The sequence below is a fragment of the Bombina bombina genome, chromosome 4 (assembly GCF_027579735.1).
Source record: "Bombina bombina isolate aBomBom1 chromosome 4, aBomBom1.pri, whole genome shotgun sequence".
NCBI classification, from domain to species: Eukaryota; Metazoa; Chordata; class Amphibia; order Anura; family Bombinatoridae; genus Bombina; species Bombina bombina.
Window position 1 is genome coordinate 1,231,227,192 of NC_069502.1, and position 131,584 is coordinate 1,231,358,775.

Consider the following 131,584-nt stretch of genomic DNA (forward strand, 5'->3'; position numbering starts at 1 on the left):
AAAGAATAAAGACCAACGAGCTTGTCTGGAATTCAATCGTTTGGCAGTTTGGAGATAAAGAAGATTTTTATGATCCGTGAGTATGGAAAATGGAAAGGTAGTACCCTCCAACCAATGCCTCCATTCGTCCAGAGCCATCTTGATGGCTAATAATTCCTTATTGCCAACGTCATAATTTAATTCAGAAGAAGTAAATTTCTTGGAAAAGAAACCTACAGGATGAATCTTACCCGTGTCAGGTATTCGTTGGGAAAGAACAGCCCCAGCAGCAACAGAAGAAGCATCCACTTCTAGGATAAATTGAAAATCCGGATTTGGGTGACGGAGTATGGGTGCAGAAGAAAAGGCCTTTTTGAGAGACTCAAAGGCCTTAATAGCCTCTGGGGACCACTTTTTACAATCTTGCCCCTTTCTAGTGAGTGACGTGAGAGGAGAAGTAATAGTAGCAAATCCTTTGATAAATTTCCTGTAATAATTGGCGAAGCCAAGAAACCGTTGTAGAGCCTTAAGAGAATCAGGTCTAGGCCAATCCAAAATGGAAGAAAGTTTATTCGGATCCATTTCAAATCCAGATTCAGATATTACATAACCCAAGAAGGGTATGGATTTTTGATGAAATGAACATTTCTCCAATTTGGCGAACAGATGATTGTCTCGTAACCGTTGCAAAACCTTCCTGACATGGTGTACATGATCTTGATAATTGTGAGAAAAAATTAAAATATCGTCAAGGTAGATAATGACGAAGGAGTTCAAAAAATCCCGAAAGATCTCATTGACGAAGTGTTGAAAAACAGCAGGGGCATTACACAGCCCAAAAGGCATAACCAGATATTCATAATGCCCAAATCGAGTGTTAAAGGCTGTCTTCCATTCGTCTCCTTTGCGCATGCGAATAAGGTTATAAGCACCACAAAGGTCCAGTTTGGTAAATATTGTAGCTCCTTGAAGATAAGTGAACAGTTCAGGAATAAGAGGCAGGAGAATACAGGATTATGTAACTGGAGCCAGGGAAGACCCAATATTATGGGAAATTGAGGAGTCGAGATTACATCAAAACATATTGTCTCTGAATGAAGAATTCCAACAGAAAAGAGAATGGGTCTAGTAGCAAACTGGATAAGTCCGGGACCCAAAGGATCTCCACTAACAGTGGAGACTGGAATAGAATATTCCTTTTTGCTTAATGGAATAGAGTGAGTAGTTACAAATGTGGAATCGATGAAGACTCCTCCAGCACCAGAGTCAATAAGAGCTTGAGTATGAATCCTGTCTCCTCCAATTTGAAGAGTAACCGGGACAAAAAGTTTATTATTGAGGGAATGAGATCCTATTTGGCTTAACTTAGTTCCCTGGACAGAAGTTAAGCCCTGGCTTTTACCGGTCTGGTAGGACAATCTTTTAATAAATGTCCTTTAAGGCCACAGTATAAACACAGTCCAAGAGATCGTCTCCTCAGACGTTCAGTTTCAGTTAATCTAATGGTGCCAATTTCCATTGGTTCAGTCTGATCGGAAGGTGGAGAAGCGGGAGTTAAAGGGTTAGAGATACGAGGTACCAGACGAAAAGGACGATTAGAAGCTTTCTGATTTCTCTCTCTTTCTTGTTGGCGTTCGCGGTATCTGGAATCGAGACAAATACAAAGATTTATCAGAGCCTCTAGAGATTCTGGGATTTCACGATAGACCAACTCATCTTTGAGACGTTCAGAGAGTCCTTTGCGAAAAGCTGCTCTAAGAGCTCCCTGATTCCAGGTAGTCTCAGAAGCTAGAGTGCGAAATTCAATAGCATATTGGGATACAGGTTGACCACCTTGTCGTAAGTCTAGAAGAGAAGCTTCAGCAGCGGCAGACCTCCCTGGCTTATCGAAGACATTTGAAAAGACAGAGAGAAATGTATCCACATCCTGGAGTATTGGATCATTCTTTTCAAGCAAAGGTGATACCCAGGCTAAGGCTCTACCTTTCATTAAGGATATAAGGAAAGTGATTCTAGAGGAGGGAGTTGCAAAGAGAACTGGACTATTCCGAAAATGAAGGCGACACTGATTCAAAAAACCCCTACAATCCTCAGGATTCCCATCATATTTGTCCGGAAGAGGTATCCTGGGACTGAGCTGAGCTTGTGTCTGATTGGTAGGATTCGTAGGGGGAGAGGGATCCAAAGGAATAGGATTAGGAGGTATAGGAGCAGCCATATTCTGAAGTAAAATAGTTATCTGATCCAACTTTGCGTCCAAGGATTGTAAGTGGGTAGCATGAGATCCCAATAACTGTCCCTGGTGGGTCACGGCCATGGATAATTCAGTGGGGTCCATTTTTATGGCCCGTTTGTAATGTCAGCCGTAAAGGACCAGCTCAGGATTCAACCCAACTGCTAGCGTGAAAAGTAAAAAACACACGCTAGCACACTGAGAAATATCCTGGACGTGACCCACTCAGGATTGAAGAAAGCAAATGTCCTTTTAAGAAGATAAATAAACTAAGAGAAATTCCTTTAGCAAGTAATAAAGCAAATGTCCCTTTAAGCAGGTTAGTAAATAAACAAGGATTCCTTTTAGCAGGTTTGGATAAGCAAGTGTCCCTTTAAGCAGGTTTAGTAAACAAACTGAGATTCCTTTTGGCAGGTTTGGATAAAGTAAATGTCCCTTTAAGCAGGTTAGTAAATAAACAAAGATTCCTTTTAGCAGGTTTGGATAAAGCAAATGTCCCTTTAAGCAGATTAGTAAGTAAACAAAGATTCCTTTTAGCAGGTTTGGATAAAGCAAATGTCCCTTTAAGCAGGTTTAGTAAACAAACTGAGGTTCCTTTTTGCAGGTTTGGATAAAGTAAATGTCCCTTTAAGCAGGTTAGCAAACAAACAGAGATTCCTTTTATCAGGTTTGAATAAAGCAAATGTTCCTTTAAGCAGGTTAATGAACAAACAGTAATATCTTCCTCTTATTAGATTTGAATAAAGCAAATGTCCCTTTATGATGATTATCAAACAAACAGATATTCCCTTTAGCAGGTTTAGATAAAGCAAATGTCCTTGTATGCAGGTAGTAAACAAACATAAAATCCTTATTAGCAGGTTTAGGCAAACTGGCAGAGAATATTCAGGCAAGGATTCAGGCAAGGAGACAAAAGAATTACTCACTTACAGGTCCGGTCCGGGAGATAGAAAAGAGAAAACAAACGGGCGCCAATTCAGATCTCCCGCCGAGATTTGAAGGCAGGGAGACTCTGACGTCAGGAGGAGAGCCAGATACCGCGTCACGTTGCTAGGCAACGTGACGTGATAGAGAGGGGATCTGTGAGCCGCGGCGACACGGCAATGAGCAGATCCAATTCATGACAACAACATTCTCTTTTGATAGCTGTCTCGTTGAATAAACGAATGAAAGCAAAATGTTTTCCTGCATAAGATATTTTGAGGCAAGTGCGAATCCATGGATATACTCCATCTTGTTTAATATGTTTGTCAACAATATTTTCCTTTTTATAAATAATGACTGTGTTGGTTATAAGTTTCAACATATCGAATTCCGAAATATGCCCTATTGTATTTGAATTAAGTAATCAATATGCATTGACCTTTATCATATGCTAAATATATGAGATGCCTACTTTTTCAAGATGTTATATCGTGGTATTTTTTGTTTAAGGGTTATTAGACACTCATTTTTAAAACACATATATGTTGTTATACTAACCCCTCATTTTTTCTTTCATGATTCAGATAGAGCATGCAATTTTAAGCATCTTTCTAATTTACTCCTATTACCAATTTTTCTTTGTTCTCATGTTATCTTGATTTGAAAAAGCAGTAATAAAAGGTTAGGAGCTGGCCCATTTTTTAGTTCAGCACCTTGGTAGGGCTGCTGATTGGTTTACTACATTTAGCCACAAATCAGCAAGTGCTACCCAGGTGCTGAACAAAAAATGGTCTGGCTCTAAAGCTTACAGTACTGCTTTTTCAAATCAAGATAGCATGAGAACAAAGAGAAATTGATAATAGGAGTAAATTAGAAAGGTGCTTAAAATCTCATGCTCTATCTGAATCATGAAATACAAAAAATTGGGTTTAGTATCCCTTTAATATCTATTTATATTTTTTTCTTATTGAAAAAAAAATGTCTATTTTTGATGATGTTTAAAGAACATTGCAGTGATTTTCTGACTCCTCCCCAGGCCTCAAAGTTTGATGTGAATACCATCAGCTGCCTTCTCCAGCTTGCTCCTGTTTGTGTAAAGGGTCTTTTCATATGCAAATGAAGAGGTATTGTCTTATTTCCCACTTGGAATGGGCTTTCCAGCTATCTTTTCAACATAGCTAAATAGATTTTCTAAGTAAGTCTTTAAACCGTTTTCTCATGGATTTTGATATCAGTATGTGGTCATCTGGTTGTTTATAGTAGTATCTATTACATGCAGTTATCTGAAAATGATTGTATACTGTCCCTTTAATGTAAATGTTGAGTATTGTGTCATGTATGAGTTCCACATTGATTAATCTCCAAATATATTATTGTGAGCATATATTTCTAAAGTAACTCATAAAAGGACCTGAAACCATATTCCTTCTAAATTAAATGTCTTACTTAAAATATTCAAACTCAATAATGTCTCTTTAAGAAAATAGACTTTATTTAACACATCATTGGAAATCCTATTGCAATATTTTCTTGTTTGAACAAGTACATGTAGATATACCAACAATCAAAGAATTAGCATATGTTAGCATATGTAATTTTTTAAAGGGACAGTCTTGAAAACCAATAATGAATTTAATAATGAAAAAAAACTTTTTTTTTTAAATTAAATTATCTCAAACGTTTCTCACCAACTTATCATAATTCTCTTGTTATTCTTAGTCAACAGCTAAACCTAGGAGGTTCATCGGCTCATTTCTTAGAGCTTGAAGAGTGCATCTAATCGGAATGATTTTTGACCACTAGAGGGCATTTTGTTCAAATTTTCATATGGAAAACATTGAGCTCATATAGCATAGTGACCCTGGATTGATCAGTGATTGGCTAAAATGTTGGTCTGTCAAAATAACATAAATAAGTGGTCATTTTTCAGAGGCATAGATACAAGGGTAATCACATAAGTCACACTTGTATTTCACAAATGTTCTTTTACAAAACTTGATAATGCGTAATATAGTGTTTTCTTTGTAAACAACAATAATGTTCAGACTGTCCCTTTAAGCTGTGTTATTGGCATTCAAACAGTAATATGCCATCATGTATAATTGTAATGGTCATTTTGTTTGAGATTAGTGAAACAGTTTGGACATCCCATCACAGAAACCAATCAATGAAATGAACAAGGATAGGTATGTGATGATGTGGTGTCCACACACTTTTAACCCACACTCTGCAAAAAATCTGCCTCCATGGACCCGGTCCCATAGAAGCAAATTATATGCAGAGTGTGGTCCACAAGTGTAAGAAGACATCATCACATACCTATCTATTACACATTAAATAACCAAAAAAATATATACATGAAAATACTTACTTCCTCTTCCTTCCCCTCTTCCCACGAGACTGAGGCTCTGGGGGGGCAACTGTCCCCTTCCGACGAGTTCTCATGGGAGATGTTTGGGGAAGAGGGGAAGGAGGAGTACTGGAATGACCAGGCTGAGGAGGAGATTGAGTACCAGGAACAGATGCCCCAGGTTCAGATGGCCCAGGTTCAGATGGCCCAGGTTCAGATGGCCCAGCAGCAGATGGCCCAGCAGCAGATGGCCCAGCAGCAGATGACCCAGCATGCGGCTCCCGGAGGAACTGAAATAGATCTGTGAGAATCTGCACAAGACGGTTTTGGCCTTCTATAATTTCTCTTTGTCCTTCTCGAAGGGCACGAATATCTTCTGACATCTGGACTCGAGTTTGAATATTTTCCCTCCGGGAGGCACGCATTTGTTTTTGGAAATCCAGCAATACCTGCACCTCGGCTATCTCCTCCTCCTCAGGTGCTGGTGCACGGCGGGCTGCTGGTGCACAAGGCTCTTCTGGGTCAAGAGGCTCTTCTGGTGCAGTGATCTCTTCAGCAGTGGGGGCAGCTTCTTCTTCATATAGAGGGATGTCTTCGATGTGTCCCCGAGGCGGCAATTGATCCCCACCACTCTCATACCTGGGTGAATGAGGAGCATGTGGTTGCTGTGCTGGCTCCTCCCCAGACTCTGTATATTACAAAAATAAAGAAATGTATATATTAGCATATTTTCAAATAAAGATGTAAATGCTTTTGCTTACAGTAGAATAACAATCAATACGATTTCCGCATTTTCCAAACCGTGTTTGTGATATCTATCTGGTCAATCTGAATGTTTTTGATTTTGTTTTCAGTCTGTTTAAATGCACACCTAATCTGTAGCCTAGATACTAATGTAATCGCAAAGTAATTGTGAATGCGTTTACGTAATAATGTGTAAAAAAGCGTAATAGCATTAATCATATTCTTAAAGGAACATTAAACACACATTTTTTCTTTCAATGTTCAGATAGAGAATACTATTTTAAACAACATTCAAATGTACTTCTTTTATTTAATTTGCTTCATTCTTTAGATATCCTTTGTTGTTGAAATACCAATGCCCATGGGTTAGCCAATCACACGAGACATCTATGTGCAGCCACCAATCAGCAGCTTCTAAGCCTATCTAGATATGCTTTTCAGCAAAGGATATCTATAGAAGGAAGCAAATTAGATAGTAGAAGTAAACTATCAAGTTTTGGGTTTCATGTCCCTTTAAATCCATTCTTTATTTTTGAGGTTGAGAAATTATTAAATGAGCTTACCGTCAGATGAGAGTGGCAGGTACCCGGTATCGACTCCTCCAATACCGACTATGGCCACCTCGGAGATGCTGGGACGCAACATATCCTCCCATCAGGTATACTCCACGGTCAGTGGAGGCCCGCCACCGTTTGCTCTTGCATGTTGATACTCCCGAGACATTTTTCTTTTCAGCTCCATTTTGCAGTCCCGGTAGCGATGTTTAATGGATTCGACATCCCTGTTGTGGCCCCTTACTGCATTAACTGCATCCCTTATCTCCAGCCAGAGCTTCCTCTTGTCCCTCGGGGTGGCCTTCTGAGCTTGCAGCCTCCTAGCCCTCGGCACATATGCCTCTGGGAGGGCCTCCTTCTCCTCCATAGTAAACCTCGCCTCCCTAGTCAGCTTGGCCTTCCCCTGTGATGGTGTCCTCTGTTTCCCGGACTGTGAAGCCCTACTCCGTCCGCCACTGGGCCCAGCCACTTGTTCATCTTGAACTAAGTGGCTGGGTCCACCCACCGCTTCCTCCCCCGCTTCCTGCCCCCCTTCCTGTCCTGTTCCTCTCCCCCTCCCTCTCCCCTGACTAATCTCCTGCCTGCCCTCTTCTTCCATTTCTTCCCTACACTAATCCCTAACTCCTACAACAAAAAGTGAATGTGCACAAATGAAAGGGGGTCAAAATAAATAAATAAAAAGACAAAAAAAGTGCTCAAAGTGTGAAAGGTATATAAATAAAAGAGGGTAAGGAGTATTTAACAAACTAAAACATAAAAGTAGACTAAAATGAGGATATGTAAACTAAATGTAACGATGGGATGGGTATGGGCTTAAAAGGAATGGGGTATGGGATTACAGGGAATGGGGTATGGGATGAAAGGGAATGGGATTACAAGGAACGGGGTATGGAGTGTAGTATGAGAGGGTATGGGGTATGGAGTGTATGTAGTGTTATTGATAAGTGTATGTATGTATTGAATGTGTTTGCGTGTAAATGTGTTACGTATACAGAAAAAGCACTTGCACACTCAGCCAAACCAACTCTCGCTCACTACCGCTCTCTTCCTATCTCACACTACAACTAACTAACTCACACCACCACTAACTAACTCAGACTACCACTAACTCACACTACCACTAACTCACACTACCACTAATTCACACTAACTCACACTACAACTAACTAACTCGCACAATAACACTAACTCACTCCCAATAACACAAACTCACTCTCTCACACTAACACTAACTCTCCCAATAACACTAACTCGCACTAACTCTCACAATAACTCACTAAATCTCAAATCTCCAAAATCCCACCAGCAACACAGTCAAAGAAGCCATGCTTGTGTCGTGCTTATATACCCTGTGTAAATGTTTAATGATGTACCGGTTTGCCTTGTAAATTGTGTTCAGGTGTGCTTTGTTAGTAATTACTATGTGTGCAATGTGTATTAGTTGTGTGAATTTCCGCATTCTCATATTGAGTTAGTATTTGTGGAATGTTTAGAATGTGATGATGTCATAGTGATCGTTTTCCATAACATTGTCCAATAGTATTATGTGTAAATGTAAATGTTGATTTGTGATGGTGTCGTATTTGTGAAGTGTTGTAAATTTTTGTTTGTACTAATATTCCGTAATGTTGAATGCAAGTGTTTTGCTTGTGTATGAGTGTGCAATTCTTTTTTCGTGTTGTTTTGTTCCGTGTTTCCAGATCGTAAGGTATATGTGTATTCCTCGTTTAGTGTAATGTTTTATTTTCCCCGCTTATGAATGTGTAATGCGTGTGTGCTACGTTTTGTGATTGTTGTTATTAGATTTTCATTTTGTTTTTATTGTGCATTATGTGTTATAGGTCATCTGACCGAGCAGTGCGTATTTCTCGCGAGATCGAGTGTTAGTTGAAAAAAGCGTGCTTTTCTGATTTCTCATAGATCTCTATGGGAGACTGTCTAACGCGGGCATGATTACACGTATAAAATTAACGCGTTAGGAGTCGCGTTAGGAGCTTATTTTTAAACTCGTAATACCAGCTTAAAAAACAGTGTGCGTTAGAAAAAAAAAGACGCGTAGCTAACGCACCCCTTCTAACGCAAAACTCTACATCTAGGCGATTGTATGTTACAACTTTAGCACATAAGTTTACTCTCTTCACATCAGTGTATATCTCGTATTGCCTAAATGTTGTTTATGAAGACCTCCCATGGGTCATTAATTGATTAAGTGATAGACCATTTTGGGCATATATGGGGACTGATTCTAAGGTATAGAAGGGGGATAGGGGGGAAGGGAAACAAAGGTCCAAATCGAACTCACTTTCACAAACATTGAGGTTAAGGCTAGGTTACTGATAGGTGTCACTTTATGCTTAGCTTAGGTTAGGTTAAAAATATGTGCAAGGAGTATTAACCATGTTGCTGGGAATGTTTTAAAATCCATCATTCTATCGATTGCTATGAAGACAATGTGGTATCTAGGATCTTTGAGTTGTTTACATTGATCAACAGACTTCACTACTCACATATGTTAATGATATCACTACACGGGCACCAGAAGAGTTCCGGGGCAAAAGTAAGAGATTGGGGAGGTTATGACAGATCCCTGATAATGATAAATATATGCACTCCAACAACATCAGTGTTCTCATAGTCTCTCTTATGTACCAGGCAGTTTTTACACATTAGTTAGGAAATCACATTTTGGATAAAAGATTTTACATAACCTGGGAATTAGCAAAAAGCCAAGATTGTTAAGCTGATAAACAAAAGTAAAATACAAACTATTTCACCCGTCTTTGGCCCCTGCCGCTGGCCACGTGGTTGAAGTTGCATATTAGATATTCCATACAATCTAGCTTATATGCTACGGTATATCATTCAAGAAATGTGAAGAGAAAAGTTTTAACCTTGCGACCTGTGCTTTCATAAGACAGTGGAGAATATTAACCTACGACTACACAAACATTTTATGCATAACAAGGTCATTTGAAACTTTTCCCTTACCAGAGTTGACGGACACAATATAAGCCTGAGTAACTGCAGATACCGGTTTTGTAAACTAATAAACAAAATTAACTGTAGAACTCAGTATAACCAATAAACTATTTCAAAGGCAAACATATATATCTAAGTGGCACCAGCATGTTTCATATGACTATAGCCGGATTATTTAGTTATCAGTCTCCAGGCTTTCGATAGGCATTAGTCTTTACGATGGCTAAGAGTTTTTTTTTTTATCTCTGAGGTCTGCTTGTGCCATGGATGATAATTCAGTTTTCCCACTTTTGAGTCCGGTTTTGTTATCCTTATTTTGGTTGCAGGCTTCTGGGCAGCATGTTCGTAATAGGAGTTATTACATCTGGAACTATGCTCAGCAAGCGTGTCCTGCTTATTGTTATGGTGCAGTTCAGTGGTCTCAGCCCTCCCGGTGCCCCCTCCAAGCTTCCTGGCAGTCCCAACCAGCGCATGAAACTGGGCCGCAAGTTGAGACCTATTTAGGGTTGTATTTGGCTAGGGGTCAGTGAGCCTTTACATTTGTCTGAGTGCATGAGAGCCATCTCCGTTATTTCGTTTAAGGTGTCATCCATAACAGTCACTTGCCTCGTGGTAAGATAAGGCTTGTCATAGCAAAGAAGATTATTCTGTGTGTTTGCTGGGATCGTTTGATGTTCTTTGTTCGATACTCCTAGTGCTGCAGAGTTGGCGCCATTTTGCGCATCTGAAATGGGAACTCTGTAACATCGAGTATAGGGTACATTGGGAATGTAAATCTTGTTTATTAAGAAGTCAAAAGGTGCTTTCTCAATAAGTTTCTCCATGAGTCTCTCCAACCTCTCTAGGGAGGAAATAAAGCGATCTTGAGTTTCCATTTCACTGTGAACAGCCATAATGAAGCGTGGTGTAGGTTTAATTGTGCAGGTCTTCCCTTTGTCCACTATGCTTCTTTCCGCAATGTCGGGAAGGGTGGTGCAGGCACAGTGACCCAACTTTTATTGATGTCAGTTGTTCAATTAGGACTGAAAACCTCGGCAAGCCGAGGGGGGTGCGCTGCCTGCAAGGTTGCCGCCGCTGCAGACCTTCCTTATCCGATCTCTGGCTTCAGTCTTCAAAAATACAGCTAGGATTTTAGCGATCTGTGCACAGCTGAGCTATGTAGTTGAGTAGTAGGTAAATTTCTATACAATAGCTGTTAAAGTCTTAAAGGCGGATTATATAAAGTTCAGACGGAGCCAGAGAGAAATGCGACCTCTCCAAGTCACAGCTCGGACACACCTTGAATATTTCTTTTTATGTAAAATACTCACAGCCTCAGCTTTACAAAGCCCTTTAATATACTTGAAAGTTAATATCATATCACCTCTTCCCCTTCTCTCCTTTACGCTATACATATTTAGGTCATTGAGCCTCTCCCAGTAAGTTTTATTACACATTGCAAACAGTGAACTCATTGAATCCAAAAATGGTTTCTGTGTCAGAACACTTCAAATAATGCCTGTGTGACCTAACTTTCCCTAAATCGACACTGAAAAGGTGGCGAGAAAAACGTGGCTGACACCCTACTCATAACCCTCACTTCAGAGATTAGGATATATTGCACTGCTGCCGAAGTATCTCAATCAAAGTACAGTTTACGCCCCATGGAACGCCTGGCTTACACCAACAGAATGCCTACACCTTCATCATACTCTAGCTATACTCCCCCTGGAACACCCAGCTAACTCCCTAATACTGCCTAAACCTACATAATGTCTTAGCTATACTCCACTGGAATGCCCAGCTAACTCTCACAGACCGCCTATGTCATGTCTTCTCTATACTCTACCTGGAACACCCAGCTAACTCTCACAGACCGCCTACATCATGTATTACCTATATTTCCCCTGGAACACCCATCTAACTCTCATAGACCGTCTAAGTCATGAATTACCTATACTCCCCCTGGAACACCCAGCTAACTCTCACAGACCGCATATGTCATGTCTTCTCTATACTCTCCCTGGAATGCCCAGCTAACTCTCACAGACCGCCTAAGTCATGTATTACCTATACTCCTCCTGGAACGCCCAGCTAACTCTCACAGACCACCTACGTCATCTCTTCCCTATACTCTCCCTGGAACGACCAGCTAACTCTCACAGACCGCCTATGCCATGTCTTCTCTACACTCTCCATTGGAATGCCCAGCCAACTCTCACAGACCGCCTACTTCATGTCTTCTCTATACTCTCCCTGGAATGCCCAGCTAACTCTCACAGACTGCCTAAGTCATGTAATACCTATACTCCCCCTGGAACACCCAGCTAACTCCCTAATACGGCTTAAACCTACATAATGTCTTAGCTATACTCCACTGGAATGCCAAGCTAACTCTCACAGACCACCTATGTCATGTCTTCCCTATACTCTCCCTGGAACGCCCAGCTAACTCTCACAGACCACCTACACCTACGTCATGTCTTCCCTATACTCCCAAGGTACAAAAACGGTGTAAATAAAAACAAAACATTTATTCAAAACATCTTGAAAATGCATGTACAAGTAATGGACAGAGAAAAGTCTGATGCATTTTGAACTCTCAATCATAGACTCAAAACATTTTTTGCTGCTTGAAGTCATCATCTGGGGCCATGAGCTGAAAGTGGTGCTGGTGAGTTTGGAGCGGCTGTGTTTCTTTCATCTTCCCTATACTCCACCCAGCTAACTCCCTATTACCGCCTTCACCTACGTCATGCCTTCCCTATACTCCCCTGGAACACTCAGCTAACTCCCACAGACCCCTACACCTACGTCATGTCTTCCCTATACTCCCCTGGAACATCTAGCTAACTCTTTAATACCGCCTTCACCTACGTCATGTTTCACCCTATACTCCCCTGGAACACCTAGCTAACTCTCACAAACCGCCTACACCTACATCATGTATTTCCTATACTCCCCCTGGAACACCTGGCTAACTCCCACAGACCACCTACACCTACGTCATGTCTTCCCTATACTCCCCTGGAACACCCAGCTAACTCTCACAGACCGCCTACACCTACGTCATGTCTTCCCTTTACTCCCCTGGAACACCCATCTAACTCCCACAGACCCCTACACCTACATCATATCTTCCCTTTACTCCCCTGGAACATGTAGCTAACTCTCACAAACCGCCTACGTCATGTCTTCCCTATACTCCCCTGGAACACCCAGCTAACTCCCACAGACCCCTACACCTACGTCATGTCTTCCCTATACTCCCCTGGAGCACGTAGCTAACTCTCACAGACCCTAGACCTACGTTATTTCTTCCCTATACTCCCCCTGGAACACCCAGCAAAACTGTCACAGACTGCCTACACCTACGTCATGTCTTTCCTATAGACAACATAAGAAGACAGAAGTGCCACATGGCCCAATATTGTATGGAATTTAGATATACACAGGTATCAGTGTAATGACACACTCACATTTGAAGAGACACCCCTAATGGTGTAGAAGAAGCGGTCTGGGATCACAAACAGTCACCCAGCAGACAGGCCTCCAGTAGCTGATCCACACCCTGTAGATGGTATAAGCAATTACAGCGCCAATATGGCCTAGTATTGTATGGAAAAATAATAACAGTATGTGGTAATCGATATACTCACAATTGGAAAAGCACCTCCCTTGGTGCACTAGAAGCAGACTGGGGTCAAACAGTCACCCAGTAGACTGATCACCGGTAAAACAGGAGCTCCCAGATATCCAAGGATGAACCAATGTAAAGTAAAGTAAAAAGGTCTGGCAGCAAGTGGTAAGTATAATCAAAAACTTACTTTATTAAAATATATTAAAAATACTAGCAACGTGTTTCTTATCCAACCAGTGGATGTTTCATCAGGCTTAATACAATAGGTATAAAACACTTGCTATATATGCCAAACCAATTATCCTATACAATGTATAACACCTGAGATGAGTGTTGCTTAATTAGACCTGTCAAATGAGTAAGCCCTAAATGAATATATCTGTGAACATAACATCAGTAGTAAACATCAGTGAATAATTAAACAAAGTGATATATACAGGGAGTGCAGAATTATTAGGCAAGTTGTATTTTTGAGGATTAATTTTATTATTGAACAACAACCATGTTCTCAATGAACCCAAAAAACTCATTAATATCAAAGCTGAATATTTTTGGAAGTAGTTTTTAGTTTTAGCTATTTTAGGGGGATATCTGTGTGTGCAAGTGACTATTACTGTGCATAATTATTAGGCAACTTAACAAAAAACAAATATATACCCATTTCAATTATTTATTTTTACCAGTGAAACCAATATAACATCTCAACATTCACAAATATACATTTCTGACATTCAAAAACAAAACAAAAACAAATCAGTGACCAATATAGCCACCTTTCTTTGCAAGGACACTCAAAAGCCTGCCATCCATGGATTCTGTCAGTGTTTTGATCTGTTCACCATCAACATTGCGTGCAGCAGCAACCACAGCCTCCCAGACACTGTTCAGAGAGGTGTACTGTTTTCCCTCCTTGTAAATCTCACATTTGATGATGGACCACAGGTTCTAAATGGGGTTCAGATCAGGTGAACAAGGAGGCCATGTCATTAGATTTTCTTCTTTTATACCCTTTCTTGCCAGCCACGCTGTGGAGTACTTGGACGCGTGTGATGGAGCATTGTCCTGCATGAAAATCATGTTTTTCTTGAAGGATGCAGACTTCTTCCTGTACCACCGCTTGAAGAAGGTGTCTTCCAGAAACTGGCAGTAGGACTGGGAGTTGAGCTTGACTCCATCCTCAACCCGAAAAGGCCCCACAAGCTCATCTTTGATGATACCAGCCCAAACCAGTACTCCACCTCCACCTTGCTGGCGTCTGAGTCGGACTGGAGCTCTCTGCCCTTTACCAATCCAGCCACGGGCCCATGCATCTGGCCCATCAAGACTCACTCTCATTTCATCAGTCCATAAAACCTTAGAAAAATCAGTCTTGAGATATTTCTTGGCCCAGTCTTGACGTTTCAGCTTGTGTGTCTTGTTCAGTGGTAGTCGTCTTTCAGCCTTTCTTACCTTGGCCATGTCTCTGAGTATTGCACACCTTGTGCTTTTGGGCACTCCAGTGATGTTGCAGCTCTGAAATATGGCCAAACTGGTGGCAAGTGGCATCTTGGCAGCTGCACGCTTGACTTTTCTCAGTTCATGGGCAGTTATTTTGAGCCTTGGTTTTTCCACACGCTTCTTGCGACCCTGTTGACTATTTTGAATGAAACGCTTGATTGTTCGATGATCACGCTTCAGAAGCTTTGCAATTTTAAGAGTGCTGCATCCCTCTGCAAGATATCTCACTATTTTTGACTTTTCTGAGCCTGTCAAGTCCTTCTTTTGACCCATTTTGCCAAAGGAAAGGAAGTTGCCTAATAATTATGCACACCTGATATAGGGTGTTGATGTCATTAGACCACACCCCTTCTCATTACAGAGATGCACATCACCTAATATGCTTAATTGGTAGTAGGCTTTCGAGCCTATACAGCTTGGAGTAAGACAACATGCATAAAGAGGATGATGTGGTCAAAATACTCATTTGCCTAATAATTCTGCACTCCCTGTATATATATATATATATATATATATATATATATATATATGTCATAAACAAATACAATCAAACAATGCTAAAATATATAATCAGAGTGATCTTTGTTCTACTCTGACGTACATTGTATGTCTTATTGTTATGTATCAAATTGGGGTGGGATACGTAAGATAAACATGCATCGTGTTACTGACACTAATATAAATGGATCTGCAACATACCTGTATATATACATCAGTACATTTGGGATTGATAGATTCAAGTTAACATGCCTTATTTAAATAATATATAGCATTTTAGACCTTACCGTTAATTATTTTGTATATTATATTAGGTGTCCAACAGTGAACATCCCTGCACATATTTAAAAGGCTCACATATAAGATCCTTGCTTACTTGTGCGGCAATTACCAACTATTTATTCAGTATTTATTTTATATGGAGGTGCAATGTGAGTGCTTTTTCTCTGTACCCCAAAGTGAATCGTCTTAAGTTTTGATCCTCATGGCGCGGGGAGGGGGAGTAGCTTCAAGATGCTTACGTGTCAGACTGTGATCGGACCGACACGCGATACACACCTACTGAGATGCCGAGGCCATTGGTAGGTAGCATTCTCAGTGGTGACGTTATGAGTGGGCGGAAACTAAACTCAAATGTCGATACAGCGGATCACCAAATGTGTACTCTGTGACGTCGCCTACTAACACACAGGGTTTCTAACATCAACCCAGACATTTGATCCTCACAAGTTATGGAAGGAAATGTATAAATTAACTGGAGAAGAGTGGCCAGGGGAAATCAGTAATTAATATAAGTGCCATCAATACCCCAATAAATATTCGTAATGATATAAACCCTTAGCCATATATAGTATTGTTATAACCAATTGGTATCTAACTGTATAACTTAATAGGCTTTCACTAAAAAACTTCATAAATGACTCATCCTATACACTACTATAAGCATAAACAACATAGACGTCAGGTGACATAGATAAATAACAATGTGAGCGGACTAAATAATATAATAAAATAATATAATATAATCAAATAAAAAAATTAGGAAAATAGTTAGTGATGGGACTAGAAATATCAGAACTTCCCAGAGTGGGAATCCCATATCATGAACATAATATTCTTATACATCGTGACCTAACTCATAATCTAATAATGTGGTAAGGTAATGAGATATTACTGAAACTATTTGTTTGTTTAGTGTGTAATAAGTCTTAAACAAAGTGAGCGCCATATAATCATGGCTTGGGTGTAAAGAGAGGGGTATATAATCACTTGATCATAACAATGAAAAGTAAAATTGCATGTACTCAATAGTGGATAAAGGTATGTTTATATTTCTAATAAAGATACTGATACATAGCAGCTTCCACAGCCAGGTGCTGTCAAGGCCATAGGCTAGAGAAGAATATAATATAACCATATTAGGGGAGGGATAGTGGGGACGGGACACGAACCATAAGAACATAATGTGATAATAGAATGGGGAGAGAGGGGAAGTCCCCCATAAGTGAAGGCGATGGACACAAATGACATGGTAAATCAAAATATAGTGTATATTGCAAGTCTATGTGACAGACATGCCCTGCACACCAAAAGAATAGAGCAGTTTAGATATTATTCTTTAAATGGCATCAAAACTATAGCTAGATAGGACCATGGGTGTGAAATTCGTGATACATGTGAAAGTGTATATATATGAGATATAGAAGTAATATGTGATAGAGTGGGGGTCCTACATCGCGAGTGTACCTAATAAGGAAATAAAAATACTGGGCCAATGCCACATATATATTACCCTCAAAATTGTGACATTAGTAGTTTATAGATCGAAGGCTGCTAGATCCACACATTCATTGAGACCCACTGGAATCAAGGTATGTAGTTTATGGATCCAGTATGTTTCCCTACGTTGGAGAATAAGTATAGGATTATGGCTATACCTTGGTATATGTTCAATTGGACAAATTGAAAGCGTTTTGGAGCTTCCTTTATGAGTGTACAAGCAGTGTCTTGATATACTATGTTATAAGAACTTTCTTTTAACACTACGTAAGTGTTCAGCCCAACGTCATTTTATTTTCCGACATATACGTCCTACATATTGGGCCCCACATAAGCATTGTAAAATATAAATCACGTATGTGGATTCACAAGTAAGGCGTTTTTTGATGGTAAACTTTTCCCCTGTACTATTTGACTGAAAAAACTTTGTCACATTTTTCACCACCTTGCACATATTGCATCTTTGTTTATGACATTTAAATAGTCCACATTGTAAAATTAGCCAGAAAGGCTTTATTGTTACTGGGGGTCTTGGTTGCCAAAGTCAGGCTATTGGCAGATAGTTTATCTCTAACTATCTTACTCGGTGCTAATTTACTTTTTAGCATAGGAGCCCTTCTATAGACTATTTTGGGCTTAGGGGATGCAAGATTTTTCAAATATGGGTCATTACAGATGATGGGCCAGTGTTTTAGTATAATTCTTTTTATCTCTCTATGATGAATGCAATACCCAGTGATGAACAGAGGGGTATTTGAATCAGCAGTTGACTTCTGTTTAATAATTATTTTTTTTGTGAAGTAAGTTGTTCTATCATTGTTCAGGGCTCTAAGATAACCCTTCTGTATAAGATCTAAAGGATACTCCTTTTCAAGAAACCTATTTTTCAAATAATTGACTGTAGTTCATAACACTCCTTTGTAGTACAATTCCTCCTTATTCCTCCCTTCCAACTAAAATATTGATTACTATTAAAGTCTAAGAAGCTATTACAATCGACTTTTTTGAAGAAAGTTTCGGACACAAAATGACCTGAGGAGGAAAAAGATAATGTGAGATTGAGATAGTCTATTTTTGTGGATTGGATATTGCTAGTGAGTTTTAAACCAAAGTCATTGATGTTCAGAGAATCTGTAAACCGAGATGCCTTTTCGTATGATCCCCTGAACAAGAAGATTAGGTCATCTATGTATCGGCCATAGAACACCAGATTCGCCCCCATAGGTAACCTGTAAACACAGGTCTCTTCAAACCTACCCATATAGAGGTTTGCAAAGCTGGGGGCTAATCTGGTGCCCATGGCCGTACCCTTGGTCTGAAGAAAGAAAGAACCCTGATATTTAAAATAATTATGATGAAGAATAAAGTGGACCAGTTCACTAATATACTGTTGTTGCTTGATTGAAATATATATATCTGTTTGCAAGTAAGATTGAATCACTTGGAGACCCTTGTCATGAGGGATGTTAGAATATAGGGAACTCACATCATTTGTGATCCACCATAACTCATGATCTGTCTTCCTAATTTCTAAATGAGTTAATTTGTTTATTAAATCTGAGGAGTCCCTAATAAAAGAGGGTAAAGCAATTACATGCTTTTGCAGTAATGAGTCAATATAGGCCGATAGATTATCTGTGAGACTACCGATGCCAGCTATTATAGGGTGTCCCGGGGGGTTATTCACATTTTTATGCATTTTTGGCAAATCATAGTAAAAAGCTGTATTGGGGTGTTTTGGATATAAGTAATCTATTTCCTTTTTAGTGAGTATACCTTCAGCAAAACCCTCTTGCAACAGAGAATGCAGTTTTTTGAGAAAATCAAAATCGGATCACTGGGTAATACCCTATAATAGCTGGCATCTTTGAGAATGCGTTTAGATAGAGCTTTTCAGCACTTACAGGCTTATGTTGCATGCCACCCAAGGACCACTGCCTAGGTCCTAAGTTCATAAATCAAAAGAAGAGCAGGCAGGTGACAGCAAATATTGTTACAATTTATTGTGGAGGTAAAAAGGAAGGCAACGTTTCGGGATCAGTCTCCCTTATTCATGCCATACCTGCTACAAACAATCAAGTGACTTATATACATGTATACCACTAGGTGGCGCTCAAGTGTAATTAACCCATTCCTATTTTACACATTAACTTATTCATTAATTTAACTCACAATTGTACACTTCTTATTATGTATACATAGCAGAAGAATAACTATTTTATAATTAATTCAAATTCTAAATTTTACACTATCATTAAATTTATCCTAGAAAAACATCATTCTATAGATTAAATTTTTCATCACAACAATATTTATCCCAAAAATACAGTGAGGTCCCAGTCCCTATTTAACCCCTTGGGTTCTAGACATTCTAATTTATAGAGTATAGAGAGAGATATTTTTAGCTTTCACAAAGTGGGCTGCTAGGGGGGCTTTTACATTACCAGTCCTAATATTGCTCTTATGTTCAATAATTCTCTCCTTAGCGGACCTGGTAGACTCCCCTATATAGACCCCCCACATGGACATTTGATCATGTATATTATAAAAGTGGTTAAGCATGTAAAAAAAACCTCTTATGTTGTACTTTTTACCAGTGTGAGGGTGATAGAAGACTGACCCTTTGGTCATGTTGCCACAACATGAACACCCTAAACAGGGATAGCAACCATTATTTTTTGTAGTAATATAACTAGGCCTTCTTTTAGAGTTCATGTTTAGAGATGTTGATAACATTATTTATTATTTATTGTGTCTCTATTGGGGTAGATATTAACTTGCTAACTTCAACATCATCGCTTACCCCCAGTGTCCTGGTATCGTCACAGTCCTCATTTAATGTCCTCGCCTTGAGCGTAGTTGCCATGCAGGTTTTTTCTTTGTGTTTTTTGAGCTGCCGCTGGTGTTTGTGTCCGCCCCGTCTCTGTCTCGCTCAAGGCGAGGACATTAAATGAGGACTGTGATGATACCAGGACACTTGGGGTAAGTGATGATGTTGAAGTTAGCAAGTTAATATCTACCCCAATAGAGACACAATTAAATAATGTTATCAACATCTCTAAACATGAACTCTCTGAACCTGAATTAGAATTGTTAAATAAAGGTCTTTCATTCTGCCCAGATAAGAACTGTAATTTCTTTCAGCTACAAAAAGACCTGTTCAGGTTTATAAGGACTTTAAAACTAAAGACTTTAAATTGGGCTGAGAATTTAATTGTAAATAATGAGAATCCAACGATCCATTTAAAACAACTGGGGCTTAGGAAGAAAAACATAATTTATGCTTACCTGATAAATTCCTTTCTTCTGTAGTGTGATCAGTCCACGGGTCATCATTACTTCTGGGATATTACTCCTCCCCAACAGGAAGTGCAAGAGGATTCACCCAGCAGAGCTGCATATAGCTCCTCCCCTCTACGTCACTCCCAGTCATTCGACCAAGGACCAACGAGAAAGGAAAAGCCAAGGGTGAAGTGGTGACTGGAGTATAAATTAAAAAATATTTACCTGCCTTAAAAACAGGGCGGGCCGTGGACTGATCACACAACAGAAGAAAGGAATTTATCAGGTAAGCATAAATTATGTTTTCTTCTGTTAAGTGTGATCAGTCCACGGGTCATCATTACTTCTGGGATACCAATACCAAAGCAAAAGTACACGGATGACGGGAGGGATAGGCAGGCTCTTTATACAGAAGGAACCACTGCCTGAAGAACCTTTCTCCCAAAAATAGCCTCCGATGAAGCAAAAGTGTCAAATTTGTAAAATTTGGAAAAAGTATGAAGCGAAGACCAAGTTGCAGCCTTGCAAATCTGTTCAACAGAGGCCTCATTCTTGAAGGCCCAAGTGGAAGCCACAGCTCTAGTAGAATGAGCTGTAATTCTTTCAGGAGGCTGCTGTCCAGCAGTCTCATAAGCTAAACGAATTATGCTACGAAGCCAAAAAGAAAGAGAGGTAGCGGAAGCTTTTTGACCTCTCCTCTGCCCAGAGTAAATGACAAACAGAGAAGACGTTTGTCGAAATTCCTTAGTTGCCTGTAAGTAAAATTTTAGAGCACGGACTACATCCAGGTTGTGCAGTAGACGTTCCTTCTTTGAAGAAGGATTTGGGCATAAAGAAGGAACAACAATCTCTTGATTGATATTCCTGTTAGTAACTACCTTAGGTAAGAACCCAGGTTTAGTACGCAGGACTACCTTATCCGAATGAAAAATCAAATAAGGAGATTCACAATGTAAGGCTGATAATTCAGAGACTCTTCGAGCCGAGGAAATAGCCATTAAAAATAGAACTTTCCAAGATAACAACTTTATATCAATGGAATGAAGGGGTTCAAACGGAACGCCCTGTAAAACATTAAGAACAAGGTTTAAACTCCATGGTGGAGTAACAGTTTTAAACACAGGCTTAATTCTGGCCAAAGCCTGACAAAAAGCCTGGACGTCAGGAACTTCTGACAGACGTTTGTGTAACAGAATGGACAGAGCTGAGATCTGTCCCTTTAATGAACTAGCAGATAAACCCTTTTCTAAACCTTCTTGTAGAAAAGACAATATCCTAGGAATCCTAACCTTACTCCAAGAGTAACCTTTGGATTCACACCAATATAGGTATTTACGCCATATCTTATGGTAAATCTTTCTGGTAACAGGTTTCCTAGCCTGTATTAAGGTATCAATAACTGACTCAGAAAATCCACGTCTTGATAAAATCAAGCGTTCAATTTCCAAGCAGTCAGCTTCAGAGAAGTTAGATTTTGATGTTTGAAGGGACCCTGTATCAGAAGGTCCTGTTTCAGAGGTAGAGACCAAGGTGGACAGGATGACATGTCCACCAGGTCTGCATACCAAGTCCTGCGTGGCCACGCAGGTGCTATTAGAATCACTGATGCTCTCTCTTGTTTGATTCTGGCAATCAATCGAGGAAGCAACGGGAAGGGTGGAAACACGTAAGCCATCCTGAAGTCCCGAGGTGCTGTCAGAGCATCTATCAGGACTGCTCCTGGATCCCTGGATCTGGACCCGTAACGAGGAAGCTTGGCGTTCTGTCGAGACGCCATGAGATCTATCTCTGGTTTGCCCCAACGTCGAAGTATTTGGGCAAAGACCTCCGGATGAAGTTCCCACTCCCCCGGATGAAAAGTCTGACGACTTAAGAAATCCGCCTCCCAGTTCTCCACTCCCGGGATGTGGATTGCTGACAGGTGGCAAGAGTGAGACTCTGCCCAGCAAATTATCTTTGATACTTCCATCATAGCTAGGGAGCTTCTTGTCCCTCCCTGATGGTTGATGTAAGCTACAGTCGTGATGTTGTCCGACTGAAACCTGATGAACCCCCGAGTTGTCAACTGGGGCCAAGCCAGGAGGGCATTGAGAACTGCTCTCAATTCCAGAATGTTTATTGGCAGGAGACTCTCCTCCTGACTCCATTGTCCCTGAGCCTTCAGAGAATTCCAGACGGCACCCCAACCTAGAAGGCTGGCGTCTGTTGTTACAATTGTCCAGTCTGGTCTGCTGAATGGCATCCCCCTGGACAGATGTGGCCGAGAAAGCCACCATAGAAGAGAATTTCTGGTCTCTTGATCCAGATTCAGAGAAGGGGATAAGTCTGAGTAATCCCCATTCCACTGACTTAGCATGCACAGTTGCAGTGGTCTGAGGTGTAAGCGTGCAAAGGGTACTATGTCCATTGCCGCTACCATTAAGCCGATTACCTCCATGCATTGAGCCACTGACGGGTGTTGAATGGAATGAAGGGTGCGGCAAGCACTTTGAAGTCTTGTTAGCCTGTCCTCTGTCAGGTAAATCTTCATTTCTACAGAATCTATAAGAGTCCCCAGGAAGGGAACTCTTGTGAGTGGAACGAGTGAACTTTTCTTTTCGTTCACCTTCCATCCATGTGACCTTAGAAATGCCAGCACTAACTCTGTATGAGACTTGGCAGTTTGAAAGTTTGAAGCTTGTATCAGAATGTCGTCTAGGTATGGAGCTACCGAGATTCCCCGCGGTCTTAGTACCGCCAGAAGAGCACCCAGAATCTTTGTGAAGATTCTTGGAGCTGTAGCCAATCCGAATGGAAGAGCCACAAACTGGTAATGCCTGTCTAGGAAGGCAAACCTTAGGTACCGATAATGATCTTTGTGAATCGGTATGTGAAGGTAAGCATCTTTTAAATCTACAGTGGTCATGTATTGACCCTCTTGGATCATAGGTAAAATTGTCCGAATAGTCTCCATCTTGAACGATGGAACTCTTAGGAATTTGTTTAGGATCTTTAAGTCCAGGATTGGTCTGAAAGTTCCCTCTTTTTTGGGAACCACAAACAGATTTGAGTAAAACCCCTGTCCCTGTTCCGATCGTGGAACTGGATGGATTACTCCCATTAACAAGAGCTCTTGTACGCAGCGTAGAAACGCCTCTTTCTTTGTCTGGATTGTTGACAATCTTGACAGATGAAATCTCTCTCTTGGAGGAGAGTATTTGAAGTCCAGAAGGTATCCCTGAGATATTATCTCTAGCGCCCAGGGATCCTGAACATCTATTGCCCAAGCCTGGGCGAAGAGAGAAAGTCTGCCCCCCACTAGATCCGATCCCGGATCGGGGGCCCTCAATTCATGCTGTTTTAGGGGCAGCAGCAGGTTTCCTGGTCTGCTTGCCCTTGTTCCAGGACTGGTTAGGTTTCCAGCCTTGTCTGTAGCGAGCAACAGCTCCTTCCTGTTTTGGTGCAGAGGAAGTTGATGCTGCTCCTGCTTTGAAATTACGAAAGGAACGAAAATTAGACTGTCTAGTCTTGGCTTTGGCTTTGTCCTGAGGCAGGGCATGGCCTTTACCTCCTGTAATGTCAGCGATAATCTCTTTCAACCCGGGCCCGAATAAGGTCTGCCCTTTGAAAGGTATATTAAGCAATTTAGACTTAGAAGTAACATCAGCTGACCAGGATTTTAGCCACAGCGCCCTGCGTGCCTGAATGGCGAATCCTGAATTCTTCGCCGTAAGTTTAGTAAGATGTACTACGGCCTCCGTAATGAATGAATTAGCTAGTTTAAGGACTCTAAGCCTGTCCGTAATGTCGTCCAGAGTAGCTGAACCAATGTTCTCTTCCAGAGACTCAATCCAGAATGCCGCTGCAGCCGTGATCGGCGCAATGCATGCAAGGGGTTGCAATATAAAACCTTGTTGAACAAACATTTTCTTAAGGTAACCCTCTAACTTTTTATCCATTGGATCTGAAAAAGCACAGCTATCCTCCACCGGGATAGTGGTACGCTTAGCTAAGGTAGAAACTGCTCCCTCCACCTTAGGGACCGTTTGCCATAAGTCCCTTGTGGTGGCGTCTATTGGAAACATTTTTCTAAATATCGTAGGGGGTGAGAACGGCACACCGGGTCTATCCCACTCCTTAGTAACAATTTCAGTAAGTCTCTTAGGTATAGGAAAAACCTCAGTACTCGTCGGTACTGCAAAATATTTATCCAACCTACACATTTTCTCTGGTATTGCAACTGTGTTACAATCATTCAGAGCCGCTAACACCTCCCCTAGTAATACACAGAGGTTTTCCAGTTTAAATTTAAAATTTGAAATATCTGAATCCAGTCTGTTTGGATCAGAACCGTCACCCACAGAATGAAGTTCTCCGTCCTCATGTTCTGCCACCTGTGACGCAGTGTCTGACATGGCCCTAATATTATCAGCGCACTCTGTTCTCACCCCAGAGTGATCACGCTTACCTCTTAGTTCTGGTAATTTAGCCAAAACCTCAGTCATAACAGTAGCCATATCCTGTAATGTGATTTGTAATGGCCGCCCAGATGAACTCGGCGCTACAATATCACGCACCTCCCTCTGAGCGGGAGATGTAGGTACTGACACGTGAGGCGAGTTAGTCGGCATAACTCTCCCCTCGTTGTTTGGTGAAATTTGTTCAATTTGTACAGATTGACTTTTATTTAAAGTAGCATCAATACAGTTAGTACATAAATTTCTATTGGGCTCCACTTTGGCATTGCAACAAATGACACAGGTATCATCCTCTGAATCAGACATGTTTAACACACTAGCAAATAAACTTGCAACTTGGAAATACAATTCAATTAGAATAATATTAAAATGTACTGTGCCTTTAAGAAGCACAGAAGATCTATGACAGTTGAAAATTAATAAATTGAAACAGTTATAGCCTCAATCCTTGTAAACAACACAACTTTAGCAAAGGTTTAATCCCATTAGCAAAGATAACAAATTCTGAAAGCAGGAAACAAATTACAGAATAAACGTTTTTTATCTCAGTTAAACTATAATTCTCACAGCTCTGCTGAGAGAAATTACCTCCCTCAAAATAAGTTTTGAAGACCCCTGAGCTCTGTAGAGATGAACCGGATCATGCAGGGAATACAATGAGTTGCTGACTGAAATATTTGATGCATAGTAAAAGCGCCAAAAAAACGGCCCCTCCCCCTCACACACAGCAGTGAGGGAGAACAGAAACTGTCAGAAAAACAGATTAAGCAACTGCCAAGTGGAAAAATAGTGCCCAAACATTTATTCACACAGTACCTCAGCAAATGAAAACGATTTTACATTCCAGCAAAAACGTTAAACATAATCTCTAGTTATTAAACAGCTTTATGTATTTCTTACAGTGTAATTCTAGTGAAGTACCATTCCCCAGAATACTGAAGTGTAAAGTATACATACATGACATTATATCGGTATGGCAGGATTTTCTCATCAATTCCATTGTCAGAAAATAAAAACTGCTACATACCTCTATGCAGATTCATCTGCCCGCTGTCCCCTGATCTGAAGTTTACCTCACTCCTCAGATGGCCGAGAACAGCAATATGATCTTAACTACTCCGGCTAAAATCATAGCAAAACTCTGGTAGATTCTTCTTCAAACTCTGCCAGAGAGGTAATAACACACTCCGGTGCTATTTTAAAATAACAAACTTTTGATTGAAGATATAAAACTAAGTATAATCACCATAGTCCTCTCACACATCCTATCTAGTCGTTGGGTGCAAGAGAATGACTGGGAGTGACGTAGAGGGGAGGAGCTATATGCAGCTCTGCTGGGTGAATCCTCTTGCACTTCCTGTTGGGGAGGAGTAATATCCCAGAAGTAATGATGACCCGTGATCACACTTAACAGAAGAAAGTAAATACAACCCTATTGTTAATAACCATAGCATAGGGACATATACAACTTTAGTTCAGAGAGATATTTCCAAACTTCCAGCACGAGTTGAAAAATATAGAAGTAAGGGGAATAATTATAAACAGAGGGGCACTAATATGTCAGTTGATCATCGCTTAGCCTTAAAGAATTTACAAGAACATCCTGAGATTATTTTAAAAAGGGCGGACAAGGGGGGCGCAACGGTTGTGCTTGATAAAGATGCTTACATTAAGGAAATTAGAAACCAACTGAGTAATGAGGCAGTATACTCTCTAGACCTCCCTAGTAGTAAATTTATTATGTTTAGTTTAGATGTGGAGAGTCTCTATACCAATATTAAACATTCAAGTGGTATTGATGCTGTAGAAAATATATTAAGGAATGACAATCAGTATACTTCTGCACAAATTGATTTCTTTATTCAGCTTCTCACCATTATATTATGTGGAAATTACTTTCTCTTCCAGGACGATTATTTCCTCCAACTCCAGGGAACAGCCATGGGTTCCAACGTCTCCCCAAACTATGCAAATATTTTTATGAACCTCTATGAGGAGAAATATGTTTTTTCTAATAATTTATTTGTTCAATATGGTGCCACCTGGTGGCGGTATATTGACAATTTCTTTGGCATCTGGTGGGGCGACGTTGGAACCCTGGAGAAATTTGTGAATGACTTGAACTCGTCTTCATTGTATATAAAATTTAAATTAACTTGGAGTGAAAAGGTTATTGATTCCCTGGATGTGAGAGTAATTAAATCAGACAATAAATTCAAAACTGATTTATTTAAGAAAAAAACTGACCGAAATAGTCTATTGCGCTTTGAAAGTGCACATCCACCTTCACTCCTGAAATCTCTACCCCATAGTCAAATGTTGCGGGTACGCAAAATTGTATCAGATGAGAAAATATTAGATAAAAGAATGACTGAGATGGGAGAGAGATTTTTGGAAAGGGGTTACCCTATAAGTCTTATTACCAAAGAAATTGAAACGGTAAAGTCAATTCCAAGATTAAATTTATTGCATCCTAAGGATAGGGAGAAGAAGAAGGATAACAAGAATGATAGATTAATTTTTATATCAGAATATAATGCACAAAGCAAGGAAATACAGCGCATTATCAGAAAACATTGGAGCATTTTGTCTGATTGTAATCCATCTGTGGTTGAGTTCCAAAGACCCCCTATGTCTGCCTTTAAAAGGGGTACTAATATTCAAAATAAATTGGTTAGAGCTGATATTGGCCCTAGTACTAAAAGAAGGCCTAGTTATATTACTACAAAAAATAATGATTGCTATCCCTGTTTAGGGTGTTCATGTTGTGGCAACATGACCAAAGAGTCAGTCTTCTATCACCCTCACACTGGTAAAAAGTACAACATAAGAGGTTTTTTTACATGCTTAACCACTTTTATAATATATATGATCAAATGTCCATGTGGGGGGGTCTATATAGGGGAGTCTACCAGGTCCGCTAAGGAGAGAATTATTGAACATAAGAGCAATATTAGGACTGGTAATGTAAAAGCCCCCCTAGCAGCCCACTTTGTGAAAGCTAACCACTCTATAAGTCAGTTGAAATTTCAAATAATTGATAGCATTGATATTCCACGTAGAGGAGGAGATAGAGAAGTTCTGTTAAAACAGAAAGAAGCATATTGTATATATGAATTAGAATGTCTAGAACCCAAGGGGTCAAATAGGGACTGGGACCTCACTGTATTTTTGTGATAAATATTGTTGTGATGAAAAATTTAATCTATAGAATGATGTTTTTCTAGGATAAATTTAATGATAGTGTAAAATTTAGAATTTGAATTAATTATAAAATAGTTATTCTTCTGCTATGTATACATAATAAGAAGTGTACAATTGTGAGTTAAAGGGACAGTACACTGTCAAATTGTTTTTCCATTAATGTATTTTAAATGACTTGTTATACCAACTGCAGAGTATACAATATTTGAGAAATTCCATTTTCATGCTTATTTGTGTATATGAAGTAGCTGATTTTGTGCTTTGAAACCACAGCCTATTACAATGGGTTGAACTTAAAGGTGATATCAGATCTCATTATGTTCTAAGTTTGTGTAAACAGACTTGCTTCCTTATCTTTAATTTGGCTGAAACACCAAAGCTCAATACATAGAGAGAACAATGGAAAATTATAATTTTATTACTTAACTATCCTGCATCCCACTGAGAGTGTAATCTCTTCTGCTGGCTGTGTATACTTAGGCTATTCAATAGCCTATACTCCAGTATTAATTTGTTCAGTATAGGTGGCGATACCACAGGCTAAATCAGCTATTTCAAATGCTGAAATAGGAGTAAAGGAGCTACTTGTAACCAATTTAATACACTCTAGCAGGTTAAAAGGATCATTGGGAATAATTTAAAGGGGAGAAATTTTTTGGGTGAACTGTCCCTTTAAATTAATTAATAAGTTAATGTGTAAAATAGGAATGGGTTAATTACACTTGAGCGCCACCTAGTGGTATACATGTATATAAGTCACTTGATTGTTTGTAGCAGGTATGGCATGAATAAGGGAGACTGATCCCGAAACGTTGCCTTCCTTTTTTACCTCCACAATAAATTGTAACAATGTTTGCTGTCACCTGCCTGCTCTTCTTTTGATCTTTGAGAATGCAATCAGCTTCTAATATATAATCACTAACATTTTGCAGAACAATTCCGCCCCCTTTGTCCGCCTGGCGGATCACCAAGTTCTTGTTATTTTGTAGGGAATTTATCGCAAGCCGTTCACCTGGGCTTAGATTATGTCTGTATTTAGATTTTTTAGGAAGTTTTTCTAAATCTTTCAGGACCATTGATTGAAAAATCTCAATATAAGATTTTTTTGCTCAAGGGGGATTAAAGGTCGATTTCAGTTTGAAATCGGTGTGTAGGTAATTCACTGTAAGTTGTTCGAGTAGGGTGTCTGGTTCATATACTACACACCCATCTGTTAGCCGATCATCCATGTTGTCAGTGACAATGGGAATTTTGTTGGTATTTTTTATATTTTTCTCAGCGAAATATTTCTGTAAAGATAACTTTCTAGTGAAGTGGTTAACATCTACAAAAAGTTGAAATATATTGGGGTTGTTAGATGGACAAAAAGACAACCCCTTGCCTAAGACTCTAATTTCATCAGTTGTAAGTGTGTGTTCAGACAGATTGAAAATCCCTTTTAGATATTTTAAGAATTTTTCTTTTTTGGTGGTTGTAGATTTTACTCTACTCCCACGTTTGTGTATGCCCTTTTTTGACGCGGAGGTCGAGGGGACATCGACCACTGTTCTAATCGGTGGTCTGGACCCAATTCTAAAAAAGGAGTGGAACATTGTTCACCCTCATATGAAATAGTAGGGTCCATATTTGATTTGGGGCCCTCAGGACTATTAGATCTCAAGGGTTGAAACCTATTATGTGTTTCAAAGAACCGGTGGGTATCATGGTTCCTAGATGGAGGGGGATTATAAATGGGTCTTTCGTTATAAGTATGTCTGTCATTATAAGAATGTGATGGGTATCTATTTCAGATGTGTCTTGCATGGTTATGTGACTAATGGTATCCGAAGGAGTTATGGTCTACAGGTTTTCTCCAATTTTTGTGATGATTGTCATAGTGTGAGTGATGTGTATTCGTATTATATTGATTATACTGAGATTGTAAATGATAGGAATTCTTAAAGTGTCTATTGTTACCAGTATTGCTCCTATAGGCATAGTTTGGCTGACTAACAGATGTATTAACAGGAGATGAGTTATTATTTATGTTAATATTGGTGCAATTAAAGGTATAAACTTCGCCCTTAGAATAGTCCTCCTCATCCCTAGCAAACTTCTTATTTTTCTTTTTAATCATTTCATTTTGGTAATCATCAGCCCTATCATATACTGCTTTCCTCCCTGTTTCAAAATCATTATGATGCATAAATTTCTCTAGATCCTTTTGTGTTTTATCAATTTCTAATCCTGTTTCATTGTATAATTTTTGGCGATGTTTAATTAGAATGTCCATAAAGGTATTTGCACAGACAGAGAGGGCTTCTTCCCATTCTTTTAGGACTTCAGTGTTGTTCTTAAAAGAACATTTTTTGAGAACTCTAAGGCCTCTTGGAATCTGTTTTATATTTTTGGAGGGTCTCTGCATCCCACCAGTGTCTGTGTTCAACCTTTAACAGATTTTCTAATTTGTTAAATAATGTGGACAATTCTATGGAATTCTCATTTGTTTCCATTGTATCAATATTAATATTATTTTTCCGTCTATTTGATCTCTTTATAAAAGACAGCATGGTCACCAAAGTCTACTACCCCTAGAGGACCAAATAAGTCCAACAAAAGGCTGAACTTATGAAGAGCTAAAGGAGAGAGATAAGGGGCGCCCTTGGTGAACAAGATTATGTAAAATACAGCTAAAATAACATAACAGTGGGTAAGAAACACTCAAAGTATGTAGTAGTGCATCCTAAGAGATATATCAATCTCAAATGAATAAGTTAAAAAATCACAATTAATATGAAGATATTACAATAGAATGAATATTGGCCTATAATAATGTCTCGTCAAAGGATTAATAATCACAATAAATGGGAGATGAATGACACAATAGTATGGTTTCTAATAGGTTATGGGTATCCTATAATAATAAATAGGTAATAAATATACCCTATAATAATAGGTAGGTAATAAATATACCAGTGGTGCAAAAATTCATTAATTCTAATGGAACTTTGACAGATAAAAAGCAGGTTATAAGCAATATATACCAACAAATACCAATATATACCAACAAATATATAATATATGTTTTTGTAATAAGAGATTAATAAGGTAAATTATAAAGTCCCAAAAATAACAGGATACAGAAATATCGCAAGGTACAATGGATGATTCAGGCCAAGGCAGCTGTCTGTGTGAGGATCAAGTCCCAGATCCTGGATGAAATATCTGTAGACAACATAAGAAGACAGAAGCGCCACATGGCGAAATATTGTATGGAATTTAGATATACACAGGTATCAGTGTAATGACACACTCACATTTGGAGAGACACCCTTAATGGTGTAGAAGAAGCGGTCTGGGATCACAAACAGTCACCCAGCAGACAGGCCTCCAGTAGCTGATCCACACCCTGTAGATGGTATAAGCAAATACAGTGCCAATATGGCCTAGTATTGTATGGAAAAATGATAACAGTATGTGGTAATCGGTATACTCACAATTGGAAAAACACCTCCCTTGGTGCACTAGAAGCAGACTGGGGTCAAACAGTCACCCAGTAGACTGATCACCGGTAAAACAGGAACTCCCAGATATCCAGGGATAAACCAATGTAAAGTAAAAAGGTCTGGCAGCAAGTGGTAAGTATAATCAAAAACGTACTTTATTAAAATATATTAAAAATACTAGCAACGTGTTTCTCATCCAACCAGTGGATGTTTAATCAGGCTTAATACAATAGGTATAAAACACTTGCTATATATGCCAAACCAATTGACCTATACAATAAATAACACCTGAGGTGGGTGTTGCTTAATTAGACCTGTCAAATGAGTAAGCCCTAAATGAATATATCTGTGAACATAACATCAGTAGTAAACATCAGTGAATAATTAAACAAAGTGATATATATATATATATATATATATATATATATATATATATATATCTATAAACAAATACAATCAAACAATGCTAAAATATATAATCAGAGTGATCTTTGTTCTACTCTGACGTACATTGTATGTCTTATTGTTATGTATCAAATTGAGGTGGGATACGTAAGATAAACATGCATCGTGTTACTGACACTAATATAAATGGATCTGCAACATATATATACATCAGTACATTTGGGATTGATAGATTCAAGTTAACATGCCTTATTTAAATAATATATAGCATTTTAGACGGTACCGTTAATTATTTCTTATATTATATTAGGTGTCCAACAGTAAGCGTCCCTGCACATATTTAAAAGGCTCGCATATAAGATCCTTGCTTACTTGTGCGGCAATTACCGACTATTTATTCAGTATTTATTTTATATGGAGGTGCCGATGTGAGTGGTTTTTTATCTCTACCACAAAGTGAATCGTCTTAAGTTTTGATTCTCATGTCGCAGGAGAGGGGGAGTAGCTTCAAGATGCTTACGCGTCAGACTGTGATCGGACCAACAAGCGATACACACCCACTGAGATGTCGATACAGCGGGTCACCAAATGTGTACTCTGTGACGTCACCTACTAACACACAGGGTTTCTAACATCAACCCAGACATTTGATCCTCACAAGTTATGGAAGGAAATGTATAAATTAACTGGAGAAGAGTGGCCAGGGGAAATCAGTAATTAATATAAGTGCCATCAATACCCCAATAAATATTCGTAATGATATAAACCCTTAGCCATATATAGTATTGTTATAACCAATTGGTATCTAACTGTATAACTTAATAGGCTTTCACTAAAAAACTTCATAAATGACTCATCCTATACACTACTATAAGCATAAACAACATAGACGTCAGGTGACATAGATAAATAACAATGTGAGCAGACTAAATAATTTAATAAAATAATATAATATAATCAAATATAAAATTAGGGGGAATAGTGATGGGACTAGAAATATCAGAACTTCCCAGAGTGGGAATCCCATATCATGAACATAATATTCTTATACATCGTGACCTAACTCATAATCTAATAATGTGGTAATGAGATATTACTGAAACTATTTGTTTGTTTAGTGTGTAATAAGTCTTAAACAAAGTGAGCGCCATATAATCATGGCTTGGGTGTAAAGAGAGGGGTATATAATCACTTGATCATAACAATGAAAAGTAAAATTGCATGTACTCAATAGTGGATAAAGGTATGTTTATATTTCTAATAAAGATACTGATACATAGCAGCTTCCACAGCCAGGTGCTGTCAAGGCCATAGGCTAGAGAAGAATATAATATAACCATATTAGGGGAGGGATAGTGAGGACACGAACCATAAGAACATAATGTGAGAATGGAATGGGGAGAGAGGGGAAGTCCCCCATAAGTGAAGGCGATGGACACAAGTGACATGGTAAATCAAAATATAGTGTATATTGCAAGTCTATGTGACAGACATGCCCTGCACACCAAAAGAATAGAGCAGTTTAGATATTATTCTTTAAATGGCATCAAAACTATAGCTAGATAGGACCATGGGTGTGAAATTCGTGATACATGTGAAAGTGTATATATATGAGATATAGAAGTAATATGTGATAGAGTGGGGGTCCTACATCGCGAGTGTACCTAATAAGGAAATAAAAATACTGGGCCAATGCCACATATATATTACCCTCAAAATTGTGACATTAGTAGCTTATAGATCGAAGGCTGCTAGATCCACACATTCATTGAGACCCACTGGAATCAAGGTATGTAGTTTATGGATCCAGTATGTTTCCCTAGGTCGGAGAATAAGCATAGGATTATGGCTATACCTTGGTATCTGTTCAATTGGACAAATTGAAAGCGTTTTGGAGCTTCCTTTATGAGTGTACAAGCATTGTCTTGATATACTATGTTTTAAGAACTTTCTTTTAACATTACGTAAGTGTTCAGCCCAACGTCTTTTTGTTTTCCGATATGTATGTCCTTCATATTGGGCCCCACATAAGCAATGTAAAAGATATATCACATATGTGGATTCGCAAGTAAGGCATTTTTTTGGTGGTAAACTTTTCCGCTGTACTATTTGACTGGAAATTGTTTTTCCCCATTTTTCACCACCTTGCACATATTGCATCTCGGTTTATGACATTTAAATAGTCCACATTGTGGTACAAAATTAGCCAGAAAGGTTTTGTTGTTACTGGGGGTCTTGGTTGCCAAAGTCAGGCTATTGACAGATAGTTTATCTCTAACTATCTTACTCTGTGCTAATTTACTTTTTAGCGTAGGAGTACTTCTATAGACTATTTTGGGCTTAGGGGATACAAATATGGGTTCAGTGATGAACAGAGGGGTATTTGAATCAGCAGTTGACTTTTGTTTAACAATTTTATTTTTTGTGAAGTAAGTTGTTCTATCAACCTTCAGGGCTCTAAGATAGCCCTTCTGTATAAGATCCAAAGGATACCCCTTTTCAAGAAACCTATTTTTCAATATAATTGACTGTAGTTCATAACTCTCCTTTGTAGTACAATTCCTCCTTATGCGCCTAAACTGTCCATATGGGACGTTTTTCTACCAACTAAAATAATGATTACTATTAAAGTCTAAGAAGCTATTACAATCAACTTTTTTAAAGAAAGTTTCGGACACAAAAAGACTGAGGAGGAAAAAGATAATGTGAGATCGAGATAGTCTATTTTCGTGGATTGGATATTGCTAGTGAGTTCTAAACCAAAGTCATTGATGTTCAGAGAATCTGTAAACTGAGATGCCTTTTCGTATGATCCCCTGAACAAGAAGATTAGGTCATCAATGTATTGGCCATAGAACACCAGATTCTCCCCCATAGGTGACCCGTAAACACAGGTCTCTTCAAATCTACCCATATAGAGGTTCGCAAAGCTGGGGGCAAATCTGGTGCCCATGGCTGTACCCTTGGTCTGAAGAAAGAACCCTGATATTTAAAATAATTATGATGAAGAATAAAGTGGATCAGTTTACTAATATAATGTTGTTGTTTGATTGGCATATATATATATATATATATATATATATATCTGTTTGCAAGTAAGATTGAATCACTTGGAGACCCTTGTCATGAGGGATGTTAGAATATAGGGAACTCACATCACTCGTGATCCACCATAACTCATGATCTGTCTTCCTAATTTCTAAATTAGTTAGTTTTCTATTAAATCTGAGGAGTCCCTAATAAAAGAGGGTAAAGCAATTACATGCTTTTGCAGGAATAAGTCAATATAGGCCAATAGATTATCTGTGAGACTACCGATGCCAGCTATTATAGGGCGTCCTGGGGGGTTATTCACATTTTTATGGATTTTCAGCAAATGATAGTAAAAAGCTGTATTGGGGTCTTTTGGATATCAGTAATCTCTTTCCTTTTTAGTGAGTATACCTTCAACAAAACTTGCTTGCAACAGAGAATGCAGTTTTTTTGAGAAAATCAAAATCGGATCACTGGGTAATACCCTATAATAGCTGGCATCTTTGAGAATGTGATCAGCTCCTAATATATAATCACTAATATTTTGCAGAACAATTCTGCCCCCTTTGTCCGCCTGGCGGATCACCAAGTTCTTGTTATTTTGTAGGGAATTTATCGCAAGCTGTTCACCTGGGCTTAGATTTTTTTTTTCTAAATCTTTCAGGACCATTGATTGAAAAATCTCAATATAAGAATTTTTTGCTCGCTGGGGATTAAAGGTCGATTTCAGTTTCAGTGTGTAGGTAATTCTCTGTAAGTTGTTCGAGTTGGATGTCTGGTTCATATACTATACACCCATCTGTTAGCCGATCATCCATGTTGTCAGTGACAATGGGAATTTTGTTGGTATTTTTATATTTTTCTCAGCGAAATATTTCTGTAAAGATAACTTTCTAGTGAAGTGGTTAACATCTACAAAAAGTTGAAATATATTGGGGGTGTTAGATGGACAAAAAGACAACCCCTTGCCTAAGACTCTAATTTCATCAGTGGTAAGTGTGTGTTCAGACAGATTGAAAATCCCTTTTTGATTTTTTAAGAATTGTTCTTTTTTGGTGGTTGTAGATTTTCCTCTACTCCCACGTCTGCGTATATTTCCCTAGTCTCCGACGCAGGGAAACAAACTGGATCCATAAACTACATACCTTGATTCCAGTGGGTCTCAATGAATGTGTGGATCTAGCAGCCTTCGATCTATAAACTACTAATGTCACAATTTTGAGGGTAATATATATGTGGCATTGGCCCAGTATTTTTATTTCCTTATTAGGTACACTTGTGATGTAGGACCCCCACTCTATCACATATTACTTCTATATCTCATATATTACATACACTTTCACATGTATCACGAATTTCACACCCCTGGTCCTATCTAGCTATAGTTTTGATGCCATTTAAAGAATAAAATCTAAACTGCTCTATTCTTTTGGTGTGCAGGGCATGTCTGTCACATAGACTTGCGATATACACTATATTTTGATTTACCATGTCACTTGTGTCCATCGCCTTCACTTATGGGGGACTTCCCCTCTCTCCCCATTCCCCTCTCACATTATGTTCTTATGGTTTGTGTCCTCACTATCCCTCCCCTAATATGGTTATATTATATTCTTCTCTTGCCTATGGCCTTGACAGCACCTGGCTGTGGAAGCTGCTATGTATCAGTATCTTTATTAGAAATATAAACATATCCACTATTGAGTACATGCGATTTTACTTTTCATTGTTATGATCAAGTGATTATATACCCCTCTCTTTACACCCAAGCCATGATTATATGGCGCTCACTTTGTTTAAGACTTATTACACACTAAACAAACAAATAGTTTCAGTAATATCTCATTACCACATTATTAGATTATGAGTTAGGTCACGATGTATAAGAATATTATGTTCATGATATGGGATTCCAACTCTGGGAAGTTCTGATATTTCTAGTCCCATCACTATTCCCCCTAATTTTATATTTGATTATATTATTGTGAGAATTCACTTTCCCTTTGACTGTTACGCTATACCTTTAAGAAATCACCACCTCCCTATAAAAGACACATCCTTCCTCTACTTCATTGCTGGATTAATGAAGTCTGTGTCGTTACAACAGTCACTTCCTGTTCTACTCACTAAAGAAATTAACAAACCTCTTGTCCTAGGTCTCTTCACGTTCCAGAGACTCACGCTACCTTCTGAAGTATTTCCTCCTACTCGTCTGCCATTCAGCATCAGCAACCGCTTCCCCGCTAACAGCCGACACAACAGCTAAGGCGCCTACGTCATCAGCTACGGCCGCCTCATCGCTGCTGCGCCTCTCCCCTCTCAGAGAAGCCGGGAAAGCTCCGTTACACGGAATCCATGAGCTGTGCCTAAACACTCTCTTCAACAACCGAGTGGGTAAATACTTTATGCATAAGTACAAAAGACTTGAGGTATGAACTGTTATTAAACCTAAGCCTGTGTAATATCATACTGTTGTCTAAAAAACCCTGATTACAGCTGATACTTCAACGGCTATATTAAGTCACTTTTGTAACTTGGGAAAGTCCTTGTATTTAGTTACTTGCGTGACACACTAACAACTTTTTCAAGATCTTGTTGAGTTATATCAAATACTATAGAGTGAATCTATGTTCTTACATATTAATCCAGCCTAAAGTGATAACAAGATTTGAATTAACAGATTGTGATTTCCAGTTTCTTGTCTTGTTAAAAAATTATTTCAGTCTTTATACCACAATGGATACAAATACTATGGCAGATCATTTAAAGAGTCTGTCAGACAGGGTGGACATTCTGGCTAATTCATTTCGTGAACTACAGGTAGAGAACCAGGCTTTAAAAGCCTGTCTCAGAGAAACCCTTGCAGCTAAACCAAGTACTACTGAGCACCTTCCAGAACCTGCTGTCTCAACTCCTGAGAGATTTTCTGGAAATCGCTCACAATTTAGAGAATTTAGGAATTCATGCATGCTTTTGTTTGAATTGAAACCTAAAACTTATGCTTCTGAAAGAATAAGAGTCTTAACAGTGATTTCCTACTTGAGGGGAGAGCCCAGGGCATGGGCAGACACCTTTTTTGAAAAACAAGACACAATTTTGGGGTCATTAGAGGCTTTCTTTGCTGAAATGTCAACTCTTTATGATGATCCTTATAAGCAAATTTCGGCTGAGAATAATTTACGTGCTCTGAAACAGCACAAAAATGCGGTTGAAACCTATATAACCCAGTTCAAGATACATGCTAGATATTCAATGTGGAACGAGGTCTCACTTAAAAATCAGTTTAGGCTGGGTTTAAGTGAAGAACTGAAAGATGAAATATCTCGCATTGGTTTACCAGACACATTAGAGGAGTTTTACACGGTTTCCATATCAATTGACAGACGTCTAAGAGAAAGACGGTCTGAGAAACTGGGTGTTGTAAAAAGGGTGCAAGAAAAGGAAAGTGTGGAGTGATATGTAGATAGGACTCAACTAGCTTCCCCAAATCTGATATGCTCCCAATATCAGATGTATAGAAATGTGCGAATAGGGGTGGGGGTGGGGAGCGCTCTAAAAGAGCTGTGAGTATAAACTATGATTTAAAGTGTGTATACACTGTGATAGAATGTGTATGGATTTACCAAAATATCATAAATATAATTTCTTTGAATAAATATAATTTCTTTGAGTCGTATTGGAAGTGTATCAACTCAGATGTGATAAACAATGTGTCGGTTTATTGAAATTTTTTTTTCCTGTGTGGTTCTGGTGTTAAGTAGTGTCTCTCCAAAAATATGTGAACAAATAAACAAACAAAAACAAAAAGTTGACTCTCAAAATTCCTCAAGGACAATTTTATAAAACCCTTCTATTTCTTCAAAATGTGTATGCACCGTGTATTATCACTGTACCTCTAAATAAATTGATACACAAATTAAATTGATACACAAATTGTACTTCTAAATGAATAAACAAACAAATCGTGATGAATTTAAAAAGACTTAACTTCTAGATGAATAAACAAACAAATCGTGATAAATTTAAAAAGACTTTACTAAGATAAAAAACAGTATAAGATCGTTTCAATCGTATTGTATGGTTATACCATACAGTGAATCTGTTTAGAGCATATGGGGGTACATCTTTATCGTATAAAAATGCTGAAAGTTCGGATTTGTAATCCTTATGGTTTTCTTAAGTTGTGGCCACAACCAATTCTAAAACAGTTAAAATCCAAATGTAGTACTGTGCTGTTGTTAGTTTGCAGTTTATTATCCCCCTAACCGGACCTCTGATATTCCTTACCTCCGTGTTTATTTTCTTTGTATTACCTTGGGTTCTGGGAAGAGTGCTTTTGTAAATAGGTCGAGTTCTCCAAGCGGCTTTGCCGCTGTTTGAATTTCCTCCGCAACTACTTCCTACCCTGATGTGCGTGTGACGTTGACGTTGTACACGGAGGACCTATCAGGCAACCGGATCGTGGGGGGAGTGTTTCTTGTACTGGAGCCAATCTTTCCACACTCGATGTCAGGTTTTCTACGCGTTTCAGCGCCGTAACTTGCGCCTTTATCAAGACTGTAAAAAGGGTACCTATGCCTCCTACACCTCCTGGTAAAGATCTACCACAACCAATGGAGATAGGGTTTATTAAGGGACCTCTGTCCTTGCAAGAAAAGACTAGAAGGAAAAACTTAAACCTTTGTCTATACTGTGCTTCTTCAAAGCATGAAGTAAAAGATTGCCCCCAGTTGGCTAAACAAAAGCTAGGTAAGGAAGTTATTCCTCAAATCAATTTTTTCTCAAAGTTGATATCTACATCATACTTAACAATACCTATCTTCCTACAATGGGAATGTTGCAAGATCCAGACGACAGCCCTAATTGATACAGGCTCCTGTGGAAACTTCATTGACGTGAATTATGTAAAAACTAATAAAATACCTTTAATCACTAAGCAAACACCGGTCTCTGTAAAAGTTATTGATGGTAGTATGTTATCAAGTGGTCCTCTAACACATCAAACCATTCCTCTTCAATTAAACACTGACAACACCAATACTGAACAGATATCCCTTGATGTAATCACTTCTCCTATGTTTGATGTGATCCTGGGTATGAAATGGTTAAGTGTCCATAAACCTAAAATAGTTTGGATACACTCTACTATTACATTCCCTACAGAACCAATACAGACCCATTCACATAACCACCCAATTCTTCTATCTATAGCTAGCACTGACAATATCATTCCACCACAATATCAAGACTACAAAGATGTTTTTGATAAAACTGAAGCAGACTCTCTACCGCCCCACAGGGCTTATGATTGCCCTGTAGATCTGCTCCCTGGTGTGTCAATTCCCTTTGGGCACCTGTACCCTCTATCTAAACCTGAGTTGGAACATTTAAAAACTTATATGGATGACAACCTTAAGAAGGGTTTCATAAGACCTAGCACTTCTCCAGCTGGTGCAGGCATGTTTTTTGTAACCAACAAGGATGGTACTCTCAGGCCTATAATAGATTACAGGGAATTAAATAAACACACTAAGAAAAAAAGGTATCCTCTTCCATTAATCCCAGAACTGATAGAAAGATTGTGGGGAGCCTCATTTTTCACCAAGTTGGATCTTAGGGGCGCCTATAATCTGATCAGAATGAGAGCTGGAGACGAATGGCTTACAGCATTTAGGACCAGATATGGTCTTTATGAGTATACTGTAATGCCATTCGGGCTGTGCAATGCCCCAGCAACATTCCAATGTTTCATTAATGACATTTTCAGAGACATACTGGATGTATATATTATTGTCTATCTTGATGACATTCTTATGTATTCCACTGATTTGGCACAACACAGAATTCACGTCAAGGAAGTCCTCTCCCGATTGAGGCAGAATAGATTATATGCTAAACCTGAAAAATGCATTTTTGAGACAAAAAACATTACCTTTCTGGGATATATAATTACGGTACAAGGCATCTCCATGGATAAGAGAAAGGTACAGGCCATTGTTGACTGGCCAGTTCCTACTTCTAAAAAAGACGTGCAACGCTTCCTGGGCTTTTCCAACTTTTATAGGAAGTTTATTCCAGGGTTTGCAACTATTTGCAAACCTCTCACAGACCTGACCAAAACTAACTCCACTTTTCTCTGGACACCTCAAGCACAAGAAGCATTCGAATTTTTGAAGAATAAATTTTCATCAGAACCCATCCTAAGATTCCCTGATATGAACCATCAATTTGTGTTAGAAGTTGATGCTTCAGAATATGCTATTGGGGCTATACTATCCCAAAGACCATCATGTAAGGAACCTCTGCATCCCGTTGCTTATTTTTCAAGGGTCCTACAACCTGCTGAATTAAACTATCCTGTAGGAGAAAAGGAGTTGTTAGCAATTAAAAGCTCATTTGACCATTGGCGTCACCTTTTGGAAGGAGCTATTCACCCTATAGTGATATTCACCGACCACAAGAACTTGCAATATCTGCAAACGAACAAAACGCTTTCATCAAGACAACTTCGTTGGAGCCTTTATTTCTCCAGATTTCGTTACAACATCACTTATAGGCCTGGGGGAAAAAACGGAAAGGCTGATGCTCTGTCTTGGCAACATACTAGAATTACCTCTGAAAATCCTCCATCTACTATAATTCCTCCAGATTGTTTCATTGGGTTCCTAACATCTCAGATCCAGGAAGCACAACAATCTGATACTGGATTACCAGTGGAGGATCTCACCCTACACACAGATGGGTTATATTATAAGGAAGGAAAATTATATGTGCCACCCATCCACCGTCAACTAGTGCTACGACAAGTTCATAATTCACCCCTTGCAGGACACATGGGCACTAATAAGACTACAGAATTGCTTCTCCGATCTTATTGGTGGCCTGGTATTAGGAAATCTGTACAGACCTTTCTATCTACGTGTACCATTTGTGCTACATCGAAACACGCTAAACAACGACCTTGTGGTTTCTTACAGCCACTACAAGTTCCCCAAAAACCTTGGGAAAAGGTCTCAATGGATTTTATAGTTGACCTCCCCAGGTCCAATGGGTTCAATACTATATTCGTTGTCACTGATCTCTTCTCGAAAATGGCTCACTTTATTCCCGCAACCGCTCTTCCGACCTCGAAACATACAGCTGACCTCTTTTTGAAAGAAATTGTTAGACTACATGGTATACCCAAATCTGTTGTTAGTGACCGTGGAACGCAATTCACGTCTAGATTCTGGAGGAGTCTTTGTAAAGCCCTTCATATGGAACAGTGTCTCACGACCTCGTTTCACCCGCAGTCGAATGGACAAACGGAGAGAGTGAATCAATCTGTAGAACAATATTTACGTTGTTATTGCTCCCAGGAACAACATACCTGGGCGACTTTCCTGCCCTTGGCAGAATTCGCTCACAATAACCATGTGAATTCTTCCACTGGGTTCAGCCCTTTCTTTATCAACTATGGATTACATCCTCGTTTGGATCTCCTGCCTAAGATTGAGTCACCATGTCCTCAGGTCAATGACACTGTTAACGACATCTCTCGGATTTTCTTGTCTGTGAAGGATCATATTCTTGAAGCCCAAGCTTCACAGAGCAAGTACTACAACCTACGCCATAGGGATAGTCCCCGGTATAAGGTGGGACAACGAGTTTGGTTATCCACCAAGAACCTGAAACTGCATTACCCCTGTAAGAAATTGGGTCGTACTTTTATCGGACCTTTTGTCATTGCTTCCATTAATAATCCGGTTACAGTTACATTGGAACTCCCACCTACACTGAGGGTGCATCCCACCTTTCATATATCTTTGGTGAAGCCTTGCTTCTCTGATGTGCCTACACTCAAGGTTCTTCCCAACGCTTCGGATATGGTTTCCCAGGAGGAGTTTCAAGTTCATAGCATCCTTGACTCCCGTCTTCTTCGTGGTCAATTGTTCTATCTGGTCCATTGGATGGGCTATGCTCATGAGGAGGATTCTTGGGAGCCTGCTTCCAACCTTTCGGCTCCTAGGCTTGTTTCGCTGTTTCATCGGAGGAATCCTGACAGGCCTCGTCCTTGAAACCTCGCTGTGGTTTCCTTGGAGGGGGGTCTATGTGAGAATTCACTTTCCCTTTGACTGTTACGCTATACCTTTAAGAAATCACCACCTCCCTATAAAAGACACATCCTTCCTCTACTTCATTGCTGGATTAATGAAGTCTGTGTCGTTACAACAGTCACTTCCTGTTCTACTCACTAAAGAAATTAACAAACCTCTTGTCCTAGGTCTCTTCACGTTCCAGAGACTCACGCTACCTTCTGAAGTATTTCCTCCTACTCGTCTGCCATTCAGCATCAGCAACCACTTCCCCGCTAACAGCCGACACAACAGCTAAGGCGCCTACGTCATCAGCTACGGCCGCCTCATCGCTGCTGCGCCTCTCCCCTCTCAGAGAAGCCGGGAAAGCTCCGTTACACGGAATCCATGAGCTGTGCCTAAACACTCTCTTCAACAACCGAGTGGGTAAATACTTTATGCATAAGTACAAAAGACTTGAGGTATGAACTGTTATTAAACCTAAGCCTGTGTAATATCATACTGTTGTCTAAAAAACCCTGATTACAGCTGATACTTCAACGGCTATATTAAGTCACTTTTGTAACTTGGGAAAGTCCTTGTATTTAGTTACTTGCGTGACACACTAACAACTTTTTCAAGATCTTGTTGAGTTATATCAAATACTATAGAGTGAATCTATGTTCTTACAATTATATTATTTTATTATATTATTTAGTCCACTCACATTCTTATTTATCTATGTCCCCTGACGTCTATGTTGTTTATGCTTATAGTAGTGTATAGGATGAGTCATTTATGACATTTTTTAGTGAAAGCCTATTAAGTTATACAGTTAGATACCAATTGGTTATAACAATACTATGTATGGCTAAGGGTTTATATCATTACGAATATTTATTGGGGTATTGATGGCACTTATATTAATTACTGATTCCCCCTGGCCACTCTTCTTCAGTTAATTTATACATTTCCTTCCATAACTTGTGAGGATCAAATGTCTGGGTTGATGTTAGAAACCCTGTGCGTTAGTAGGTGACGTCATGGAGTACACATTTGGTGACCCGCTGTATCGACATCTCAGTGGGTGTGTATCGCTTGTTGGTCCGATCACAGTCTGACGCGTAAGCATCTTGAAGCTACTCCCCCTCTCCTGCGACATGAGAATCAAAACTTAAGACGATTCACTTTGTGGTAGAGATAAAAAACCACTCACATCGGCACCTCCATATAAAATAAATACTGAATAAATAGTCGGTAATTGCCGCACAAGTAAGCAAGGATCTTATATGCGAGCCTTTTAAATATGTGCAGGGACGCTTACTGTTGGACACCTAATATAATATAAGAAATAATTAACGGTACCGTCTAAAATGCTATATATTATTTAAATAAGGCATGTTAACTTGAATCTATCAATCCCAAATGTACTGATGTATATATATGTTGCAGATCCATTTATATTAGTGTCAGTAACACGATGCATGTTTATCTTACGTATCCCACCTCAATTTGATACATAACAATAAGACATACAATGTACGTCAGAGTAGAACAAAGATCACTCTGATTATATATTTTAGCATTGTTTGATTGTATTTGTTTATAGATAGATATATATATATATATATATATATATATATATATCACTTTGTTTAATTATTCACTGATGTTTACTACTGATGTTATGTTCACAGATATATTCATTTAGGGCTTACTCATTTGACAGGTCTAATTAAGCAACACCCACCTCAGGTGTTATTTATTGTATAGGTCAATTGGTTTGGCATATATAGCAAGTGTTTTATACCTATTGTATTAAGCCTGATTAAACATCCACTGGTTGGATGAGAAACACGTTGCTAGTATTTTTAATATATTTTAATAAAGTACGTTTTTGATTATACTTACCACTTGCTGCCAGACCTTTTTACTTTACATTGGTTTATCCCTGGATATCTGGGAGTTCCTGTTTTACCGGTGATCAGTCTACTGGGTGACTGTTTGACCCCAGTCTGCTTCTAGTGCACCAAGGGAGGTGCTTTTCCAATTGTGAGTATACCGATTACCACATACTGTTATCATTTTTCCATACAATACTAGGCCATATTGGCACTGTATTTGCTTATACCATCTACAGGGTGTGGATCAGCTACTGGAGGCCTGTCTGCTGGGTGACTGTTTGTGATCCCAGACCGCTTCTTCTACACCATTAAGGGTGTCTCTCCAAATGTGAGTGTGTCATTACACTGATACCTGTGTATATCTAAATTCCATACAATATTTCGCCATGTGGCGCTTCTGTCTTCTTATGTTGTCTACAGATATTTCATCCAGGATCTGGGACTTGATCCTCACACAGACAGCTGCCTTGGCCTGAATCATCCATTGTACCTTGCGATATTTCTGTATCCTGTTATTTTTGGGACTTTATAATTTACCTTATTAATCTCTTATTACAAAAACATATATTATATATTTGTTGGTATATATTGGTATTTGTTGGTATATATTGCTTATAACCTGCTTTTTATCTGTCAAAGTTCCATTAGAATTAATGCACCACTGGTATATTTATTACCTACCTATTATTATAGGGTATATTTATTACCTATTTATTATTATAGGATACCCATAACCTATTAGAAACCATACTATTGTGTCATTCATCTCCCATTTATTGTGATTATTAATCCTATCTATGTGTTATTGTGTCACATTGTGTGTTTGTGTGTTGTGTCACATTGTGTGTTTGTGTGTTGTGTCACATTGTGTGTCTGTGTGTTATGGTGTCACATTGTGTCTGTGTGTTATGGTGTCACATTGTGTCTGTGTGTTATCACATTGTGTGTCTGTGTGTTGTGTCACATTGTGTGTCTGTGTGTTATGGTGTCACATTGTGTATGTGTGTTGTGTCACATTGTGTGTCTGTGTGTTATCACATTGTGTGTCTGTGTGTTGTGTCACATTGTGTGTCTGTGTGTTATGGTGTCACATTGTGTCTGTGTGTTATGGTGTCACATTGTGTCTGTGTGTTGTGTCACATTGTGTGTATATGTGTTAATGTGTGACATTGTGTGTTTGTGTGTTGTGTCACATTGTGTGTCTGTGTGTTGTGTCACATTGTGTGTCTGTGTGTTATGGTGTCACATTGTGTATGTGTGTTGTGTCACATTGTGTGTCTGTGTGTTATCACATTGTGTATCTGTGTGTTATTGTGTCACATTGTGTGTCTGTGTGTTGTGTCACATTGTGTGTCTGTGTGTTATGGTGTCACATTGTGTCTGTGTGTTGTGTCACATTGTGTGTTTGTGTGTTGTGTCACATTGTGTGTCTGTGTGTTATGGTGTCACATTGTGTATGTGTGTTGTGTCACATTGTGTGTCTGTGTGTTATTGTGTCACATTGTGTGTCTGTGTGTTGTGTCACATTGTGTGTCTGTGTGTTATGGTGTCACATTGTGTCTGTGTGTTATGGTGTCACATTGTGTCTGTGTGTTGTGTCACATTGTGTGTATATGTGTTAATGTGTCACATTGTGTGTTTGTGTGTTGTGTCACATTGTGTGTCTGTGTGTTGTGTCACATTGTGTGTCTGTGTGTTATGGTGTCACATTGTGTATGTGTGTTGTGTCACATTGTGTGTCTGTGTGTTATCACATTGTGTATCTGTGTGTTATTGTGTGTCTGTGTGTTGTGTCACATTGTGTCTGTGTGTTATGGTGTCACATTGTGTCTGTGTGTTATGGTGTCACATTGTGTCTGTGTGTTGTGTCACATTGTGTGTATATGTGTTACTGTGTCACATTGTGTGTCTGTGTGTTGTGTCACATTGTGTGTGTGTGTGTGTTATGGTGTCACATTGTGTCTGTGTGTTATGGTGTCACAATGTGTCAGTGTGTTATTGTGTCACATTGTGTATATATGTGTTATTGTGTCACATTGTGTGTCTGTGTGTTGTGTCACATTGTGTGTGTGTTATTGTGTCACATTGTGTGTCTGTGTGTTGTCACATTGTGTGTGTGTTATTGTCACATTGTGTCTCTGTGTGTTGTGTCACATTGTGTGTGTGTGTTATTGTGTCACATTGTGTGTCTGTGTGTTGTCACATTGTGTGTCTGTGTTTTATTGTGTCACAGTGTGTGTCTGTGTATTATTGAATCACATTGTGTGTATGTGTGTTATTGTCACCTGTGTGTTATTGTGTCACATTGTGTGTCTGTGTGTTATTGAGTCACATTGTGTGTCTGTGTGTTATTGTGTCACAGTGTGTGTCTGTTTGTGTTATTGTGTCACAGTGTGTGTCTGTGTGTTATGGTGTCACACGTGTGTATGTGTGTTATTGTGTCACATTGTGTGTCTGTGTGTTGTCACATTGTGTGTGGGTTATTGTGTCACATTGTGTGTCTGTGAGTTGTGTCACATTATGTGCCTGTGTGTTATTGTGTCACATTGTGTGTCTGTGTGTTATGGTGTCACATTGTGTGTCTTTGTTTTATATTGACACATTTTGTGTCTATGTGTTGTCACATTGTGTGCGTGTTGTGTCACATTGTGTGCTGTGTGTTGTGTCACATTGTTTTATTGTGTCACATCTGTGTGTCTGTATGTTATGTTGTCACATTGTGTGTCTGTGTTTTATTGTGTCACATTGTGTGTCTGTGTGTTATTGTGTCACAGTGTGTGTCTGAGTGTTATTGTGTCACAGTTGTGTGTGTATTAGAGTCACATTGTGTGTCTGTGTATAATTGAGTCAGATTGTGTGTCTGAGTCGTGTTGTGTCACATTGTGTGTCTGTATGTTATTTTGTCACATTGTGTGTCTCTGTGTTGTCACATTGTGTGTCTATGTGTTATTGTATCACATTGTGTGTCTGTGTGTTATTGTGTCACATTGTGTGTGTGTTATGGTGTCACATTGTGTGTCTGTATGTTATTTTGTCACATTGTGTGTCTGTGTGTTGTCACATTGTGTGTCTGTGTGTTATTGTGTCACATTGTGTGTCTGTGTGTTGTCACATTGTGTGTCTGTGTGTTATTGTGACACATTGTGTATGTGTTGTCACATTGTGTGTATGTGTGTTATTGTGTCACATTGTGTGTCTGTGTGTTGTGTCACATTGTGTGTCTGTGTATTGTTTCACATTGTGTTATTGTGTCACATTGTCTGTCTGTGTTATGGTGTCACATTGTGTGCCTGTGTGTTATTGTGTCACATTGTGTGTCTGTGTGTTATTGTGACACATTGTGTGTCTATGTGTTGTCATATTGTGTGTCTATGTGTTATTGTGTCACATTGTGTGTCTGTTTGTTATGGTGTCACATTGTGTGTCTGTGTGTTATTGTGTCACATTTTGTGTCTGTGTGTTGTCACATTTTGTGTATGTGTTATTGTGTCACATTGTGTGTCTGGGTGTTGTGTCACATTGTGTGTGTTATTGTGTGTCTGTGTGTTGTCACATTGTGTGTCTGTGTTATTGTGTTACATTGTGTGTCTGTGTGTTGTGTCACATTGTGTGTCTGTGTGTTATTGTGTCACATTGTGTGTCTGTTATGGTGTCACATTGTGTGTCTGTGTGTTATTGTGTCACATTGTGTGTCTGTTATGGTGTCACATTGTGTGTCTGTGTGTTATTGTGTCACATTGTGTGTCTGTGTGTTGTCACATTTTGTGTATGTGTTATTGTGTCACATTGTGTGTCTGGGTGTTGTGTCACATTGTGTGTGTTATTGTGTGTCTGTGTGTTGTCACATTGTGTGTCTGTGTGTTGTCACATTTTGTGTATGTGTTATTGTGTCACATTGTGTGTCTGGGTGTTGTGTCACATTGTGTGTGTTATTGTGTGTCTGTGTGTTGCCGCATTGTGTGTCTGTGTGTTATTGTGTCACATTGTGTGTTATGGTGTCACATTGTGTGTCATGGTGTCACATTGTGTGTCTGTGTGTTGTGTCACATTGTGTGTCTGTGTGTTGTGTCACATTGTGTGTCTGTGTGTTGTGTCACATTGTGTTATGGTGTCACATTGTGTGTCTGTGTGTTGTCACATTTTGTGTATGTGTTATTGTGTCACATTGTGTGTCTGGGTGTTGTGTCACATTGTGTGTGTTATTGTGTGTCTGTGTGTTGCCACATTGTGTGTCTGTGTGTTATTGTGTCACATTGTGTGTTATGGTGTCACATTGTGTGTCTGTGTGTTGTGTCACATTGTGTTATGGTGTCACATTGTGTGTCTGTGTGTTATTGTGTCACATTGTGTATCTGTGTGTTATTGTGTCACATTGTGTGTCTGTGTGTTGTGTCACATTGTGTTATTGTGTCACATTGTGTGTCTGTGTATATTTGTATCAGTTTGTTACAATGTATCAGTGGGTGTGTTGCAGGCTGTGACGTCAGTGCAGCAACTGAGTGTCTCGCGGTGCATTGTGGGAGTATCCGGATCCTCTGCAGCACCAGGGACAGCGCCGGGGACGGGGAATACGGGACGGGACTGGGTGGGACACAGCGGGCGCAATTGACAGAGGAAGCCGGGATAGGGGGTACAGTGTATCCGGTGATGGAGGGACACAGTGCGCTATACTGAGGGCGGCATCACACCTGCTGTATAGAGGGCATCACCGGGAACCGTCCGGAGACACCGCCCTGAGCCGCTCCACCTGCCGCACGGGATGAGCCCCCGGCCGCTCCCCGCACCACCGATCAGTGCATTTACCGCAGGGAGCCCGCAGTTGAGTGGTGAGACTGGTACCAAGGGCGGGTGTATGGGGGTCAGACAACTGGCACATGGGACACTAGTAAAAAATGCTATTACAGGGGCACACTAAGCTCACATGCTGCTAGCACAACGGGCTCTCAGGGTAAACGGCTAACATATGGGGACCCTCAGTGTGACAAGTGTCTGACACATGTGTCTGACACAGGGGGACCCTCAGTGTGACAAGTGTCTGACACAGGGGGGCAATCAGTGTGACAAGTGTCTGACACAGGGGGGCAATCAGTGTGACAAGTGTCTGACACAGGGGGACCCTCAGTGTGACAAGTGTCTGACACAGGGGGACCCTCAGTGTGACATGTGTCTGACACAGGGGGACCCTCAGTGTGAGAAGTGTCTGACACAGGGGGGCAATCAGTGTGATAAGTGTCTGACACAGGGGGACCCTCAGTGTGACAAGTGTCTGACACAGGGGGACCCTCAGTGTGACATGTGTCTGACACAGGGGGACCCTCAGTGTGACATGTGTCTGACACAGGGGGACCCTCAGTGTGACAAGTGTCTGACACAGGGGGACCCTCAGTGTGACAAGTGTCTGACACAGGGGGACCCTCAGTGTGACATGTGTCTGACACAGGGGGACCCTCAGTGTGACAAGTGTCTGACACAGGGGGGCAATCAGTGTGACAAGTGTCTGACACAGGGGGACCCTCAGTGTGACAAGTGTCTGACACAGGGGGACCCTCAGTGTGACATGTGTCTGACACAGGGGGACCCTCAGTGTGACAAGTGTCTGACACAGGGGGGCAATCAGTGTGACAAGTGTCTGACACAGGGGGACCCTCAGTGTGACAAGTGTCTGACACAGGGGGACCCTCAGTGTGACATGTGTCTGACACAGGGGGGCAATCAGTGTGACAAGTGTCTGACACAGGGGGACCCTCAGTGTGACAAGTGTCTGACACAGGGGGGCACTAGTGGTGACATATTGCTAACATATGTACACACTCAGGGGGTCAAATATCTAATACATGGGGATACTCAATATGACAAATTCTAACACATGGTGACACTTAGGGTGACAAATGGTTAACACATGGGGACACACAAACTCACATTTAGCTAACCTTCAGGGACACTGAGTGTAACAAGTGCATTGAGACACCTAGGATGACAAGCAGCCAAAGCTTGGGGTTACTTAGGGTGACAAGGGTCGACTCCACCATATGGTGACAAGTGGTTAAAACACAGGTATACTCAGGATGACCTGCTGCTAACACATGTGGACATTTAGGCTAAACATTGTCTAACACATGGCATCACTGTGCACAAATCACTGAGATGACAGGCCAGTAACATGCTGGGTGACATAGGGGAGAAGTCATGAACAAAGTGAAAGGCAATTGCTATATGAAGTGATCCAGCTTGAGACCAATAAGAAATTGATTGTTAGAGAGAGAGGCAATGGTTAATAGTGAGAAATCCATGGAGAGAGACATAGGCCAAACTAAATATGCTCAGGCACCAAATGCATGTGGAGGCCAAACAGTTGTACCAGACATTTAACCCAATTCTCTAAAGCTCTGGTCTGGAGAGATTGTACAAGTCATCTAGCAGTTATACAATGCTCCTCAGGGATGGTTTTAATGGAACTGGTCATCTCATTAAGGGGAAATCACTAATGTGCTGTATGTTAAAGTGAATGTAAATTTTCATCAAGTAGTGCCCGGTTTTTAAAAATACTATTAGAAACAGGGGCACTTTCATTGATGAAACTTTACATTTCACCATATTTGTAGAAACACTTACCTCTTCGTCTTGAAAGCCTGATCGCTGATGGTGTCGCTTCCCCCGCCCGTTGCAAGTCTTTTCCTTAGTCAGAAAAGACAATTCCGGCCTTCCTTCAATCACAGCGTTGCCGGGGGGGGGGGAAGCCTTGATCGGAGGATGCCCGAATCGTCATTGCTGACGTAGGAAGAGGCTTGCAACGGGCTGGCAAAGCGCTGGAGCGGCTTTCAAGACGAAGAGGTATTTCTACAAATATGGTGCAATGTAAAATTTTATCAATCAAAGTGCCCCTGTTTTTAATAGTATTTTTAAAAAACCGGGCACTACTTGATGAAACTTTACATTCACTTTAAGCAGACACGTACTTTACAATATAATGCTCAGTAAAATAAGTTGATGATTTATCTCCCTGAAGGTGAGTTTTTGAGAAGATATCTACAAATCTGGATGGATCTAGAGATAAAAATCAGATTGAGTATCCTCGAAGGAAGCCTCAGTGCAAGAGGTTAACAGATATCATTTTTAAAATTCTGAATGATAAGCCTAAAATTTTGAGATTCTGGAAGAAGTCTTGGTCAGATAGTATCCAAAGTGACTATCAGACATTAGAAGGCGTACAGCTCTGTGAGACAGGCTAGTACATCACGGGACAAGAGATGGAGACATGAGGTATAGCTGCAGACATCATGCACTAATAAATCCAGCAGTATGCCAGGGAGGTTGCACCTAGATAAACCTATAGAATACTGGATTTTACCAGATGTCGGCAAACACTGAGCTTATTTATAAAGTCAGATTATTAGAAAGCATGGGTTGGCTGTCTTGTTGACTTTTGGGTTGATGGTGGAATAGTTCTGGGAAGGATAAGACTCTTAAGCGCTACGGCTTAATTACCCGATATGGAAAGATAGTCTTACTATGTAATTTGAATCAATAAATTCTGTTTATTTTGAACACAATATAGATACAAACAGTTAGATCTAAAAGTTTGAAATACAAATATAGTCTAAATCACTGTTAGTTAAAACAAATATTTAAAACAGATAGTTAAAACAAATAGGTTGGCCAACCTAAAAACATGAGTCGGATGAATCAATATAATATGCTATAATCTCATAGATGTATTGGATAAGCAAGTTAATATATTTATATATGTCTGGATATATTTGAGCCTAGGTAAAGATTGCAGATATTTGTGGATCTGATGTGGGGCAATTTATGATACAATAAAGTATTCACAAAGAATATTTGCAATATTTAGTGATATTTATTTCATTGTAAAAATAAAAACTTACAAACAATTTTCATCAATAGTATCAGCCTTAAACGTATAAATGATTGCATAAAATAATTTAGTAAAATACTGAAAGTGTGAAAGTCTTTTTGTAGAGAACCTGGAAATAGCAGTGTACTGCTTAAGCTGGTAAGTGTTAAAAGAGTGGAAGTCTTTATTGCGGCAATTGTATGCTCGACAATGAACTGCTTATTAAGCTTCGCTGTTATGTCCTTCGTAAATGTTTGTGTGTGGGCGTGTCACTACGCAAGTTTTTGGAGTCGGCAAAAGTAAAGTTATAGAGTACTGCTTTGAGATTGGCGTGATCCGCTTTTTACATGAACTTTCTTAATGTACTCACAGTTACAGGTGTCTTTAGCGTTTTTTTCTGTTCGTCTATCTCTGTTGTTTTGATTTTCGTGTTGTCCCTTTTTTTTGAGTGCCTTTTGTCCACACTGTGTGTTCGTGGTGGAGTGAATGCTGGAATAGTTGCAATGGTGTGTGGTTACTGTTACCACTCCTAAATCTTCCAAATAGCAGGGAGTTAGCTCCGTACTCTCTTTGTTTCAGAGTACTTCCCTTTGCAGGTGTCAGCAGGTTCCTTCTTGCTGGCTGTTATTAAGTGTGCTTCTGTTGTTTCTTGGCGGTCTGAAAAAAAGGACTAAGTAGTTTGCGGTTTATTTGTGGAAACGCTTAATGTTCCTTTCAAGCGTTATGTTTGTAGATCAGATCAGATGTTGGCTTTGCGGTCCACTACAAAAGGGAACTTGTGGAAATCTTCAAGGTAGCAAGGAGTTAGCAGTAGTTTGCGGTTTATTTGTGGAAACGCTTAATGTTCCTTTCAAGCGTTATGTTTGTAGATCAGATATTGGCTTTGCGGTCCACTACAAAAGTGAACTTGTGGAAATCTTCAAGGTAGCAAGGAGTTAGCAACGCGTTTCAGCTGTTTAAAACAGCCTTTTTTAAAGGAACATTAAGCGTTTCCACAAATAAACCGCAAACTACTTAGTCCTTTTTTTCAGACCGCCAAGAAACAACAGAACCTGCTGACACCTGCAAAGGGAAGTACTCTGAAACAAAGAGAGTACGGAGCTAACTCCCTGCTATTTGGAAGATTTAGGAGTGGTAACAGTAACCACACACCATTGCAACTATTCCAGCATTCACTCCACCACGAACACACAGTGTGGACAAAAGGCACTCAAAAAAAAGGGACAACACGAAAATCAAAACAACAGAGATAGACGAACAGAAAAAAACGCTAAAGACACCTGTAACTGTGAGTACATTAAGAAAGTACATTCATTGTCGAGCATACAATTGCCGCAATAAAGACTTCCACTCTATTAACACTTACCAGCTTAAGCAGTACACTGCTATTTTCATCCTTTCATCCTTTCAATATTTTACTAAATTATTTTATGCAATCATTTATACGTTTAAGGCTGATACTATTGATGAAAATTGTTTGTAAGTTTTTATTTTTACACTGAAATAAATATCACTAAATATTGCAAATATTCTTTGTGAATACTTTATTGTATCATAAATTGCCCCACATCAGATCCACAAATATCTGCAATCTTTACCTAGGCTCAAATATATCCAGACATATATAAATATATTAACTTGCTTATCCAATACATCTATGAGATTATAGCATATTATATTGATTCATCCGACTCATGTTTTTAGGTTGGCCAACCTATTTGTTTTAACTATCTGTTTTAAATATTTGTTTTAACTAACAGTGATTTAGACTATATTTTTATTTCAAACTTTTAGATCTAACTGTTTGTATCTATATTGTGTTCAAAATAAACAGAATTTATTGATTCAAATTACATAGTAAGACTACACAGCGCATAGTTTATTAACCCATCTCACCACTGATGGTGGAATAGTGCCTATACAGTGATTTTATGTGTAGTGTTTACTGACCTCATACCTGCCCATACAGAGGACCATTTGAGATCTGTATAGTGACGATTAACCTCATTTGTCTGTTTACTGTTCAAAGTCTCTTGGCTCAAATGTAGTGTTAATTGATCTCCATATTCTGTCTAGTGTTTTGGTAATAGCATGATATTTGTGTAGCGCTTCTGTTTTTTGTGATTTTGAACTTTCTATGTAATACTGGATCTTTTCCTGTTTTGTTATTTGGAAACCTAATAGTTCCTCTCTCAAATTATTGTTCACTTGGGTGACCTATTGATTCCTATGTAATATTTGAGGAATGCTTTTTATTACATCATGTTATATGACTTCCTGACTTCTGTCTAGTCTTTGGGTAACCTCTGATTCACATTGAAATTAGATGTAGGAGGCTATTTTCTGTATTCATTCTCTTGTGCAAGTGAAACACACTAAGATCTCGTGTGTGACCTTAGTGATATTTTAAATGGAGTTTAGGTTATCAGTTGCAATGAATTTGCGCTAGAGCTAAAGGTTTGAAATCAGCACTCTCCCCTTAAGGCACTTTTGTTGTAACTAGAGCGAGGATTGGAAAATATTTCAAAACTTTAGCTCACAGAAAAAATGACTTTTAAAGTGGGCGGTGGAGTGCGGGGAATTGGAATTACATAACTATATTAAAAAGTAAATTCTAGTGCAAATTTATTACAACTGATGAACTAAACCATCTAAAATATCACTCAATCTGTTTAGACAAAGGGGAAAGTTAACATCACTTTACAGTTTGATGACCGGGTCACCACTGCCTTTCTAATTTTTCTGTACATTTTACGCCTACACTTCATAACGCAATATAAGCAAATCAGATGGATCTTTATGTTGTGTTGTCAAAATACGCACATTTGTGTTTTGCTTCTTTGGATTAGATAACCTGATTCCTAGTATCAGTGTCTAAGCCATTGCAATATAGGAGCTGAACTTAAGTTAGTAAAAGTTGTGTGGTTTATGAGTCTGATGCACAAATGTCTGGTTAAACACAATATTAGTATAATAAGCAGAGGTTTCACAAGGTTCTCATAGGAAATGTCACAAACCCTAATGGAAGCAAACAATATGTAACTAAAGTAAAATATGCTGTGTCGTTTATTCAGTACTGATAAGGACCGTGTTTCATTGACCAGTTCATACATGTGCAATTTTATAACATTTGAAGTCATTTTATATTTGTCTTTAAACACACAAAGTATCATTGGGATTATATTGGGACATTTGGATGCCTGTACTAAATTCCATAGCCGAGGAAAACAGTCAAATCCCTTTTAAAACTGACAAAAAATAATTATAAGTTAAGGTCTGCATAAGATAACTCCAATAATCTGCTCAGAAGTGTTTTGCTGTGATTACTGTTTCTCAGTGTAGGTATTGGTGTCAATGTTGTGACAAACCACATGAAAACCGCATGATGACAATTTTATTTGTGAACGTTTTACCAAATGGATTGCTGGAAATAATGCTTCTAATGGATTGGAATGATCTCAGCCCAGAGGCAGAACTTTTTTTCACTTTTTGCGATGAGATTTTTTTAGTGAAAAATTTTCTGCAGGTCATTTTTTTTAAATAAAATTCAATTTTAAATTAGGCAGTTACACTAAAACACCAGTTAAATTGTAATGTGTTAGTTAACTGGAGAATAAAGCAATATTTAAAGTTTTATAATATAGTGCATTAGTTGAAAATTGCATTGCAAATTAGGTGCATTGCTCATACGAACGTCTTACATTTAGAAAAAAAAACAGCTTTGCAAACTGTGAAAAGCTAGGGGACGGGCTTGAAACAATCTATGAGAGACAGTCAATTAATGCCCTACTGCTTGACAGCACTACTGAATATTTGACTGTTCACTTCAAACACTACTTTGCTCTGTATGAACTGTGGTAAGGAAAACTTACACAGCGCAGCCAGAGAACAGCTCTATTTGAAGAGAACAGCCTAATGTGGAGCAGCGATTAAAAGTTAAATGAACAGTTCCTGCAAGTGTCCTGTTCTTTCTGCAGACCTGCTGCATTTTCTGCGATGACATCTCAGATCACTGTATGTTCTGCCTTGGGGGATCTCAGATGTAAAAAGCTTGCAAAAACCCAATGCATGAAACTTTGGAAAGCTCTTATGGATTTGATAATGTTTATTCACAATCGGGGCTTTTTGGGGGTACTCACCGGTACTGAGTACTGCCATCTCATAACAGGTAATATTTGTAATTACTATATAAATACTCTACAAGAGGGGGCTGCAAAATATATCAAGCATTGTAAATAAACTTTTGCTTTTCTCAAAGTTACTGAGCACAATATATCAATCAATGAGTACCGGCACCATTTTCTTTTTTTTTTTTTAAAACCCCCCATTGTCCCTAATGTTACCTTTTCACTGCTATGGTCACTATAGGATTATAGATTACATGACACGTATACACACAATATTACCTTTTCACTGCTATAGTCACTATAGGATTATAGATTACATGACACGTATATACACAATATTACCTTTTCACTGCTATGGTCACTATAGGATTATAGATTACATGACACATATACACACAATATTACCTTTTCACTGCTATGGTCACTATAGGATTATAGATTACATGACGTATATACACAATATTACCTTTTCACTGCTATAGTCACTATAGGATTATAGATTACATGACGTATATACACAATATTACCTTTTCACTGCTATAGTCACTATAGGATTATAGATTACATGACACGTATGTACACAATATTACCTTTTCACTGCTATAGTCACTATAGGATTATAGATTACATGACACATATACACAATATTACCTTTTCACTGCTATGGTCACTATAGGATTATAGATTACATGACACATATATACACAATATTACCTTTTCACTGCTATGGTCACTATAGGATTATAGATTACATGATGTATATACACAATATTATCTTTTCACTGCTATGGTCACTATAGGATTATAGATTACATGACACGTATATACACAATATTACCTTTTCACTGCTATGGTCACTATAGGATTATAGATTACATGACGTATGTACACAATATTACCTTTTCACTGCTATGGTCACTATAGGATTGTAGATTACATGACGTATATACACAATACTACCTTTTCACTGCTATGGTCACTATAGGATTATAGATTACATGACGTATGTACACAATATTACCTTTTCACTGCTATGGTCACTATAGGATTATAGATTACATGACACGTATATACACAATATTACCTTTTCACTGCTATAGTCACTATAGGATTATAGATTACTTGACACGTATATACACAATATTACCTTTTCATTGCTATGGTCACTATAGGATTATAGATTACATGACGTATATACACAATATTACCTTTTCACTGCTATGGTCACTATAGGATTATAGATTACATGACGTATATACACAATATTACCTTTTCACTGCTATAGTCACTATAGGATTATAGATTACATGACACGTATATACACAATATTACCTTTTCACTGCTATAGTCACTATAGAATTATAGATTACATGACATGTATATACACAATACTACCTTTTCACTGCTATAGTCACTATAGGATTATAGATTACATGACGTATATACACAATATTACCTTTTCACTGCTATAGTCACTATAGGATTATAGATTACATGACGTATATACACAATATTACCTTTTCACTGCTATAGTCACTATAGGATTATAGATTACATGACATGTATATACACAATACTACCTTTTCACTGCTATGGTCACTATAGGATTATAGATTACATGACGTATATACACAATATTACCTTTTCACTGCTATAGTCACTATAGGATTATAGATTACATGACGTATATATACACAATATTACCTTTTCACTGCTATGGTCACTATAGGATTATAGATTACATGACATGTATATACACAATATTACCTTTTCACTGCTATGGTCACTATAGGATTATAGATTTCATGACACGTATATACACAATATTACCTTTTCACTGCTATAGTCACTATAGGATTATAGATTACATGACGTATATACACAATATTACCTTTTCACTGCTATAGTCACTATAGAATTATAGATTACATGACACGTATATACACAATATTACCTTTTCACTGCTATGGTCACTATAGGATTATAGATTACATGACATGTATATACACAATATTACCTTTTCACTGCTATAGTCACTATAGAATTATAGATTACATGACACGTATATACACAATATTACCTTTTCACTGCTATGGTCACTATAGGATTATAGATTACATGACATGTATATACACAATATTACCTTTTCACTGCTATGGTCACTATAGGATTATAGATTACATGACGTATATACACAATACTACCTTTTCACTGTTATGGTCACTATAGGATTATAGATTACATGACACGTATATACACAATATTACCTTTTCACTGCTATGGTCACTATAGGATTATAGATTACATGACACGTATATACACAATATTACCTTTTCACTGCTATGGTCACTATAGGATTATAGATTACATGACACGTATATACACAATATTACCTTTTCACTGTTATGGTCACTATAGGATTATAGATTACATGACGTATATACACAATATTACCTTTTCACTGCTATGGTCACTATAGGATTATAGATTACATGACGTATATACACAATATTACCTTTTCACTGCTATGGTCACTATAGGATTATAGATTACATGACACGTATATACACAATATTACCTTTTCACTGCTATGGTCACTATAGTATTGTAGATTACATGACGTATATACACAATATTACCTTTTCACTGCTATGGTCACTATAGGATTATAGATTACATGACACGTATATACACAATACTACCTTTTCACTGCTATAGTCACTATAGGATTATAGATTACATGACGTATATACACAATATTACCTTTTCACTGCTATAGTGACTATAGGATTATAGATTACATGACACATATATACACAATATTACCTTTTCACTGCTATAGTCACTATAGGATTATAGATTACATGACACATATACACAATATTACATTTTCACTGCTATGGTCACTATAGGATTATAGATTACATGACACGTATATAAACAATATTACCTTTTCACTGCTATGGTCACTATAGGATTATAGATTACATGACACGTATATAAACAATATTACCTTTTCACTGCTATGGTCACTATAGGATTATAGATTACATTACACGTATATAAACAATATTACCTTTTCACTGCTATGGTCACTATAGAATTATAGATTACATGACGTATATACACAATACTACCTTTTCACTGCTATGGTCACTATATGATTATAGATTACATGACGTATATACACAATATTACCTTTTCACTGCTATGGTCACTATAGGATTATAGATTACATGACACGTATATAAACAATATTACCTTTTCACTGCTATAGTCACTATAGGATTATAGATTACATGACGTATATACACAATACTACCTTTTCACTGCTATGGTCACTATATGATTATAGATTACATGACGTATATACACAATACTACCTTTTCACTGCTATGGTCACTATAGGATTATAGATTACATGACACGTATATAAACAATATTACCTTTTCACTGCTATGGTCACTATAGGATTATAGATTACATGACACGTATATAAACAATATTACCTTTTCACTGCTATGGTCACTATAGGATTATAGATTACATTACACGTATATACACAATACTACCTTTTCACTGCTATGGTCACTATATGATTATAGATTACATGACGTATGTAAACAATATTACCTTTTCACTGCTATGGTCACTATAGGATTATAGATTACATGACACATATAAGCACAATATTACCTTTTCACTGCTATGGTCACTATAGGATTATAGATTACATGACACATATAAGCACAATATTACCTTTTCACTGCTATGGTCACTATAGGATTATAGATTACATGAAGTATATACACAATATTACCTTTTCACTGCTATGGTCACTATAGGATTATAGATTACATGATGTATATACACAATATTACCTTTTCACTGCTATGGTCACTATAGTATTATAGATTACATGACGTATATACACAATATTACCTTTTCACTGCTATAGTCACTATAGGATTATAGATTACATGACGTATATACACAATATTACCTTTTCACTGCTATGGTCACTATAGTATTATAGATTACATGACGTATACACACAATATTACCTTTTCACTGCTATGGTCACTATAGGATTATAGATTACATGACGTATACACACAATATTACCTTTTCACTGCTATGGTCACTATATGATTATAGATTACATGACGTATATATACACAATATTACCTTTTCACTGCTATGGTCACTATAGGATTATAGATTGCATGACGTATATACACAATATTACCTTTTCACTGCTATGGTCACTATAGGATTATAGATTTCATGACATGTATATACACAATATTACCTTTTCACTGCTATGGTCACTATAGTATTATAGATTACATGACGTATATACACAATATTACCTTTTCACTGCTATGGTCACTATAGGATTATAGATTACATGACGTATATACACAATATTACCTTTTCACTGCTATAGTCACTATAGGATTATAGATTACATGACACGTATATACACAATACTACCTTTTCACTGCTATGGTCACTATAGGATTATAGATTACATGACATATATACACAATATTACCTTTTCACTGCTATGGTCACTATAGGATTATAGATTACATGACATGTATATACACAATATTACCTTTTCACTGCTATGGTCACTATAGGATTATAGATTACATAACATGTATATACACAATATTACCTTTTCACTGCTATGGTCACTATAGGATTATAGATTACATGACGTATATACACAATATTACCTTTTCACTGCTATAGTCACTATAGTATTATAGATTACATGACGTATACACACAATATTACCTTTTCACTGCTATGGTCACTATAGGATTATAGATTACATGACATGTATATACACAATATTACCTTTTCACTGCTATGGTCACTATAGGATTATAGATTACATGACGTATATACACACAATATTACCTTTTCACTGCTATAGTCACTATAGGATTATAGATTACATGACACGTATATACACAATATTACCTTTTCACTGCTATAGTCACTATATGATTATAGATTACATGACGTATACACACAATATTACCTTTTCACTGCTATGGTCACTATAGGATTATAGATTACATGACGTATATACACAATACTACCTTTTCACTGCTATGGTCACTATATGATTATAGATTACATGACGTATACACACAATATTACCTTTTCACTGCTATGGTCACTATAGGATTATAGATTACATGACGTATATATACACAATATTACCTTTTCACTGCTATAGTCACTATAGGATTATAGATTTCATGACATGTATATACACAATATTACCTTTTCACTGCTATGGTCACTATAGGATTATAGATTACATGACGTATATACACAATATTACCTTTTCACTGCTATGGTCACTATAGGATTATAGATTACATGACACTTATATACACAATATTACCTTTTCACTGCTATGGTCACTATAGGATTATAGATTACATGACATGTATATACACAATATTACCTTTTCACTGCTATGGTCACTATAGGATTATAGATTACATGACGTATATACACACAATATTACCTTTTCACTGCTATGGTCACTATAGGATTATAGATTACATGACGTATACACAATATTACCTTTTCACTGCTATGGTCACTATAGGATTATAGATTACATGACGTGTAAATACACAATACTACCTTTTCACTGCTATGGTCACTATATGATTATAGATTACATGACGTATACACACAATATTACCTTTTCACTGATATGGTCACTATAGGATTATAGATTACATGACGTATATACACAATACTACCTTTTCACTGCTATAGTCACTATAGGATTATAGATTACATGACACGTATATACACAATATTACCTTTTCACTGCTATGGTCACTATAGGATTATAGATTGCATGACGTATATACACAATATTACCTTTTCACTGCTATGGTCACTATAGGATTATAGATTACATGACATATATACACAATATTACCTTTTCACTGCTATGGTCACTATAGGATTATAGATTACATGACACGTATACACACACAATATTACCTTTTCACTGCTATGGTCATGACGTATATACACAATATTACCTTTTCACTGCTATGGTCACTATAGGATTATAGATTACATGACACGTATATACACAATATTACCTTTTCACTGCTATAGTCACTATAGGATTATAGATTTCATGACATGTATATACACAAAATTACCTTTTCACTGCTATGGTCACTATAGGATTATAGATTACATGACACGTATATACACAATATTACCTTTTCACTGCTATGGTCACTATAGGATTATAGATTACATGACGTATATACACAATATTACCTTTTCACTGCTATGGTCACTATAGGATTATAGATTACATGACACATATATACACAATATTACCTTTTCACTGCTATGGTCACTATAGGATTATAGATTACATGACATGTATATACACAATATTACCTTTTCACTGCTATGGTCACTATAGGATTATAGATTACATGACACATATATACACAATATTACCTTTTCACTGCTATGGTCACTATAGGATTATAGATTACATGACACGTATATACACAATATTACCTTTTCACTGCTATGGTCACTATAGGATTATAGATTACATGACACATATACACAATATTACCTTTTCACTGTTATGGTCACTATAGGATTATAGATTACATGACGTATATACACAATACTACCTTTTCACTGTTATGGTCACTATAGGATTATAGATTACATGACGTATATATACACAATATTACCTTTTCACTGCTATAGTCACTATAGGATTATAGATTTCATGACATGTATATACACAATATTACCTTTTCACTGCTATGGTCACTATAGGATTATAGATTACATGACACGTATATACACAATATTACCTTTTCACTGCTATGGTCACTATAGGATTATTGATTACATGACACGTATATACACAATATTACCTTTTCACTGCTATGGTCACTATAGGATTATAGATTACATGACATGTATATACACAATATTACCTTTTCACTGCTATGGTCACTATAGGATTATAGATTACATGACACGTATATACACAATATTACCTTTTCACTGCTATGGTCACTATAGGATTATAGATTACATGACATGTATATACACAATATTACCTTTTCACTGCTATGGTCACTATAGGATTATAGATTACATGACGTATACACAATATTACCTTTTCACTGCTATGGTCACTATAGGATTATAGATTACATGACGTATACACAATATTACCTTTTCACTGCTATGGTCACTATAGGATTATAGATTACATGACGTGTATATACACAATACTACCTTTTCACTGTTATGGTCACTATAGGATTATAGATTACATGACGTATATATACACAATATTACCTTTTCACTGCTATGGTCACTATAGGATTATAGATTACATGACACGTATATACACAATATTACCTTTTCACTGCTATGGTCACTATAGGATTATAGATTACATGACACATATATACACAATATTACCTTTTCACTGCTATAGTCATGACGTATATACACAATATTACCTTTTCACTGCTATGGTCACTATAGGATTATAGATTACATGACACATATATACACAATATTACCTTTTCACTGCTATAGTCACTATAGGATTATAGTTTACATGACATATATACACAAAATTACCTTTTCACTGCTATGGTCACTATAGGATTATAGATTACATGACACATATATACACAATATTACCTTTTCACTGCTATAGTCACTATAGGATTATAGATTGCATGACGTATATACACAATATTACCTTTTCACTGCTATAGTCACTATAGGATTATAGATTACATGACGTATATACACAATATTACCTTTTCACTGATATAGTCACTATAGGATTATAGATTACATGACGTATATACACAATATTACCTTTTCACTGCTATAGTCACTATAGGATTATAGTTTACATGACATATATACACAAAATTACCTTTTCACTGCTATGGTCACTATAGGATTATAGATTACATGACACGTATATACACAATATTACCTTTTCACTGCTATGGTCACTATAGGATTATAGATTACATGACGTATATACACAATACTACCTTTTCACTGCTATGGTCACTATAGGATTATAGATTACATGACGTATACACACAATATTACCTTTTCACTGCTATGGTCACTATAGGATTATAGATTACATGACATGTATATACACAATATTACCTTTTCACTGCTATGGTCACTATAGGATTATAGATTACATGACACATATATACACAATATTACCTTTTCACTGCTATGGTCACTATAGGATTATAGATTACATGACACGTATATACACAATATTACCTTTTCACTGCTATGGTCACTATAGGATTATAGATTACATGACACATATACACAATATTACCTTTTCACTGTTATGGTCACTATAGGATTATAGATTACATGACGTATATACACAATACTACCTTTTCACTGTTATGGTCACTATAGGATTATAGATTACATGACGTATATATACACAATATTACCTTTTCACTGCTATAGTCACTATAGGATTATAGATTTCATGACATGTATATACACAATATTACCTTTTCACTGCTATGGTCACTATAGGATTATAGATTACATGACACGTATATACACAATATTACCTTTTCACTGCTATGGTCACTATAGGATTATTGATTACATGACACGTATATACACAATATTACCTTTTCACTGCTATGGTCACTATAGGATTATAGATTACATGACATGTATATACACAATATTACCTTTTCACTGCTATGGTCACTATAGGATTATAGATTACATGACACGTATATACACAATATTACCTTTTCACTGCTATGGTCACTATAGGATTATAGATTACATGACGTATACACAATATTACCTTTTCACTGCTATGGTCACTATAGGATTATAGATTACATGACGTATACACAATATTACCTTTTCACTGCTATGGTCACTATAGGATTATAGATTACATGACGTGTATATACACAATACTACCTTTTCACTGTTATGGTCACTATAGGATTATAGATTACATGACGTATATATACACAATATTACCTTTTCACTGCTATGGTCACTATAGGATTATAGATTACATGACACGTATATACACAATATTACCTTTTCACTGCTATGGTCACTATAGGATTATAGATTACATGACACGTATACACACACAATATTACCTTTTCACTGCTATAGTCATGACGTATATACACAATATTACCTTTTCACTGCTATGGTCACTATAGGATTATAGATTACATGACACATATATACACAATATTACCTTTTCACGGCTATAGTCACTATAGGATTATAGTTTACATGACATATATACACAAAATTACCTTTTCACTGCTATGGTCACTATAGGATTATAGATTACATGACGTATATACACAATACTACCTTTTCACTGCTATAGTCACTATAGGATTATAGATTGCATGACGTATATACACAATATTACCTTTTCACTGCTATAGTCACTATAGGATTATAGATTACATGACGTATATACACAATATTACCTTTTCACTGATATAGTCACTATAGGATTATAGATTACATGACGTATATACACAATACTACCTTTTCACTGCTATGGTCACTATAGGATTATAGATTTCATGACATGTATATACACAATATTACCTTTTCACTGCTATGGTCACTATAGGATTATAGATTTCATGACATGTATATACACAATATTACCTTTTAACTGCTATGGTCACTATAGGATTATAGATTACATGACATGTATATACACAATACTACCTTTTCACTGCTATGGTCACTATAGGATTATAGATTACATGACGTATATACACAATACTACCTTTTCACTGTTATGGTCACTATAGGATTATAGATTACATGACACGTATACACACAATATTACCTTTTCACTGCTATAGTCACTATAGGATTATAGATTACATGACACGTATATACACAATATTACCTTTTCACTGTTATGGTCACTATAGGATTATAGATTACATGACACGTATACACACAATATTACCTTTTCACTGCTATAGTCACTATAGGATTATAGATTACATGACGTATACACACAATATTACCTTTTCACTGCTATGGTCACTATAGGATTATAGATTACATGACGTATATACACAATACTACCTTTTCACTGCTATAGTCACTATAGGATTATAGATTACATGACGTATATACACAATATTACCTTTTCACTGCTATAGTGACTATAGGATTATAGATTACATGACACGTATATACACAATATTACCTTTTCACTGCTATGGTCACTATAGGATTATAGATTACATGACACGTATATACACAATATTACCTTTTCACTGCTATGGTCACTATAGGATTATAGATTACATGACGTATATACACACAATATTACCTTTTCACTGCTATGGTCACTATAGGATTATAGATTACATGACGTATACACAATATTACCTTTTCACTGCTATGGTCACTATAGGATTATAGATTACATGACGTGTATATACACAATACTACCTTTTCACTGCTATGGTCACTATATGATTATAGATTACATGACGTATACACACAATATTACCTTTTCACTGCTATAGTCACTATAGGATTATAGATTACATGACACGTATATACACAATATTACCTTTTCACTGCTATGGTCACTATAGGATTATAGATTGCATGACGTATATACACAATATTACCTTTTCACTGCTATGGTCACTATAGGATTATAGATTACATGACACATATACACAATATTACCTTTTCACTGCTATGGTCACTATAGGATTATAGATTACATGACACATATACACAATATTACCTTTTCACTGCTATAGTCACTATAGGATTATAGATTACATGACGTATATACACACAATATTACCTTTTCACTGCTATAGTCACTATAGGATTATAGATTACATGACACATATATACACAATATTACCTTTTCACTGCTATAGTCACTATAGGATTATAGATTGCATGACGTATATACACAATATTACCTTTTCACTGCTATAGTCACTATAGGATTATAGATTACATGACGTATATACACAATATTACCTTTTCACTGCTATAGTCACTATAGGATTATAGATTACATGACACGTATATACACAATATTACCTTTTCACTGCTATAGTCACTATAGGATTATAGATTACATGACACATATACACAATATTACCTTTTCACTGCTATGGTCACTATAGGATTATAGATTACATGACACATATACACAATATTACCTTTTCACTGTTATGGTAACTATAGGATTATAGATTACATGACGTATATACACAATACTACCTTTTCACTGTTATGGTCACTATAGGATTATAGATTACATGACGTATATATACACAATATTACCTTTTCACTGCTATAGTCACTATAGGATTATAGATTTCATGACATGTATATACACAATATTACCTTTTCACTGCTATGGTCACTATAGGATTATAGATTACATGACACGTATATACACAATATTACCTTTTCACTGCTATGGTCACTATAGGATTATTGATTACATGACACGTATATACACAATATTACCTTTTCACTGCTATGGTCACTATAGGATTATAGATTACATGACATGTATATACACAATATTACCTTTTCACTGCTATGGTCACTATAGGATTATAGATTACATGACATGTATATACACAATATTACCTTTTCACTGCTATGGTCACTATAGGATTATAGATTACATGACGTATATACACACAATATTACCTTTTCACTGCTATGGTCACTATAGGATTATAGATTACATGACGTATACACAATATTACCTTTTCACTGCTATGGTCACTATAGGATTATAGATTACATGACGTGTATATACACAATACTACCTTTTCACTGTTATGGTCACTATAGGATTATAGATTACATGACATATATATACACAATATTACCTTTTCACTGCTATAGTCACTATAGGATTATAGATTACATGACACATATACACACACAATATTACCTTTTCACTGCTATAGTCATGACGTATATACACAATATTACCTTTTCACTGCTATGGTCACTATAGGATTATAGATTACATGACACATATATACACAATATTACCTTTTCACTGCTATAGTCACTATAGGATTATAGTTTACATGACATATATACACAAAATTACCTTTTCACTGCTATGGTCACTATAGGATTATAGATTACATGACACATATATACACAATATTACCTTTTCACTGCTATAGTCACTATAGGATTATAGATTGCATGACATATATACACAATATTACCTTTTCACTGCTATAGTCACTATAGGATTATAGATTACATGACGTATATACACAATATTACCTTTTCACTGCTATAGTCACTATAGGATTATAGTTTACATGACACGTATATACACAATATTACCTTTTCACTGCTATGGTCACTATAGGATTATAGATTACATGACACATATATACACAAAATTACCTTTTCACTGCTATGGTCACTATAGGATTATAGATTTCATGACACATATACACAATATTACCTTTTCACTGCTATGGTCACTATATGATTATAGATTACATGACGTATATACACAATATTACCTTTTCACTGATATAGTCACTATAGGATTATAGATTACATGACACGTATATACACAATATTACCTTTTCACTGCTATGGTCACTATAGGATTATAGATTACATGACGTATATACACAATATTACCTTTTCACTGATATAGTCACTATAGGATTATAGATTACATGACATGTATATACACAATACTACCTTTTCACTGTTATGGTCACTATAGGATTATAGATTACATGACACGTATACACACAATATTACCTTTTCACTGCTATAGTCACTATAGGATTATAGATTACATAACATGTATATACACATTATTACCTTTTCACTGTTATGGTCACTATAGGAGTATAGATTACATGACGTATATACACAATATTACCTTTTCACTGCTATGGTGACTATAGAATTATAGATTACATGATTTGTATATACACAATATTACCTTTTCACTGCTATGGTCACTATAGAATTATAGATTACATGACACGTATATACACAATATTACCTTTTCACTGCTATGGTCACTATAGGATTATAGATTACATGACATGTATATACACAATATTACCTTTTCACTGCTATGGTCACTATAGGATTATAGATTACATGACGTATATACACAATATTACCTTTTCACTGCTATGGTCATTATAGGATTATAGATTACATGACACGTATATACACAATATTACCTTTTCACTGCTATAGTCACTATAGGATTATAGATTACATGACGTATATACACAATATTACCTTTTCACTGCTATGGTCACTATAGGATTATAGATTACATGACGTATATACACAATATTACCTTTTCACTGCTATAGTCACTATAGGATTATAGATTGCATGACGTATATATACACAATATTACCTTTTCACTGCTATGGTCACTATAGGATTATAGATTACATGACACATATATACCAAATACTACCTTTTCATTGCTATGGTCACTATAGAATTATAGATTACATGACGTGTATATACACAATACTACCTTTTCACTGCTATGGTGACTATAGAGTTATAGATTACATGACACGTATATACACAATATTACCTTTTCACTGCTATGGTCACTATAGAATTATAGATTGCATGACGTGTATATACACAATATTACCTTTTCACTGCTATGGTCACTATAGAATTATAGATTACATGATTTGTATATACACAATATTACCTTTTCACTGCTATGGTCACTATAGAATTATAGATTACATGACACGTATATACACAATATTACCTTTTCACTGCTATGGTCATTATAGAATTATAGATTACATGACATGTATATACACAATATTACCTTTTCACTGATATAGTCACTATAGGATTATAGATTACATGATGTATATACACAATATTACCTTTTCACTCTTATTGTCACTATAGGATTATAGATTACATGACACATATATACCAAATACTACCTTTTCATTGCTATGGTCACTATAGAATTATAGATTACATAGGATTATAGATTACATGACATGTATATACACAATATTACCTTTTCACTGCTATGGTCACTATAGGATTATAGATTACATGATGTATACACACAATACTACCTTTTCACTGCTATGGTCACTATAGGATTATAGATTACATGACACGTATATACACAATATTACCTTTTCACTGCTATGGTCACTATAGGATTATAGATTACATGACACGTATATACACAATACTACCTTTTCACTGCTATGGTCACTATAGGATTATAGATTACATGACATGTATATACACAATACTACCTTTTCACTGCTATAGTCACTATAGGATTATAGATTACATGACATGTATATACACAATATTACCTTTTCACTGCTATGGTCACTATAGGATTATAGATTACATGACGTATATACACAATATTACCTTTTCACTGCTATGGTCACTATAGGATTATAGATTACATGACGTATATATACACAATATTACCTTTTAACTGCTATGGTCACTATAGGATTATAGATTACATGACACGTATATACACAATATTACCTTTTCACTGCTATGGTCACTATAGGATTATAGATTACATGACACGTATATACACAATATTACCTTTTCACTGTTATGGTCACTATAGGATTATAGATTACATGACACGTATATACACAATATTACCTTTTCACTGCTATGGTCACTATAGGATTATAGATTACATGACACGTATATACACAATATTACCTTTTCACTGCTATGGTCACTATAGGATTATAGATTACATGACACGTATATACACAATATTACCTTTTCACTGCTATGGTCACTATAGGATTATAGATTACATGACACGTATATACACAATATTACCTTTTCACTGCTATGGTCACTATAGGATTATAGATTACATGACGTATATACACAATATTACCTTTTCACTGCTATGGTCACTATAGGATTATAGATTACATGACGTATATATACACAATATTACCTTTTAACTGCTATGGTCACTATAGGATTATAGATTACATGACACGTATATACACAATATTACCTTTTCACTGGTATGGTCTCTATAGGATTATAGATTACATGACACGTATATACACAATATCACCTTTTCACTGCTATAGTCACTATAGGATTATAGATTACATGACACATATATACACAATATTACCTTTTCACTGCTATAGTCACTATAGGATTATAGATTACATGACACATATATACACAATATTACCTTTTCACTGCTATGGTCACTATAGGATTATAGATTACATGACACATATATACACAATATTACCTTTTCACTGCTATGGTCACTATAGGATTATAGATTACATGACCAATATACACAATATTACTTTTTCACTGCTATGGTCACTATAGGATTATAGATTACATGACGTATATACACAATATTACCTTTTCACTGCTATGGTCACTATAGGATTATAGATTACATGACACATATATACACAATATTACCTTTTCACTGCTATAGTCACTATAGGATTATAGATTACATGACATGTATATACACAATATTACCTTTTCACTGCTATGGTCACTATAGGATTATAGATTACATGACGTATATACACAATATTACCTTTTCACTGCTATAGTCACTATAGGATTATAGATTACATGACGTATATACACAATATTACCTTTTCACTGATATAGTCACTATAAGATTATAGATTACATGACACATATATACACAATATTACCTTTTCACTGCTATGGTCACTATAGGATTATAGATTACATGACACATATATACACAATATTACCTTTTCACTGCTATAGTCACTATAGGATTATAGATTACATGACGTGTATATACACAATACTACCTTTTTCACTGCTATGGTCACTATAGGATTATAGATTACATGACACATATATACACAATACTACCTTTTTCACTGCTATGGTCACTATAGGATTATAGATTACATGACGTATATACGCAAAATTACCTTTTCACTGCTATGGTCATTATAGGATTATAGATAACATGACGTATATACACAATACTACCTTTTCATTGTTATGGTCACTATAGGATTATAGATTACATGACATGTATATACACAATATTACCTTTTCACTGCTATGGTCACTATAGGATTAGATTACCTGACTACGCAATACTACTTTATGGTACTTTGTGGCACATTTTTACCTTAAATTACTGTTTATGGCACACTTTTTACCTCAGGTAACGGTTTTTGGCACTTTTGGACACTTTGTACCTTAGGTAACAGTTTATTGTGCTTTTTGACCCCTTTTGTACCTTAGGTAATGGTTTATGGTACTTTTTATTATTATTATTATTATTATTATTATTGGTTATTTGTAGAGCGCCAACAGATTCTGCAGCGCTATTAACAAAGGCGGAGTACAACAAAACAATTATAGGGATCAAATGGGTAGAGGGCCCTGCCAAGAGTTGCACTGTTGTAGTCAGCTCTTAAGAAGGTGATCAACAAACAGCTGGACTCTTAGGCTTACATGCTAAGAGGGTTCAGGGGATTGCAGTGGAGGAGAGGAACTGGTATTTGGAAAGGTTAGCGTAGGTTGTATGCGTCCCTGAACAGTAGAGTCTTTAGGGAGCACTTGAAGCTTTTAAAACTAGAAGAGAGTCTTGTGGAGCGTTGCAGAGAGTTCCACAAGATGGGAGCCAGTCTGGAGAAGTCCTGTAAACGGGAGTGTGATGAGGTGACAAGAGAGGAGGAGAGTAGGTCATGAGCAGAGCGAAGGGGACGGGACGGAGAGTATCTGGAGACAAGGTATGAGATATAGGGGGGAGTAGGGCAGTTGAGGGCTTTGTATGTCAGAATGAGAATTTTGTGTTTGATCCTAGAGGCAAGAGGAAGCCAGTGAAGGGATTGGCAGAGAGGTGCAGCAGATGAAGAGCGATGTGAAAGGAAGAGTCTGGCAGAGGCATTTATTATGGATTGTAAAGGAGCTAGGCTGTAGGTGGGGAGACCAGAGAGGACAGAGTTGCAGTAATCGAGGTGGGAGAGAATGAGAGAGTGGACTAAAATCTTAGTTGTGTCTTGTGTAAGGAAGTGTCTAATTTTAGAGATGTTTTTAAGGTGGAAGCAGCAGGCTTTAGCCAAGGACTGAATGTGAGGAGTGAAAGAAAGATCTGAGTCAAATGTGACCCTGAGACATCGGGCATGCGGGGTAGGGGTAATGATGGAGTTGTCGACAGTTATAGAGAGATTGGGGGTGGAAAGTTTAGAAGAAGGGGGGAAAATAAAGTGCTCAGTTTTGGAGAGATTTAGCTTGAGGTAGTGAGAGGACATCCAGTTGGAGATGTGAGAAAGACAGTTAGTGACACGGGTTAGCAAGGAAGGAGAAAGGTCTGGTGCAGAGAAGTAGATTTGGGTGTCGTCGGCATACAAATGATATTGTAAACCATGGGACTTTATTAGGGAACCTAGTGATGATGTGTAGATTGAGAAGAAAAGGGGACCGAGGACAGTGCCTTGCGGTACTCCGACAGAAAGTGGTGACGGGGCAGAGGAGGCCCCAGAGAAGGCTACACTAAAGGTACGGTTTGACAGGTAGGAAGAGAGCCACGAGAGGGCTGTGTCACATATGCCAAAGGATTGGAGGGTTTGGAGCAAAAGAGGGTGGTCAACAGTGTCAAAGGCTGCGGACAGATCAAGGAGGATAAGCAGAGAGAAGTGGCCTTTTGATTTTGCTGTAAGTAGGTCGTTGGTAACCTTAACAATTGCTGTCTCTGTGGAGTGATGGGGACGAAATCCAGATTGCAATGGGTCAAGGAGGGAGTTTATTGTAAGGAAATGGGATAGGCGTGCATAAGCTAGTTTTTCAAGAAGCTTTGATGCAAGAGGGAGGAGGGAAATAGGGCAGTAGTTGGATGGGGAGGTAGGATCAAGGGAAGGTTTTTTGATGATAGGTGTGACCAGTGCATGTTTCAGCGATTAGGGAAATATACCGATGCTGAGGGAGAGGTTGAAAGTGTGTGTGAGTATAGGGGTAAGGGTGGCAGAGGGGGAGGGGAGTAGCTGTGAGGGGATAGGGTCAAGGGGACAGGTAGTGAGGTGAGAGCGCAGTATAAGTGCCAAAACTTCTTCCTCAGTAACATGGGAGAATGAGCTAAGTTTAAGGTTATGTGGGTTGTGGTTGATTGAGAGCATTTGAGGGGGTGAGAGAATGGAATTATGTTGAGAGTTGATTTCATTTCTGATGGAGTCAATTTTGTTATTGAAGTGGTTGGCAAAGTCTTGAGCTGTCAGAGAAGTTGTATTAGGAGGTGGGGGAGGGCGGAGAAGAGTATTGAAAGTGGAGAACAAACGTTTTGGGTTTGAAGAAAGATTAGAGATAAGAGTAGAGAAGTAGTGTTGCTTATGGAAATTAAGGGCAGAGTAGTAGGAGTTCCAGATAAATTTGTAATGTTGAAAATCAGCTGAACTCCTAGATTTTCTCCAGTGCCGCTCAGCAGTATGGGAACATCTGCGTAGGTATCGTGTCAGAGGAGTATGCCAGGGCTGAGGATGAGTGTTTAATTTCCGAGCTATGGTAAGAGGGGCGAGATTGTCAAGGACGGATGTAAGGGTGGAATTATAGTGGCAGATAGATTGGTCAGGGCAGGAAAAGGAGGAGAAGGATGAGAGGAGAGGTTTGAGGGAATTAGAAAGCTGTTGATCTAAAGACATAATGCTTCTGTGAAGTTTGGTGTGAGGAACAGAAGGAGGGAGAGTTGTAGGGAGGGATGATATGTTGCAAGTCAGGAGATGGTGGTCAGAAAGAGGAAAGGGGGAGTTTGTGAAGTTTGAGAGGGTGCATCGATAGCTAAAGATCAGGTCAAGGGAGTGACCATCTTTGTGAGTGGGAGAATCGGTCCATTGTGATAAACCGAAAGAGGAAGTGAGTGGCAGAAGTTGTTTTGCAGAGGAGGCAGTGAGATTGTCAAGAGGGATGTTGAAGTCACCAAGAATGAGGGAAGGGGTGTCTGAGGAAAGGAAATAAGGTAACCAGGCAGCCAAGTGATCTAGAAATTGATTTGAGGAGCCAGGAGGACAGTATATGACTGCAACACGTATAGAAAGAGGAGAGAATAAGCAAATCATGTGGGTTTCGAATGAGGGAAAAGTGAGGGAAGAGGATGTATTTGTTGAAAGGTGCAATGAGAGGAAAGTAAAATACCTACACCACCTCCTTGTCTATTACCAGACCTAGGAGGGTGGCTGAAGTGGAGACCACCATGTGACAGAGCAGCAGTGGATGCTGTGTCTAGGGGAGAGAGCCAGGTTTCTGTTAGGGCCAGAAGGTTGAGGGAGTGGGAGATAAAGAGGTCATGTATAGAAGTGAGTTTGTTGCAAACAGAGCGAGAGTTCCAAAGTGCACAAGTGAAAGGGGAAGTTGCTTTTGATGCAAGAGGAATGTAAGTAAGGTTGTCAGAGTTTTGTTTTTTTGAGTCTGTGGGATGGTATACATGGATGTGCATGGCTAGGCAGTTGTTGGGGACCAGGATTAGGGGAGATGTCACCAGCAGTTAGTTAACGCAAGAGGGAGAGTGACATGAGATGAGATACAGATTTGCAGTAATGAGACTGCTTTTGAGACAAGGTGCAGGGGGGAGAGAGAGTGTTTAGGAATAGGTAAAGTTTGTGAGTACAAAAGTAAGATGAGTTTAAGAGAGATGGGCTAATGAACAGTGCAGGTGGAGAGGGAGAAGGAGTAATTGAATAATGTAGTTTGTTATAGAGACAGAAGGCAGCAAAAAGGAATAAGCGGATATTAGGCATTTTTACAAAAGAGGGAACAGGTTAAACACATAAGGCACAGTATTACAATATCAATTGCATAAGAAAACAATAAGGTATATCAAACATAATATTATAAAAGTACCTGCCTTTTTCTTGCCCCTTGCCCAATCCTTGTCCAATTCTTGTATAATTATATTGCTAGTGCCTCACTTATAAAATGTTCACTTAATTCTTGTATAATTCTATTGTTAATGCCTCACTTATAAAATGTTCAGTTAATTCTTGTATAATTCTATTGCTAATGCCTCACTTATAAAATGTTCACTTAATTCTTGTATAATTATATTGCTAGTGCCTCACTTATAAAATGTTCACTTAATTCTTGTATAATTATATTGCTAATGCCTCACTTATAAAATGTTCACTTAATTCTTGTATAATTATATTGCTAGTGCCTCACTTATAAAAATGTTCACTTAATTCTTGTATAATTCTATTGCTAGTGCCTCACTTATAAAATGTTCACTTAATTCTTGTATAATTATATTGCTAGTGCCTCACTTATAAAATGTTCACTTAATTCTTGTATAATTATATTGCTAATGCCTCACTTATAAAATGTTCACTTAATTCTTGTATAATTCTATTGCTAATGCCTCACTTATAAAATGTTCACTTAATTCTTGTATAATTATATTGCTAGTGCCTCACTTATAAAATGTTCACTTAATTCTTGTATAATTCTATTGTTAATGCCTCACTTATAAAATGTTCACTTAATTCTTGTATAATGCTTTTGCTAGTGCCTCACTTATAAAATGTTCACTTAATTCTTGTATAATTCTATTGCTAATGCCTCACTTATAAAATGTTCACTTAATTCTTGTATAATTCTATTGCTAATGCCTCACTTATAAAATGTTCACTTAATTCTTGTATAATTCTATTGCTAATGCCTCACTTATAAAATGTTCACTTAATTCTTGTATAATTCTATTGTTAAAGGGACAGTCTACACCAGAATTGTTATTGTTTTAAAAGATAGATAATCCCTTTTTTACCCATTCCTTAGTTCTGCATAACCAACATAGTTATATTTATATATTTTTTACCTCTTTGATTATCTTGTATCTAAGTCTCTGCAGACTGCCCCTTTATTTTAGTTCTTTTGACAGACTTGCAGTTTAGCCAATCAGTGATGGCTCCCAGGTAACTTCACGTGCACAAGCACAGTGTTATCTATATGAAAAACATGAACTAACACCCTCTAGTGGTGAAAAACCTGTTAAAATGCATTCTTAAGAGGCGGCCTTCAAGGTCTAAGAAATTAGCATATGAACCTCCTAGGTTAAGCTTTCAACTAAGAATACCAAGAGAACCAAGAAAAATTGGTGATAAAAGTAAATTGGAAAATTGTTTAAAATCACATTCCCTTATCTGAATCATGAAAGTTTTTTTCGGACTAGACTGTCCCTTTAATGCCTCACTTATAAAATGTTCACTTAATTTTTGTATAATTCTATTGCTAATGCCTCACTTATAAAATAAAATGTGAACATATGTTGTTATAGCAATGCACAGCCCTGTGCAATGCACATCCCAGACTGGTGTGAAATATATGCAGGGAGGGCAGTCAGCTGAGTCCACTAAATTTAGTTGATTGCTAATCAAAGACAATTGGAAAGGCCAATTGGAAAGTTAGATTCTGGTCTGGTCAGGGTGAGATGTTAAGTAAACAGACAATAAAATTTGGGGGAGGTTAATACTATAGAATAAGACAGCTATACATTTTAGAATAATAGCAAGTATTGATAAGGATTGAACATCACATGGCAATTAAATAAACATTAGAAATAACACATTGGATAACAGTACAACAGATATAGGACTAAATTAACAAACTAAAATCATTTGCTCTATGTAAATATTCATGTACCAGAAGAGAGTTACAGGAGAGTAAAAAACACCAGAGTGCAGGGAATAGTTGCAGATTGACAGGGTCTCTATTCATGTACCAGAAGAGAGTTACAGGAGAGTACAAAACACCAGAGAGCAGTGAATAGTTTGCAGATTGACAGGGTCTCTCTCTATTCATGTACCAGAAGAGAGTTACAGGAGAGTACAAAACACCAGAGAGCAGCGAATAGTTGCAGATTGACAGGGTCTCTATTCACTTACCAGAAGAGAGTTACAGGAGAGTAAAAAACACCAGAGTGCAGTGAATAGTTTGTAGAATGACAGGGTCTTTATTCACGTACCAGAAGAGAGTTACAGGAGAGTAAAAAAACACCAGAGTGCAGTGAATAGTTGTAGATTAACAGGGTCTCTATTCACGTACCAGAAGAGAGTTACAGGAGAGTAAAAAACACCAGAGTGCAGTGAATAGTTGCAGATTGACAGGGTGTCTATTCACGTACCAGAAGAGAGTTACAGGAGAGTAAAAAACACCAGAGAGCAGTGAATAGTTTGCAGATTGATAGGGTCTCTATTCACGTACCAGAAGAGAGTTACAGGAGAGTAAAAAACACCAGAGTGCAGTGAATAGTTTGTAGAATGACAGGGTCTTTATTCATGTACCAGAAGAGAGTTACAGGAGAGTAAAAAAACACCAGAGAGCAGTGAATAGTTGCAGATTGACAGGGTCTCTATTCACTTACCCGAAGAGAGTTACAGGAGAGTAAAAAACACCAGAGTGCAGTGAATAGTTGCAGATTGACAGTGTCTCTATTCACGTACCAGAAGAGAGTTACAGGAGAGTAAAAAACACCAGAGTGCAGTGAATAGTTGCAGATTGACAGGGTCTCTATTCACGTACCAGAAGAGAGTTACAGGAGAGTAAAAACACACCAGAGTGCAGTGAATAGTTTGCAGATTGACAGGGTCTCTATTCACGTACCAGAAGAGAGTTACAGGAGAGTAAAAAACACCAGAGTGCAGTGAATAGTTGCAGATTGACAGGGTCTCTATTCACGTACCAGAAGAGAGTTACAGGAGAGTAAAAAACACCAGAGTGCAGTGAATAGTTGCAGATTGACAGAGTCTCTATTCACGTACCAGAAGAGAGTTACAGGAGAGTAAAAAACACCAGAGAGCAGTGAATAGTTGCAGATTGACAGGGTCTCTATTCACGTACCAGAAGAGAGTTACAGGAGAGTAAAAAACACCAGAGAGCAGTGAATAGTTTGCAGATTGACAGGGTCTCTATTCACATACCAGAAGAGAGTTACAGGAGAGGAAAAAACACCAGAGTGCAGTGAATAGTTTGCAGAATGACAGGGTCTCTATTCACGTACCAGAAGAGAGTTACAGGAGAGTAAAAAACACCAGAGAGCAGCGAATAGTTGCAGATTGACAGGGTCTCTATTCACGTACCAGAAGAGAGTTACAGGAGAGTAAAAAACACCAGAGTGCAGTGAATAGTTTGTAGAATGACAGGGTCTTTATTCACGTACCAGAAGAGAGTTACAGGAGAGTAAAAAAACACCAGAGTGCAGTGAATAGTTGTAGATTAACAGGGTCTCTATTCACGTACCAGAAGAGAGTTACAGGAGAGTAAAAAACACCAGAGTGCAGTGAATAGTTGCAGATTGACAGGGTGTCTATTCACGTACCAGAAGAGAGTTACAGGAGAGTAAAAAACACCAGAGAGCAGTGAATAGTTTGCAGATTGACAGGGTCTCTATTCACGTACCAGAAGAGAGTTACAGGAGAGTAAAAAACACCAGAGTGCAGTGAATAGTTTGTAGAATGACAGGGTCTTTATTCACGTACCAGAAGAGAGTTACAGGAGAGTAAAAAAACACCAGAGAGCAGTGAATAGTTGCAGATTGACAGGGTCTCTATTCACTTACCCGAAGAGAGTTACAGGAGAGTAAAAAACACCAGAGTGCAGTGAATAGTTGCAGATTGACAGTGTCTCTATTCACGTACCAGAAGAGAGTTACAGGAGAGTAAAAAACACCAGAGTGCAGTGAATAGTTGCAGATTGACAGGGTCTCTATTCACGTACCAGAAGAGAGTTACAGGAGAGTAAAAACACACCAGAGTGCAGTGAATAGTTTGCAGATTGACAGGGTCTCTATTCACGTACCAGAAGAGAGTTACAGGAGAGTAAAAAACACCAGAGTGCAGTGAATAGTTGCAGATTGACAGGGTCTCTATTCACGTACCAGAAGAGAGTTACAGGAGAGTAAAAAACACCAGAGTGCAGTGAATAGTTGCAGATTGACAGAGTCTCTATTCACGTACCAGAAGAGAGTTACAGGAGAGTAAAAAACACCAGAGAGCAGTGAATAGTTGCAGATTGACAGGGTCTCTATTCACGTACCAGAAGAGAGTTACAGGAGAGTAAAAAACACCAGAGAGCAGTGAATAGTTTGCAGATTGACAGGGTCTCTATTCACATACCAGAAGAGAGTTACAGGAGAGGAAAAAACACCAGAGTGCAGTGAATAGTTTGCAGAATGACAGGGTCTCTATTCACGTACCAGAAGAGAGTTACAGGAGAGTAAAAAACACCAGAGAGCAGTGAATAGTTGCAGATTGACAGTGTCTCTATTCACATACCAGAAGAGAGTTACAGGAGAGTAAAAAACACCAGAGAGCAGTGAATATTTGCAGATTGACAGGGTCTCTATTCACGTACCTGAAAGCAGAGGAGAGAGAATAGGTTTAGCTTGATGCAGTGTGCAATTCTTCAGCAGATGTCAATAGGCAGCATATTGTCTTAAGCAGCATTGTGCTGAGTAGTGAGTGCAGTTCTTCGACACATTTTTACCTTAGGTAACGGTTTATGGTACTTCTGACACATTTTTACCTTAGGTAATAGTTTATGGTACTTTTGACACATTTTTCCCTTAGGTAATGGTTTATGGTACTTTTGAACACATTTTTACCTTAGGTAACGGTTTATGGTACTTTTGGACACCTTTTTTACCTTAGATAACGGTTTATGGTACTTTTGGACACATTTTTACCTTAGATAACGGTTTATGGTACTTTCGGACACATTTTTACCTTAGGTAACGGTTTATGGTACTTTTGGACACATTTTTCCCTTAGGTAACGGTTTATGGTACTTTTGACACATGTTTACCTTAGATAATGGTTTATGGTACTTTTGACACATTTTTACCTTAGATAACGGTTTATGGTACTTTTGACACATTTTTCCCTTAGGTAACGGTTTATGGTACTTTTGACACATTTTTCCCTTAGGTAACGGTTTATGGTACTTTTGACACATTTTTACCTTAGGTAACGGTTTATGGTACTTTTGACACATTTTTACCTTAGGTAACGGTTTATGGTACTTTTGACACATTTTTACCTTAGGTAACGGTTTATGGTACTTTTGACACATTTTTACCTTAGATAACGGTTTATGGTACTTTTGACACATTTTTACCTTAGATAACGGTTTATGGTACTTTTGACACATTTTTACCTTAGGTAACGGTTTATGGTACTTTTGACACATTTTTACCTTAGATAACGTTTTATGGTACTTTTGGACACATTTTTACCTTAGATAACGGTTTATGGTACTTTTGGACACATTTTTACCTTAGATAACGGTTTATGGTACTTTTGGACACATTTTTACCTTAGATAACAGTTTATGGTACTTTTGACACATTTTTACCTTAGGTAACGGTTTATGGTACCTTTGACACATTTTTACCTTCGGTAACGGTTTATGGTACTTTTGACAAATTTTTACCTTAGATAATGGTTTATGGTACTTTTGGACACATTTTTACCTTAGGTAACGGTTTATGATACATTTGACACATTTTTACCTTAGGTAACGGTTTATGGTACATTTGACACATTTTTACCTTAGGTAACGGTTTATGGTACCTTTGACACATTTTTACCTTAGATAACGGTTTATGGTACTTTTGGACACATTTTTACCTTAGGTAACGGTTTATGGTACTTTTGGACACATTTTTACCTTAGGTAACGGTTTATGGTACTTTTGGATACATTTTTACCTTAGGTAACGGTTTATGGTACTTTTGACACATTTTTACCTTAGGTAACGGTTTATGGTACTTTTGGACAAATTTTTACCTTAGGTAACGGTTTATGGTACTTTTGACACATTTTTACCTTAGATAACGGTTTATGGTACTTTTGGACACATTTTTACCTTAGATAACGGTTTTGGTACTTTTGGACACATTTTTACCTTAGGTAACGGTTTATGGTACTTTTGGACACATTTTTACCTTAGATAACGGTTTATGGTACTTTTGGACACATTTTTACCTTAGATAACGGTTTATGGTACTTTTGACACATTTTTACCTTAGATAACGGTTTATGCTACTTTTGACACATTTTTACCTTAGATAATGGTTTATGGTACTTTTGACACATTTTTAAATTAGGTAATGGTTTATGGTACTTTTGACACATTTTTACCTTAGGTAATGGTTTATGGTACTTTATTTTACAAGATATGACGAGTCCACGGATTTATGGGATATCGCCTCCTGGTCAGCAGGAGGAGGCAAAGAGCACCACAGCAGAGCTGTATATATAGCTCCTCCCTTCCCTCCCCCTCCAGTCATTCTCTTTGCCTGTGTTAGTGATAGGAAGAGGTAAAGTGAGGTGTTAGTTTAGATTCTTCAATCAAGAGTTTTTTTATTTTTATGGTAGTGCCTATGTGTGCTACTTTATTCTAGGGTGTAGCCTAGACCAGATCAGTCTCTTCAGTAAACAAAAAGAGAAGCATCTGGTGGCTTCAAAGCAATGGGAACTGGGGAGATTTTATTCTCACTGCGCCTCCCATACTGAGTGCTGTCCTTCAGATGATGATCTTAGCAATATTAACTAAGATCTTGTATGTATCCACAGAACTGCAGGAGGGAAAGAAGACCTCTTGATCCTGGGAGACTGACCATGCTGTCGCTCAGCATAGAGGTATGTGCAGCTCTTTATAATTCTGGGACAATTATTAACTCAGATACTGCTGTGTATCAGATACTGCTGTGTATCTAACCTGTTTCATAGTGGGGTAATGTGTTACCTATTTCATAGTGGGTAATTGACCTTTAAGGGCTCCCTCATTACTATGTCCCTACCAATGTTCGCATAACATTAACAAGATTATGGCGATGAGGTGGGTGTCACGTATATGGGCTTTAATATAAAGAAGGGCTCCTACTGACGTATGACTCTGTTTTTCGTTAGAGGTTGATACCTAGCTATATAACAAATGTCAGTTAGGTGGACTGGGGCTAAGGAGTGTGACTTTGGGGACTCTTAACCCGGGGCTGGATGCCACGAGGGTTATGTCCTACAATGGTTATGAAGCCTTTGGGAGGTGATCTTGTTATGAGCTCTGATAAATGATAAGCTCTAAACTCAAGAGATATTTACGCTTTTAATTACTGTTCCCAGACTTGAGAGGTTTTAGTTACATCTTCCGGTATCATTTTTTTTCTTAAAGATGGCGACCGGGAGAGCACGATGGGCGGGGGTTTCAATTTTGCGCCTTCTTGTATTTCAGCCACACGTATTGATTCCCTATGCAGTCCCTCAGCCGGTCACGCCCACAAAGGGTGGAGCTTGAGGCGACGTAGACCGCAACGGCTCCTCTGGTATAAGCATGGAGCAGTTTTTGAGATAGGGCTGTTTACCGGGCTGGTTACTCTGTATATCTTGTTCTTGGGGGCGGAGAGCGCTATAGAGGTGCTCCGGATATGTGTTCATTCTGCTTGCTGGCGGTCATGTCGTTAGGTACATGACGTTTTGTCAGAATGATGCACTATTTGGATATGCCCCTCAACAAGTGTTTATGAGTTTTTCTGCCGGTGTCTATGTGTTAAAGCACTTTTACACGCACAAATAAAAAGTTTCTGTTTTTTAAAAATTAAAGTGACAGTATTTTTTTTTCTCTGTTCTTATTATTGATCATAATTGATTTATTCCTTGTTTACTCTTTCCTTTGGGCTGTAGATGGGGTCAGTCTCGCTTTAAATGAATTTATGTTTTCATTTAAAGAGACAGTAACAGTTTTATCTGTTCTTCTTCTATTAAAGAATTTTTCTCTGTTTCCTTGCTTAATCCATCCTTTATTAGGATGGAATACGCATGGACATATCTGAGTTACATTGATTTAAAAAAAAAAAAAAAAAAACCCCCAAAGAAGTTGTTTTTTTAATTTATTTTATGAACCTTTTTTTCTACTATGGACTGTTGTCTATGGTCAACCTATGCCACAAATATCTCCTATAGTGTCCCACTATTATTATGGCCCACATGCAGTATCCTGCACTTCCTCTAACATTGCATACCTCATAGTTTTTCCTACGTGTGTAGGAAAAAATTATTAGAGGAATTAATTTCAATCAGGATGATTGATCTTGTAGAAAAGTTGGCGGCTAAGGGTTCGGGGTTGTCCGTCTTAGCACGCAGTGCCTTAGGGTTGAATTCTTGATCTGCTGATGCGTCACCTAAGCCTAAGATTTTGGCTATTCCTTCCAAGGGGATGACCCTGTTCGGGCCTGTCTTGAAGGAGATAGTTTCTGTCATTGTGGGAGGTAAGGGTTTCCTCCTACCTCAGGATAAAACATCTAAGCAAAGGGGTAGACAGAATAATTTTCGTTCCTTTTGAAATTTCGAAGGAGTCCCCTCTTCCACTAAATAGGAAGGAAATTTTGCACAAGCCAAGACCCAACCTGGCTTGGAACAAGGGTAAACAACCCAAGAAGCACAGAAAAACAATTAGTAAAGCTCACCTCTGAGATCATAAATTAGTCTATAGTGCAACCTAGAAAACTATTTGTACAAAAACAGAGAAAGAGAAAGAAGATTGCACAAATAAGTGCTATCCCAAAGTCTAGGATAAAAAGCACATATAGGAACCAAGACCAGTAATTTCAGTGCAAAAAATCTTTATATATGATCACAAATAAATGTACATAAATATACAATTTAATAGTACAAACATTCATGCACACACATTCATACATCAATTCATACATCATAATGGGGTTCCCCAGTATGCAGCAAAAGCAGAAGATATTAGTGTGGTGCACCACACAATGAGTCCAGAGACTGTGGATCACAAAAGGCACAAGATGCAGATGCCAGGCAGTAAATTAGTGCAAAAAGTTGCGTTAGCGGGATACAGAACAGCAGAGTTTAGCACATTTATCAGATGATTGCAAGAAAGGTTTGTTAGTGCAATAAGCTCGTAAAATACAATCCCAGCCAAACACACTTGTTCTGTCAATAGTTGGTATCAAAGTAGTGCATGAATATCACCGGTATATACTTTTCCACAGTGAAAATGAACCACAGCAAACAAAAACTCACTTGCAGTCCCCAAATAAATGGTTGGTAAGCAGAGTAAAAGAAACACAGACAGTTAATCACATACCAGCCGCAACGAGCGGCATACTTCGTTCTCAGAGGGGCCACGAGTGCGGAGCGAAACGCGCACAGGGACGCGTTGGTAGGTCGCTACTTCACACTATTGCCCGCCACTGGGAACACCCCCTAATGTATGTAAAGGTCCATGGGATCATGAAAACAACACTTGCCATCCACGCACTACACGGACAGATGAGGATTACCTTGCTCTGAGAACGAAGTATGCCGCTTGTTGCGGCTGGTATGTGATTACCTGTCTGTGTTTCTTTTACTCTGCTTACCAACCATTTATTTGGGGACTGCAAGTGAGTTTTTGTTTGCTGTGGTTCATTTTCACTGTGGAAAAGTATATACCGGTGATATTCATGCACTACTTTGATACCAACTATTGACAGAACAAGTGTGTTTAGCTGGGATTGTATTTTACAAGCGTATTGCACTAACAAACCTTTGCTGCAATCATCTGATAAATGTGCTAAACTCTGCTGTTCTGTATCCCGCTAACGCAACTTTTTGCACTAATTTACTGCCTGGCATCTGCATCTTGTGCCTTTTGTGATCCACAGTCTCTGGACTCATTGTGTGGTGCACCACACTAATATCTTCTGCTTTTGCTGCATACTGGGGAACCCCATTATGATGTATGAATGTGTGTGCATGAATGTTTGTACTATTTAAGTGTATATTTATGTATATTTATTTGTGATCATATATAAAGATTTTTTGCACTGAAATTACTGGTCTTGGTTCCTATATGTGCTTTGTATCCTAGACTTTGGGATTGCACTTATTTGTGCAATCTTCTTTCTCTTTCTCTGTATTTGTACAAACAACCCAAGAAGCCTGCTGCTGCCTCCAAGACAGCATGAAGGGGCGGCCCCCGATCCGGGACTGGATCTAGTAAAGGGCAGACTTTCTCTCTTTGTCCAAGCTTGGATACGAGATGTTCAGGACCCATGGACGATGGAAATCGTATCTCAAGGATATCAGTTGGAGTTCGAAAATTCCTTCCCAAGGGGAAGGTTTCTTCTTTCACGGTTGTCTGTAAACCAGATAAAGGGAGAGGCGTTCTTCCATTGTGTAGAAGACCTCTCCACTATGGGAGTAATTTGTCCCGTTCCAAAGCAGGAACAGGGGCAGGGGTTTTACTCAAATCTTTTTGTGGTTCCCAAAAAAGAGGGAACATTCCGACCCATTTTAGACATCAAGAGTCTAAAAATGTTTCTCAGGGTTCCATCCTTGAAGATGAAGACTATTCGGACAATTCTTCCATTGATCCAGGAGGGTCAATATATGACTACCGTGGACTTAAATGATGCATATCTGCACATTCCTATCCACAAAGATCATCACCAGTTCCTAAGGTTTGCCTTTCTGGACAAACATTTTCAATTTGTGGCCCTTCCTTTCAGGCTGGCCACAGCACCCAGGATCTTCACGAAGGTTCTAGGGTCTCTGCTGGCGGTTCTCAGACCCAGGAGCATTGCAGTGGCGCCTTATCTGGACGATATTCTGATTCAGGCGTCGTCTTATCAGCTGACAAAGTCTCATACCGACATGGTTCTATCCTTTCTAAGGACTCAAGGGTGGAAGGTGAATCTAGAAAAGAGTTCTCTAGTTCCACAGACAAGGGTTCCCTTCTTGGTAATTCTAATAGACTCTATATCCATGAAAATCTTCTTGACGGAAGTCAGAAAGTTAAAGATTCTGAATACATGCCGAGCCCTTCAGTCCAATCCTCGCTCATCAGTGGCTCAGTGCATGGAGGTAATTGTATTGATGGTGGCGGCAATGGACATAATCCCGTTTGTTCGTTTTTCATCTCAGTCTTCTACAACTGAGCATGCTCAGACAGTGGAATGGAGATTATGCAAATTTGTCTCCTCAGATAGATCTGGATCAGGAGACAAGAGACTCTCTTCTTGGTGGTTGTCGCAGGATCATCTGTCCCAAGGGACATGCTTCCGCAGACCCTCATGGGTGATAGTGACAATGGACGCCAGTCTACTAGGATGGGGGGCAGTCTGGAATTCCCTGAAGGCTCAGGGTGTGTGGACTCGGTCAGAGTCTCTACTTCCAATCAATATTCTGGAGTTAAGAACAATATTCAATGCGCTTCAGGCTTGGCCTCAGTTGGCTTCGGCCAAATTCATCCGATTTCAGTCGGACAACATCACGACTGTGGCTTACATCAATCATCAGGGAGGAACAAGGAGTTCCTTAGCGATGACAGAAGTATACAAGATAATTCGGTGGGCGGAGGCTCACTCTTGTTATCTGTCAGCAATCTACATCCCAGGAGTGGACAACTGGGAAGCGGATTTTTTGAGCAGGCAGACGTTCCATCCGGGGAATGGGAACTCCATCCAGAGGTCTTTGCCACCCTGATCCTCAGATGGGGCAGATCGGAGTTGGATCTTATGGCATCTCGTCAGAATGCCAAGCTCCCGAGATACGGATCCAGGTCCAGGGATCCTCAGGCCGAACTGATAGAGATGCCTTGGCAGTGCCTTGGTCGTTCAACCTAGCTTATGTGTTTCCACCGTTTGCTCTTGTTCCCCGGGTGATTGCTCGGATCAAACAGGAGAGGGCTTCAGTGATTCTCATCGCTCCTGCGTGGCCTCGCAGGACTTGGTATGCCGATCTGGTGGACATGTCCTCTCTGCCACCATAGAAGCTTCCATTGAGGCAGGACCTTCTCATTCAGGGACCCTTCCACCATCCAAATCTAGTTTCTCTGCAGCTGACTGCTTGGAGATTGAACGCTTGATTTTATCTAACGAGGGTTCTCTTATTCGGTCATTTATACCTTGATTCAGGCACGTAAGCCTGTTACTAGAAAAATTTACCATAAGATATGGCGTAAATATCTTTATTGGTGCGAATCCAAGGGCTACTCATGGAGTAGGGTTAGGATTCCCAGGATTTTATATTTTCTCCAAGAGGGATTGGAGAAAGGGTTGTCAGCAAGTTCCTTAAAGGGGCAGATTTCTGCTTTGTCTATCTTGCTATACAAGCGTCTGGCAGATGTTCCAGATGTTCAATCTTTTTGTCAGGCTCTGACTAGAATCATGCCTGTGTTTAGACCAATTGCTCCTCCTTGGAGTTTGAATTTAGTTCTTAATGTTCTTCAAGGGGTTCCGTTTGAACCTATGCATTCCATAGATATTAAGTTGTTATCTTGGAAGGTTTTATTTTTGGTTGCTATTTCTTCTGCTCGCAGAGTTTCTGAGCTTTCTGCTTTACAATGTGATTCTCCTTATCTTATTTTCCTTTCTGATAAGGTGGTTTTACTTACCAAACCTGGTTTTCTTCCTAAGGTTGTTTCTAATAAGAATATTAATCAGGAAATTGTTGTTCCTTCCTTGTGTCCTAATCCTTCTTCTAAGAAGGAGCGTCTGTTACATAACCTGGACGTGGTCTGTGCCCTGAAGTTTTACTTGCAGGCAACTAAAGATTTTCGTCAATCATCTTCATTATTTCTTGTTTTTTCTGGAAGACGTAGGGGACAGCAGCTGGACAGCAGCCTCCTGAAAGAATTACGGCTCATTCTACTAGGGCTGTGACTTCCTCATGGGCATTTAAAAATGATGCTTCTGTTGAACAGATTTGCAATGCTGCAACTTGGTCTTGTCATATCGTAAAAAAAAAAAAAAAAAAATTATCAGGTAAGCATAAATTTCTTTTTTGACACGTTTTTACCTTAGGTAACGGTTTATGGTACTTTTGGGCACATTTTTCCGTTAGGTAACGGTTTATGGTACTTTTGGACACATTTTTCCCTTAGGTAAGGGTTTATGGTACTTTTGGACACATTTTTACCTTAGGTAACGGTTTATGGTACTTTTGGACACATTTTTAGCTTAGATAATGGTTTATGGTACTTTCGGACACATTTTTACCTTAGGTAACGGTTTATGGTACTTTTGGACACATTTTTACCTTAGATAACGGTTTATGGTACTTTTGGACACATTTTTACCATAGGTAACGGTTTATGGTACTTTTGGACACATTTTTACCTTAGGTAACGGTTTATGGTACTTTTGACACATTTTTACCTTAGATAACAGTTTATGGTACTTTTGGACACATTTTTACCTTAGATAACGGTTTATGGTACTTTTGGACACATTTTTACCTTAGGTAACGGTTTATGGTACTTTTGGACACATTTTTACCTTAGGTAACGGTTTATGGTACTTTTGACACGTTTTTACCTTAGATAACGGTTTATGGTACTTTTGGACACATTTTTAGCTTAGATAACGGTTTATGGTACTTTTGGACACATTTTTACCTTAGGTAACGGTTTATAGTACTTTGGACACATTTTTACCTTAGGTAACAGTTTATGGTACTTTTGGACACATTTTTAGCTTAGATAATGGTTTATGGTACTTTTGGACACATTTTTACCTTAGGTAACGGTTTATGGTACTTTTGGACACATTTTTACCTTAGGTAACGGTTTATGGTACTTTTGGACACATTTTTACCTTAGATAACGGTTTATGGTACTTTTGGACACATTTTTACCATAGGTAACGGTTTATGGTACTTTTGGACACATTTTTATCTTAGGTAAAGGTTTATGGTACTTTTGGACACATTTTTACCTTAGATAATGGTTTATGGTACTTTTGGACACATTTTTACCTTAGGTAACGGTTTATGGTACTTTTGGACACATTTTTACCTTAGGTAATGGTTTATGGTACTTTTGGACACATTTTTACCTTAGATAATGGTTTATGGTACTTTTGGACACATTTTTACTTTAGGTAACGGTTTATGGTACTTTTGACACATTTTTACCTTAGGTAACGGTTTATGGTACTTTTGGACACATTTTTACCTTAGGTAACGGTTTATGGTACTTTTGGACACATTTTTACCTTAGGTAACGGTTTATGGTACTTTTGGACACATTTTTACCTTAGGTAACGGTTTATGGTACTTTTGACACGTTTTTACCTTAGATAACGGTTTATGGTACTTTTGGACACATTTTTAGCTTAGATAACGGTTTATGGTACTTTTGGACACATTTTTACCTTAGGTAACGGTTTATAGTACTTTGGACACATTTTTACCTTAGGTAACAGTTTATGGTACTTTTGGACACATTTTTACCTTAGATAATGGTTTATGGTACTTTTGGACACATTTTTACCTTAGGTAACGGTTTATGGTACTTTTGACACATTTTTCTTTACGTTAGGTAACGGTTTATGGTACTTTTGAACACATTTTTAGCTTAGATAAAGGTTTATGGTACTTTTGGACACATTTTTACCTTAGGTAACGGTTTATGGTACTTTTGGCACATTTTTACCTTAGGTAACGGTTTATGGTACTTTTGACACATTTTTATTTACCTTAGGTAACGGTTTATGGTACTTTTGGCACATTTTTACCTTAGGTAACGGTTTATGGTACTTTTGAACACATTGTTAACTTAGAAAATAGTTTATGGTACTTTTGGACACATTTTTACCTTAGATAACAGTTTATGGTACTTTTGACAAATTTTTACCTAAGGTAACGGTTTATGGTACTTTTGACAAATATTTACCTTAGATAACGGTTTATGGTACTTTTGGACACATTTTTACCTTAGGTAACGGTTTATGGTACTTTTGACACATTTTTACCTTAGGTAACGGTTTGTGGTACTTTTGACACATTTTTACCTTAGATAACAGTTTATGGTACTTTTGACACATTTTTACCTTAGGTAACGGTTTATGGTACTTTTGACACATTTTTACCTTAGGTAACGGTTTATGGTACTTTTGACACATTTTTCCCTTAGGTAACAGTTTATGGTACTTTTGACACATTTTTACCTTAGGTAACGGTTTATGGTACTTTTGACACATTTTTACCTTAGGTAACGGTTTATGGTACTTTTGACACATTTTTCCCTTGGGTAACGGTTTATGGTACTTTTGACACATTTTTACCTTAGGTAACGGTTTATGGTACTTTTGACACATTTTTCCCTTAGGTAACGGTTTATGGTACTTTTGACAAATTTTTACCTTAGATAACGGTTTATGGTACTTTTGACACATTTTTTACCTTAGGTAACGGTTTATGGTACTTTTGACACATTTTTATTTACGTTAGATAACGGTTTATGGTACTTTTGGACACATTTTTACCTTAGATAACGGTTTATGGTACTTTTGACACATTTTTACCTTAGATAACGGTTTATGGTACTTTTGACACATTTTTACCTTAGTTAACGGTTTATGGTACTTTTGACACATTTTTACCTTAGGTAACGGTTTATGGTACTTTTGACACATTTTTACCTTAGGTAACGGTTTATGGTACTTTTGGACACATTTTTACCATAGGTAACGGTTTATGGTACTTTTGACACGTTTTTACCTTAGATAACGGTTTATGGTACTTTTGGACACATTTTTAGCTTAGATAACGGTTTATGGTACTTTTGGACACATTTTCACCTTAGGTAACGGTTTATAGTACTTTGGACACATTTTTACCTTAGGTAACGGTTTATGGTACTTTTGGACACATTTTAACCTTAGATAATGGTTTATGGTACTTTTGGACACATTTTTACCTTAGGTAACGGTTTATGGTACTTTTGACACATTTTTCTTTACGTTAGGTAACGGTTTATGGTACTTTTGAACACATTTTTAGCTTAGATAAAGGTTTATGGTACTTTTGGACACATTTTTACCTTAGGTAACGGTTTATGGTACTTTTGGCACATTTTTACCTTAGGTAACGGTTTATGGTACTTTTGACACATTTTTATTTACCTTAGGTAACGGTTTATGGTACTTTTGGCACATTTTTACCTTAGGTAACGGTTTATGGTACTTTTGAACACATTGTTAACTTAGAAAATAGTTTATGGTACTTTTGGACACATTTTTACCTTAGATAACAGTTTATGGTACTTTTGACAAATTTTTACCTTAGGTAACGGTTTATGGTACTTTTGACAAATATTTACCTTAGATAACGGTTTATGGTACTTTTGGACACATTTTTACCTTAGGTAACGGTTTATGGTACTTTTGACACATTTTTACCTTAGGTAACGGTTTGTGGTACTTTTGACACATTTTTATTTACCTTAGGTAACGGTTTATGGTACTTTTGACACATTTTTCCCTTAGGTAACAGTTTATGGTACTTTTGACACATTTTTACCTTAGGTAACGGTTTATGGTACTTTTGACACATTTTTACCTTAGGTAACGGTTTATGGTACTTTTGACACATTTTTATTTACGTTAGATAACGGTTTATGGTACTTTTGGACACATTTTTACCTTAGATAACGGTTTATGGTACTTTTGACACATTTTTACCTTAGATAACAGTTTATGGTACTTTTGGACACATTTTTACCTTAGATAACGGTTTATGGTACTTTTGGACACATTTTACCTTAGGTAACGGTTTATGGTACTTTTGGACACATTTTTACCTTAGGTAACGGTTTATGGTACTTTTGACACGTTTTTACCTTAGATAACGGTTTATGGTACTTTTGGACACATTTTAACCTTAGATAATGGTTTATGGTACTTTTGACACATTTTTCTTTACGTTAGGTAACGGTTTATGGTACTTTTGAACACATTTTTAGCTTTGATAAAGGTTTATGGTACTTTTGGACACATTTTTACCTTAGGTAACGGTTTATGGTACTTTTGGCACATTTTTACCTTAGGTAACGGTTTATGGTACTTTTGACACATTTTTATTTACCTTAGGTAACGGTTTATGGTACTTTTGGCACATTTTTACCTTAGGTAACGGTTTATGGTACTTTTGAACACATTGTTAACTTAGAAAATAGTTTATGGTACTTTTGGACACATTTTTACCTTAGATAACAGTTTATGGTACTTTTGACAAATTTTTACCTTAGGTAACGGTTTATGGTACTTTTGACAAATATTTACCTTAGATAACGGTTTATGGTACTTTTGGACACATTTTTACCTTAGGTAACGGTTTATGGTACTTTTGACACATTTTTACCTTAGGTAACGGTTTGTGGTACTTTTGACACATTTTTACCTTAGATAACAGTTTATGGTACTTTTGACACATTTTTACCTTAGGTAACGGTTTATGGTACTTTTGACACATTTTTATTTACCTTAGGTAACGGTTTATGGTACTTTTGACACATTTTTCCCTTAGGTAACAGTTTATGGTACTTTTGACACATTTTTACCTTAGGTAACGGTTTATGGTACTTTTGACACATTTTTACCTTAGGTAACGGTTTATGGTACTTTTGACACATTTTCCCTTGGGTAACGGTTTATGGTACTTTTGACACATTTTTACCTTAGGTAACGGTTTATGGTACTTTTGACACATTTTTCCCTTAGGTAACGGTTTATGGTACTTTTGACAAATTTTTACCTTAGATAACGGTTTATGGTACTTTTGACACATTTTTACCTTAGCTAACGGTTTATGGTACTTTTGACACATTTTTATTTACGTTAGATAACGGTTTATGGTACTTTTGGACACATTTTTACCTTAGATAACGGTTTATGGTACTTTTGACACATTTTTACCTTAGATAACGATTTATGGTACTTTTGACACATTTTTACCTTAGTTAACGGTTTATGGTACTTTTGACACATTTTTACCTTGGGTAACGGTTTATGGTACTTTTGACACATTTTTACCTTAGGTAACGGTTTATGGTACTTTTGACACATTTTTACCTTAGGTAACGGTTTATGGTACTTTTGACACATTTTTACCTTAGGTAACGGTTTATGGTACTTTTGATACATTTTTACCTTAGGTAACGGTTTATGGTACTTTTGACACATTTTTACCTTAGATAACGGTTTATGGTACTTTTGACACATTTTTACCTTAGATAACGGTTTATGGTACTTTTGAACACATTTTTACCTTAGGTAATGGTTTATGGTACTTTTGACACATTTTTACCTTAGGTAACGGTTTATGGTAGTTTTGACACATTTTTACCTTAGGTAACGGTTTATGGTACTTTTGACACATTTTTATTTACGTTAGATAACGGTTTATGGTACTTTTGGACACATTTTTACGTTAGATAACGGTTTATGGTACTTTTGACACATTTTTACCTTAGGTAATGGTTTATGGTACTTTTGACACATTTTTACCTTAGATAACGGTTTATGGTACTTTTGACACATTTTTCCCTTAGGTAACGGTTTATGGTACTTTTGACACATTTTTATTTACGTTAGATAACGGTTTATGGTACTTTTGACACATTTTTTTTTACGTTAGATAACGGTTTATGGTACTTTTGGACACATTTTTACCTTAGATAACGGTTTATGGTACTTTTGACACATTTTTACCTTAGGTAACGGTTTATGGTACTTTTGACACATTTTTACTTTAGGTAACGGTTTATGGTACTTTTGACACATTTTTACCTTAGGTAGAAGTTTACCTTAGCTTTATTTACCATAGGTAACTGTTTGCTGCATCTCTGAAGACTTTTCTTCCCTCAGTTCAGATTCATCTGGTTACCTTAAACTAAGTTTGTTTCTGTCATGATTCAGGTAGAGCAGCAATTTTTAACAATTAACTTTAATTATCAATTTTTCTTCATTCTCTTTGTATCCTTTATTTTAGGAGCAGCAATGTACTACTGTAAGCTAGCTGAGCACATGGGTTAGCCAATGACAGCAGACATATACAGTATGTGCATCCACCAATCAGCAGCTAGGTCCCAGTAATGCACTGCTGCGTCTGAACCTTCCTAGGTCAAGAAAATAGTAAACTTGATAATAAACTATATGCTCTGTCTGAATCATAAGTGTCATTTTGACTATAAAGTCCCTTTAAAGACACATTTTGCACGGACAGGCTGAAGTGCCATATTCATTGGAGGCGCTTTGGGCAGGAAGCAGCTGACAGCGCACCCCTGCTCATGGTTTGGTATTTCATCCCTGATGTGTGAGATTGTGTGTGTAACTGTGTGTGTGTGTCTATATATAATTATATATATATATATATATATATATATCCAGTTTGGCTTTGCACACTTTCTATGTCCATTGGTAGTCAGAGATTTACATAGCTCACAAATGACTCCAACTCCTGTTTCTTCATTCAAAAGAACATATTTTTATTTCAACGTTTCGGCCCCTGTTTGGCAAAATCCCAAAACAGGGGCAGAAACTTTGAAATAAAAATATGTTCTTTTGAATGAAGAACTATGAGTTGGAGTCATCTGTGATATATATATATATATATATACACACAAAATATATATATATATATATATTCTACATATGTGTGTGTATGTTTGAGACCACGTCTGTGTAACTGTGTGTGTGTGTATATATATATACAGTATCTCACAAAAGTGAGTACACCCCTTACATTTTTGTAAATATTTTATTATATTTTTTCATGTGACAACACTGAAGAAATGACACTTTGCTACAATGTAAAGTAGTGAGTGTACAGCCTGTATAACAGTGTAAATTTGCTGTTCCCTCAAAATAACACACAGCCATTAATGTCTAAACCATGGGCAACAAAAGTGAGTACAACCCTAAGTGGAAATGTCCAAATTAAGCCCAATTAGCCATTTTCCCTCCCCGGGGTGTCATGTGACTCGTTAGTGTTACAAGGTCTCAGGTGTGTTAAATTTGGTGTTATCGCTCTCACACTCGCTCATACTGGTCACTGGAAGTTCAACATGGCACCTCATGGCAAATAACTTTCTGAGGATCTGAAAAAAAGATATGTTGCTCTACATAAAGATGACTAGGCTATAAGAAGATTGCCAAGACCCTGAAACTGAGCTGCAGCATGGTGGGCAAGACCATACAGCGGTTTCTCAGGACAGGTTCCACTCAGAACAGGCCTCACCATGGTCGACCAAAGAAGTTGAGTGTACGAGGAAGGTCAAGAGTGTAGGCCACAGGGTTAACCCATCGGAGTATTCGAAAAGGACCAACATAACGGGAGCCAATTTATTGGAAGGCACACAAAGGTTCAAGTTGCGGGAGGACAGCCAAACTCTCTCACCAACCTGGTAGGAAGGTGCTGGCAGACGCCTACGATCAGCCTTGAACTTTTGCCGCTGCATAGATTGATGAAGGCAATCCTGAATCTGCACCCTCGTGGAACAGAGTTTGCGGAGATGCTCTTCCAAAGCCGGAATACCCTGAGACATGAATGAATCGGGCAACAAGGATGGTTGAAACTCATAATTCGCCATGAACGGGGATAACTCTGCCCAAGGTAACAGTTCAGACCAATTATTGTGGTGATCTGAGACATAGCAACGGAGGAACTGTTCCAGAGCTTGATTAGACCGTTCCGCAGCCCCATTGGATTGAGGGTGATATGCCGAGGAGAAGGAAAGCTGGATCCCCATTAGAGCACAAAAGGAACGCCAAAATCTGGAGACAAACTGGCTACCCCGGTCCGACACTATCTCCTTGGGTAACCCATGTAAACGGAAGACCTCCCGGGCAAAAAATTGAAGCAAGCTCCTGAGCGGTAGGCAGCTTCATCAAGGGAATGCAATGTGACATTTTAGAAAAATGGTCAACCACCATAAGGATAACAGTATTGCCATTGGAAACAGGGAGTTCGACAATGAAGTCCATGGAAAGATGTGTCCAAGGACGCTCACCATTAGCAATAGGTTAAAGAAGACCCACAGGAAGACGTTGAGGAGTCTTATTCTGTGCACAAACTGAGCAGGAGGCAACATACGCAGCAACATCAGAACGAAGACCTGGCCACCAGAATTGTCGAGTGACAGACCAAATCATTTGGTTCTTGCCTGGGTGACCTGCGGCTTTAGGATAGTAGTAAGTGTGCAAAAGTTTAGTTTGAAGATTCTCAGGAACAAAACACTTACCACTAGGTTTCTCAGGAGGTGCATTGGTTTGTGCAGCCAGGATCTCCTCCCCTAAGGGAGAAGTCAAATTAGTACGTATGGTAGCCAAAATATGGTCAAGAGGTATAACAGGAGTAGGTACAGACTCCTCCTCGGACAGAGGCGAAAATTGTCGAGAGAGGGCATCAGCCCTTACATTCTTACTACCAGGCAGGTAGGAGACCACATAATTAAACCGAGACACAAATAGCGCCCATCTGGCCTGTCGGGGCGACAAACGTTTCTCTTACTTGGTGTATTCAGTCCACGGATTCATCCTTACTTGTGGGATATTCTCAATCCCTACAGGAAGTGGCAAAGAGAGCAAAGCTGTCCATATAGCTCCCCTCAGGCTCCGCCCCCCCAGTCATTCTCTTCGCCGCTCTAACAAGTAGCATCTCCACGGGAGGGTAAAGAGTTTGTGGAGTTAGATTTGTAGTTTTATTTCTTCAATCAAGAGTTTGTTATTTTAAAATAGTGCCGGTTTGTACTATTTACTCTGAGGCAGAAAGTGATGAAGATTTCTGCTGAGAGGAAAAAGATTTTAGCATGTTGTAACTAAAATCCATTGCTGTTCCCACACAGGACTGTTGAGTACCGGAGAACTTCAGTTGGGGGGAACAGTTTGCAGGCTTAACTGCTTAAGGTATGCTCAGTCATTTATTTCTAACAAGACCTGGTAATGCTAGAAGGCTGACAGAAATCCCCATGAGGGAAGGTAAGCCATTTTCTGAGACGCAGTATAGAAGGATGGCTTCAGTTAAGGGCTTAAATACTGGTAGACACTGTGATGGGCTAAATCGATTATTTTATTAATGGAATCTTATATTTATTTAAGTGTTTGAAACGTGTGTAAACACTTTTTGGGGGTTTTATTTCACCCTGGCATATTATCAGACGCCTAGTCTGACTCAGGAAGGCCCCATAACTCTGGACTGAAGAGGGGGGGGGCCTTATTTTCGCGCCTCAGTTGCGCAGTTGATTTTCAAGACAGCTCATGCAGCTTCATGTGTAGAGTCCTGAGAGTGCAGGAGGACATCGAGGAGGCTTATATTTCTGCTACAAAATAACCCTAAGGGAAGGTAGGGCCGCAAGCAAAGACTGTGGCACCGTGCTGTAGAGTGTTAAAACCGGTTGTTTACTGCAATTTGCTCCGGTTTGGTCAATAAGGGGTTAATTGATTTGAAAATTTGCGTGCAATCATTTCAAAGCATTAGGATCATGTGGTGAAATTTTCATAAAGATCGGATGTTTTTTGGTGATTTGGAAAAAAAGTGTGTGCTTTTTATTATTTAAAGACACAGTAACGTTTTTTCAAAAAGTGATTTTTTCTGTATTGTAGTGCTGTATAAGTCTGTCAAACATGTCTGAGACTTCAGATAGACCTTGTTCTTTATGTTTTAAAAGCCATGGCCGGTACCCCCATTGCATTTATGTGTAAAGTGTGCTAAAACATCTAAGCATTTTAAAGACCATCCAGTGACACTTAAAAATGTAGCCCAAGATGATTCTTTAACAGAGGGTAATGAGGATAGTCCTTCTTCCTCTCCCCATGTGTCGACACCAGTTACGCCCCCACAAGCGATGCCTAGTACCTCTAGCGCATTGGCCCCTATTACTTTACAACAATTAGCAGCAGTAATGGATAATTCCCTTGCAGCATTTTTATCCAAACTGCCAGTTTTTCCAAGAAAGCGCGATAGCTCAGTTTTAAATACAGAGGATGAGCAATCAGACGCTTTGGATAATTTATCTGTAGTACCCTCACAAAACTCAGAAATAGCAAGTGAGGGAAGGTCTGTCTGAGGGAGAAATTTCTGATACAGAAAAGTTTCTCAGCGGGCAGATTCAGATTCCTTAGCGTTTAAATTTAAGCTGGAACACCTCCGCGTACTGCTTAAGGAGGTTTTAGCTACGCTGGATGATTGTGACCCCATGGTGGTCCCAGAAAAATTGTTTAAGATGGACAGGTTTTTAGAGGTCCCTGTTTACACTGAGGCATTTCCGATCCCATAGAGGGTGGCGGATATTGTGACTAGGGAGTGGGAGAGACCAGGTGTACCTTTGTCCCCCCCCCCTATCTTTAAGAAAATGTTCCCCATAAACGACCCCAGGCGGGACGAGTGGCAGACGGTCCCTAAGGTTGAGGGGGCTGTTTCAACACTTGCTAAGCGTACAACTATACCAATAGAGGACAGTTGTGCTTTCAAAGATCCTATGGATAAAAAATTGGAAGGATTGGTGAAGAAAATTTTTGTTCAGCAAGGTTTTTCTACTTCAACCAATTGCCTGCATTATTCCTGTAACTACTGCCGCGGCTTTTTGGTTCGAGGCCCTGGAGGAGTCGCTCCAGAGGGAGACTTCATACGATGAGGTCATGGATAGAATTCATGCTCTAAAGCTGGCTAATTCTTTATCACTGATGCCGCTCTCCAGTTAGCTAAAACTAGCGGCGAAAAACTCAGGTTTTGCCATCATGGCGCAAAGAGCGCTTTGGCTCAATCATGGTCGGCGGATGTGTCGTCCAAAACAAAACTGTTAAATTTTCCCTTCAAGGGGAAGACCCTTTTCGGCCCAGAGCTGAAAGAAATTATTTCAGACTATCACTGGGGGCAAGGGTCATGCCCCCTTCCACAAGATAGGCCGTTTAAGGCCAAAACCAAGGCTAATTTTCGCTCCTTTCGCAAACTTCAGGAGCGGAACTGCTTGCAAACCTCTGCTGTCGCAAAGCAAAGATAACGCTTCCCAGCCCCAAAGCAACTGGAAACCCTTGCAGGGCTGGAATAAGGGTAAACAGGCCAAGAAGCCTGCTCCTGTACCCAAGACAGCATGAAGGGGTAGCCCCGATCCGGGACCAGATCTAGTAGGGGGCAGACTTTCTCTCTTTGCTCAGGCTTGGGCAAGAGACGTTCGGATCCCTGGGCATTATAAATAGTTGCTCAGGGGTACCCTTCTAGAATTCAAGGATTCTCCCCCAAGGGGAAGGTTCCAACAGTTCTCGTTTGTCTCTCAGACCAAACAAAGAAACAGGCGTTCTTACGCTGTGTAGAAGATCTCCTAAAAATGGAAGTAATACACCCAGTCTCCAATTGCAGAACAAGGACTGGGCTTTTACTCAAACCTGTTCGTAGTTCCCAAAAAGGAGGGAACTTTCAGGCCCAATCCTGGATCTAAAGATCTAAACAAATTCCTCAGAGTTCCGTCTTTCAAGACTGGAAACTCATTCGGACAATTCTTGCCGATGATCCAGGAAGGTCAATATATGACTACCGTGGATCTAAAGGTTGCGTAACTACATATTCCTATCCACAAAGATCACCATCAGTTCCTAAGGTTCGCCTTTCTGGACAAACATTACCCAGTTCGTGGCCCTTCCTTTCGGATTGGCACACCGCTCCCCAGAATTTTCACAAAGGTGCTAGGGTCCCTTCTGGCGGTGCTAAGACCGCGGGGCATTGCAGTAGCACCTTACCTAGACGACATATTAATACAGGCGTCGTCTTTCCACAGAGCAAGGCTCATACAGACATTGTTCTGGCCTTTCTAAGGTCTCACGGGTGGAAGGTGAACGTAGAAAAAAGTTCTCTGTCCCCGCTTACAAGGGTTCCCTTTTGGGAACACTAATAGACTCGGTAGAAATGAAAATCTTTCTGACAGAGGTCAGGAAGTCCAAACTGTTGAACACGCTGCTGAGCTCTTTCATTCCATTCCCTCGGCCTTCTATGGCTCAGTGCATGGAGGTAATGGTTTAATGGTGGCGGCAATGGACGTAGTCCCTTTTGCCCGAATTCATCTCAGACCACTGCAACTGTGCATGCTCAAAGCAGTGGAATGGGGATTGCGCAGATTTATCTTCCTCAAATACAAATGGACCAGAAAACCAGAGACTCTCTTCTCTGGTGGTTGTCTCAAGATCACCTGTCTAGGTAATGAGTTTCCGCAGACGGAGTGGATCATTGTTACGACGATGCCAGTCTGTTAGGCTGGGGTGCAGTCTGGAACTCCCTGAAGGGCTCAGGGTCTATGGTATCGGGAAGAATCTCTTCTCCCGATAAACATTTTGGAGAATGAGAGCGATATTCAACACAGCTCCAAGCATGGCCTCAACTGGCGGAGGCCCAAATTCATCAGATTTCAGTCGGGACAACATCACGAACTGTAGCGTACACAATCACTCAGGGAGGAACAAAGAGTTCCCTAGCGATGAAGGAAGTATCCAAGATCATCAAATGGGCGGAGGATCACTCCTGCCATCTATCTGCAATTCACATCCCAGGGGTAGACAACTGGGAGGCAGATTTTCTAAGTCGTCCAGACTTTTCATCCGGGGGAGTGGGAACTCCACCCAGAGGTTTTTGTTCAGCTTGACCCAGCTATGGGCATTCCAGAATTGGATCTGATGGCATCCCCGTCAGAACACCAAACTTCCCCCTTTACGGATCCAGATCCAGGGATCCCAAGGCGGCATTGATAGATGCTTTAATAGCGCCTTGGTCATTCAGTCTAGCTTATGTCTTTCCACCGTTTCCTCTTCTCCCTCGGCTAATAGCCAGAATCAAACAGGAGAGGCTTCGGTAATTCTGATAGCGCCTGCGTGGCCACGCAGGACTTCGTATGCAGACCTAGTGGACATGTCATCGGTCCCACCATGTAAACTGCCATCGAGGCAGGATCTTCTAATTCAAGGTCCTTTCAAGCATCCAAATCTAGCTTCTCTGCAACTGACTGCTTGGAGATTGAACGCTTAATTCTAGCTAAGCGTGGTTTCTCTGAATCAGTGATAGACACTCTGATACAGGCCAGAAAGCCTGTCACCAGGAAAATTTACCATAAAATATGGCGGAAATATCTTGGTTGGTGTGAATCCAAGGGTTACTCGTGGAGTAAGGTTAGGATTCCAAGGATACTAGCTTTTCTCCAAGAAGGACTGGAGAAAGGTCTGTCAGCTAGTTCCTTAAAGGGACAGATATCTGCTCTGTCTATTCTGTTACATAAGCGCCTGGCAGCTATACCAGACGTTCCAGGCGTTTGCACAGCCTAGTTAGAATCAAGCCTGTTTACAAGCCTGTGGCTCCTCCTTGGAGTCTAAATTTAGTTCTTTCAGTTCTTCAAGGGGTTCCGTTTGAACCCTTTACATTCCATAGATATTAAGTTATTATCTTGGAAAGTTTTGTTTTTTAGTAGCCATTTCTTCTGCTCGAAGAGTTTCTGAATTGTCTGCTTTGCAGTGTGATTCACCCTATCTGGTGTTCCATGCAGATAAGGTTGTTTTGCCGTACCAAACCTGGTTTTCTTCCAAAAGTGGTTTCTAATAAGAATATTAACCAGGAAATTATTGTTCCTTCTCTGTGTCCTAATCCAGTTTCTAGGAAGGAACAACTTTTACCACAATCTTGACGTGGTTCGTGCTTTAAAAATTCTATTTAAAAGCAACTAAAGATTTCATACAAACATCATCCTTGTTTGTCGTCTATTCTGGTAAGAGGAGAGGTCAGAAAGCGACTGCTACCCTCTCTTTCCTTCTGGCTGAAAAGCATCATCCGATGGCTTATGAGACTGCTGGACAGCAGCCCTCCCGAAACGAATTACAGCTCATTCCACCAGAGCTGTGGCTTCCACATGGGCTTTTAAGAATGAGGCTTCTGTTGAACAGATTTGTAAGGCAGCGACTTGGTCTTCACTGCATACATTCGCCAAATTTTACAAATTCGATACCTTTTGCTTCTTCGGAGGCTATTTTGGGGAGAAAGGTTTTGCAAGCAAGTGGTGCCTTCCGTTTAGATGACCTGACTTGTTCCCTCCCTTCATCTGTGTCCTAAAAGCTTTGGTATTGGTATCCCACAAGTAAGGATGAATCCGTGGACTGAATACACCAAGTAAGAGAAAACAGAATTTATGCTTACCTGATAAATTACTTTCTCTTACCGGTGTATTCAGTCACACGGCCCCGCCCTGACATTTAAGTCAGGTTCAAATTTAATTTAAAATAACTACAGTCACCACTGCACCCTATGGTTCTCCTTTTTCTCCTACCGTTGGTTCGAATGACTGGGGGGGCGGAGCCTGAGGGGAGCTATATGGACAGCTTTACTGTGTGCTCTCTTTGCCACTTCCTGTAGGGATTGAGAATATCCCACAAGTAAGGATGAATCCGTGGAACTGAATACACCGTAAGAGAAAGTAATTTATCAGGTAAGCATAAATTCTGTTTTTGCTTCAAATAGATAAGTTAAATTCTTGTGGTCAGTAAGAATGAGCACTGGCACGCTAGTACCCTCGAGAAGATGCCTCTCATTCCTTAAGTGCCAAAATTTATGGCCAGTAATTCCCTGTCGCCATTTCATAATTGCACTCCGCTGGAGGACAATTTCTTAGAGAAGAAACCACACGGATGCAAGGAACCGTACAGGCGTAGGACGTTGAGACAAGAGGGCACCTACTCCAGTCTCAGACGCATCGAACCTCAAGAATGTAAGGCAGGACAGGGCTAGGATGAGCCAGAACTGGAGCGGCAGCAAAGGCATTCTTAAGACTATCAAAGGCTTAATGGCAGTAGGTGGACCAATGGAGTGGATCATTCTCTTTACAGGTCATGTCTGTGATAGGTTTGACCAAGGAAGAAAAGTTTTTAATAAACTTTCTATAGTAATTGGCGAACCCTAAGAAACGTTGAATAGACCAACTGGGCGAGGCCACTGCAGAACTGTAGATAACTTGTCAGGATCCATGGAGAACCCTGCAACGGAGATAACATAACCTAGGAAGGTTACTTGAGTCTGATGGAACTCACATTTCTCGAGTTTACAAAACAGGCCGTTCTTGCGTAGTCTCTGAAGAACCCATGTAACATCAGAACGATGAGCCTCAAGTGTGGGTGAGTGTATGAGGATGTCGTCTAAGTACACCACAACACACTGTTGCAACATATCTCGTTGGACATCATTAATAAATTCCTGAAAAACAGTAGGAGCATTGCATAGGCCAAAGGGCATTACAAGATACTCATAATGCCCGCTCCTGGTGTTAAATTCTGTTTTCCATTCGTGGCCCTCCTTAATCCTAACGAGATTGTACGCTCCTCTCAAATCAAGTTTAGTAAAGACCATAGCTGCCTTGAGGCGGTCAAAGAGTTCCGAAATAAGCGGAATAGGGTAAGCATTCTTAATGGTAAGACGATTAAGACCCCTATAATCGATACATGGTCTTAACTCGCTACCCTTTTTCTTCACAAAGAAGAAGCCAGCCCCTGCAGAAGAGCAGGATTTGCGGATGATCCCCCGTGACAGAGCATCTGCAACATACTCCTCCATAGCACAATTCTCTGCAACAGACAGAGGGTACACCCGGCCCCGAAGAGGAATGGCTCGGGTTGCAGGTCTATGGCACAATCGTAAGAACCGGTGAGGAGGCAACGTACCGGCACGCACCTTGTCAAACACGTCTAGGAACTCTCGTACTCCTCTGGCAATTGAGATACCTAAGAAGTGCACAAGACTTTAACTGGTTTCCGAAGACAAGTGGAATACATTGCGGGGGACCACAACAAAATTTCGGACCTGCGCCAGAGACTGGGATTGTGCTTTTGGAGCCAGGGATAACCCAGAACAACTGGAAAATGCAGAGAGTTTATCACCTTGAACTGGAGGGTTTAAAAATAGGGAGTCCCAACAGCCATAAACAACGGAGCAGTTTCGTGAGTAATGAGTGCGGGCTGAAGGGGCCTGCCATCAATTGCCTCAATAGCAAGCGGAAGGGACCGAGGCAAAACAGGAATGGAGTGCTTAGATACAAAAGCACTGTCAATGAAATAGCCTACAGCACCGGAGTCAACAAGAGCCTGAGTGACTATGGAGGAGTCCACCCAGGAAAGGACAACCGTGACCAAAGGTTTCTCCTTAAGCGGTTCCGGGGACGAGGATAAACCACCCAAGGTCTGCCCTCGACAGGACCTTAGGTGTGAGTGTTTTCCGGCCGTGTAGGACAAGACTTCAAATAGTGGCCCTGTAACCCACAATAGAGGCAGATCCCCTCCCTCCTCCTAAAGGCCCTCTCCACCACGGAGAGACGCGTGAATCCCAACTGCATCGGCTCAACAGTACCTGGTGACTCGGGACTAGGAGGCATGGGAGGAGAGGGAGGCATGGGTGGGAACGAACATGTAGGAGACAACGGAACAGGAGGCTTCTGCAAGCGCTCCTTGAAAGAGGGCCTCTCTCTGAGTCTGATGTCAATTAGGATAAAAAAGACACCAATGCCTCGAGATCCTCTGGTAAATCTCTGGCAGCAACTTCATCTTTAATCGCATCAGAGAGCCCATGAAAGAAGGCGGCAACAAGGGCTTCATTGTTCCAACCTACCTCTGCGGCAAGCGTACGGAACTCAATAGCATACTGAGCAACAGATCTTGTACCTTGCTGAATGGACATGAGTCGTTTAGCAGCAGAGGAGGAGCGAGACGGAACATCAAATACCCTTCGAAAGGAGGCCACAAATTCAGGGTAATTTGAAATCACAGGTTTATTAGTCTCCCACAAGGGATTAGCCCAGGCAAGAGCTGTGTCAGAGAGTAACGAGATGAGAAATCCCACCTTAGCTCTGTCAGAGGGAAACGCCTGAGGTAACATCTCAAAGTAAATGCCCACCTGGTTCAAATACACTCTGCACTGATTAGGATCGCCTCCATATCGCTGAGGTAGAGGTGCAGAAACGGACATGCTCCTGGTAGGACTAGGTGCAGCAGCGGAAACAGGAGCAGCCATAAACTTGCGGGACCACTTTGGTCCAAATGTGCAGTGCGAGTCAGCAGGGTTTTGCAGGGCTAAATGCAAATTGATCCAAACTGTGATCCTGTTTATCCATCCTGGAAAATGATGGCAGGTAAAGGTGGATTATCTAGCACTCCATCAGGATTCATGGCCTTTGCGTAATGTCAGGGTGTCAGGAATCAGACTGAGACGAGAAGTGCAAAAATAATCACACCTTTATTAACCTCTTAAGGACATATGACGGAATTTTTCCGTCATAAAACAATTGAGCAAACTGAAAGCTGTGTCCTTAAAGGGTTAATAGCAAAAAATAATAAAAAGTCCACAAGTCAAATAACAAGCCAGGAGTCAAAATCACACAGCTGGTAGTCAGACAAGCCAAGTCAGGAGCCAAAGCGAATAGTCAGACGATCCAGAATAAGGAACAAGAAAAACAGCAGAGTCAGGAACAAGCCAGGGATCAGGAACCAGGAAGGACGTCAGGCAGCCAGGTAATACACAGGAACCTCTCACAAACAGGTCTGAGACAACGCAAAGGCAAAGCATACTGAACAGAGGCCCTTTAAAAAATAGGTGATGACATCACAATTCTGAGACTGCATCCTGTCTCACATGGATGATGCACACCAGTCTGGCCATAAAAGGAAGTGCAGGAAACGAGCAGCATCACACAGTATGCACCAGAGTCAGGAAGAGAGGTGAGTAAAATGGCTGCCAGGCAGCACATGGCAAAACAACAACAGGGAGAAAGCCCTGACAACTAACCAGCTAGCTATATATATGTGTGTGTCACAACACTGTATCAGCTAGCTATATATATGTGCGTCACATCACAACACTATAACAGCTAGCTTATATATAATATGTGCGTCACAACACAACACTAACAGTAGATATATATATATGTGTGTGTGTGTCACATCACAACACTGTAACAGCTAGCTATATATATATGTGTGTGTCACATCACAACACTGTAACAGCTAGCTATATATATATGTGTGTGTCACATCACAACACTGTAACAGCTAGCTATATATATATATGTGTGTGTGTCACATCACAACACTGTATATATATGTATATATATATATGTGTGTGTGTGTCACATCACAACACTATAACAGCTAGCTATATATATATATATTTGTGTGTCACATCACAACACTGTATATATATATATATGTGTGTGTGTGTGTGTCACATCACAACACTATAACAGCTAGCTATATATATATATGTGTGTGTCACATCACAACACTGTAACAGCTAGCTATATATATGTGTGTGTCACATCACGACACTGTAACAGCTAGCTATATATATATGTGTGTATCACATCACAACACTGTAACAGCTAGCTATATATATGTGTGTGTCACGTCACAACGCTGTAACAGCTAGCTATATATGTGTGTGTGTCACATCACAACACTAACAGCTAGCTATATATATGTGTGTCACATCACAACACTGTAACAGCTAGTTATATATATGTGTGTGTCACATCACAACACTAACAGCTAGCTATATATATGTGTGTCACATCACAACACTGTAACAGCTAGTTATATATATATGTGTGTGTCACATCACAACACTAACAGCTAGCTATATATATATGTGTCACATCACAACACTGTAACAGCTAGTTATATATATGTGTGTGTCACATCACAACGCTGCAACAGCTAGCTATATATATGTGTGTGTCACATCACAACACTAACAGCTAGCTATATATATGTGTGTCACATCACAACACTGTAACAGCTAGTTATATAAATGTGTGTGTCACATCACAACACTGTAACAGCTAGCTATATATATGTGTGTCACATCACAACACTTGTAAACAGATAGCTATATATGTGTGTATCATATCACAACACTGTAAACAGCTAGCTATATATATATGTGTGTCACATCACAACACTGTAACAGCTAGCTATATATATGTGTGTGTGTGTCACATCACAACACTGTAACAGCTAGCTATTTATATGTGTGTGTGTCACATCACAACACTGTAACAGCTAGCTATATATATGTGTGTGTGTCACATCACAACACTGTAACAGCTAGCTATATATATGTGTGTGTCACATCACAACACTGTAACAGCTAGCTATATATATATATGTGTGTGTCACAACACTGTATCAGCTAGCTATATATATGTGAGCGTCACATCACAACACTATAACAGCTAGCTATATATATATATATATATGTGTGTGTCACATCACAACACTATATATATATATGTGTGTGTGTGTCACAACACAACACTAACAGTAGATATATATATATATATATATGTGTGCGTGTGTGTCACATCACAACACTATAACAGCTAGCTATATATATATATATGTGTGTGTCACATCACAACACTGTATATATATATTTTTTTTTTCTCCCAGAAAAACAGCGCTGTCTGTGAAAGAAAGAAGGACTCCAATAGTGCAATATTGTATGAAATAAGCACTCTTTATTTACAACAAGCAAGCCAAATACTCACAATATCTGGCGTGGTTAAAATCACATAAAGGTATCTTTAAAATAACCGCTGTTCTTGAGCAGTCCTGTGGTCTGTACAAGCTTGGGAAGTGAACAGCGATGTACCCGGTCGGCGTGTGACGTCACCACCCGACAACAGCTGATTCTGTTAAACACTCCGTCTGCATACACTGACTCACAGTGCTCTCTGGATCTTGGCCTCAACGCGTTTCTCGCCCCCTGCTGGGCGCTTTTTCAAGAGGAATAATTACCAATCCTTTACTACTCTATTTATACATAATCTACTAGCGCCATCTAGCTTTCATGAGCAGAATGACCATTGTAATACAATTGATTTTTCTATATACATAATACACAAATATCTATCTTGTTTCTATTCCCTAAAACCAATTAATACATCATTTCACCTCAAATGGTTAGTATTAAAAAACATATAAAATTGATTAATTCTATAATAAATTACCTTCTATTTTACTAAAAACACTATTACAAGTTTTTTAAAAATACAATAAAATAAATACATACATTGCCACATGTAATAAAATATCATATAGTTCCAATACTTATAAAAATCTAAACTCATACACAAATTCATATTATTAGCTATATAACAACACCTTCTAGTCCACAATCAGATTGTTGATAATTTTTAAAACCTAAAAAAGTCAGTCTACGTGATAAAAGCTGCCACATCTAAATCAACATTTAGACCATTAGGCGCGAGAGTCCCCAGTTTATATATCCAAAATGTCTCTCTGCGCCTAAGGTCCAAAAGTCTATTGCCACCCCTAGGATTGGGTTTAACCATTTCAATACCTTTCACAGTCAAGCATTTTGGATCACATGCATGGCTCTGAGAGTAATGAATTGGTACACTATGTTTTAATATTGGTTTCTTTATGTTGTAAACATGTTCACTGTATCTTTTTGATAGGCATCTCTTCGTACGACCTACATACTTTAGCCCACAACTGCACTCTAATAAATAAACTACATGGGTACTCTTACAGGTAATAAATTGTTTAACCCTAAACTCTTGTCCTGTTACTGATCTAAAAACAGATCTCTCTTTATTAATGCATTTGCACATAGGACATCTTGCTTTATGGCATCTATATGTGCCCTTCAAACTCAAAAAGTTATCATTGATATTACATTGTGTTGGTTTACTCTCTTTTAACTTACTGGGGGCAAGTCAATTCTTTAAACTGGTATTCTTCCTATACACTACCTTCGGATTTATATCTAAACTTTCTTTTAATAGGGGGTCCCCTTTTAATATAGGCCAATATTTATGTAATATTTTCTTCACATTCATAATACCCTCACCATATGTGGTGATAAATTTGACAGAATGTTTTTCTTGTTCACAAGATATTTCTTTTTGTTTATTTAATAATGTTTCCCTATCTAAAATTTCCACTTGGTCCATGATATATCTGACATGTTCCCCATTATGGGCCTTACAAATTAATTTTTCTTTTAAAACTTCTGCTTCAGTATGGTAATCACTTGTTCTAGAACAATTCCTTTTCAGCCTTATAAATTGACTTTTGGGAATATTTTTCACCCATTTTTTGTAATGGCCACTAGTTGCATGCAATAAGCTGTTACTGTCCACTGATTTTCTATAATTCTTAGTATAAATTTTATTGTCCTCTACAAACACCAATAAATCCAAGAATTCAATCATTTGGTTTTGAATATTACCAACAAATTTTACATTGAACTCATTGGTGTTTAAAAAGTCAATAAAATTGACTGCCTCAATTTCTGATCCCTCCCAAATTATAAAAACATCATCGATAAAACGCTTATAAAATATTAAATTATGTTTAAAAGGGCCATCTCTCCAAATAAATTCATCTTCAAATAAACCCATAAATAAATTAGCATACGATGGGGCAAATTTCGTCCCCATCGCAGTGCCACATATTTGATGGTAAAAATCCTTTTCAAATTGAAAATAATTGTGTTCTAAGACAAATTTCATACAATGTTCTAAAAACTTAATTTGATGGTCTGGAAAGATTCTTTTTTTCTTTAAAAAATATGAACTAGCCTTTATTCCAATTGAATGTTGTATTATGGTGTACAATGAGGTTACATCACAAGTGATGAATCTCATATCACTATTCCATTTAACCTTCTTAAGTTCCTGTATTAGGTGTACATCATCCCTAAGATAAGAATTAAGTTGAGTAACAAGTGGATTCAGAAAGTAATCAATATAACTCGATAGATTGGCTGTTAATGAATCTATCCCAGATACAATCGGTCTCCCTGGAGGGTTGGAGACCGATTTGTGTATCTTGGGAAGATGATACATAACAGCCAATCTAGGGTGTTCATTATATAAAAAATTAAACTCATCTTTAGTTAGAATTTTCTCTGACAATCCTATACTTTTTTAACACCTTTTAGTTCTAATAAAAATGCCTTTGTGGGGTCATTCTTTAATTTATTATATGTAGTTGAATCATTTAGTAAACGTAATGCTTCAGCAATATAAACTTCACGATCCTGTATCACTATCCCCCCACCTTTATCGGCTTGGCGGATGGTGATATTATTATTTTTCATTAATTGATTCAAACTACTTCTTTCAAATTTGTTAAGGTTATCTTTAAAATTTATATCAACTGGTAATGATTCAAGTTCTTTTTCGACCAAATTTTTAAAAGTCTTAATATATTCACCTTGTGCATTGATTGGATAAAATGTAGATTTAGCTTTTTTATCGCTATGTATAAAAATGTCATTTGATTCAATGGGAGAGTCACTTCCTAATAACAGGTTCATGTTTTCCAGAGTTTAAACATCATCAACCTGAAGTACACTTTTGTATCTAGCTCCAGACTGTGTATTTTTTTGAGCAAAAAATCTCTTAAGCGTAATGTTTCTTATGAATCTCTGGAAATCAATGAATACCTGGAATTTATCTAAATTCTTTTTTGGGGCAAAGGATAAGCCCTTACTCAACAAGGCCATACTTCCACTGTCAATAGTATAGGATGATAAATTATAAATACTCGCTTCATTTTTATCTCTTAATACACTCTTGCATTTTTGAAGTTGTTTCCTCTTCCCTGCTCTACATCCTCTCTTTCGCTGAACCTTCTTATATATATATATATATGTGTGTGTGTGTGTCACATCACAACACTGTATATATATATATATATATATATATATATATGTGTGTGTGTCACATCACAACACTATAACAGCTAGCTATATATATATATGTGTGTGTCACATCACAACACTGTAACAGCTAGCTATATATATATGTGTGTGTCACATCACAACACTGTAACAGCTAGCTATATATATGTGTGTGTCACATCACAACACTATAACAGCTAGCTATATATATATGTGTGTGTCACATCACAACACTGTAACAGCTAGCTATATATATATGTGTGTCACATCACAACACTGTAACAGCTAGCTATATATATGTGTGTCACATCACAACACTGTAACAGCTAGCTATATATATGTGTGTGTCACATCACAACACTGTAACAGCTAGCTATATATATATGTGTGTGTCACATCACAACACTGTATATATATATATATATATATATGTGTGTGTGTGTGTCACATCACAACACTGTAACAGCTAGCTATATTTATATGTGTGTCACATCACAACACTGTGTGTGTATATATATATATATGTGTGTGTCACATCACAACACTGTAGCAGCTAGCTATATATATATATGTGTGTGTCACATCACAACACTGTATATATATATATATATATATATGTGTGTGTGTGTCACATCACAACGCTATAACAGCTAGCTATATATATATATATATATATATATATATATGTGTGTGTGTCACATCACAACACTGTATATATATATATATGTGTGTGTGTCACATCACAACACTATAACAGCTAGCTATATATATGTGTGTGTCACATCACAACACTGTAACAGCTAGCTATATATATGTGTGTGTCACATCACAACACTGTAACAGCTAGCTATATATATGTGTGTGTCACATCACAACACTGTAACAGCTAGCTATATATATGTGTGTGTCACATCACAACACTGTAACAGCTAGCTATATATATATGTGTGTCTCATCACAACACTGTAACAGCTAGCTATATATATGTGTGTGTCACGTCACAACACTGTAACAGCTAGCTATATATATGTGTGTGTCACATCACAACACTGTAACAGCTAGCTATTTATATGTGTGTGTGTCACATCACAACACTGTAACAGCTAGCTATATATATGTGTGTGTCACATCACAACACTGTAACAGCTAGCTATATATATATATGTGTGTCTCATCACAACACTGTAACAGCTAGCTATATATATGTGTGTGTCACGTCACAACACTGTAACAGCTAGCTATATATATGTGTGTGTCACATCACAACACTGTAACAGCTAGCTATTTATATGTGTGTGTGTCACATCACAACACTGTAACAGCTAGCTATATATATATGTGTGTCTCATCACAACACTGTAACAGCTAGCTATATATATGTGTGTGTCACGTCACAACACTGTAACAGCTAGCTATATATATGTGTGTGTCACATCACAACACTGTAACAGCTAGCTATTTATATGTGTGTGTGTCACATCACAACACTGTAACAGCTAGCTATATATATGTGTGTGTCACATCACAACACTGTAACAGCTAGCTATATATATATATGTGTGTCTCATCACAACACTGTAACAGCTAGCTATATATATGTGTGTGTCACGTCACAACACTGTAACAGCTAGCTATATATATGTGTGTGTCACATCACAACACTGTAAACAGCTAGCTATTTATATGTGTGTGTGTCACATCACAACACTGTAACAGCTAGCTATATATATGTGTGTGTCACGTCACAACACTGTAACAGCTAGCTATATATGTGTGTTTTCCACATCACAACACTGCAACAGCTAGCTATATATATGTGTGTGTCATATCACAACACTGTAACAGCTAGCTATATATATGTGTGTGTCACATCACAACACTGTAACAGCTAGCTATATATATGTGTGTGTGTCACATCACAACACTGTAACAGCTAGCTATATATATGTGTGTGTCACATCACAACACTGTAACAGCTAGCTATATATATGTGTGTGTCACATCACAACACTGTAACAGCTAGCTATATATATGTGTGTCACATCACAACACTGTAACAGCTAGCTATATATATGTGTGTCACATCACAACACTGTAACAGCTAGCTATATATATGTGTGTTTCACAACACTGTAACAGCTAGCTATATATATATGTGTGTCACATCACAACACTGTAACAGCTAGCTATATATATGTGTGTGTCACATCACAACACTGTAACAGCTAGCTATATATATGTGTGTGTCACATCACAACACTGTAACAGCTAGCTATATATATGTGTGTGTCACATCACAACACTGTAACAGCTAGCTATATGTATGTGTGTGTCACATCACAACACTGTAACAGCTAGCTATATATATGTGTGTCACCATCACAAACACTGTAACAGCTAGCTATATATATGTGTGTGTCACATCACAACACTGTAACAGCTAGCTATATATATGTGTGTGTCACATCACAACACTGTAACAGCTAGCTATATATATGGATGTGTCACATCACAACACTGTAACAGCTAGCTATATATACAGGTGGCCCTCGTTTTACAACGGTTCAATTTACACCGTTTCAGAATAACAACCTTTTTTTCTAGTCATGTGACTGCTATTGAAAAGCATTGAGAAGCAGTGCATTTATTAAAATAGCTAGTAGGTGGAGCTGTCCGCTTGTATTGCAGCAAAGCCAAGCAAGCTGAAATTAATCAGTTTAACCAGACCTGAGCTATTGAGCAGATTTCAAAGGAACAAGATCATCCTGTCTATAAATCAGTCCAGATTGGAATGCATAGAGAGAACTGTTTGCAGAAAAATGCAAGTGAAGTCTGTTGTGTGATTATTTCATTAGGTTTATATTGCTGTTTAGCAAATGTTTCTGTTCATTTAACTTAGTTTAATTATATATTCTGTGTTGTGTGATTAGTTTTTTAGGGTTATAATGCTGTTTAGCATTTAAAGTCTTCATTTCAAAGCTTTAAAAATAATGTATTAGGTGTTACTTTTTTTGAGAGGAGCCTGGAACCTAACTCCCTCATTTCCCATTGACTTACATTATAAACTGGGTTTCAATTTACAACGGTTTCGATTTACAACCATTCCTTCTGGAACTTAACCCTGGCGTAAACCGAGGGCTAACTGTATATATATGTGTGTGTCACATCACAACACTGTAACAGCTAGCTATATATGTGTGTGTGTCACATCACAACACTATAACAGCTAGCTATATATATGTGTGTGTCACATCACAACACTGTAACAGCTAGCTATATATATGTGTGTGTGTCCACATCACAACACTGTAACAGCTAGCTATATATATGTGTGTGTGTCACATCACAACACTGTAACAGCTAGCTATATATATGTGTGTGTCACATCACAACACTGTAACAGCTAGCTATATATATGTGTGTGTCACATCACAACACTAACAGCTAGCTATATATATGTGTGTGTCACATCACAACACTGTATCAGCTAGCTATATATATGTGTGTGTCACATCACAACACTGTAACAGCTAGCTATATGTATGTGTGTGTCACATCACAACACTGTAAAAGCTAGCTATATATATGTGTGTGTCACATCACAACACTGTAACAGCTAGCTATATATATGTGTGTGTCACATCACAACACTGTAAAAGCTAGCTATATATATGTGTGTGTCACATCACAACACTGTAACAGCTAGCTATATATATGTGTGTGTGTCACATCACAACACTGTAACAGCTAGCTATATATATGTGTGTGTGTCACATCACAACACTGTAACAGCTAGCTATATATATATATATGTGTGTGTGTCACATCACAACACTGTAACAGCTAGCTATATATATGTGTGTGTGTCACATCACAACACTGTAACAGCTAGCTATATATATGTGTGTGTCACATCACAACACTGTAACAGCTAGCTATATGTATGTGTGTGTCACATCACAACACTGTAACAGCTAGCTATATATATGTGTGTGTGTCACATCACAACACTGTAACAGCTAGCTATATAGGTGTGTGTGTCACATCACAACACTGTAACAGCTAGCTATATATATATATATATATATATGTGTGTGTCACATCACAACACTGTAACAGCTAGCTATATATATGTGTGTGTGTCACATCACAACACTGTAACAGCTAGCTATATATATGTGTGTGTCACATCACAACACTGTAACAGCTAGCTATATGTATGTGTGTGTCACATCACAACACTGTAACAGCTAGCTATATATATGTGTGTGTGTAACATCACAACACTGTAACAGTTAGCTATATATGTGTGTGTGTCACATCACAACACTGTAAGAGCTAGCTATATATATGTGTGTGTCACATCACAACACTGTAACAGCTAGCTATATATATGTGTGTGTCACATCACAACACTGTAACAGCTAGCTATATATACTGTATGTGTGGTCACATCACAACACTGTAACAGCTAGCTATATATATGTGTGTGTGTCACATCACAACACTGTAACAGTTAGCTATATATGTGTGTGTGTGTCACATCACAACACTGTAACAGCTAGCTATATATATGTGTGTGTCACATCACAACACTGTAACAGCTAGCTATATATATGTGTGTGTCACATCACAACACTGTAACAGCTAGCTATATATACTGTATGTGTGTCACATCACAACACTGTAACAGCTAGCTATATATACTGTATGTGTGTCACATCACAACACTGTAACAGCTAGCTATATATACTGTATGTGTGTCACATCACAACACTGTAACAGCTAGCTATATATACTGTATGTGTGTCACATCACAACACTGTAACAGCTAGCTATATATACTGTATGTGTGTCACATCACAACACTGTAACAGCTAGCTATATATACTGTATGTGTGTCACATCACAACACTGTAACAGCTAGCTATATATACTGTATGTGTGTCACATCACAACACTGTAACTGCTAGCTATATATACTGTATGTGTGTCACATCACAACACTGTAACATATTTAAAATGCAAAGCCTCTTTCCCTCTGTTTTCAACTCAGAGTTTGACATAAATTTTTGGCAAAGATGATTAAGCATAATATGAAGTGTATCAAGACCTGTTCAATTTGTTGTATATATAAAATATAAAAAAGATTTTTCTTTTTGCTTAATCTTAATGTATGTTTCGAGAGCAATTGTCAAACTTTTATAACAAATTGTTAAAGGGTATAATAGGTACTGTCATTTTTATGTTTGTTATTCATATTGTTTATCTAATTGCCATTTATTATGGATTATCTGAATATGTTGTGATTGTATTTATTAGATTACTACATACTTACTGTAAAATTTTGGGCAGTATTTTTATGGATATATGGAAGCATGATGGCATCTACATGTAGAGGTATATATTTCAACTACATGGGTTAAGAATTTTCCTAAAGCTCCCATATTTACATAATATTCAATTTAGCCATTGGTGTATATAACTTTTTCTTTGATCTATTATAACCATGGTCTATAAATGAATTAGAGTCTACATCATCACTATATTACTTATGTTTATGTATATTTATTTGATGCATTTGATATGTTAACATACTAAAAGTGATCTATTAGTGTCAGCATACATGGAGTCAAAATTCACATTGTTTGTTTTTAGCCAATCAGGAGATGCTACATGTTACTTAAATGTTTGGTACTCATGTTTTGTATTAGTCTATGATTACGGTCAGGGAGACCGAAACCGGTCAGACTATGGTTTGAACTTTTAACTGCATGTCCTGTTGTTTTTATCCTGGATTAAAGCAACCCATAATTTTTGATCTACACATGTTTGGCTGCGGGAATTTCTTTTTTTATATATTCTATTTATGCCCAGTGGACTTTGGGGTGTCCACTAATTGACTGCAGCTTTAAACCTTCTTCCCCCTGGCTCATTTTGCAACATTTCCATCTGGGTCATCAAGGAACTGTGTTGGTGTGTACTATCACATTTGTGCTATGTGAGAAAAAACCGCCTGCATTTGCTAAGTTGTTGCCTCTGTTTGTGGATGCTGAGTACTGCTGGATGTGTCATGTATTACGTGAGTTTCCCCGGCTGTATCGTGAGCTCAGTGTTAGCTCAACAAGGCATCTAATTGGCTGATAGGCGGTCCTGTGACGTGTGACACATCGAGTCACGTGATACCGGAAGCACTATCCTCTATCTGTGAACGCTGGAATGGTTATGGCTTTCCTGTGATACAAGCCCAGCAGTTTTCTTCAGCTTTTTATCACATTTGGGGTGAGTGTACCTGAGTTCGTTCTCACGCTGTGTCCAAGGACCTAGTGATGAACTTTTCTGGTTCTGTCTACGCTTCACCTTTGGATGGTATTTCACTACGTTGTTCCCCATCAGACTTTGGGGCTACTAGTGATTGAATCTTCATGCATCATTTCTATGCTGTCATTTATTTAAATGCTTAATTGCTCATGGGACTAAGTATACAATCTGTGATGGGACTAATGTTCTAGGTAGTATTTTGTTGTTATCTTATATCCCTTGAAATGCTGCGGTTCTAATTGCTTGCTTACTACTGTTTTCTTTGGTGACTAATGTATTTCCCTGACTGTTCTCTTTATCATATACTGTAACAGATATATATATAGATCAGCGTAGCAGGAAGTCACTCATTGGGTCTTTCATTAGTTAAATACAAAAAGTATTTTATTTGACGTTTCGGGTATTACCCCCGTTTTCAAAATAAGCATAATAATTAACAGTGTACTCACCCCCTTTAATACCCCTGCAAAGCAAACATTAGTGCGGTACTTCACGGGAGTAGTCATGGCAACAAGACGCTCAGATATGAGCGCCGTGTGTGTACTTAAAAACATAGAAAAACATACTGTCAGGAGCCATTGCTTTTACAGAAAGTGATGATATCACACAGATGTCTAGGGCATACCGTTTGTTACACTACTGGGAGAAGGTGTTATTTCATATCACTACACAAGACAGTATTATATGGCAGTTATAAACTAGTGACATATCGTTAGCATTGGAATCCCCAAATTGCATTCACATTTGTACAGACTCAAAGGTTAAATTTGCATACAGTCAAGAAGAAAAATATATAACATTGTATATTGTACAATGTACGTAAAAGTCCTACCGTATTGTAATGTTTTTCTATTTATGTCTTATTATAGTAGGGGTGTATGGCTAACACTGGGGTAGCTTATTAGTGCAAACTAGGCAATATTTATATCTATCTATATCTCAAATACATAACCTATCGTGGCAATAGATATATATATGGGCATACATGCTATACCTCAAAGTAGTGGAATTACACGGTATATAGTTGGGGCTCAGTATATGTAGACAATTCTGCAGAATATATGAAATGTTTGCAACATTGTTTCAGGAAACAACATATTGCAGTCTATGAAACTTAATATAATACTGTTGAGTAGACAAAACACCTATACTATCCGTATACGGTGTGTGTTTGAAGGAACCCCAGATAGCAAATAGCTATTTATAGACAACAATGCCAGTCCAAATGGGCATTGAGCCCCCTAGGGGTCATGGTCCCTAGGTTGAAAATCCATTGTGTCTCCCTTCGCAAGAGGAGTTTTGCCCTATCTTCCCCCCTAGTCAACGGGGGAATGTGGTCAATAATAATGTACTTAAGATCTGTAATTCTGTGTCCAGCTTCAGCAAAATGCAGAGCCAACGGCTGATCAGACGTTCCTTTGTCTATTGCTGCACATATTGCGGACCGGTTGTTCGCCATCCTGGTCCTCAGGTCGTCTACCGTCTTGCCCACATAAAACATTCCACACACAGTGTAGGAGATAAACAATGTACTTTGTGGTGCAAGTTACTCTGTGTCTTATTTTAATTTTTTTTGTAGATTACGGATGACTGAAGAGGCTGCCTGCAGTTAACCCCCCGCAGGTTGTGCATCCCAAGCACCAAAAGCACCCGGGTTTGGTTTTGAGCCAGGTGTCATTGCTGTAACATCCTCTAGGGTCCATTTTGATCAGTTGGTCTCTCAGGGAGGCCGCTCTTCGGTATCCAATCCTGGGTGGTAGCATTGTTTTAAAAGGTAAGTCCCTGTTTGTGGTTAACAGGTTCCAGTTTTTCCTCAGGGTTTCTGCAATTCCTTCTTTACCCTTGGTATAGGTTGTGGTGAATATTTCTCCTCCACTTCTTTGTTCTTAGAGCCATATAAAAGTTCCTTTTGTGTCGTTTCCACAGCCGCTTCTTGGCTTGTCTTCAAAGTTTTCTGTTGGTATCCCCTCTGGCGGAATTTCATTACCATATCTGTCATCTGTAGGTCCCTAAGTTCCTCCATGGTATTGTTCCTGGCCACTCTCTTAAACTGGGATGTTGGAAGTGCCTTCTTCCGGCTTGGCGGATGGCAGCTGGAAGCATGTGTAAAATAGGGGCAGAAGAATTTATGTTTTACAGAGTAAGATGCCTCAAGAATAAGGTACACAACTTTGCCACTAAAAGTAACTGTCGAACAAGACTCACAGATTTATGCCAAATTGGCAAAACTGAAGAAAAAAGAAAAGGATCTCATCCTGCATGCAACTTATCTGTCAGAATACCACAGAAAATGTTTTATCCCACGTAGATTCAGGATCAGGAACACACCAACAATAGGCAGAAATAATCCAGCATTCTGCTTAAAGTGGTGCTACATCATGAATAAACGTTCACTTGACCAAATTTTATTGGTCATTGAAGAAGTAACAAGATTGCTTGAAGTCAATAGGAAAGAGACCAAGTCCTACGAAGAACTATATTTGCAAAGACTGGAGGCAGATAAGGAACAGAACTGGCTGAATAAAATGAAGGAAGAAGTGGACAAGAATGAAAACGTGTTAATATCGTTTAAAAATCGCAAGCTGGAGGATGTGACACAAGACTATAAAAACAAAAGTGTCTACCGATGGCAGTTGAGCCCAGATGAAAGAACACAATGCCGATCTAACAGACCCTGGAGACAGAGGTATAACCTTACAAGACCAATTGGGACTGTGGATAGCTGAGGTAACAGCTCAGACTCCGATAATACCAACAGATCAATGACAGCAGTCATAGACAACCAATCAGGAATGCAAACACGTTCAAAAAATGACGGAGGCAGAGGACACATACCCGGAGGTGGGGCTACAAGTCGCCCACCAAGACCACCCAGGAGGGGAAGGTCCATGAAGAACTGATTATTAACCTGAGCAGCCACATTCTTAGTGAAGACGACAGGAGTATCCTGAATAAAGGCCTCTCATTTGTCCCTACATCAAAACCTGACAACTTTGACCTATTCGTGGACGTACAAAGAGTCACTAGAACCCTGATACTTAAGGAACATTTTGGCACCACTAGTGGAGAAGACACTGGCATAAGATTGAGGGGAAAAAGCACCTATGACCCCAGTAGCCAAAATGCATCGATCAAAACATTCTCAAAACCCCTATGGCAGGAGAGTGAGGAAAATTGCAAAAACCTTAAGGAGTACAGACAAAACCTGACTACTAATGAAAGGCGGGCGCTTAGAACACTACTAGAGGACAATACTATCGTCTTGAGGGAGGCTGACAAAGGAGGTGCAGTGGTCTTACAGGACTATACTGATTACAAACAAGAAGTGATGTGACAACTAGAGGATAAAGATACCTACTGTGCAATGAGGGGTGATCCAACAACTAATTTAAAAAGATGCTGGATGAATTGATACAACTGCTTCTTAAGAACAACTATATCAACAAAAATACCAGTGAGTATATGACGGTCGAGTTCCCGAGTACACCGGTTCTCTACATGCTACCCAAGGTGCACAAAAGTTTGGACGCCCCGCCTGGGAGGCCGATTGTGTTTGCAATTTGCTCCCTACTCCAACCAATAGCGACATATATAGACCATATACTTCAACCAATAGTCCGCAATATTCAATCCTTCCTTCTAGACTCAGCATCCATGATTAAACTCCTAATGGAATTACCTCCACTTGCTGAGAATATTTGGCTGGTCACACTAGACGTGACCAGCCTGCATACGGTCATCCCCCATCAAGAGGGAATAGCGGCTACCAAAAGGCAATTGACAAGATACCCTTACATAGGTCCTCCTGTTGAAGCCATCTGTGAAATGTTGAGAATATGCTTGGAGCTCAATTATTTCTGTTTTGAAAGATCATTCTATCTGCAGGTCGCAGGAACGGCAATGGGGTCTAATATGGCCCCATCATATGCCAACCTGTTTATGGCTGAACTAGAGAATGGAGGTACACAATTGTTTCAAGACCATAGAATACAGCTATTTAAGAGATACATTGATGATTTGTTCCTCCTATGGACAGGAACCGAGGAGGAACTACTCAATTGGTTTGAGGAACTGAATAAAGTACATCCTACTGTCAAGTTTAAAATAACATATGACAAGAACACAGTAGACTTTCTGGACATAAGAATCTTTAAACGAGGGGATACCTTGAACACTACCCTCTACAGCAAACCAACTGATAAGAACTTTATTTTACATGCTTCCAGCTGCCATCCGCCAAGCCTGAAGAAAGCACTTCCAACATCCCAGTTTAATAGAGTGGCCAGGAACAATACCATGGAGGAACTTAGAGACCTACAGATGACAGATATGGTAATGAAATTCCACCAGAGGGGATACCACCAGAAAACTTTGAAGACCAGCAAAGAAGCGGCTGTGGAAACGACACAAAAGGAACTTTTATATGGCTCCAAGAACAAAGCAGTGGAGAAAAAAACTTACATTCACCACAACCTATACCAAGGGTAAAGAAGGGATTGCAGAAACCCTGAGGAAAAACTGGAACCTGTTAAACACGGACAGGGATTTACCTTTTAAATCGATGCTACCACCCAGGATTGGATACCCTGAGAGACTAACTGATCAAAACGGACCCTAGAGGATGTTACAGCAATGACACCTGGCTCAAAACCAAACCCAGGTGCTTTTGGTGCTTAGAATGCACAACCTGCGGGGGTTTAACTACAGGCAGCCTCTTGAGTCATCCGTATTCTACAATTTTTTTTTAAAATAAGACACAGAGTAACTTGCACCACGAAGTACATCGTTTATCTCCTACACTGTGTGTGGAATGTTTTATGTGGGCAAGACGGTGGACGACCTGAGGACCAGGATGGCGAACCACTGGTCCGCAATACGTGCAGCAATAGACAAAGGAACGTCTGATCAGCCGGTGGCTCGGCATGTTGCTGAAGCCGGACACAGAGTTACAGATCTTAAGTACATTATTATTGACCACATTCCCCCGTTGACTAGGGGGGGTGATAGGGCAAAACTCCTCTTGCGAAGGGAGACCAAAATGGGTTTTCAACCTAGGGCCATGACCCCTAGGGGGCTCAATATCCATTTGGACTGGCATTGTTGTCTATAAATAGCTATTTGCTATGTGGGGTTCCTTCAACCACACACAGTATACGGATAGTATAGGTGTTTTGTCTACTCAACAGTATTATATTAAGTTTCATAGGCCGCAATATGTTTCCTGAAACAGTGTTGCAAACATTTCATATATTCTGCAGGATTGTCTACATATACTGAGCCCCAACTATATACTCGTGTAATTCCACTACTTTGAGGTATAGCATGTTTGCCCATATACACATCTATTGCCACGATAGGTTATGTATTTGAGATATAGATAGATATAAATATCGCCTAGCTTGCACTAATAAGCTACCCCAGTGTTAGCCAAACACCCCTACTATAATAAGACATAAATAGAAAAACATTACAATACGGTAGGACTTTTACGTACATTGTACAATATACCATTTTATATATTTCTTTCATGTAATTAGCAAGAGTCCATGAGCTAGTGACGTATGGGATATACATTCCTACCAGGAGGGGCAAAGTTTCCCAAACCTCAAAATGCCTATAAATACACCCCTCACCACACCCACAAATCAGTTTTACAAACTTTGTCTCCTATGGAGGTGGTGAAGTAAGTTTGTGCTAGATTCTACGTTGATATGCGCTCCGCAGCAGGTTGGAGCCCGGTTTTCCTCTCAGCGTGCAGTGAATGTCAGAGGGATGTGAGGAGAGTATTGCCTATTTGAATTCAATGATCTCCTTCTACGGGGTCTATTTCATAGGTTCTCTGTTATCGGTCGTAGAGATTCATCTCTTACTTCCCTTTTCAGATCGACGATATACTCTTATATATACCATTACCTCTACTGATTTTCGTTTCAGTACTGGTTTGGCTTTCTACAACTTGTAGATGAGTGTCCTGGGGTAAGTAAGTCTTATTTTCTGTGACACTCTAAGCTATGGTTGGGCACTTTTTTATAAAGTTCTAAATATATGTATTCAAACATTTATTTGCCTTGACTCAGGATGTTCAATATTCCTTATTTCAGACAGTCAGTTTCATATTTGGGATAATGCATATGAATAAATCAATTTTTTCTTACCTTAAAATTTGACTTTTTTCCCTGTGGGCTGTTAGGCTCGCAGGGGCTGAAAATGCTTCATTTTATTGCGTCATTCTTGGCGCGGACTTCTTTAGCGCCAATTTTTTTTTCTGTTTCCGGCGTCATACGTGTCGCCGGAAGTTGCGTCATTTTTGACGTTTTTTTGCGCCAAAAGTGTCGGCGTTCCGGTTGTGACGTCATTTTTGGCGCCAAAAGCATTTAGGCGCCAAATAATGTGGGCGTTTTTTTTGGCGCTAAAAAAATATGGGCGTCACTATTGTCTCCACATTATTTAAGTCTCATTATTTATTGCTTCTGGTTGCTAGAAGCTTGTTTACTGGCATTTTTTCCCATTCCTGAAACTGTCATTTAAGGAATTTGATAAATTTTGCTTTATATGTTGTTTTTTTCTATTACATATTGCAAGATGTCCCACGTTAACACTGAGTCAGAAGATACTTCTGGAAAATCGCTGCCTGGTGCTGGATCTACCAAAGCTAAGTGTATCTGCTGTAAACTTATGGTATCTGTTCCTCCAGCTGTTGTTTGTACTGATTGTCATGACAAACTTGTTAATGCAGATAATATTTCCTTTAGTACTGTTACATTACCTGTTGCTGTTCCATCAACATCTAATGCTCAGAGTGTTCCTGATAACATAAGAGATTTTGTTTCTAAATCCATTAAGAAGGCTATGTCTGTTATTCCTCCTTCTAGTAAACGTAAAAAGTCTTTTAAAACTTCTCATTTTTCAGATGAATTTTTAAATGAAGATCATCATTCTGATTCTGATAATGGTTCTTCTGGTTCAGAGGATTCTGTCTCAGAGGTTGATGCTGATAAATCTTCATATTTATTTAACCCCTTAATGACCACAGCACTTTTCCATTTTCTGTCCGTTTGGGACCAAGGCTATTTTTACATTTCTGCAGTGTTTGTGTTTAGCTGTAATTTTCCCCTTGCTCATTTAATGTACCCACACATATTATATACCGTTTTTCTCGCCATTAAATGGACTTTCAAAATATACCATTATTTTCCTCATATCTTATAATTTACTATAAAATTTTTTATAAAATATGAGGAAAAAATAGAAAAAAACACACTTTTTCTAACTTTGACCCCCAAAATCTGTTATACATCTACAACCACCAAACAAAAACCATGCTAAATAGTTTCTAAATTTTGTCCTGAGTTTAGAAATACCCAATGTTTACATGTTCTTTGCTTTTTTTTGCAAGTTATAGGGCCATAAATACAAGTAGCACTTTGCTATTTCCAAACCACTTTTTTTCAAAATTAGCGCTAGTTACATTGGAACACTGATATCTTTCAGGAATCCCTGAATATCCCTTGACATGTATATATTTTTTTTTAGAAGACATCCCAAAGTATTGATCTAGGCCCATTTTGGTATATTTCATGCCACCATTTCACCGCCAAATGCGATCAAATAAAAAAAAATGTTCACTTTTTCACAATTTTTTTCACAAACTTTAGGTTTCTCACTGAAATTATTTACAAAAAACTTATGCAATTATAGCATACATGGTTGTAAATGCTTCTCTGGGATCCCCTTTGTTCATAAATAGCAGACATATATGGCTTTGGTTTTGCTTTTTACTAATTAGAAGGCTGCTAAATGCGACTGCGCACCACACGTGTATTATGCCCAGCAGTGAAGGGGTTAATTAGGGAGCATGTAGGGAGCTTCTAGGGTTAATTTTAGCTTCAGTGTAGTGTAGTAGACAACCCCAAGTATTGATCTAGGCCCATTTTGGTATATTTCATGCCACCATTTCACCGCCAAATGCAATCAAATTAAAAAAAAACGCTAAATTTTTCACAATTTTAGGTTTCTCACTGAAATTATTTACAAACAGCATGTGCAATTATGGCACAAATAGTTGTAAATGCTTCTCTGGGATCCCCTTTGTTCAGAAATAGCAGACATATATGACTTTGGGGTTGCTTTTTGGTAATTAGAAGGCCGCAAAGTGCTGCTGCGCATCACACATGTATTATGGCTAGCAGTCAAGGGGTTAATTAGGTAGTTTGTAGGGAGCTTGCGGGGTTAATTTTAGCTTTAGTGTAGAGATCAGCCTCCCACCTGACACATCAGACCCCCTGATATCTCCCAAACAGCTCCCTTCCCTCCCCCACCCCACAATTGTCCCCGCCATCTTAAGTACTGGCAGAAAGTCTGCCAGTACTAAAATAAAAGTTTTTTTTTTTTTTTTAAATACATCTTTAGCATATTTACATATGCTACTTTGTAGGATCCCCCCTTAGCCCCCAACCTCCCTGATCCCCCCCAAAAACAGCTCTCTAACCCCCCCCTGCCTTATTGGGGGCCATCTTGGGTACTGGCAGCTGTCTGCCAGTACCCAGTTAACAATATTTTTTCCTCTTTTTGTATTTTTTTTTTTTCATTTTGCTGTAGTGTAGCTTCCCCACGACCAACCCCTACCCCCCCCCCCACCCAGAACCCTTAGATTAGTTTTTGGGGGCATTTACTCCCCCTCTTCCTCCCACTTACTACATAATTATTTCTGTAGTGTAAACGGTTCCCACCCGCTCCCTCCCGTGCACGCGCCCGCCCACCGATCCCACGTGCACGCGCGCGTGTCTGTGCGCGCCCCTGACTCTCCCGCCCCCGATCCCGCCCCCCTCTGTGTATCTGAAGGCATCGATGGCCGCCCACCCGCCTCCCACTGCAGCTCCCACCCACCAACGATTGCGGCCATCGATGGCCGGTGTAGAGAGGGCCACAGAGTGGCTCTCTCTGCACCGGAGGGGTACAAATTGTTATTGCAGGATGCCTCGATATTGAGGCATCCTGCAATAACCGGAAAGCAGCTGGAAGCGATGAGGATCGCTTCCAGCTGCTTTCCAAACCGAGGACGTACGCCACACGTCCTCAGGCGTTAACTGCCTTTTTTCTGAGGACGTGTGGCGTACGTCCTCGGTCATTAAGGGGTTAAAATGGAATTTATTCTTCTTTACTTAAAGAAGTCCTAATTGCATTAGAAATAGAGGATTCTAGTCCTCTTGATACTAAATCTAAACGTTTAGATAAGGTTTTTAAATCTCCTGTAGTTATTCCAGAAGTTTTTCCTGTCCCTGATGCTATTTCTGAAGTAATTTCCAGGGAATGGAATAATTTGGGTAATTCATTTACTCCTTCTAAACGTTTTAAGCAATTATATCCTGTGCCATCTGACAGATTAGAGTTTTGGGACAAAATCCCTAAGGTTGATGGGGCTGTCTCTACTCTTGCTAAGCGTACTACTATTCCTACGGCAGATGGTACTTCCTTTAAGGATCCTTTAGATAGGAAAATTGAATCCTTTCTAAGAAAAGCTTACTTGTGTTCAGGTAATCTTCTTAGACCTGCTATATCTTTAGCGGATGTTGCTGCAGCTTCAACTTTTTGGTTAGAAGCTTTAGCGCAACAAGTAACAGATCATAATTCTCATACCATTATTAATCTTCTTCAACATGCTAATAATTTTATTTGTGATGCCATCTTTGATATCATTAGAGTTGATGTCAGGTATATGTCTCTAGCTATTTTAGCTAGAAGAGCTTTATGGCTTATAACTTGGAATGCTGATATGTCTTCTAAGTCTACTCTGCTTTCCCTTTCTTTCCAGGGTAATAAATTATTTGGTTCTCAGTTTGATTCTATTATCTCAACTGTTACTGGAGGGAAAGGAACTTTTTACCACAGGATAAAAAATCTAAAGGTAAATTTAGGTCTAATAATCGTTTTCGTTCCTTTCGTCACAACAAGGAACAAAAGCCTGATCCTTCATCCTCAGGAGCGGTATCAGTTTGGAAACCATCTCCAGTCTGGAATAAATCCAAGCCTTTTAGAAAACCAAAGCCAGCGCCTAAGTCCACATGAAGGTGCGGCCCTCATTCCAGCTCAGTTGGTAGGGGGCAGATTACGTTTTTTCAAAGACATTTGGATCAATTCCGTTCACAATCTTTGGATTCAGAACATTGTTTCAGAAGGGTACAGAATTGGCTTCAAGATAAGGCCTCCTGCAAAGAGATTTTTTTCTTTCCCGTGTCCCAGTAAGCCCAGCGAAGGCTCAAGCATTTCTGAATTGTGTTTCAGATCTAGAGTTGGCTGGAGTAATTATGCCAGTTCCAGTTCTGGAACAGGGGTTGGGGTTTTATTCAAATCTCTTCATTGTACCAAAGAAGGAGAATTCCTTCAGACCAGTTCTGGATCTAAAAATATTGAATCGTTATGTAAGGATACCAACATTCAAAATGGTAACTGTAAGGACTATCCTGCCTTTTGTTCAGCAAGGGCATTATATGTCTACAATAGATTTACAGGATGCATATCTGCATATTCCGATTCATCCAGATCACTATCAGTTTCTGAGATTCTCTTTCCTAGACAAGCATTACCAGTTTGTGGCTCTACCGTTTGGCCTAGCAACAGCTCCAAGAATTTTTACAAAGGTTCTCGGTGCCCTTCTGTCTGTAATCAGAGAACAGGGTATTGTGGTATTTCCTTATTTGGACGATATCTTGGTACTTGCTCAGTCTTCACATTTAGCAGAATCTCATACGAATCGACTTGTGTTGTTTCTTCAAGATCATGGTTGGAGGATCAATTTACCAAAAAGTTCATTGATTCCTCAGACAAGGGTAACCTTTTTAGGTTTCCAGATAGATTCAGTGTCCATGACTCTGTCTTTGACAGACAAGAGACGTCTAAAATTGATATCAGCTCGTCGAAACCTTCAGTCACAATCATTCCCTTCGGTAGCCTTATGCATGGAAATTCTAGGTCTTATGACTGCTGCATCGGACGCGATCCCCTTTGCTCGTTTTCACATGCGACCTCTTCAGCTCTGTATGCTGAACCAGTGGTGCAGGGATTACACAAAGATATCTCAATTAATATCTTTAAAACCGATTGTACGACACTCTCTGACGTGGTGGACAGATCACCATCGTTTAGTTCAGGGGGCTTCTTTTGTTCTTCCGACCTGGACTGTAATTTCAACAGATGCAAGTCTTACAGGTTGGGGAGCTGTGTGGGGGTCTCTGACAGCACAAGGGGTTTGGGAATCTCAGGAGGTGAGATTACCGATCAATATTTTGGAACTCCGTGCAATTTTCAGAGCTCTTCAGTACTTCCCAGGTATCTGTCCAGATCCAGGGATCCTCAAGCGGAAGCAGTGGATGCATTGTCACTTTCTTGGAAGTATCATCCTGCCTATATCTTTCCGCCTCTAGTTCTTCTTCCAAGAGTAATCTCCAAGATTCTGAAGGAATGCTCGTTTGTTCTACTGGTAGCTCCAGCATGGCCTCACAGGTTTTGGTATGCGGATCTTGTCCGGATGGCCTCTTGCCAACCGTGGACTCTTCCGTTAAGACCAGACCTTCTGTCGCAAGGTCCTTTTTTCCATCAGGATCTCAAATCCTTAAATTTAAAGGTATGGAGATTGAACGTTTGATTCTTAATCAAAGAGGTTTCTCTGACTCTGTGATTAATACTATGTTACAGGCTCGTAAATCCGTATCTAGGGAGATATATTATAGAGTCTGGAAGACTTATATTTCTTGGTGTCTTTCTCATCATTTTTCCTGGCATTCTTTTAGAATTCCGAGAATTTTACAGTTTCTTCAGGATGGTTTGGATAAAGGTTTGTCTGCAAGTTCCTTGAAAGGACAAATCTCTGCTCTTTCTGTTCTTTTTCACAGAAAGATTGCTAATCTTCCTGATATTCATTGTTTTGTACAAGCTTTGGTTCGTATAAAACCTGTCATTAAGTCAATTTCTCCTCCTTGGAGTTTGAATTTGGTTGTGGGGGCTCTTCAAGCTCCTCCGTTTGAACCTATGCATTCATTGGACATTAAATTACTTTCTTGGAAAGTTTTGTTCCTTTTGGCCATCTCTTCTGCCAGAAGAGTTTCTGAATTATCTGCTCTTTCTTGTGAGTCTCCTTTTCTGATTTTTCACCAGGATAAGGCGGTGTTGCGAACTTCTTTTAAATTTTTACCTAAGGTTGTGAATTCTAATAACATTAGTAGAGAAATTGTGGTTCCTTCATTATGTCCTAATCCTAAGAATTCTAAGGAGAAATCATTGCATTCTTTGGATGTAGTTAGAGCTTTGAAATATTATGTTGAAGCTACTAAGAATTTCCGAAAGACTTCTAGTCTATTTGATATCTTTTCCGGTTCTAGGAAAGGTCAGAAGGCCTCTGCCATTTCTTTGGCATCTTGGTTGAAATCTTTAATTCATCATGCTTATGTTGAGTCGGGTAAAACTCCGCCTCAAAGGATTACAGCTCATTCTACTAGGTCAGTTTCTACTTCCTGGGTGTTTAGGAATGAAGCTTCTGTTGATCAGATTTGCAAAGCAGCAACTTGGTCTTCTTTGCATACTTTTACTAAATTCTACCATTTTGATGTGTTTTCTTCTT

At 38.4% G+C, this 131,584-nt stretch overlaps 1 protein-coding gene across 1 annotated transcript; it reads right to left on the minus strand.

The window, feature by feature from the left end:
- Window positions 1-49,953: 49,953 nt before the first annotated feature.
- LOC128658288 (uncharacterized) lies at window positions 49,954-120,994 on the minus strand. Its single transcript, XM_053712822.1, has 2 exons — window positions 120,812-120,994; window positions 49,954-50,757 (listed from the first exon to the last, which is right to left on the minus strand). Exons 1-2 carry the CDS (start codon window positions 120,992-120,994, stop codon window positions 49,954-49,956), a joined length of 987 nt encoding a protein of 328 aa, XP_053568797.1.
- Window positions 120,995-131,584: the final 10,590 nt, after the last annotated feature.

What these genes read in the sequence shown, in the direction of transcription:
- LOC128658288 (XM_053712822.1), bottom strand. Translation starts at nt 120,994, where the DNA reads ATGGAGGAACTTAGGGACCTACAGATGACAGATATGGTAATGAAATTC. An exon ending in CACCACAACCTATACCAAGG is followed by an intron (nt 50,758 to 120,811) that starts GTAAAGAAGGAA and finishes TGTCACCACTAG; the next exon opens with TGCCCCCCTGTGTCAGACAC.